We start from the raw sequence: 121,333 nt of genomic DNA on the forward strand, positions 1-121,333 counted from the left end.
AGACCAAATCACTCCTTCCCTGACTCATGTTGCTTTGTTTGCATAGCGTCTCCTCTTTCTAATGTATAACATAATTTACTTGTTTTTTCTGGGTAGTCTTTGCTCTCGTTGGGAGATGGTAAGATCCCAGTGGCTAGAGGTGGGTGTCTGTTCTGTAAACAGAAGAATTCTGAACACTTAGAATAGCATCTTTCACAGTCCCAGCACAGAACCAACCCCTAAATAAATGCCTTAGTCAAAGGTCACTGCTTTGCAGAAGAACAAGGGCTTCTAGATTATTCTATTGAGTTCAGTGGTTCTTCCCAGCACTGTTCGCTTTATAGCATCCCCCCTAAGCCTCTATTTTCTGACCTACAAAATATGATCTCCCAGAGTCCTTACAAGCTGTGAGATGCCTTGTGTTGGCCAACAGTGGGGAGAAGGGCAGGGAGGAAAGCAACAGGCTTGATTTTAGGTGTGAAGCCCTCAGATGAGGCATTTTCTTCTCTTCTTACAGGAAAATGTTCTGGTTTGAGACCCAGGGGGTTGAAACTGTTCTGCAGTGGGACAGAATACATGGTACTCCACCCTGGTGACCCTCACTTGCTGATAGCTAGGTTTGGGGTCAGCTAGTTCTCTGAGGATCTTTGTCTTCCCCTCTGTGAAATGGGTCAAGAATGCTTTTGCCATTGACTTCAGTGCTCCTGAGCATGTTTTATGAGCACTGTGGGACTGTGCCTGGGGGGTAGGTGGCTCCTGCTGACAACAGGCCCACAATGTCCTTGCTGCTTGGACATGTCCCAGGGTTTAGTTATGTTCCCCAAAATTTATTTGTTGAACTCCAACCCCACCCAAGACACTCCAGAATATTTCCATATTTGGACAGGGTCATTAAAGAGGCAGTGAAGTTACAGATAGGTAATTAGGGTGGGATGTAATCCAACCCCATTCTTTTCTTCCAGGAAGGGGAGTTTGGACATAGTTCTTCACAGCTAATATCAAGACAGAGAGGTCACCATCAATAACCAAAGAGAAAGAGAGACACCACCACTGTCATTACTACTGCCACCACCATTACCACCACCGTTACCTGCCCTGTCAACACCTTAGCCTTTCAGCCTTCCTGAGGCCAAAGCTGTCCAGTCTGTGGTCCTTTGTCACAGAAGCTCCAGGAAACCAATGGCAGGGCTGCTTACTCTTCGACCACGCAGACCCCTTACCACACATTGCTCCAAACATCCCATCTCTGGGAACTACTCTCCTCCTGGATCCCAGAGCAGGGTGAGAGGCCTGTTAGTTCAAGGTTGTCCTATATGCACTGTTCCCCAACAAGACCCTAGGAACACAGCTTTTTAGGACAGGCTTCTAAGAAGGATTTTCACCAGTTTGTCAAGAAATAAGAGTGTGGTCTTAGATCACCTTTTCCCCATGTCATTCAAAGGAGTCAGATGAGCGAAGTCTATCCTCTATAAAGGGAAGACAGGCACCTAAGTCTTCTACCAAAATCCCTCTCCCTTTCACCTGCCTAAGGTCTGGTGTGGACACACTGGGCTATTAGGGTTGCGGGATATTTCTTCATTCAGTGAATGCTGCATCCTAAGTCAGGGACTCTCAACACCCACAGGAGAGGACAAGGTTCCAGCCAGCTGCCACACCCATCCTGGCTTCTCGGACTCATTCTTGTTGGGCAGTTCATCTGGACACCTTTTATTCTGATATGGGCCTTGACTTAGTCATGAGATGTCTCAGTGTCCTCTTACAAGGATTACCCCACCCCCCATTCTGGCCATGAGAGCTCTTTCAACTCCGATAGTCAACAATACAGTCCAAAGGCCACAAGAAAGAGCTCAATATACCACTATTGTGAACATTACTAAAATCTTTTTGGAAGAGTGTCCAAATCAAAGGGTGGGGCAGAAATTGTATGCCACCTCGTAGAAATGATCTTACTTTCTTTTCAGGGTAAGGGAAAAATAAAAAACAAGACCACTCACATACATTCTCAAAGACCTAGCCCTGTCAGGAGGAGTTGTGAGCTTTGATCCATTATCATGTGACTGTCACTCTGCCGGCCCTGGTCTGTGTCCATCTCCTTATTTGACTCTTGATTTAAGACAGAGGGGCTGCCAGGATCCAGCTTCTTGTCTCTGCCCTTTACCCCAAGTTCCTTTGGCTTTCCCTGTGTATCTGTGGCACACCGAGGGAAGTGTAGGGAGAGTGGATAATGTCCCAGGCTTACTACCTTGCTCCCACATGCTTCCTGAGTCTGAGAATCCTGAGGTCAGCCGTGAGGGCAAGCCCAGCAGAACTGGTTCAAATTGCTGCTGTCACTGGGAAGTGTGCAGAGCCCCTGGGAGTTCTTTTGGGTGTTGGAGGAACATTCAGCTCTCAGATGGATGTCCAGTTCACTCAAGTGGTTCTGATGATGTTTTTCAAACCTTCAGTCTTCCTATGTTACATCCCATCTGCCCTGAATGTGGATGTTTTCTTGTAGAGACGCAGTAATGCTCAGATGTCAAAGTCTATGGCCTCTAATCTGTTTGTACAAAAGGTCAGACTGAAATGGACTTTTCCTGGCAGCTCCAAGAGTAGATTAGCAGCCAGTGTTTGCTGGTCCTATGGCTGGATGACCTGGGTAATCCATCTTCTAGCCTTGTGTCAGTGTGGATGGCTCCCAGGAAGGGAGATGATAGAGTTGCTGGCCTTGGTCCCCAAATGTCTGAGAACTCTCTAGATGTCCTCCATGCAGACGGATGTCTCAGCAGCCCACACAATGTTTGGACCTGCCCGTATTTGCAGTGGGTGCCATATCACCCAAGTTCATCTATTGCCAGGGACTTTTTCCTCCTCGAGTTGCCTCAATAGGCAAGGGAGGGCAGAGAAGCAAGCAGGAATGCATGTGTCAAAGATGTCGAGGGAGTTTCCTGGCTGTCACCACATACTAACTCCTTATTTCTTTAACAGCTTGGTCTAGTTGGCATTCAGAATCCTATCCTGGAAATCCTGTCATTCTGACTTGGTTAAAAAGTTCCAATGCGCTGACTAGATGAATCTTACGGAGTCAGGAAGATGTACTACCCTTCCTGAATAAAGGGTACTAGTAATGGTCCAAAAGATCAGATTGTGGATCTGACAGCAGCTGAGGTCCCACTTGAGGCAGATGCTGGCTGGTGAGACAGAGGCTCCTGGGCTCATCTGGGCAGGTGTTTTGCTGTCTTTGCTTCCAAATAGCTCCATGCTAGCTGATCCAAATGGTCCTTCCTCTGAGCGTTTCCAGTCAGGCACTACCTTAGTTACTTTTCTGTTACTGTGAAAATCTACCATAACCAAGGCAACTTATGGATGAAAGTATTTTGATTGGGCCTATGACTTCAGGGAGCTGGAGTTTCTGGTGGCAGAGCAAGATGCTAAAAACATCTGTGAGCTCACATGTGGATCTGAAAGCAGGAGGCAGAAAAATCACATTGGCAATGCCACAAGAGTTTGGAAACCTCAAAGACTCCCCCTCCCCCAGTGACATAACCCTTCCAACAAGGCCATACCTCCTAATCCTTCCCAAACAGTTCTTCTAACTGGAGACTAAATACTAAAACATGAGCCTACAGGGGGTGGGCATCCTTGTTCAAACCACCACAGGGACATACAGAATAGAAAACAGAGGAGATGTGGGTGTAAATGGAGGGATGAAAGAGATGCAGGTGTACCAGAAAGTTGTGTGTCCCAAGAGTGGCAAATCTGTCAAGACTAAAGTCACAGATAGGGGAACAATGTTCCTAGGGAAACAATGAGATAGGCATTACACTCATATTGGCACAATCCTTCTCCTGGGCTCCAGTAGGTTAGGCTCATATACCAGAGCTGAACACATTATTCATGAGATTTGGGGGAATTCACAAAGCTCTCTGAGGCTCCACATGCTCCCAACAGGGTTGATAATTGTGACTTGTCTCGTAAGGCTGTGAAAGACAATGAGACCCAGGAGAGGAAGTGCTTGACAATCAAACACTACCATCATCGTAAACCTGACCTGAGAATCAACCTCCAACCCCCAAGTTCTTGCTACTGGGCACTGCTGATGTCCTGTTCATGTATGAACCCATTTGTCCAGCCGTCCACCCATCCATCCGTCTGTCTATCCAACCTTCCTTCTTTTCAAATAAACAGCTTTGATGTGAATGAACTTGCATGTCTGTATTTCCTTCATCTTAGAAGAGGCTGCTTAGAATGGAAATAAAAAGAACTTTCTAGGTGCATTGAACCCAGGTTACCACACCATTTAATCCATATAGCCCTTGAAGGACCTGGGCTTTGAAAGGTCTTCAGTACAAACAGGATAGGCCACAATGACAGATTTTATAAGGGCCTATTGCACTCAGGAACCAAACTCATTCAAGAACCCGTGTCAAAGTCCAAAAAAAGGGGGAGTCCCAGTGACTCTGCTGGGTTTTCATCTCAAGGGGCACAATGTGATCTTTGACTCTTGCACCTGGCCTAGTTCCTGATCCTTTTCCTCAATGAGGGACAAGGGCCCAGGTTCCTGGTTCTGCCCCACAGCCAGGGAGGAGAGAAGCTTTCACTTTTCTTCTTGTCATTTTCGATTTCAGACTCATGCTGGAGCGCTGAGAAGAAGCCTGTACCGCTTCTGTGAAAGCCCAGGGCCACCATGAGCGATGGGTGGAGATGTCCCAGCCTCAGGAACTGGCCTTGAGAACAGCCTGATCCAGCTGACCTGGTAAGACAGGCTATGACTTCACTGAGCACACCACACTAGCTCTCTGTGCAAATAAGAAAGCAGCTTCCAAGAAGAGGTGTATCCTCCAGAGTGTACCCAGCATGGGGGCTCTCATCAGGCCGCATAGCTGTCAGACCTAGCACTGAGAAAGGATGTGAGTTGCTGGTTGGTCAACAGCAGGTAAAGGAAGCTGCTAGAGTTCAAGCTCACACCTTAACAAGTGGATGGCAGGCATCGTGGCTCCCAGAAAACCTGGCTACCAGAGATCCGTGTCCTGGTCCTCGGCAGTCATGTCAGAACATCTGTGACTGTGTTCTCATGCCTGGCCTCGTGCTAGGCAGTTCCTGGTCACTCTAATGGAGCATCTTATCAGACAGGTTACCTCTACTCTCTGGTAAATCCACCTTGGGGTATAGGCGATGAAAAGAACTAGCCTCCCCAGCTGCCCACAGCTAGCTTCACTGGAGTCTGAGCCTGTCCCTAAACTCTGTTTTCCCAGGGTCTACATCAGAGTGCATCATCAGCACACATAGACACACAAATGCACAGACACAGACACAGGTGCACATGTGCGTGCGCACGCGCGCGCACACATACACACACACACACACACACACACACACGCACACACACACACACACACCATAGGCATTTAATACACACAGCATACACACTTGGCATTGCAACCCCAAAGGTAGAAATAATCACAAATTTTACATATAGCATCTAGACACAGTTCACCAACCTCAACTTTCAATCTTCCCATCCCATTTATCTTTCTACAAAAATACTTCGTATGCCTGAGACAAAATATCAGAACCATGACATCTCACCCCTGGAATGAATTAAATTAAACTGGGGCTCCCTTAGAGGTCACTTTAGAATAGCTTTACTGTCTCCTGATTATCAAAGATGCTTGACCAGAGTAGATGTTTATCACTAGCATCTTAGAGAGGGCTCAAAACAGCCTTTAGCCACGTGTAAAGCATTCTCGGGTTTAGTATTTTATTGTCAGGACATTTTGAATTTTAGATCAGTTTTCAGTATAAGCATGATTCCAGAATGGAGTAACTTTAATGGTCTGCTGTATATAACACAGAACATATGGTTTATCCAAAATTCAGATTGACCTGGCATCCAGTGTCTTATCCAGTGACCTTAAGCTATTAGGTCATTATATTATCCAGTATCTGTGCTATTAGGCATCAGAGACTCAGCAAGGGAAGCTGTTGCCACAGCAACCACTAAGCTTGTTGATGATTTTTTTCACTGAGGACAGAGCCAGGTTTTTCCCAGCAGTCACACCCTCTCCAGGGTTCTAGAAAGTGAGCTTGGCTAACACCCCGAATGCCTGGTCCTGAAGTCACTCTGATGTCTTCATGTAGCAACTGCAAGCCAGTAGCGCCGTGAGCTCCTACTTCCATGGTGTGTTCGGTCTTCCTTTCTCTTCTTCCTGTGCACATGTTTTCCAGAAGGAAGAAGGCAAGCTCCATAAAGAGGGTGATGGAATCAACCACCCAGTGACGTTGTGTCTGAGCAAGGACCACCCCTGTGAACATAGCGGGGATATGGCCAGAGGTGGGCTTTGGCTCAGTACCATTCAGAATGATGCTCATCTGTGGGTTAAAATTCAAAGATTCCTTCTGACTTCGTCTTCAGTAATGCTTCTTCTAATCCGAATGGCATCAATGAAGATAGGTAACCAGATCAGTTCTCACTGAGAGTGTGTGTGGTATTTGAGGGTTCAGGTCGACGTTGCTCACCCATCCTGTCAAACGTGACATTTTGGGCTGATTTGCTTGCTCATGTGATTATGAAAGGCTTTGGTACGTATGTTGCTTCCAGATCTCACAGCTGTGGCCAGCTCTGCTTTGTCTCCTCTCACACGCAGTATCTTGGAGACACGCTGACAGCCGAGGTGGACTTGTGAGGGGCCTAGGGACTGGCTGGCACAGAGCATTGCTGAGAACTAGCTGTCCTTCTCACAGCTTTGAGAGCCTCGCCAGCCAGATTTCCTTTCAACAGCAGGCTTTGTTGAAACCATGGCAGGTTAATGCAGAAATCTGCTGGGGGCCTTTGATTCCTTCTAATGGGGGTTTTCTTTGAGCTAGGTCCACTGTTGGGAGCTCTTGTGGGAGATGGAACAGTTTCACTGTCTTTAACTTGGGCTGGGGGACTTGGAGGGTTCATACCATGTTCACTGTCTTCAGTGTCTCTGCAGCCCTTGGGACTCTTAGCATAGATAGGCGTCTTGGGCTGCAACCTTGGATCACATGGGACAACTCTAACTCCTGCCCCTGCTAGCTGGGCTTGAGCAACAATAGTCACTGGACACAGCTATATATGGGAAATCTTCTATGCCCAGAGGCTGTGGGAGTAACATCTCTCAAAGAAAGCCCCTCGTCCCATTGTGCCACTTGATGTGAGTTTAGGTCTGTAGATGTTGGTGCTTCTGTAGAGGATGATGACTTGAGGCAAACTAGAAAGGTCTGGTCCACTCTCCCGCATACCCATATCTTCCATCATGAGTGAACTGCTGACCACGTGCTGCTCTGCCATATCTCTTATCTGTTTTAAGGAACTTGGCTGCATCTCTCAGACTATGGGATGTGGGGGCAATATGACTGCCATATCTGTAACCCGTAACCCCATTGATTGACAGGGTGGGTTTGACTGACCCGAGTGGCTAGATGGGTGTTGCTTTCCTCCCTCACTGTTCCATGTGTGTCCATACTGAAGCGATGTGCTTGGCTGAAGAAGACGACCTTCTCTAAAGAGGAGAAGATTAGTCTCTGGTCAAGGGTATGCAAGGAGCTGCATTCTCTTGCTTGACCTTCCAAACAAGGGGTAGGGGCAGACAGACAGAGAAAGAGAGAGAGAGAGAGAGAGAGAGAGAGAGAGAGAGAGAGAGAGACAGACAGACAGACACACACACACACAGAGAGAGAGACAGACAAACAGACCACACACACATACACACAGAGAGAGAGGGGGAAGGCAGACAGACAGACAGACATACACAAACACACACAAATACAGACACAGAGAGACAGAGACAGATAGGCACACAGAGAGACAGACACACACAGAGAGACAGACACACACAGAGAGACAGACAGAACACACACACATACATACACACACAGAGAGGGGGTAGACAGACACACAGAGATAGACAGACAGATAGACAGAGAGAAAGAGACAAACAGACACACAGAGAGAGACAGACACACACATGCACACACACAGAGAGAACACACACACACACATACACACAGAGAGGGGGCAGACAGACACACACAGAGACAGACAGACACACAGAAACAGAGAGAGAGACAAAGAGAAAGAGACAGAGACAGACAGACAGACAGAGAGAGAGAGAGAGAGAGAGAGAGAGATCACTTTGGGCTTGCATGGTACCTCTCTGGTCTAACACAAAAGCCTTTAGAACAAGGTCAACCAAGAAAAGAGACACAGCTCTGAGTTGCTTTTCCCCACCTTTTCCCTTAAGCATGGCAGCTTGATCAGTGCATACTGATAGCCAAATCATTTTTTATCGACTCCTTCAATCCTTCATATCTCTGAAGCCTGGGGAGTAAGCAGTACCACTTTTTGACAGAGGGATTCACAGTGACAGATGGGGAAGTACATGAGCATCCCCTTGCAGCTCCCGGAGCCTAAGTGCAAAGAGAAGCATCTCACTGGGGGCCCATCAGAAGCATCAGTGGGGAAGACTGCTTCCACTGCAGATAGTCCTGAGGCCCACAGGGAAGGAATTTTAATTTAAGTATTGCTGAGTGACACTGTCTACTGACTCCAAGTGACCCATCCTTTGTTCCCTGGCAGCCAGACTGCAGGATAAAAGCCCCAGTGAGATGGGTGCAGCCAGGATCACCTTGGCTATGCTGGAATGGACAGACTGCCCAGGAATGAGCATGCTCATTTATTTGCCCTGAAATTATTTATTGACCACCTTCAGCCAGCCAAGTGATGACGACCCAGGCCCTGCTGCCTAGGCATTAAAGTATAGCTGTTTTGAATAATTAAATCCGATCTGGATCTTTGGAAGAAAGCAAAGACTATTTTATTATAGTAGTCACCAAAGAAAATAGCAAATACTTTTAGGCTTCCTCCAGGGAAACCTAATCCCTGCCCCCGCACTTCATAAAATGTGAGTCCCTGTGCCTTCCTTCAGCCCTCTGGGAATCAGCTGCCTTCTTCCTGTGCAGATAAGATCAGTACCAGGCTATGGAAAACAGGGCAGACATTTGGCACAGCTCTCGAGAGAGGAGCCGGGTGGCTCTGAGGCTGTGGCCCCGGAGAGCTCGGCTGACCTCTGTTCTGAGGTCACCTGTGGGTTACATCAGCAAATGCCCTTATCTGTTTACTCTCTGGAGCTGGCATCTTCCAGGGTGGATGGTCTTTCTAAGCCTCAATACAGTATCTGGGGACCGGGTAGAGGGGACTCAGAGGTGGTAGAGAAAAGTGAGAACCTAAGCTGAGTGCAATGTATAATGTTGTGGGCCCCTGGGAGTGAGGCTTTGTGTCCTCTTAAAACACACAAGGATGCAGCCTAGAAAACTGCAACATGAGGAGCCGGCAAGATGGCTCAGTGGGTAAGGGCATCTGCTGCCAACTCTTGACAACTTGCGTATGATCCCTTAAACCTACTTGGTGAAAGGGAAAAGCAACAAGTTGTGTATAAACACACAAACACACACACATGCTCACATACATACACAGACACATGCACACACACACAGACACACACAGGCACATATACACACAGACACACACACACAGACACAAGCACATACAGAGAGATATACACAAATACACACACAGACACATGCATAGACATATGTGTGCACACACACATTAAGGCACACAGACACATGCACATGCACACACACATAAACACAAACACACACAGGCCCACACAGACCCCCCAACAGACATACACACAGACACAGGCACACATACATAAACACAGACACACTCATGCACACATAGTCACATACACATACAAACAGAGACACATATGCACACACACACACAGACACATGCACAGACACACACACACACACACACACACACTTTTTAAAGTACAGCGTGTAAGGACTATAACTCTGGGGTAGGGACGGTCACTACCGCTCACCTGTGCCTTGCCCATGATTCATGCCCATTCTCTGCTCTTGAGTCACAGCGAGGGATGAGCAAGAGTCAACTGGAAATGAGCCATGAGAGAATCCAGTCACTGAAACAAATCAATAACAAGGGACTTGCCTTTGTCAGTGAAGCTAACTCAGAAGGTGAACTGTCCCTCCAACCTAGGCAGCTACTAGTCCTCTTGTGCAGGGCCCGGCAGTGCTCACGGACAGTTCTCAACATAGTGTGTTTTCCTCTGGAACCAGGACGCTGCAATGTGTTGGTGAGCCGGCAGCAACCACAGCAGTGTCTGCTAACTTGGTGGAGATGCGCAGACTCCACCTCAGACCTCCTGAGTTAGAGGCTCCAGGCAGGGCCACCGCCTCTGTGTCTGGAACACTCTTGAGGAATGTCACAGTCTAGGAATGTCACTTGTACGCTTGCTGCTTGTTCAGTTCCAGCATCATCACTGGCCCAGGAGCCCCCTTACCTTCAGGGGTCACCCCAACACCCCTGAAGTGACAGACAGTATCTAGCTCTACAAGTACACTATACATATATACATGCAGAGCCACAATGAAACTTAATTCCTAAATCAGGCACAGGCCAGTCACCACGGCGACAGTAAAATGGAGCAGTTACAACAGGTTGTAATGAAAGGAACGGACAGTCCAGGTCAAGAGCTTCCTGGTCAGTTCATTAGTACTCCTGTTTCTGTGACAAAATGCCCGATAGAAGCAGCTTAAAGTTATGTGAGTGTTCTCTCTCGCCCTTCTGGTGAGGTTGTAGAATGGTACATCTTCCTAAAGTGATAGAGTGAAGGAGATGGAGGTGCTGTGCCAAAGTCTGAGGCACTATTAATCTCCTGAGTATACGCATTACAGTGGATGGTGACAGGTGAAGTTACCGTGGTAGGGGCACAAGGCAGCTGGTCACGTTACACCCACAGTCTGGAAACAGCAGCGGATGCTGATACTCAATTTGCTTTGTCTTTGTATGCAGTTCAGGATGCCAGCCCAGGGACTGGTACGTTCTTAGGTACCATCTCAGTTCATCCAGTCAACATAATTCCTCTCTCTCACACACACACACACACACACGAGCTGAGATAATAAATGTACTTGGAGCTTTGCCACCCGGGCAATTTCATACTCTGTCAAGTCAGCCATCAATATTAACCATCAGAGGGCAGAAGGTCTGGCAGTTGTCAGCAGGCATTTAGCAGCAGGTGGCAGCTGAGCTCATGGGATATGAAATGAGAAAGGGTCTGAGATTTATCAGACATGTTTCATGTACAGTTAATATGACAATATGTTGTGTATTATGAAGTTTGTGGGAAATAGACCATTATGACATTCTAGCCCTGCTCAGGCTATAAATAGAAACTATGATATATCCTGCATACTGCTTACGAGATGGTACCGTGTCCCCAACAGGGTAGAAGCATTTCCCTTTGTCTGTTCTGAGCTGCTAGGATGGGCTGGCATCTCAGAGTTCCTCCTTGTCTCCCGTGCAAACAAGAATCGCATTATGTGCATAGCTGGTGCTCAGCAAATATCTGTCAAGGGAACAAATAAACATGTCACCCAGGAATGTTCTAGAAGAGAGGTAATGCCGGTGTGGCCAGTGGCTTGGACTTTGGAATAGGCCAGATTGAAGCCTGAGTTCCAACCCTGCCTTCAGTTGGCCCAGTGAGGCAGATCCCATAGTCAATCTCTCCCAGCCTCAGTTTCCTCTCCTACCTAAAGGACACGAGGCCCACAGCTCCCCGCCAGCAGAGTAGCTGTGGAGACGGGATTAGGAAACATGGCCTGTGCTCCTTGGAGCTAACAGGAGTAGCAGAGCACATGGCTCTTTAACTCACGCTCTAAGAGGTGGGCTCCCCTAGGGTGGCAGACAATGACTGTGAGTTTTGACAGTCACAGCAGTTGGAACATTAGCTTGGAGGCTATCTGTGTAACTTCCCATCGTATACAGAGGCATTGTATCCATAGCAACAGAGGGGTGCGGTGACTCCTCCAAAGCCATGAAGGGGACCTTAAGGCAGGACAAGACTGGGGTATCCTCCTTGACTCTTCCTGCACATGGGATTTCTGGTGATGATTTCCATTCCAAAACTATGCACAGGGGGTTGCTTCTTTCTCCTCCTCTTCCTCTTCCTCTTCCTCCTCTTCTTCCTTCTCCTCTTCCAGTTCTTTTTAACAAAGCCTATTGTGTTAGCTTCATCATAAAACAATACTTCCAAAAATTCAAAAATACATAGAAAAATGAAGTTATACAAGAGCACATGTTCACTAAATGCAATTGTAATCTTTATAAAGATTCCACTGTATCTTCTTCTACTCTTATATTGCCTGTAAGATCACGTGTGTGGTAGATGAACAGCTGTACTCATGTGCACATGGATGTGTGAAGGTCAGAGGTCAATGTTGCGTGTCTTCAATTACTCTCCACCTGAGTCTTTGAGATAGGTTCCCTTGCTGAAACTGGAGCTCACCAGTTCAGCTATGCTGACTGGCCAGTGAGCCCCCGAGCTGCCTGTTTCTTCCTCACCAGTGCTGGAATTACGCATTCGAGTGTGCATGAGTGTACACATACATGCATGCACACACACATACACATACACTGCTGTATCCTCTTGTAACAGCATTTTGAAAAATCACAAGTGACACATATTATACATAAATATATATAATTTAAAAAATTTAAATCACTTTTATTCATTTTTATTAAGTGTGTGTGTGTGTGTGTGTGTGTGTGTGTTTATGAGGACATCTTGGGGAAATTGTTCTTTCCTTCTATCATGTGGTTCCTGGGGATTGAACTTGTGTTCTTGAGCTTGGTGGCTAACACCTTTACACAATGAACAATCTTGCCCACCCAAATTGGCCTTTTTATTTGATATCATGATATGGACATTTTCTTTGTTATCATAACTTTTTGAGATAACTTTTAGTCCCGAGGATGATGGAGCTGTGTCTCTGAACACGGTGGACCCTCTTCACCAGGGATCTAAAAGTCTTGCCTCTGCCCTTATAACCCCTCAATCATGAGTGCTTAAGCCCAGCAGGTTCTAGTGGCTCTACAATGTGCGAGACCAGAGACACAACAGCTGTATGAACGACTGTACAGCTGTACACAGAAGTCCTGAGGGCCAGGTCACACTGACCTCTGCATGGGGCTAGCCAACCCTTGGCCCGTAATCTTCTTTGAAATGGGATTTCACAGAGTCACTGCCAGGCAAGTGAGCTACCAGCTCAGCCCAAATCTTGGTTTATTGGTTTCACCAGAACCTTCAGAAGCCAGCAGCAGGAAATGCAGCAAAACAAAACCTAAACCATAAAGAGAATTTATTACCTCACAGAATTGCAAAGTCCAGATGCAGTGACCCAAGAGGGACACAGAGCCTGAAGGACACTGTGGTCCCACCAGCCTATCTTTCTCTTCACCTCTTCCTGGGGGAACTTTCTTTCCAATACTCCTCAGACCTTTATGCTGAGGACAGTATCCCCCTACTCTGGCATCCCCAAGAGAAACATATTGACCTGTCTGCTTCAGCAGAAGCTCAGGTACCTAGGCCTGGCCTACATCCTCCTGCCTTTCTAACCTGTGAGTGGCTGAGGGTGGTGGTTTCAAGAAAGGTCAGGAGGTGCTTTCATCAAAAGAGAGGCAGACTTGGGGAGAGGCAAACAATAGTCATGTACTTCATAAAGCACCAGTTCCACTGTGGTTGGAAGGAAGTTCTCAGAGCAAGGAGCCCAGCATCCCCTGTGGGTTTTGTATTCACAATCTTTTGTGATATGCTCAGAACCTTCCCTGGCCACTCTTTTCCTCAGCCAGCTCTATGCTAATACAGTAAACATTTTCTCTCAAATGCCCAATGCAAAGAACCACACCCTTAGTCCCTGTGACCACGAACTGGGAGGAGGCTGGCCTTCAATGACCTCATCATGTGACTCATCCCCACCTCCACAGATATGGTCCAAGGTATATTACAGTCCCAAGCCCAGTAGAAGTGTCCTGGAACAGGAAGAGGTTGGAACTCTGAGATGGGCTAGAAACCCCTGACCCATACCAACACCCAGGGCTTTATTTATGTTCAACAGGGAACAAAGATGTGCAGGAAATATGTCTCCCATCGGCCCTTGTGCTTGAGAGGCTAGGAGAGGCGCGTGCTTATTGGATCCACTCAGCTGGGTGTTCTGCCATAGCCTCCTGCTTTTGCTCTTGTGTGCACTTGGTGCCTATCCTGAAATCTCACAAGCCACCTGGTAGGAAGTCAATCCAAGCAACGTAGTGAGGATGTAGCAATGCCAAAGCAGGGCACTGATCCCTAAGGGGCTCAGACCGTGGAAAGGAGGGGAAGGTGGAATGGGGAGCCCAAGGCCCCTCCAGGAATGGAGGACAGCACCGATAAAGGGGAAAGAGACCGTGGGTGTTGAGAAAAGACTGGGAACAAAGGTCTGAGGAGAGAGGGGCCCACCTAGACCCAGAGCCAGGGTTCAGGGGACATGGAACAGGCAGGGTACCTTTTGCAGAGAGGTCGGGTGCTGATCTAGGTATTTGTGGGGAATCTAGGAAGTAGGCAAGGATCCTCAGGCCTCCTCTTGAGTACTTCTAGGCTTGACTCTGGTGGATAAAGGACAGGAGGGGAAGGCAGGCATTCTGAGAGAACTGAGGAAACCCGTTGTCTTGGAGTGCTCTCTCCTCTGTCTGTCTATCTGTCTGTCTCTCCCTCCCCCCTCCTAGTGTGTGTGTGTGTGTGTGTGTGTGTGTGTGTGTGTGTGTGTGTGTGTATGTGTGTGTAAGCCTGCCCCCAGAATCCCTGGGGGGAAGAATGGAATTTGAGGTTGGTGCAGAGACCCCCCAAGCTCTCCACATAAACTTGGAGGAAGATTATGCCAGCAGTAGAGAACATCTGGTCCTAGAACTATATATAGCCTTCATGGGTCAGGAAAAAGGCTAATCCAGCTGTGGAGAGGACTTGGGCCCAGGCAAGGCAAAAATCAACAAATAAGTTGGCTACATCCAGCTACAACCAAGAGGACAGCACCTGCTGGACCTAGAAGAAAAGCCGCAGCTCCAGTGATGGTGATCCGTGAGTCCAACTACAGAAGAAAGTTAAGTGACTTGCCTCAGGACACACAGAGTGCTTTCTCCTCTCTCTGTGTGGCTGTCTCTGTCTGTCTGTCTGTCTCTGTCTCTCTCTCTTTCTCGTGTGTGTGTTTGCGTATGTGTGTGTGTGTGTGTGTGTGTGTGTACATGTCATGACCTTCTTAAAACTGAATCAAAGCAGCTTAACCTATGGCACTCTTGGTCAGCTTCAAGATGAATGTGTAACCTTCTGAGCTGCAGAGCTTCATGTGGAATGTTGGGGACAAAGAAGACCTGAGGATTCCCTGGGAGGTCTTCCACAGTTGGCTTAGTCAGGTCACACACCCCACCCCACCCCACCCTGGAATGCTGGCCTTGCACTATGGAAGCCAGAAAGATTTCACCACTAGGAAAAAGGGACCTACATGATGGAAATACGACAGGGGAGGTGACCTTAAATAGAAAAAACGGTCCCCAGGTGAGTTCATGCCGACTGAACTTAGCAAGTCATTTCTGGTCCCTAAGGCAAAGGGCTTGGAAAAAAAATGCTATTTATGCATAAGCACATTAAAGAAATTTCTGTCATTCAAACCCAGCAGATGGTTGAATAACTCCTGTTTGTCGGCACAGCCACTCATGAGATGGGGAGGAAAGCCCCTATCATGTGTTACAATTCACACAACAGAGATGATCAATACACTGCTAGCTGTTGTTGCTTTAGGTAACAGTCATATTGGGAAAGAATTGGAAAAGCAGGAAATTCAGCAAAATCTGAATAGTGATGTGGAGTGATGAGAACTCAACAAGAACAAAAGTACAACCTTCGCAGCAGAGTTACAATACAGTAAACCGTTTTTTAGACGACTATCGGGTACAGACCAGCAAGCACGTTAGAAACAAGAACTGTGGCAGAGACCAACTGGGGCTCTCCATTCGCTCAGCAGCCTTGAGACGGCAAGAGCCGTGGCTCTTCAGGTCCCCTCATGAAGGACCCGTTGGTCTCCAGGTCCTCCCGTGGAGGGCTGAGAGAGCATTAGAAGCTTGATGAATGTTTGCCTGCAGAGCTGAACTCTCTACTCACAGGAGTGACAGAGAGCCTGCCTAAGCACGGGCTGGGGCTATGACCTGAGCATGAATGGGTGGAGTGTAGATAGAGCAGGCTGGACCCCTCTCTCCAAGGAAGTGCCTGCCAAGGGAGTAAACATGGGAGATGTGGGAGTGTCTCTTTTCTTTGCACTGGGTAAGACCAGGTGCTAGCACAACAGAGCCTGGTCCTGAAAAAGTCATCATGAATGACCACTGACACTATCCTGGGCGTGTGTGCCAGGCCCTGGCACATCCCAGAGAAGATGGAGAGCAGCAGGAAGCATGAAACACTGGTGCTCTGAAACATCCCAATTGTTGCATTGCATTTTCTTTGGGGGAGGAGAGGCTGGAGTGTGTCTGAGAGCTGAGAGTGGGAAACAGGCAGAGAGGGGGAGACAATGGCAGATAGGAATCTCCCCCTCCCCGAGGAAACCCATGCAGGAGGGCCAGAATCACAGGATAGGGAAGAGCAAAGCAGTGGTCTTGTAGCTGGACCAATGGCCCACCAATGGCCATAGCTTTTTCTTGGGTTTTTGTTTAAGGAGAACTTACCTGGTTGGTTGTGTTTGTGGCAGCAGGGTTTGCATTTTTCAGAAGGGAAGGCTTTCTAAGGGGCAGAGATGGATGATGAATCCCTCTATGGGCTCTGGACTTGGTTAGCCTATAGCTGTAGCCCTCAGACTGTGTGCAAGAGCTCCCATGTGCTGAGACTCTGCACCTGGCTTCCATGTTCTCTCTCTCTCTCTCTCTCTCTCTCTCTCTCTCTCTCTCTCTCTCTCTCTCTCTCTCTCTCTCTGTGTGTGTGTGTGTGTATGTATGTGGGTGGGTGCAGTTGCTCATGGTGGCCAAAAGAGGGTGCCAGATCCCCCTACATTGTAGTTACAGGCCTCTGACATGAATGCTGGGAACTGAAGTCCAGTCCTCTGCAAAAGCTGTACTCACACTTATTACTTGCTGAACCACCTCTCTAGTCCTCTTGCCCCGTTTCTGCAAATGCAAACCAAAACTAATAAAAAGCATTATCTTTCATTGGATTGTTTAGAGTATTAAATGAGTTGCCATTGTTAGGGGTATGTGTTAAACAAAAATATAAAATTGTAGAGGATATCTCCTCATGAGTTGTTGGCCAGGAAGGACCCAAGGGTCCTCAAAACAATTCAGGCTATTGCCATTGCTCTTGGTTGCTCGTTAGAACTACCTGATGAAGACCATATTGCTGAAGGCATCCTATACTTTAGATGCAGGCATAGAGAAATCAGTCTGAACTTGAACTAGGAGTGTCTTCACTACCAGCTGATCCCCAAGTGCTAAAAGGTTCTAAGCACTGTACAGGTGCTGGAGGCAGAACACCATCAGTGGTCTTGTCCTGCTGTGAACCCTGAGAGTCACACCACCAACCATGTGACTATTGTGGGGGAAACCAGTCACTTTCTTATTGACTTGTAGACCTACTTCAGAGAAGGAAACCAAACCAGTAATGTAAACCTGGTCCAACACCCACGGCTAGGGAGGTCATGGGCCATTGATGGGGGACCTGCTACTTTGGCTTTGTTAGATGGACATTGTGTCAAACTGCCCTCTATATCTGTTTTTACCAAATATCTGTACTGTTCTCAGCCTTGGTCAGAGAAGTGTCTGCAGTGAGTGTAGAGACATTGAGAAAAAGTAACCATCAAGTGCTAAGCACTAAACAGGACAGCCCAGGGATGAGAAGGAGTACCATAAAATGCTGTCTTCTGCACAGGACATGGCTTTTGCATTATGAACTCACAGTCATAGTGATGCCTGCACAAGACTGTGACCATCAGCATTCCATCATGGACAAGGGAGGAGCTCACAAGGCCCCACCCCTCCCTGAGGAACCATAGGCAATTAATGGTTGCTGAGGCAGAGAGAGTCAGATTCCTCAGTGGTGTAGCCACTGGTAGGTTGTTCTTGCTCAAGTAAATAACTCTCCACTCAGGCTTGTGCAGGCAACCCTAATTAAATGCTGTGGGTCACAGAAACCAAACCAAACCAAAAAAGGACCACCAGAGAGAAAGATGTGAAAGTAGGAGGGGGTATGCTGGGAGCAAGAAGAGGTTCAGTGAGGGGGAGGAGGAAAGTGAGGATAATGGGAGGTAGAGGGATGTGGCCAGAGTAAGGTGTGTGTGTGTGTGTGTGTCTATGAAAGAACAAATAAAAAGTGGTTAAGATAGTAAAACATATACAAGGAAGACTTGTGCCTTTATTCATCACACAATTTGACCCAATTGTTACCTGTGACAAAATAAAACCACCAGCAACACTGTGCATTTACACATTCTGTTTCCTGGGTTCTCCGGAACCTTCCACCATATAATCCACGGTGAACACCCTTGCTTGGGTCCTCAGTGCAGGTCCTGGCCAGCTCAGTAGCTGTTCCTCGGGTCATACTTTGTTCACAGCATGATCAGTCTTCAGTCTTCCTCTTTGAACGTGATCTCTGGTTTCTACCAGTTCCTCTCTCCCCTGGCTTACCTCCCTTCGCTCTGGTGCTATCTCTTGGGCAGGTGTCTCTGCAGTCTCTTTTGGGATGCTCTCCCCACCCTCTCACTGGGAGACTTCATCCTTCCTGGAGGGTTGGTGTCCCCTCCACCCACCCTTTTCTTGACTTCTGCGTCCATCCTGGGCTCTGAGTCAGCAGAGCCACCTACCAGCTGACCACTTTAAAAATATTTATTTGAATTTAAAAAAATATAATATCACTTTTCCCTGTTTTCTTACTCCCTCTAACTCTTCTTCTGCTCCTTCTCAAACTCATGGTCTCTTTTCCTTTTTTGATTTACACACACATACACACACACACACATACCATATAAATATATAAATGTAAACCCAACCTGTTCAGTCCATTCGGTGTTACTTGTATGTATATAATTTCGGGTCTTGGTTACTTGGGTAACCACTTGGTTGGGTAACCAAGTTTGAGGCTCTTTCTTGGGGAAGACTATTCCGTTCACTCTCTGTATTCCTTGGCTGCCTATAATTCTTTGCCTGTGGGCTGGGCCCTGTGAGATTTCCTCTCTCTGTGTTAGCATGTCTGCTGTTGTCATCCTCATGCAGGTTTTGTTTGATACGCATATTTCTGGGTATCAAGAGTGACACTTCCCCTTTGTTTCTAGGAGACAGTCTCACAGCAGATTTCCTGGCCCTCTGGCTCTGCCACATCTTCCAGAATGTTCCGTGAGCCTTCAGTGCAAGAGTTGTGTTATAGATGTATCACCTGGAACTTCACAGCCACGATCACTTGCTCTCTGTACTTTGACCAGTGGTGGCTTTCTGTAATGGTGACCATCTGTTGCATAGATAAGTTTATTTGATGAAAGATGAGAGCTATAATCATCTGTGGGTATAAGGATAAATATCTAGAATCTAGCTGCTCATCTTTATCTGTGTGTACTTCAAACTGGGTGAGCTCAAAGTGGATTCTTAGAACACCACTGGCTTCCCCTGTGGCTGCTAGTCCTTCTGGGTCCCCTCTGCTGGGGATGAACGTGACAAACACAGTGTGCGCAAGCAGAGTGGTAGGACTCCTCGCTGACGTGTGTACCACTAGCACATGAATTCTGTCTCCTTGCAGTATTTCCTGAATTTTTTTCTCCTTACTTCTTGAAAAGCCCCAGAACTCTTTCCAGATTCTGCCCCTTTCCTCTCTCACCTGGCTGTCACAGAGGCTCATGGGAAATGCAGATCAGCTCAGAGTCTCTGCCACTCAGAAGTCTTCAATGGCTGTCCCTGTGCTCTAGGGATAAGGCCACTTGGTTTTCCAGTCTCTCCCCAGCCTCATGTGTGCCTGCTGTCCCTAGTTTTGTCCTCCAGCCAGAATGACACCAGGGAGCAGATGTACCCTCCTTCTCTCTACCCCTCTTCATCCTCCTATTTTTAGGGCATCACTTGGCAGTTACCTCTTCAGATAGACTCCCCTGCTGTCCTGGGTGTACAGGGACCCCTCTCATGCATGTTCACAGCTCCTGTGCAGTCACTGTAACACACTGAAGCCTTCTCTCTACTCTCTCCACAGAGACAGGGCCTGCCGCTGTGCACTGGGGATGATGGGCTTTTGTGTTTTTAACACACTGCATAGTATTTCCTGAAACCAAGGGATGGAAAGTCCAGCCCTGAGATCTTGTTGATGTTCTTTTGAGGACATGAATAGCTCCACGTGGAGACACTCAATATTGATACAACATCCTTTCTCTTCTTTTCCCTAACAAAACTTCAGTTATTACCCCAGAGGGCAGCATTTGTATGAAGGTTCTTTCTCAGTGTCCTTTGTAGGGGGTTACTTTATGGTCCAGTCAAAAAGATTTAAAGCAAAGTCTGTGTGTGAGAAGTTGCTTCGCTGCTGTGAGCCTGGCCCTTTCCTGTTTCCTGTCTTCCACTTCTTTCCTGAAATAAAGAGAGGAGGCTGGAGGAGGAGCAGCCATCTTGTGACCACGAGCTAGCCACAGTCATGGGAGCCACACAACCCTGAGGTTTCAAGTCACAATTCTCTGCTTACCAGCCAACCTCTTACAGCAGTCTGTTGAGTCCAAAGGGAACTCCATTTCCCCATATCCTGGTGGTTAGACAAAAGCCCTTCCCCAAGTTTCAGCTACACACCCTCTTTTTTTTGATACCCCTCAACTCACTCCCTTTGTCTACCCCTCCCCCCCCCTCTAGGTTCCTGTCTCTCTGCTCTGCCTCAGCTTCTCTCGTGGCCAGATCTGGGCTGCTGCCATATTCCATCTACTACGTTCTCTCTCTACTCTGGACCGTTCCAGATGCCTCTGTCTGTTCTCTCCCTCACATCGACAACAAAAACATTCTCCTTAGCCATACTGCGGAGAATTCATGCCATCAGTTCACACACAGACGAATAAGGCTTGCTGAAGTCACTGTGGCTGAACTCCACTGCATTCAGCTGACCTCTCCTGATAGCATTTCTGAATAAACATTCCCTTTGGAGGTGTCACACTGGCTGTGATACCAGGCAGAGGGCAAAGTTAAAGGGACGGGACACAACAGGAGAGGTGGGTTCTCCCAGGGAGTCTACTAGAAGAGCCACAAGGGAAGACCACAGGTTGAGGAAGGACATTCTCATCGCCGAGACCCCAAGGCAAAATGACATTGCTGTAACAGAAAACTTTAAAAGTGCCCGAGGCTGGAGAGATAGCTGTCAGTAGTGGGTCTGCTTTGCAAGCAGGGGGACCAGAGTTCAATCCCGTGCAGTCAAAGAGAACAGTTATGGTGGCATGCACTTATAATCCCAGGCCTAGGGACGCAGAGGAAGGTGGATCGCTGGGGCTTGCTGGCCAGCCCCAGCTCAACGCCAGGCCAGCGAGTGTCCAGTTCAAAAACAAAATGGACAACATCTGAGAAACACTTGGGGGCTGTCCTCTGGCCCCCATCCCTCCTTCATTCCACACAAGAGTGCTTCATGGCTGGCCTTTGGCATCAGGCAAAGCTGAGTTCTGGGTCTAGTTCGATGACTTCCTTGCTGTGTGGCTTTGGTTCCTCTAATTGACCCCTAGCATCCTCCCCTGTGAAGTCCAGATCATCAAAGCACACCTAGACCTAGCACCAGTGGCACAAGCAAACCGCAGGGCATCCGGCACAACCCACCATGGACGTGGCCTTTAGTGCTCAGTGGACACTGCCACCTCTAACTCCCTGTGTTCCACAGTGGCTAAGCCTGCGGTGGGTCGGGAGAGCCTGTCTGTCTGTACTTCTCTCTGCAGGTGAACAAGGTAACCAGGAGTTGTCCACGGTCCAACAGCTTCTAGATTATTGCTGTGCCCAGAGTCCTTGGCTTGCCAGTGAGTAGGAAGAAGTCCCAGGCCGTCGAGCCAGATCAGTATTGGAAAAACATCGGCCTTCAGACATAAGGAAGCTCCATCCTTCACCCTGTCGGTGTCCCTGATGTTTGACGGCATTTTTTCCTGGGCTGGGCTGGAAGAAGTGGTTCTGAAGAAGACAATAGAGTAGGAAGCTGGAAGGATGCCTCCTCCGAACTGCCTCAAGAGCTTTTGCTGGATCTTTTTAGGCTTTTCCTGGAAAAGGCTCACCTTCTTTCTCTAAGGTCTGAGTCCAGGAGGAGAAAAATATCTTGCTCACTCCAGCCTGGCAGAGGAGGTCAGTGCAGGGGCAATCCCGTGTCAGACCAGCGCTTCCTTTTGTCCCAACCCCCAGCACTTCAGGCCAGACCCGCTGACACTCGACAGCGCCTGCAGTTTACCTTGGCTCGGTTCCAGTGAGTTTGAGCCCAGCCCTGGGGCGGCCCCCACCTCTCCACCTTGTTACGCCTTCCCACCCTCCTCTGCAGCGCAAAGAGCAGTTTAAATATAAATCAGTCCTCAGCACAAACAGAGCTTGGGCGGCGAGTCTCAGAGCCATCACCGGAACCGAGGGCCCAGGTTTGCGGAGCGAGTGCAGACACGCAGAGCCCAGCTCTGGACAACCCCAAGAGCCACAGAGACTCCTCGCTCTCTTCCATCACCCCACGCCCCTCAAATCTACACTAGCTCCCTACTCCTTCCCCAGTGCCGCGCCCACCTTAAGCCCCTAGGTCTATTTGCCTGCAGCCTCCTGCCTCCTCCATCCGTGGCCACCCCTTTCTCCGGCACCCGCCATCTCCCCGCACCCCCCACCCCAGGCCAGCAGGACCAGATAGGCAGCTCGGACTCACCGGGTCGAGTCCCAGAGCCTCTGGGCTTCCGCAGCCGTGACTCCAGGGTCCAAGACACCTGCCTGGGGGAGGCGGCAGCGGCTGGGCGGGGGCTAGCAGCACCTCTGACATCCGAGGAAGAGAGGGAGGAGAGAGAGCGCGTTTCATCATCGGCCGCCACTTATAAAAACTTCTGGGCACTCACTCTCTCGCTCAGTCTCCGCGTCGCGCTCCCCATCGCCCGGCTACCGCTGCGGAAGCCCGAAACACCGGAGTCCCGCAAAACCTTGGCCGGGCCAGGGGACTTCGCCTCAGTTACGATGGGGCTCCTGCCCAAGCCCGGAGAGCGCCAGGGCAGCGGCACCTCCTCGGTCCCAGCCGGACGTTGCTCCCGCTCGGTCTTCAGCAACATTAAGGTGAGTAGAGTTCGGGGCAGGAGGGTGGCAGGGTGGGTGACACAACCTAGGACGTCGATGAAGCCAGTCTGGGAGCTCTGGGTGCACCAGGCTCCTTTCTCTGTGACTGGTGCCACATTCGTGGGGCCTGGCCCGCCGCCGTATGAAGGGGCGCCTCGCTCGCGCTCTCCCTCCCTCCCTCCCCCCCCCTCTCTCTGTGTGTGTGTGTGTGTGTGTGTGTGTGTGTGTGTGTGTGTGTGTGTGTTGCGCGCATATGCTCACAGGCTCTCGCAGGGGATAATAACCAGACGTACCTTCGTCGGGAGTGAGCTGTCCTGTTCCTCCATACAGAACACCTCCCGGGAATTCTTTTGGGTTCCTGCTGTGTGTACGCTCTCCCTTAACGAGAATACGAGAATGGATGCAGAGGAGCTTGGCCAACACCTTGTGAGCAACAGGCTGTGGGCACCTTGTGATGCTGCAAGTCAGAGTGCACGCACCTTGTCCTGGGCAGGCTGGCAGACGGTTAGAAGCTTGCACTCCTTGCCTGCGTTTTCATCTTTGCAGCAGTGAGAGTCGCAGACTAGATTGCTACCTGGCTACATAGCTCTCAGTTTATGGAGAAAGGCCACCAGAGGAGCCGGTGGCCTGAGAGTTAAGGGGAAGTTACAGAAGAAAAACGGGGCCGTTGGAAACTGTTAGGATGAGAATGCCTTCTTTGGTAAGGGCCAGAAGTGGGGTCTACTTCCTCACAGGTCTTAAAGGACCTGGAATAGTTGAGTCCTCACAAAATTTGAGGGAGAGTTTCCTGAAGAAGTTATCTCCTGGAAGGGGCTAGACAACCTGGGCTAGACATCCAGGAGCCTTGGGGTCTGGCAAGCATGATGCTGCAGAGAGATTATTCTCCACAATTCCTACTATAGATGTAACAAGTATGAGGTGCCCAGATCTCACATGGAAGGACTGGAGCACTGTGGGTAGGCTATGTGTGTCTAAGGAAAGAGACTCAGGGGTCAGAGTTGATGCCACCTGCATGCACTACCTCAGGCTGTTACTGGTGGAACTGGGGTTCCTTGTGGGGATCCCTCTTCTGTTACCACCACCACTACTACCATGGTTTTAAAGGGCTACAGTGATTTCCCATTGGAATATTCCTAACACAGAAACTTGGAGGTAATTGAAAACATTCCTCAGATGCTCTCCCCACTAGCCAGACCGGGATGGGAATACCGTGTATTATTTTTGGTTCTACCAGTGACTTGGAGAGTTATGGAGACTTTTTTTTTTTAACTTACTAATGAGAAGGAAAGGGTATGTGCAAGGGATGGGTGGTCTCAAAGGAATGGGATGGTAACGGCATGGGCTGGAAGGATTCTCTCATCTCCCCCAAGAATGGAAAGAAAGGTAGCTGTCCCAGGATTCCTGACGGTGTGGATGACAAGAGTGACTCAGTACCTCTAACCCCTAAAAGTAAGGAGGTGGCAGCCATTTTGCTGAAAATATATAAAAATAAGATAAAACCACATTCATATGCTGAGATTCACGCCTGAGACCTGGACCCAGGCCAGTTGGCCTCGGAAGGGAGAGTAAAGAGTTCTTATCAGTCAAGAGGTTTTCTTGAGTCTGTTAAAACCATCAGAGAGCAGGCAGTTTGGAGAGACCCCTCCTTAGCCAGGTTCATCCTGGAGACCCTAGGCACACCCGACTGGAGAGCCTAGCTGCGCTTTTCCTTGCCAGATGAATCTATGCATGGGCCTTTGCTATTTGAAGGGAGATTTCCTCTTCTTGAGGACACGTTAGGCGACTGCCTTATACCTTCCCAGAAGGAGAAAGGTGACATGGGCTGGTGACAAGGGACATCCAGTCCAATTGCTTGTCATTTTTCTGGGATCTTTGTCACTGGGATGAATTGTCAACTGGGATGTTGCTGTAAACCTGTGCTCCACGTGATTCAAGGGAGGAGTAAAGTCAAGGATACAAATCCAGGGCCCAGCCCAGCCACTCACTTCCTGGGTCAAGCAGGGAACATGGGTCACTTTTCTTGGCCCTCTGGGGTCCCTTTATTGAAAAAGTCGGTATCATGAATAGTTCTCATCATGTACCTCAGTAAGAATCGCCTAAGCTAAGAATAAACCAGGTCTCCCCAGGGTGAGCCCCAAGTGAGATCACTTCTCACTTCCGCAGACAAGGCTGTGCATTCCCACGTCATCCGGGAGCTCCCATTTCGATGCTAGACCAGCTTACACGAAGCCCTGGGTTCCATCCTTGACCCCACATCATGGGTCTGCACAGCTCAAACCGGATGGGGATCCCAGTACTGAGAGGGGAGAGTAAGTACCACCTCTAACTAAGATGCTATTTGCAATTGTTGCATACCAGCAAAGGAAAACAATCGGTTTTCTTCAAAGCAGTGTCCCTGTGTCTACCAACCACACTTCAGGGCAGACCCGTGTCCAGGAGTAGCTGGCCAAAATAAATCAAAGCCCATGTTTTTGCTTATTTGTTTGTTTGTTGTGGGCTTTTTTAGCTTGGGCATTTTTTTTGGCTTATTGTTTTTTGTTTGTTTTGATTTTTATTTTTGAGTGTTTTATTTAAAGAGAGAGAAAGAACATAAAGCCAAGTGGTTAGGGAGGTGGAGATCTGGGAGGAGCTGGGGAGAAAAAACATGACCAAAATATAGTGGACAAAAGTTGTTAAGTAAAAAGAAAAAAAAAACCTTTAAAATGATTAAAAGATAGATATAGATAAAATAAAAACTCATAATAAAAATTAGAAAACAACTGGACATGGTGGTCTTGTAACCGCAACATTCAGGAGATAAAGGCAGGAGAAGTAGAAACTTAGGTTCATCTCTGGCTACAGAATAAACGTGAGGCAGCCTGGGCAACATGAGACCTGTTTAAAAAAAAGAGAAAGAAAATAAAGAGAAAAGAAACCATTCCAATTGTCTCATTAATTCCACGATGCAGTTATTAGTTAACAACAACAGTTAATAATACTTATCATAATGTTCATAATAATAACAAATAACAAATAACAGCTAATCATAATTGAACCTTATGAATGTATAGACTTTGGGGATCTTCTACCCACATCCCATCTGTTTTACAACTCTAGCAGAGGGTTTGTTTTGTGGTGCTGTGAGTTGAATCCAGAGCCATGTTAAAAAAGAAAAAAAAAAAAAAAAAAAAACATCCTAGCACTGTGTCACATCCCAAGCCCCCTTGGGGTAAATTTTGCTATCTCTTCCTGCAGGAGACATCTCTTGAGGTCTAGTTTGCAAGAAGATTCTTAGGAATCCCAGAACCTGCTCAAACAACCACTGTTCACAGGCCTGGGATTCCAAATTAAAAACAGGTTCCCCTGGAGATCCCAGTGTAGGAGGGTGTTGGGAGGAGGTAAGCCATGCTCCTGACTTCTGGCGGCCTCAGACAAATCCAAAGCTCCCTAAAGTGAAACGCCATTTTGGAGCTAAGCTGAGGTTATCTTATAGTCGAAGGGGTCAGCCACACTTGAAGAAAAGCCACACCCAGCGGTGGTGGAGGGACACTCGAACAGAGAACTATAGGAAGAGAGAAAAGAAGGACCAGCTTGATGGCTTGGTTTGACTGGCCTGGGGGCACTAATAGGGATAAAGAACCTTGTTCTTGCCTGGTCTGTAATTTCTGAGGTCTTTGACCCCTCGACCCTAGTGAGGCACCTTGAGTGTCATTTTTTCGTTTCCAAAATTTAGGGCAGCATGCCCTAGTCCATCCCCAGGAAAACATTCCCAATGGACTCCCTGTACCAGAGAAGAGCAAACCAAGCCACTTCCCTCCAGGGGGTGCATTTTTATAGCCTTCAGACCAGTGTTGTGTTCTCAGGAGGCCATCTTGGCAAGTTTATGAGGAGGAAGTAGGGAAAGGAAGGATGGGTAAGGATGGGTGGCTTCTCCAGTATTAGAATCCTGGGATCCTCTCTGGGTTGATGTTCCAAGCCCTTCGTAGCTTTTCTGCTCCCACAGAACAAATGAAAGCAAGTTACCTTCCTTAGGGCAAAGAGTCCCTTTCATCTGTCCTGACTGTGACAGACAATCTTTTTCTCCAAGCTGGGCTGTTGGGATAGAGGCAGGCTTCTCCTCACCTTCTCTTGTCTCAGCATGTCATCCGTTAAGGTGTTTGTAGGGGAAGGCCAGAGGCCTCTGACCCTCCCTCTTCTCCCCTTCTCACCCTTGCACAGCTTGTAACCACCTCCTGACAGTCTTTCTGTCTGTAGAGGCACTGGCTGCATAGTGACTGTTACCTATCCAGTCACAAGGGTGGGGAGGGGGCACTGAGAAGGCAAGGATAGGAGACTCGAAGGCTGTGTGTGTGTGTGGGGTCCTGGAACATTCTCCCCCCTCCCCCAAATTCCTGTGTTGGGATAAAGGGTTTCTCTCTGTCTATTAGTCTTAGACTCTCTAAAAGATGGTTTTCTCAAGGGATGCTGTGAAGAAATGGGGGAGGGGGTGTGAATTTGTCTTCGTTCATGTCCTACACCAGTGGCTGTGACTGGGGGCTCTCTCACAGCAGCTCCACGAGGAAGTCACTTGTGTTGCTAATCTGAGGCATGACATGATTTGTTTAGAGTCTTTTAGAAAATGGTTTTTGGTTCTCAATGATGACCAATTCTTAACAAAGTCTTGGAGGTCCTGTGTACCTTACACCCAACTTCTCTCAGGGCTCCATGTTATACAACAACAGTAATTACAAAGGATATCAAAGCAGGAAGTTACGATTGCTATCTCATGCACATACACTACAGTCCTGTACTACTTTATCACTTGTGGATTTGTGCAGACACCACCCATCTGAAGATACAGGAGTGTTTCACCACCCACCACAGAGAAGTCCCTTGTGCCAGCTTGTTGAGAGTCTCATCCTCTGACCACAGTTCCTAACCTCCAGCACTGGTCTAGCCTCCATCTCCAGGATTGTATTATTTCAAGGATGTTCCATAAATGGAATCATGGAACAGGTGACCTTTTGAAAATCGGCCGCTTCCATTCAGAATAATGTATTTGAGTCCCGTTCCGTCTGAACTGTTACATGGATCAAGAGTCGGTCCCTTTAAACTGCTGAGTACTGTGCCAAGGTATGATTGTACACATGTTCACTTACTGAAGGACATTTGGCTTATTTCCCCTTTGGGACTAGTTCAGATAAATTGGCAGGAGAGATGATGTACAGGCTTTTGTGTGGACATAGCTCATAATTTCTCTAGGGTAAGTGCTGTGGAGCGTTGCTGAGTGGCGTGGTTGTTGAAAGAGATACTTGTGAAAAAGGAGCTTCCCAACTCTTTCCTGGAAGGACCATCTCACCTTACACATGTGTCAGCTGCTTGGCGGGTTGGTCAGCTTCTGCTGTTATCATTCCTTTTTGTAAAAATTCTTAGAGATGTGCAGTACCGCCTCTCACACCTTGTATCTGTCTGATCCTTGTAGCTACAGTGTGGGGCTCAACGTGGGAGGGGCTTGCTGTCACCCTGTGATGGCGCAGTGACCAAGCTTGCTAACTCATGGAGTTTCCCTCACCCTTTGGCTTTTGGGATGATTTCAGGGCAGATTTCAAGCTTGCTTTTGACAATGGGGATGAGCTCTTGTGCACCTCTGTCCCCTGCCTGCCATCTGGCCTCAGCTGATTGGCATGCCTTTCCCCTTGGACTTTTAGATCTGTGCCTCTGAATTCTTTTCCATGGGAGTAGCAAATGTCTCAGCCTGTAAGGTATTAACTATGCAAGTATGAGAGCCTGAGTTCAGAACCCCAGGACCCTTGTAAAAATCTGGGAGCCATGGCACGGGGCTCTAATTTCAGTGCTGCAGGGATAGAGACAGAGTGTTCCTGAAGCTCCCCGGCCAGCCCGCCCAGCTGCATTCATAAGTTCCAGGTTCACTGAGAGAGCTTCCCTCAAAACTAAGACGGAGAGAGACTGAGAAAACACTTGCTGTCAACCTCTGGCCTCCACAAGCACATACATGTGTCCTTGCACACATGTGTATACATACATGTATATACACACAATAAATCAAACTTCCTTTATAATCCCAATGCCAGCCCTGAAGAGAGGTGTCAACCCAACACCTCCACCTCACAGCTGAGGAAAAAGAGAACCACACAGGGCCATGTGCTGAGTAACTGGCAAAGCAGGAATTCTCACTCAGCATCTCCCTCCCAGCACCCTTTTTCTCATGACCATAGAAGGACTCCGCCTTCTCGCTTCTCTCATCCGTGACCTGGAGGCTCGGGCTCCATGGTCTCAGGGTTTCTTTCCCAGGCTCAATTCTCATCTCATGCTGATAGTCGCTGACTGAGACGAGACTAGGAATGAACCAGGTGGAGCTGCACTGTGCTTAGACAGCTTCTATGAACCCGGTGGAAGCAATGAGAGTCTTCCATCAATGCCCTGCTGGCTTGGCTCAGAGGACCTTGGTGGCCTGGGTCTGCCTTACTGTTAAAGCTGATTAAAGCTTCTCAGAGGTGGAGAGCAAAACCAAGGCAGAAGTCAACTTGGACTTCACTGTGGTGGTGAGGGATGGGCTGATACTGTGGGGGTGGGCAGCCGATTCATGAGCTGGTCTTCCCAATCACTTCCCATTCTGGGTACTGAGGCTCAGCAGTATTTCCAAGAGGTTCAGGTAGAACCCAAGGGTGAAGCAAAGAGAGGGATCTGAATTGCTTGGGAACCCTTGGGACATTCTATGTGATCAGTATTTGGTGCTAATGTCTAGGACTGCTCCTCTACCACCAGAGATGTGGCACTTTCTTCTCCTATCTCAGGGTTTTTGTTGTGGGAATGATACACCATGACCAAAAGGCAAATTTTGGGTTTATTTGGCTTATACTTCCATATTCCTGTTCATCATCAAAGGAAGTCAAGACAGGAACTCAAACAAGGCAGGAACCTAGAGGCAGGAACTGATGTGGATGTCATAGAGGGGGTGTTACTTACTGCCTTGCTTCCCATGGCTTGCTCAGCCTGATTTCTTATAGAATCCAGGGCCACTGACACAGGAATGGTACCATATATACTGGGCTGGGCTCTTCCTTATTGATCACGAAGTAAGAAAATACCCTATAGCTGGGTCTTATGGAATCATCTTCTCAGCTGAGGTTCCCTCTTTTCAGATGACTCTAGCTTGTGTGTCAGGCTGACATAAGTCTACCCAGTATACCTCCTTAGAGAGTAATGGATGTCTGGGTCCTGGAGGAGCCTGGGGGGTCTTCTTGACAAGTCACTTATGTTCAGAGGGGGTGTTACACCAAATTTCCCTGGGATATGGACTAGCCTAGAGCACCATGAAGCTCGGTTAAGATGCAGAGGTCCTCAGAAGGGGCCAACGTGGAGCTCACCTTGGTCAAATGCCTCACCTCAAGGCCCTGGGTTCTAAATGGAGTAAACAGATTTTACTCCACATCTGGGAAGGACTAGAGAACAAAATATCTGGAGATATGACCTGACCTGACTAGCCCCAAGAGTTACATTTTTTATACAAATTCTTTTTTTTTTTGTGAAAATTAAATGAATTTTCTATTTTGTTGCACACTCATCTATTTCTATAAGTCTGTTCTTGTTCCCCAAATCCTGAAGTAACCTCAACAGCCAGGGGCCTATTTTGTGTTTCTCAAATGCAGGATCCCAGAAGAAGCCCATCAAATTTGGGGACTACTGTCTAGATAGAGGTCAGGAAAGAACTACGTTACCTGGCTACCTCACCCAGCCAACTTGTTGGGTACAGATTCTCTACAGTTTAAATAGGATGGGCATGTGGGATATGGGTCAGAAAATTCCTAAACTGAGCCCAGTGGAATGCTCCCAAACAGGAGCCAGTTACAGAATCTGGTCAGATGCCCTGGGTTTGAGGGAAAGGGACATATTGGTAGATCACTACCAATATCTATTAGTAGAAATGACACAGGATTTTCCAGGTGTCTTTGGGTTGCCAAACAGAAGCTAAAAAGATCTTTACTGACCAGACCACGTTCTCAGCCAGCTTTAAGCTGTTCCTTACTTGTACCTTGGGACCTCCTCTTTTTCTTAAACTTCCTGTTTTTCTTTGGCTCACAATGCAGGTGGAGGCAATAGCTGCGAGCCCAGCCAGAAGTCTGTAGTTGATTGATTGGTTGTGGGTGAAACCTTTTCTAGCTAGGCACTGTTGTTCTGTCTGGCACTCCAGTAGGCTCCAAAGTCTCTTGAGTTGAATTGCCTGTACTCTCGCTGGTTCCCAGGCTGAACAACCGTCTCCATTTGCCCCGGGACACAAGACTTTCCGTTTTAAAACTGGAAATGATCTAAGAAAATTGAAATGTTTGCCAACTTACTGCCTCCCATGTAAGGATAGTTTACAAAAACAAGCTTCTACTCTCTGACTGTAGGGTACCAGAGGCAGCAATCAGGGTCACACATGATGTTGCTAGGGAGGAATGAACCTCAGAGGCTCATGGAGACTTCCAGAGAGCAGCTGATGATGGATTGTGGGCCTTTTCAGGCCTCATCAGTCTCTCCCATGGACAGGTGAAAGCCTTTCTCCAAGCTTTCTGAATCCACTGTAGATCATGGCTAGTCCATTGTGTAGAATCTGTACAAATAAGAATGGAATGAGCTATGGAAAGATGAAACTTCCTGATCTGGGGAGCTATTGAATTTCAGAATTGACTGTGATTTACAAACTTATCTCCTCAAAGATATAGGAATCTGCTGATGTCTGTCTTTGTTCATGTAGTTTCAAGGATGAGGAGCTTACTGTATTACCAGGCAACTCTGCAGATGATAGCATCACAGTCTTGTCTGGTCCATTGAGATAAAATCTGCACCACCACCTCCACCACCATCTCTACCATCACCTCTACCATCACCTCCACCACCACCTCCACCATCACCTCCACCACCACCTCCACCATCTCCACCACCACCATCACCAACTCCACCTCCATCACCATCATCACCACCTCCACCTCCACCACCACCACCACCACCTCCACCACCATCACCACTACCACCTCCACCTCCACCACCATCATCACCAACTCCACCTCCACCACCATCATCACCACCATCATCACCAACTCCACCTCCACCACCATCATCACCACCTCCACCTCCACCACCACCACCACCACCTCCACCACCATCACCACTACCACCTCCACCATCACCTCTACCACCACCTCCACCTCCACCACCACCCTGTTTTCCATTACTCTGCCCTGCAGAAGGTTCTTTATTCTTGGCCACTCAGTTCTTAGGACCTCATTTAACCTGTTCTAGCTTGCTTTTCTGATAAAACAGTTTGACTAAAAGCAACTTGGGGAGGAAAAGGTTTATTTCATCTAATATTTCAGGTCATAACCCATCACTAACAGAAGCCAGGGCAGGAACAAACATCAGGAATCATGGAGGAACACTGCTTGCTTGTTTGCTGTCTGGCTCACTCACGGGATAGCCTTCTACAACCCAGACGCACCTGCCTGGGATGGCAGCATTTATGGTGGATGAGGTGCTCTACACCAATCATCAGTTAAGACCATCCCTCACAAACATGACCACAGGCTACTCTGTGGAAACTCCCAAATGACTCTAGGCTGCTGAACCTAACTAAATTATAACACACACACACACACACACACACACACACACACACATATATATATATATATTTATATATATGTTACACGTGGCATTTGTATAGAAGGAATTATTCATTCCTGTTTGGTTGTCTTATTTGTATTATATTTTAGTTTAATTTAGTTTCTTTCTTTCCTTTTTTCTTCATTTTCTTCCTCTTCCTCCTCTTCCTCTTCTTTGAGACAGTATCTTGCTCTGTGGTCCAGGCTAATCTGGAATTCACTAAATTATCCTGATGCTCCTTGAACTTGTAGTAATCCTCCCACCGCTTCCTCCCAAGTGTGGTGATTACATATACGGGCCACTGTACCTGGTCTTGGTTACATTTAAATCGTGAACATTCAGAGGACTGCCCTCAATTCCAACCCATTCTCAGGAACAGTTACAAACTTCCTTCTATTAAGACCATGTGCAAGGTGAACCATAAAAAAAATGGACAAATACTCAGTGGTGGTTATAATTATCAATATATTTGTGCTTCCTGCACGGGTGCACACCCATGGTGCACAAATTTAGTGAGATAATATAACAAAGCTGGGTCCCTCCAGAACACTAACTGACAAAGCCCTTTCCCTAGGCCATGATGGCAGCCCGTTAATTCCCGTTTTATCATGGAGGAAACCAGAAGGTAGCCTGTAGGAACTGCCACTTAATTCCACAAGTGCAGAGCTGAAACTAGTGCCTTCTGGGGGCGGGGAGGTTTCTCCCCTCTACAGCTGCACTGTTCTGCATAAATCTCCAGGAGTTTAGCCAGAGTGGTACCAAGCCATAGCATCCTACCAGAGATGCAGCGGAGCCATGACGTCTGTCTAGTGCTGTTTTCTGAGACTGACTTGTCAACTGTTGTCCCGAACTCTAACTTCCTCACATTTATTTCTCTAGGTGCATGTCTTAGTCAGGGTTTCTATTCCTGCACAAACATCATGACCAAGAAGAAAGCTGGGGAGGAAAGGGTTTATTCAGCTTGCACTTCCACATTGCTGTTCATTACCAAAGGAAGTCAGGACTGAAACTCAAGCAGGTCAGGAAGCAGGAGCTGATGCAGAGGCCATGGAGGGATGTAATTTACTGGCTTGCTCAGCCTGCTTTCTTATAGAACCCAAGACTACCAGCTCAGGGATGGCAACATCCACAATGGGCCCTTCCACCCTTGATCACTAATTGAGAAGATGCCTTAAAGCTGAGTCTCATGGAGACATTTCCAAAGGGAGTCTCCTTTCTCTGTGATAACTCCAGCTTGTGTCAAGTTGACACACAAACCCAGCCAGCACAATGCACATTTCCTCTTTGGTGTTCAGCCCACACCCACACTCCAGTACAGTACATTTGGATCAAGTGTGGACATGGTGCTATGTCATGGCTTTAAAAATGTTGATTTCTAAATGAAAGAATTAATGGAAACCTCATCATTTCCAGAGAGTCTTAGCATGTAATTCATCTGCTTAGAAACTCAAAGGGAAGGGCTAATCTATATCATTGGAGTGTCAATAAATAAATCACAAGATATTTGTGGACTATTCACAAATCTATTGTGTGTATGTGTGCTGTTGGGAATTGGACTACATCTCAAATTTAAAGTTTTTTTTTTAAACTTTTTATTGGTTCTTTGTGAGCTTCAAGTCACTCATCCCAAGCCCACTCCTCCCCTTGGACCTGCCCTCTGCCCTTGCAACCTCCTCTCCAACAGAAGCTGTGGTGTGTCACAGTGTGTCCCACAGCACACCCTTTCATCCACACATCTTTGTTTCAAAACGTTCATTGCAATGAGTTATTGGTCTGGTACAAGGCCTCTGGCTTCTGCTACACTGTCAATACTGGTACCTCACTAAGACTCCTCTTGGATGTCCTGTTGTGGCTCTGTGTCATGGTGATCCTGTAGTATTGGATCTGTAGGACTGACCAGCTGTTAATGCGTACCAGGAGTTCATCAGTTGGGCAGATGTTGGAGTGGGCCAACTCAAAATCCAACCCCTGGATCTGGGCCTGAGAGGTATCAGGGCTGGTGAGCCCGCTGTATTTTCTACTCTCAGTGCCCTTGGAGATGGCTCACCAGCAACCCCTACAACCATGGTCAGCTCTACCCTGCTGCCCAGGAAGGAGCAGGGCCTGTTCTCTTAAGTATTACAGCTGCTGAGGGACAGGGCCAGTTCTCCCATGCTTATGACCCTGGGGGCCGGTTCTCCCACTGGTGGCAAGAGGTAAGGGTGGGGGAGAACACCTCTCCCTTGCTCATGCTGCCATACAGCAGACAAACTGTGGGGCCAGTTCTCCCATGCTTAAACTCCTAGGGCTGGCTCACCCCCACCATCAGGGTCTGTTCTACCATGATGCCCAAATGAGTCCCAGGAACATGTCTTCTAATCTCCAGCTCACTCTCCACCCTGGGAGCCCATTTGGTCCTGCCTGGTACCAGGCTCGAGGTCATCTCAAGCTCAGTTATTTCAGGAATGTTAGGCTACTAATCACTCAGATGTTCACAGGTCAGAGCACTGAGCATAGACTTGGTCTCTTCTCTCTGCCACTAGGGGCAGGAAAGTTTTCTAATGATTGGTTTATTTGAATTTTATGTGCATTGGTGTTGTGCGTGCATGCATGTCGGTGTGAGGGGGCCCGATCCCCTGGAACTGGCATTTCAGACAGTTGTGTGCCATCATGTGGGTGCTGGGAATTGAACCCATGTCCTTTGGAAGAACAGCCAAGTGTTTTCAACCACTGAACCATCTCTCCAGGCTCCAATTTTAACATTTTAAGAATAAATTAAACAGCTCTTTATCTCTTGCCTTATTGCTCCTACTCTGTCCTCTCCTCCCTTCCCTCTCCCTCCCATTCTCGTTCCCTTCCTCTACTCTCTCTCTCTCTCTTTCTCTCTCCGCTCCGCCCACCCCCCCCCCCCCCGCCTTTCTCTGCCTTACTACCCTCTCAATTTTTCTCCCCATGCTCTGAATAAACCCTATTCTACACTAAAACAAACAAACTAACTAACAAAAGAATAAATTAAACATAGACGAGGAGACTGTTCTTTGATGTTAAGTAAAATGAGGCAGGCTGGACCACCTATGAACAAAGGGAATGCATATTTTTGCTAGAACACACAGAGCAGGGCAGTGCTAAGGAAGTACACCTAGACAGAAGGGGTTCTACCTTGGGCGGGCGCCAGGAAAGCCTACCAACAATTTCCCTTTGTTCTTTGTGGATTTGTATGCTCTCTATTGTCCTATAACAAGCACGTCCTATATTTATGCTTAGATGAAACTATCAACTCCAGACTCTAAGGTGACATCCACTCTCCATTGTAAGACATAGCACCGGTGGTACCTGGGAAAAAAGCAATAGCGGACAGAAGTCCTGTTTTCCAAGACTCTGAGAACTGACCAAGGATGCTGCAAGATTGCAGTGAGGGGGTGGGTTTGTCCTGTGGTGTGGTTGCTATTTCCCGTTGCATTTTTTCATGTCTGTTGTTGCATTTGAGGCTCGCTGCTTTCCAAAGGTGGAAGCAAAGTCAGATAATGACACTTGAAGTCTTAATGAGTGGTAAGAATGCAGAACATTCTCCACTCTGGGAAGACGGGAGGCAGGTCTATCCAGGAATCCCTCTCTGCTCTTCTGGTGCCCACTCCCAGTGCCCAGCTCAGAGCTTAGGAATCTAGCCCCAAGGGTTGGCCGAACTCCTTAGAGAGATGAGTGTCGCTGGTCAGTACCTTTCCCTGTAGAAAGGGCAGCCCAAGGGTGAGGCAGCAAGAACAGGAGCTGCCACTAGATCTGCTGATTACGGACTGGAGGTCTAGTCCTGTGCCTGGGGAGATGTGGAAACCATCTGAGTGTGCTTTTCCCATGGCGGTAAGCCTGGATCCCTCCCACCCCCAACTGTTGTAAACAGGAGTGACCTCTGACTCTCTGAAGCCAAGAGTGATAAGGTTCATTTATTTATGTGTGTGTGTGTGTGTGTGTGTGTGTGTGTGTGTATGTGTGTGTGTTTGTGTGTGCATATGTATGTGTGTATGTGTGTGTATGTGTGTGTGTATATGTGTGTATTTGTGTGTGTGTGTGTTCAGGAATCACCTGGGTTTTTGTTGTTGTTTTGTTTGTTTTCAGACAAGGTCTGTCACTGGCCTGGAACTCATTAAGTAGACTACCCTGAATGGCCAGAAAGCCCCAAAGGTCTGCTTTCTGTGATGGGGTTACAAATGCACACCAACATGCCCAGCTTCTTTTTCCCTTTGTTCTGAGGATCAACCCAAGGTCCTCATTACTGACTGAGCTAACTCTCCATCTTCATATTCTTGATTACCATTAACCATTAGCTATTCAGTGATGCATAAAAACAGAAGGGCTCCATCCCTCCGGTCAGATAAACACTGCACAGTTATGCAAATGACAGCAAAGTCACAAGACACGCCATTGGGAGGGGGGCTGTCTATCTAAGGTGCCGAATAAGGTGGATTCTGCTTTACATGTCTGGGACGTAAATTTTAGTCATCTTCACTGTTCTCATACAGAACGGCTGAATGGGAAACACCATTAGGAATGAAGCAAGGTCTCTGTCTCCCAAAGGTTGTGGTTAGAGGGCTGGATCATAATGAGCTCTAGTGAATTATGGTATCCATCAACAGGACAGGCCCACGTAGTGCAAAACTCCTCTTAATGAAAATACTCAGAGGTGCTTCATAAAATCAGCAAAATCAGAGTCCCCATGGATAGCCAAACTTTCAAGAAGGAGAGGGAAGTCTTCAGGTGAGAGAAATGAAGAACACACAGAACACCAGTCACTGTGGTGGGGGACAGGTGGGGACAAGTGGGGGACAGGTGGGGGACAGGTAAGGGACAGGTAGAGGACAGGTGAGAATAGAGTGTAGTGCGTATGAGGCCAGGAAAGAGTGCCAAAGACTGGAAAGGATGTGGTGGTAGCCATAGTATGGGTACCTAAGATGACAGGAGAGGTGGTGGGACCCCATGCATCCATAAAGTTGGGATGGCTAGTGACAGGAAAAGTAATACAGCATGGCCTACCATCCCAAGGGAGCTGAGATCTTAGTGTCTAATGGCAGCTTGGGCTGAGAAGCTTCTTCTGAACTAACCTCCCAAAATGAACTCAACTGAGTTTCCAACTGAGGTAGGTACCGCATGACGGACAGACTTTATGCTATATAAAAGTTAGCTCAAATGGACCTGAGATATAAGACCCAAAACTAGAAAACTCAGAAGACGCGACGATCAAACTTTGTGACACAGGGCTGGGCAAAGTTGTCTTAGATGTGATGCCAAAAAAAATATAGATAGGTAATATATATTAAAATTGTTAAGTTACATGACATTGAATTTTTTAACATTTCTGTACGTCAAATATCACGGTCAACGGCGTCTTAGAAAAGGGAACCTATGGACTGCAGAGATGGCTCAGGGGCTAAGAGCACTGGTTGTTCTTCCAGAGGACCTGGGTTCAATTCCCAGCACCCACATGGCAGCTCACGGCTCTCTATAGCCCCAGTTCCAGGGAACACAACGCCCTTACCCAGACATAAGTGCAGACGAAACATAAAATAAAAATTAAAAACAGAAAATGCAGTCTGAGGGATGGGAGAAAATACATGCAAACTTGTGTGCAGTGAGATCAATATCTAGGACATACAAGGAACTACTGTGACCCAGAAACTGTGACTGTAAACTGAGCAAACCCTACCTTTACTTTGCTTTTGGTTCGGGTACTTTATCCCAGCAATGGAGAAGAAATAGGACATTACATGAGAAAGATCTGAAGGCAGAGCCTTTGAGCAATATTTAAAGACCCCTGACCATAGCAACGCTAAGGTAGAAGAAACCCAAGTCTCCACCAATAAATCCAACAAACAAGCAAACCAAACGTAGCTACAGGGTGGAACATTAGTCAGCCATCAAAAGGAAAGGACTTCTCATGCATGCTATAAAATAACATTCTGCCCAGTGGCGTATGCCAACCACAAGAGAACTAAGATATGATTTCATTTAAGTGAAGTCTGTAACGTGGCTAGGTTTACACACAGACTGTAAATAGCCATTTCCTAGGATTGGAGTAGTGGAGGGAGAATGGGGAGCTCCTATCCAGTGGGTATTCGTTTCGGTATCACAAGATGGAGTGTCTGAGAGGGGGACACTGATGGTAAAGGTTGTGCAGCATTAACTGTGCAATGCCGAGGAGCCGGTACTGTAGGTGACCGTGGTGGTAAGTGGGTTGGAATGTGTGCCTCCACACTCGGAAGTATGTATGAGTAATCAGCAAAAAGTCTAGACACATGTCTTCCAAAGAACAGGAAAATGAAAGGCGGAAGTTTAGAAACTGGGAATCAAACAAAAAGTAACCAGTGGAAGCTTGTGGGGCAAACCCCCTTCAATGAAGCCTGTTATAAATAAGTCGAGAAAGAATCGCAACCCGTGAGCGTGGCTTACCCTCATCGGTTCCATGCCAGAGAGTCTCCGGTTGAATTAAAAAATAGAGTCAAATGGCTTTTGAAATCCAAAACAATGGACGTGAGGGGCACCTATGTTTCTGCATGCCCTACCCCTTCCCCCATTCTTAGAGATGGTGGCTTAGCATCTTGAAACTCTCATAAAGAGTTTTATGATCACGAGCGCGCGCGCGCGCGCGCGCACACACACACACACACACACACACACACACACACACACACCTATAGCCCCAGCATTTGAGAAGTGGAGGCAAGAAGGTTAGGAATCCAAGGCCAGCCTTGGCTACACAACAAGCTAGAGGCAAGTATTAGCTACATCAAGCCCTGACCTCCAAAACCAAAACCCACAAAAATAAACATTAAGACACATGACACAGAAAGCGTGAAAATCAAGGGGCAGAAATTACCAGGAGACCAAGATGGAAAGATGATCTATCCATTTTAATAACAAGTACAGTTATCTAAAACAAAAAGAATGCCAGACTGCGGCGTATTTGTAATATTTAAAAATGAATGGGACTCAGAGCTAGAATATACTCAGAACAGAGCACAGGAAATCCAGCAAGGAAATCTGTGACAGACTTGATCAGGGGACTAGAGTATCTCTGAGTCTCACTGTTGTCTTGTCCTCATGAATCTCTGTCTTCTGGAAGTTAGAGTCACAGCAGCCGGAGCGCGTCCATTACATTCTCTTTAATGCGGTTTGAAAAATCCCAGGGCAGACTCTGATTGGCTCATCTGGGTCATGTGGCCCGCCCTGCGCAGGATACCATACTGGCATTGTCTCCTTGAATTATGTGGTCCCATAGGGGCCCTCTTTCGAGAACTGTTCTCGCAGGGTGGGTAGACGGGGCAATCCAGACGTGCTGTGTTAGGAAGGAGGACAAACAGAGACAACGAAGAAGAGGTGCAGTCCTTGGTGTAGTGGGACATTCCTTAGGTGTTGTGGTAAGCAGATCGTTTGAGCAAAGAACAGAATGAAAATGGTTCGCCCACTCTGCACTCTGAAGTCACAGCAGGTCCTAAGGAGCCGCCAACAAAACCACCATCTTAGAGGAAACCGGAAGTGAGGCTTAGGAGACTTCTCGATTGGTCACAGCTCAGCAGTCAGCCAGAAGGCTGGCTACAGCTTAAATCGTTGTTTAATTGCATTGCCCCTCTCCTCCAAATGTTATTTAACACCTTGCTGCGGAGAAAAGGTCCCTCCAGAACAAGGGCAGCGAGGTACAGGTGAGGGATCTTTCCGAATCGGATTCACACCAGTTTCTCATCGCTGCTGCCGACAAATGATCCCAGCCACGGCGCTTAAACAAGGACTTACAGTAGGGAGAGCAGTGCCCTTGGAGGATGTGGTGCCAAGTGATTTTCTCACCTTCTCCCTCGTCTACAGTCACCCACATTTCTTCATGTCCCACTCCTTCGTCCATCCTCAAAGAAGACAGCTCTCACCTCCCCCCCCCCCTTCTTCTCATAAAGACCCACCTCCATGGATCTTGGATATTTAAGATTCTAACAAAACCTTCAAATTTCCTTTTTTCCCTGTAAGTTACTCTATTCAAAGGTTCTGAGGGCCCCCTTCTTTGTAGGGGAAGACATTCTTTTGTCCAATTGAGGGTTTACTCAAACGAAAGTCAGTAGAAGGCATTCACACACATATTACGATATAGTGCAAGGAATTGGCTCATACAATATTGGGGGCAAGCAGTCCAATCACAAAGAGAATCTTAGGATTCAGTGATTTGGGCAAAGCTGCTGCATATAGTGTGTGTGTGTGTGTGTGTGTGATATATTTGCAATGCACACACTTGTCAGTTCTCCTAAGTTTTGTGGTTGATTAGCTTGAGCCAACTCAGATCATAAAGAATCATCTTCCTTGCTTAAAGTCAAGCAGTTCTGCATTTTAATCCCATCTGCCGACCTTGATATCGACACCTGGATTGTGTTTGAGCAGGCAGAGGCAAGGCTAGCCATATTGGCACATCCAATTTCTGTTTTAATCAGGACTTGTAGGGGACAGAGTGTGGCAGCTCCAGGAATTGGGGATGCTATGGGAGCACAGGGAATTCCCGGAAGGTGGAGCCTTCCTGAAACTGTTGATATAAGGAATGCATACTTGGATGAGCTCCTGTAAGAAGCCCAGGATGAGGTGAGCACCTTCCTGAAGTTTGAAAAAGCTGTGTTGAGAGTCTGCTTCCTTCCACACCAACTTTGCCAGGTCACACGATGAGCAAACTACCTGTGTCTATAGAGATGCCCCTTCCTTCTGTTGCTCTCCCATGGCTAGGTCACAGGCCCCTGGGGTGCAGACTTAAATGGGCATGGGCGGCTGGTGGAAGGTAGGTGAGCTCATGTCTACTGCTCCTGGAACGGCAGCTGTAGGCGTGAGTGTTTGCTTAGCTTATTATCTTTTCCCATCTAAAGATGCTCCGTAATGATTCACTCCGGAGTCTTGAGGTCTAAAGGGAGAAGTCCCAGCCCAAACCAACCAGGTGCAGAGAAAGAGACACCCATCCCCGTGTCCCTGCGTTTGCCTTCTGTGTTCTAAGTGAAGACAGAGTGACTAGGCACGAGTCTCCACAGCACCCATTGTGCAGCCAGACTCTCGAGGGTTTCCCATGCCCAGATAGCCAAGAAGGGGGAGAGAAATCCCTACGCCTCAGCTTCTCACTCTATGGGAAGAGTTTACCTTTTAGCAGGGCTGTTCATAAAATGCGTTTGTCTAGAGGTTGAGCTTTGTCACTGGGGGAAAATAAAAGATGTCAGGAAGGAAGGACCTTGGGCTTGGGAGTTCTTCCTTTGACTCAACAGCAGTGACTGTCGAAATAAAGTCTATTAACCAGTGGTACCCACCACACACTCCAGCTTGTTGTAAAGATACATTTTCATGCCCCATCCCAGACTACTAAATGACAAGCTGGATGTACTAGATCCAGCCTGTTTTGCTAAGACTTCTGGGTACTTCTAATGTGCTCTAGCGTTCAAGGACATCTTCCAGACGGGCTCATCTTGAGCCCCTGATGTGCATGCAGAGTGTGCTGTGGTTGCTGTTGTGTATGTGGCCATGAAAGTGAATGACAGGAAGTAATTGGTATTCACTTCCCACGGTTGCCAGGTAACTCTAATGCCTGATGTAACCGGATGGAGGAAATTTGGAGTAGGAGGCTACCAAAGCAGAGCCTTCTTAGCCAGGAGGAGCAGCCATGCTGCAATCTGCGGGCTCTCAGGGGGCACTCAAAACACACAGGCCGGGTTCCATAGCAACGTCACTTAAGTCATTGGGAAGGACCAACTGTCTGGGAGGTTGAGGTCAGGAGTTCAAGTTAAATACTCAAGGTAAGCAGGGAGTCTGAGAAATGGGCTCTCTCTTCTCCGTACCTACACCTGGCTGCAGCCCTAATGACTGGACATTCTGAGGTGCTAAGACTGGTACTAAGAACCCCTAGTGCTCTGAATGGCCCATTCCAGAAATTGTGGGAATCCCTAAGACCACTCCCTTGTCGCTCTTTGGGGCCATGGTTTGAGTGTGGGCAGAAAGGAGCGCCAGAGGGTTGTGGAGACCAGGGCGCCATACTCTTGTGAGTGCTACAAAACTCACATATTTCTTGCTCTCCCTTCTTGACGTCTGCATTTGTCGTTTATTCTCTTCTCTCACAACAGCCAAGGACCTGATGAAACTTTTCTGGGACAGGACTTGGGCGGTTCCGTGGGCTGACTAAAGACCCTCCCTTTGCGGTCTCATGCAGCTCTTTCTGTTTTGTCTTTGAAAATATTTCTTTCTCTTTCCCCAATTTACTTACTTAAAGGGTGGGGGTGCATCGGTTAATTTTCCCATTGCTCCATAACTTCTGGCAAAAAGTAACCCAAAATTAAGGAAGGATTTAGTTTGGTGTATGATGGTGGCATGGTGGGAGTGTGCAGGAGATAGTTCCGTTACACCTCCAGTCAGGGAGCAGAGAGAAAGGGATAACCGTTAATGCTGTGTACTCAGTCCGCTTTTTGTTTAGTCTGGGACGCCAGGTAATGGGAGAGAGACACTTCCATCCTCGATGGACTTCCCTCTGCAGCTGAACCTCCCTAGGGATACACAGCAATTTGTCTCTTAGGCAATTCTAAATCTGATGAAGTTGATATCCAAGACTCTGTGTGTGTGTCTATACATACACACACACACATATATAAATATATATATACATACACACATATACATATATACACATACATACATATATATACATATACATATATATACATATATACATATACATATATACATATATACACATATACATATATACATATACACACATATACATATATACACATATATACACATATAAACATATATATACATATATATGTATAATTGAGAGAGCCCAGTGACTTCATGTCTTGATTAGTACAAAGGCAGAACACACACACACATACACACACACACACACACATACACATATATATATATGAAAAGACTTGTTACTATAGAAGTTTTTTCCTAAAGGTTCCTGCCTTGCTTCACTGCTGACATGGCAGCTTTTGGGGGCAGAGAAAAGTAGGGTCTATATGCTGAGTCAGAATGAGCACAGGACATCCAGAGGATAGCTCAGTTACCAGCCCTCTTGAGACAGCCATCGGTGAGAAAGCGTTCACTTCTGGGTAGTATTATACGTGCAGACTTCTACCCATCCAAAGACTAGACCAGAGACTCGGCTTGGACCACATCACAAATACCGTTAGAGATCAAGTGGCCCTTGTCTGGCTGCAGATTGATGACCTCAAAAGTCAGAGTTTAGATGTATTAGGCTATCTGGCATGTGACTGTGGCATTGTCCTTGTTTTGTGCCACTGTAGCACGGGGGCTGTTAGGAGGTATTCACGGGGCTCTAGGTCAAATAAGCCTTCCACCTTCTTATTGGGGAAAACGGAGCCTGGCTGTGAGGCCCCTGCCTATGTCAAGCAGCAGTAAAAGCTAGTAAACATAATGGGACCAGCCTTGGGTGGGAATATAGCTCATCCTAGCACTCACAGGCCCGGGGTTGATTGCCAGCACTACCAGAAAAACAACAAAGGAAGGAGTGAAGAAAAGAAAGGAGAAAAGATTGTTTTATCCCCAGCTAGAACCCTGCTGAAGGAGCCTGAAAGGGACTTATTTCAAGAACTCCGATGCATTCCCTGGGTTCCTGTTTTCCACTGGGCTTGGTGATTGCCTTCCACACTACCCGCTCCAGGATGAGAAGTTAACGAAGCCCTCTTTCTCTGGAACCAGCTGCTGGCCTGGCTGAAACCAAGAGGCTGTTTCTAATGCCACTCCCAGTCGACTCCTGAACCATTTATTTTCTAAGTATGCCCCCCACCATTCGCAGGACCGAAGAGAGCTACTCTTGTCCTTGGTAGGCAGTGGTGCCCTGCCTAGCTTTCTTCCCATGCCATGACCCTTTTTTCCTTTGCTGTCCCCGTTCCTGTCTGTCCTTGTGTCCTTGCACTCTGTCTACAGGTCCCTGACCCCTGATGGACTGCATCTGCCCGCTGACCTCTGTGCGCTCACTGCCACCTGCTCTCCTGCAGCCCGGTGGCATCTTCCTCCCACCACCTGCCCTGCCTATGTTCTGACCTCCTCACTTCCCTCACTGTCCAACTAGAGACTTCCTTCCTTGTCTTAGCAGCCTCCCTTCCTCTAGCCTGACTGCATCCTCTACTGTTACATGGCAACCTTTGTGGAAAGTCCAGCATGTGTAGTCCCTGCTTAGAAGTCTTCGGTGATAGCCAGATAGAGATGAACTTCTGTGTTCATCCCAGGGGGCTAATGCTCAGTCACTATTTAATTTCTTCCCACCACACACCCAGAACTTCCCCCAGATTCCTCGGACCTGCTTTCCTTGTCTCCTGAGCCTGGAGTTGGCTCCCTCTACCGATCTTCAGAAGCTTAGCTCTGTCTCTGCACTCCAGGACCCATTGTTCTTCCCACATTGATTGTCCCAGGATGGCACCATTGTACCAGTTCTTTGTGGTCTGACCGAGTCTTCCTAAGAGTCTTTAATCATACCCAGGAATCTTACCAACCAACTGCTGCCAACGAAGATCCACCCCTTTTTGACCCCTGATCTCTCATGGAGCATACCCAGTCTAGGGAGCTAGTCAATAACTACCTGCTTATGGTCCCAAATACTCTTTTCCAGGAAGAATCAGCAATAAGATAATGTCCGTCTCCCCACTGCCCTGGATTAAGAAAGACTGAACCTGTCAAAACTGGTAGATTAAGGCAGTTAAAAGGTGTTCAGTGTTGACAGAGCTGACATCTTGGCTCTCAGTGTTTGAACGTGTAGAGGGTAAAGCTACATGCTAAGCACCTTGCATAGGCATATCCTATTATTCTCTGAAAAATGTCACTGGCTAGTCACAGCCATTGCTGTTGCCACCGCTTTACGGATACAGACTTAAAAATGATGCCAGAACCGACTTCTCGTCTTATAATTCACAGCACTTGGAAAAGGTGAGAGGCAAATCCAGGTTCCAAGGACATTCAGCTTTGCCTTTGAAACAACGCCCTGGCCTCATTGTATGACTACAGCCTCGGAGAGTTGACGAAACAAACTATCACACACTGGGCCACTTAAAACAACAGATACTGTTCACCTTCATGTTTGAAGACCAGAAATTTAAAAATTTAAAAAAGAGGACTGAAGGGGTACTTTCTACACCCGTCTCCTTCCTTCTAGTGACAGTCAGAAATTCCCGGTATTCCAAGGCTTATAGACGACACATTATCCCGATTTCTGCCTTTACTATCACCTGTATCCCTGCCTGCGTGTCCATCTCCTTCTTCCTTCTTTCTTCTTCCTTTCTTCCTTCCTTCCTCCCTTCCTTCTTTCTTTCTTTCCTTCTCCTTTCTTACATAGTTTTATTCAAAATTATTTAAACTTAACTCTGCAGTCCAGCTAGACTTGGAGGGAATGAGGAAAAGATGGAACCCAAAGAACTTCAGTGGGAGCAGAAGGTATAGGGTACTGTAGGCAAATGGTGTGGGGGGTACGCTCCTGGGGTACATAAGGAATAGTCTGGTGCATAAGATGCCTAAAAGTCAGAAGAGTTGCCCATGGTCATAAATGACGACCTTCTTGCTGGTCTTGAACTCCAGGTTCCAGAGTGCTTAATGGCTCCCATGGCGCTACTGTCTGCTTTCACCTTCCCAAAGATCCTGTTTGTCCTTAGCTGCTCGATCTTGGCAGTGGAGATAAGGAGCTGAGAACCATTTGTATTTGGTCCAGCATTTGCTATGGACAAGAGGCCAGGACCTGTATGCTTCAGGATGAAGTTCTCCTCAAAGAAATGTCCTCTTATGGGCAAAAGCCAGTGGATGCGAGCCTCCTCTATGTCAATAATCACAGTCTTGATTATAGCTCCAAAGAACCTGTCTCCAAATAAGCCCGATGCCAGGAGTTAGCAGGCTAATATATCTTTCTGGAACTCGTAATCCAACCTGCAATACTCAGGAAGGAGGCTGGAGACAGAGAATGTCCTTCGTATTTTGTGTGAGTCCTGGAAGGATGGAGCAAGACAGTAGCGAAGTATCCTGGGGCCACTTGTAAGGCAAGAGGGGAGAAGAGATATGGAAGGATGTAGAGACAAGTGACACTTGTGACAGGCACACAGCCTGGCCTCCCTGCCACAGTCACCCACATGGGAACCTTTAGGTCCATGCCTTTAGTACTTGTTAAAGTCAGACTCTCGGTGGCAGGAGCATCTCATGATCCACCAGCGGTCATGTGGTAGAACTGTGCTCACAGTTAAGACAGAGAAGCGTTTCTTTCTCCTGAGGTGTCTGATGGAGTACAGAGATCTGAATGTTAAATAAGAGCTTCTGTCTCCTATCTTCCTCCCCGTTGCCCAGGAGAGAGGGGGCCATCTGCTCTGGTTTATCTCATCTTGGTTCTGATGATGAAACTCTGTATGGGACCAAGCTTCCAAGGACTGATGTCATGTTTGGAGTGATGGGGGACTCTGTGAGGATTGCCTGCAGTTCTGTGGGTCCTCTGGCAGGCTGGGAAGGGGAATATGAGGTGACAATGATGGAACGTGTTGTGTCCCCATGTAAGGACAAGCGTGCCTAACTGTGAGGGCTGATTATGGGTAAGTGGCTGACCTGTGAGCCCTGAGTGGGGGTGAAGCTCACCTGTGGGTATGGACATATTGACTCTGGAACGCTGTAACCTGAAGAGGGACCTTTACTTGGGAGCAGCCAGAGGAGATGGTGTTGACAGTGTGTGGGGCTAGGAATCCACTCAGGGGAGGTAGGCATGTATCTGCACTCCCCCCCCCCACATACATATTCCTCAGGCTCTCCACTCCATATCTCTTGTAAGTCTGTTTGGGGATCTACTACAGACTGAAATTTTGGTCTCAGACCTCCTCCGTGGCTTCCAGCAAGTGTGTTGTGGTTAATCGGAATGTCTCCTGAGAGCTGTTGCTGTGGAGAATGAATGGGTGGTGGGTGGACACAGGTTGCTCTGGGCAGGGGTTTCCCTGGGAAAAAGTTTGTTCCCACCCCACCGGGGCACTGACTCATTTCTGATGGAACTTGCTCATCTTTTTCCTGGGTACTCCAAGGGGCCTAGCTTGTTACTCTGTTTCTCATGCCCAAAAGAACTTCAACAGCCCAGTTGTCTGTGTGCCAAGTTAAATGCACTGAAAGGACCAAAAGTCAAAACTGAATCCAAGGCTCCACTTCTCCCCTGGTCTTTAGTGTTTCTGGAGAGGATTGCTTCTTCCTCGTGCTAACCCTGCTTCTGGGGTCATTTCCTTCGCAGCCTGCTGGTGACAGGTGTGTGCTGGGTGCTGGGGGGTTCCTAGGGTCCTGAGCACTCTGTAATTGCACTCTGGGCTTTGTTCCTGGAAGGAAGAAGGGAGTGCTGTAGCTCAAGGGGCAGTCCTTGATACTAGCCTGTCTGCCGAGTTAAGGAAAAAAAGAGAGAGCTGCTGGGTAGGCTGCTGAGGGGTGGAGGGTTGCTGCAAAAGCCTGAGAAGCTGAGTTTAGTCCCCAGTCAAGGACTTAAGAATCTGGAGGGGACAGGGACTTCACAGGGAGACCGACAGAGTCAACTAACCTGGACTCTTTGGGAGGCGGAACCACCAACCAAAGAGCATCCCCAGGCCGGACCTAACCCCATCCCCAACATGTATATAGCAGATGTGCAGTTTGGTCTTCATTTAGGTCCCCTAATAACTGGAGCAGGGACTTACCCTGACTGTTCCCTGCCTGTAGATCCTGTTCTCCTAACTGGGCTGCCTTGTCCGGCCTCAGTGGGAGAGCATGTACCTAGGCCTGCAGTGACTTGAGGTACCAGGGGGGGTTGGTACCCAGTAGAGAACCTCCTCTTTCTCAAAGGTGAAGAGGAGGGGTGGGGGGAAGAGGCCATGGAACAGGAAGGCTGGGATGATGGGGGCTGTGATCAGAATGTAAAGTGAGCAAACAAATAAATAAAAATTTAAAAAGCAACAATAAAGCTTAGTGTGGTGGTGTGGGGGTCTTGCCATCCCAGCACCGAATGGGAGAGAGTGTAGACAGGGGGATCCAGAGGCTTGCTGGCCACTCAGCTCATATCCTACTTCTCAACTCCAGGTCAGTGGAAAACCCTGTCTCAAAGAAGAAGACGGCAACTGTCTTAGCTAGGGTTTTGTTGCTGTGAAGAGACACCATGACCAAGGCAACTCTTATAAGGGACAACATTTACCACCACAGCAACTGAGGCTGTTCTCTGGCCTCCATATACAGACATACATATGTATACACACACACACACACACACACACACACACACACAGCATAGCACACACACAGTCCAAGAAGAAAGCATTTCTCATCATTATTTGTTGCCCCAGCAACTCCACTCTTTGTATTTAGGGATACATTTCAGCAGTGGGTTGTGGCCTCTGTGCTGGGAAGCTTGGGGGGAGGGGAAGAAATGGGGGAGGGGAAGGTGGGTAAGAGTTAGAGTGTGGAGGGCACTGTAGGCTGGGGTCTGGGCTCAGATTTTCATCCGAGGCTTGTCACTGTCACAGCAGGCTCTGGTCTCCATTTTCAGATCATGCTGCCCCCCCTTTCCTACAAAGCCCAAGGGAACTGGAAAAACTGTTACCTTGGAGGTGAGGCAGGTGGCAACCGAAGGGACCTCAGAGACCTTTGGGGAAGCTGGTAATGATCTCGTTTTTATTATAGGACCTTCAAGTGGAGCCAGCCCGGGAAGCTTTTCAAACTGTTCTCTTACAACACATGCATTTTCCGTGCGAATGCTCCAGTTAACGGCTTCTCAAAAGACGTCTCTGGCTGTTGCTTAAAGACTAGGTCAGAATGAGAAAAATGTAGGTATAGTAAATGAGAAGGGAGATGTGTCTGTGAGCCAGGTGATGTCACCAACTGCTGGTGTCAGGGACTGAAGGAGACCAACATAGATGAAGAGTGTAACAAACTTTGAGATTTGACTTGGAGGCACCAAGGGCAAAAGCTAGACTCCAGAAAACACTGTAGGAAGGCAGGTATGACGGGGCATGGATGTGATTGGAAATTGGAGGGGCACAGTTGAAAGGAAGTCAGCCTGGGGAGGAAGGGCTTCGGTGAGCATCTGTGCTCTCACAAGTGGGTAACAGGACAAGGAAGGTGCATGTGGAAGCACTGGTGTACATCCTGGGTACCATCAACATCTGGAGGATGTGGGAAACATCTCTTATCAAGGTTTTCACAATAGAAGCAGAACAACTAGAGGAAGTGACATCACAAATCCTAGTGCTGACCATGGTTAAATTCACTGGTACAGTGGTGCATATCTGTTGTCCCGACACTTGGGAGGAGTTTGAGGCTAGCCTTGGCTATATAGCTAGACCCTAGCTCAGATGAAGATAGGGAGAGAGTGACAGAGACAGAGAGGCAAGAGAGAAAGACTAGTAGGAAGTGGAGGTAGAAAGGAGAGAGGAGGTGGGGGAGTCCGATAGAATTTAGATAATTTTTGGAGAATCCATTGATGTAATAATGGTCAGGTGCTGTCAACCTCAGCAAAAACAATTTCTGCGGTACCTCCTTCCTCTGGGCCCTCAGAAGAGTAGACATTGTCATACAATGGAAGAGTGGTGTGACTTAGTGTCTGTTGGCTGCTGTCATTTGCTAACTGCAAAATGAGATGGCTTTGCGAGTTGCCCTGGGCCTTCATCACCTTCTCCACGGGGTCATGTGAAATTATCGAGGTTTGCAAGCATTTACTGAATGTGTACCATGTGTTGGCCTGCTGGGGTGAAAGTGAGAACATGCCAAGCCTGAAAAGAAAGAGATGGAAATAAATAACAGAGACAAAGAAGATAATGTGAAGGCCCCAAGTGCTCTCTGGTGGCCAATGCCCACTGATAGGACCATAGGATCCCTCCCTTAAGGTTGGCTCCTAAGGTCCTGGACCCTTGTGAGACTGTCTTTGTATTAGAGTTTGCACTTTCTCTATCTAAAACACTGGCTGCCCTTTGCCTGAAGGCAGGAAGGGACGGGCTTTATCTTCAAACCCTTCCAGGATGTGAGAAAAAATATTGACATCCCATCTCGTTACCAGAACAAAGATGAGGAAGGATATAAAATAGCAAAGTTTCCATATTCACAGGGTCTGAATGTTCTTTGCCTGCCATAAATGCATTCAAGGCACAAGGCACGCTTCCTTTCAACCCAACAGGTGACTGGGAGCCAACTTCCCCCAAACACAAGATGGTACTTGTTCTCCATTAAGGAGTGGTTTACTGTCTTAAAAAAAAAAAAAAAAAAAAAACTTTTCAGAATCTCTGGAAAAGAATTCAAGCATATATCAACATGAATACCAGGGATAATTTTATTTCCAAGTGCTTTTTTTCCCCAGGAAAACATTCTTCTAGTTAATATGATAAATTCATAGAGTCTCATATGCTTGCATTTTAATCCCCCAAGGGATCTCTCTCAGCTTGCTCTTCCATGTCACCCGCCACCACCTCCTTCCTGCAGCAAGTCAGCCTCACACAGCAGGACCAAGCAGAAAGCCCCAGCCCCACCCTGGATGGGGGAAACAGAACCTCTCTGAACAGCCACTGCAGGATGCCTTTTAGGATTCCTAGTGTGGTTTGGGGGCTCAGGGTTTCTACTGCTTCTTTATACCCCAGTGCTAAAATGAGGGTGCATCAGGGAAAGCCACAGTGAAATTCTACATTTCCTTTTACTTCAGAGGACACCCCAGGATCCCATCTTATTAAAGATCCTTTCTAGTGAGAATAGAATCCCCAGATCCAGATTCCCAGGTTGCCCGCTTTCTTCCCCGTGAAGGGACAGGAGCCTTGTATCCTCCACGTTCCTTTTTAGATTGTTTTGATGCCTTCTTTTCTCATCTTTCTTTTCTTTTTTTTTTTTTTTTTTTTTTTTTTTTTCACTTCTCCCAAGAGCCAACAGGACAAAGGGGTTTTCTTTTTTTTTTTTTTAATTGAACAACTTTATTTTAAAAAACAAAGATAAATGTACAGATTTTAAGCATTTTTGCATAAAAGTATACAAATACATTTTTGTCAGTACTTGGTTTTTTTAAAAGGTTTGATAGTGTGCATTAAGATCTTACTAGTTACAATGAGCATAAAGGACATGTAAAACAAGATGTAACCTGGAATTAGTCTGAGTTTTCTTAGTGTGTAAAGATTAAGCATAATGGTTTCTCATTTTCTTTTTTTTTTCCTTGAACTTCATATAACAAAGGGGTTTTCTAGTTCATAACAATACTAAGAATCCTGACATTACCTTGGCTTATTTCTCCTCCGAAGGACATCAACTTTGAGCTATTTTAAATCCGAGTGTTATCTTGTGCAGACATTCTTCCTACATGGGGATATACAACTTGATTTCCTGGATGACTCTGAGAAAAAGACACTCCCCAGTGGGGCACTGGGCTGTGCTCCACAGAAGGTCCAGGAGGCTTAAGTTGGCTCCTTGGCTGTTCCAGGTCTTTGTTTTATGTCCTCTGTCCCTTTGGAAAGACAGTAAGAAGGATTCACTAACCCTCTTACAGTTCTGGGGGGCCTTTCAGGTGGTTCTCAGAAGCACCAACTCAGCCCCTCTTTTTTTTTTTTTTTTAAATTAGCTTTCTGAAATGTCAGATGACATTGGAAAAACAGCTTTATCTGAGTTGCTATAGGGTACCAGGAACCCGGGACTTCACCATTCAGCACTTTACCACTGGTCAACGGCCAGGCAACAAGGAGGGTGGATGAACTGTGGGCAGGGAAGTGTAAGTGGAAAGGAGCATCCATAGAGACAGATCTTCATCCTTTCCCTAACAGAACCACTGTCAGCCCGATGCCTGCACCCAGAGGCACACCTTGCTCTGCAAGATTCAGCCAGCTTGATAATAGTGTCATCACCTGAGCACGCCAGGGGAGAAGGAGGGTCTGTTTGGACTTTGAGGGCTGGCAGTTTGCTCTACTGCCCAGCGTGTAGCAGATGGTCTCTCAGTGACGTTCTTGACACCACTCTGGTTCACATAGACGTGTAGAATATTTTCTCTTTATGAGGAGTTTATTAAATATGCTTCTTGGAGCTTTTCTTTATGCGTTGAAAAAGTAGGGTCGCAAAGATGGGAATAGAGTGCATATGGAATTCAAGATGGTAGACTGAGTCTCTGTTCGTCTCTCTCAGCTCCGTCGTCCCCATGATGATGAAAACAGTGATTAAGGATGATTTAAAAAAAAAAAAAGAATCAGAAACCATTAAGAGTGGGGGCACAGGGGGCGCAGACTCTCGGTCCTTTCAAGGGGTGTTCAGTGGTGGGAACCCAAAACCTGCCACAACCCCAGAAGCAGCAGGTCTAGAGTCTGTGAGTATTGGGAGGTAGAAAGCTGAATTCTGGGGGTGAAGGTCAGCCTTTTGTCCATGGGAAAACCCATGTCTTTTCCTCATGGAGCAAAGGAACTATCACCAGAGGGTGGGGGCTGGTTCCTATAGCTTCCAGTTTGTTTACCGTGGTGTGGGGGTGGTCTGATGATATTAAAGGACTGGCAAAACTATGAACAGTTGGGAGGAGCAGGGAGAAAGACACACCTGGATGAGAAAATCCCTCATCCATGATGGCGTATACTCTAAAACGACAGAGCAAGATGTTCCAGGACAAACGCAGCGCACTGAGATGTGCGTGATCATAGGAAGTACAGAAAACTTGTTCCGTGGACCTGCAGGAGCTGGCTAAAGCTGATTGCCATAGGTTTGCTACTTCTGTGCTTCTTGAATTCTTTTTTTAAAACATTTACATGTTGTTATATAGGTTATAAGATGAAGGGAGAAAACAAAACATGTAAAGAAATGTAAACAGATGTTAATGCTCTGAGTGGAATCTAGTTGTCAGAGGCCAGGAGTCCCTATGGGCTGGAGCTGCTCAGGCCCAGCTGGAGGTTCAAGGTGATTCAAAACTCTTCTAGTCAAAAATTCCATCTCTCTGCACAATAGTATTCCTGCCAGCCTGGGTTGCAGTCAGCTCCAGCTTAGAGAGGAAAGAGGAAGAGAATAGTCTCTGAGCCTAGAGGTGAATGCTGTCGATGTTCTATTAGGACAGCATCTTTCTCTAGGATCTGGGTCTCCTCCATTACGCTAGGCTGCCTGACCAGCAAGCTCCGGGATCCTCCCGTCTCAGCCATTGAAGTACTGGGATTCCAAGTGCATACCACTACACCTGGCTCTTTTGGGGTTTTTCCATGGGTTCCGGGGCTCAATCGGCTGCTATGCAAACATTTTGCAGGCTGAGCTGTCTCCCAAGTTCTCTCTGAGGTCAAAGAAGTCAACACAGGCAACAGAGGAGTCAGAGCAGCCTGGGCATACCCAGAAACACCCAACATTCATGTAGCATGAAAGGAATGTTTCTCTAGGTTTGTTGTTTTGCCTTCTCTCCCTCTTGCTTCCCTCCTTCCCTCCCTCCCTCCCTTCCTCCCTCCTGCTCTTCCTTCCTTATTTGGGAAGGACTGCTTCTTCTAGTCCACTATTACAATCTTTGGGACACAGACAGCTGCCACTTAGAAACACTGGGAGGTCGTCAGCTGATGCTCTGTCAGGCCACCCTCAGGCTGCTGGTCCCAATCACCCCAGTGAAATCACATCCCAGTGCTCATGAGGACTCATGAGGATGGAGTCCTCCCTCCTTGAGAGCTGAGTTCACAAAGTCAGAGCTGGATGATAGCAGGAGCAGCCATTAGCTGGGGTGTCACCCGATGGGCTCACACATCAGACCTGCCTTGCAGTTTCAGGGCAGCCAGTGCTTCTGTGGTTTAAGGCCCGTTACCCTCTAGCTCCAATGTTTAGAATAGAAAAACAGTAAAACAACAACAACAACAAAACCCAAGTCATGAATATGACAATGAAACCGACCAAACAAAACTATGTCTGGGGTGTCCTTTGATCCTTTTCCATTTATCCTGAGTTCTTAGGGTTCCCTAACCCTGAAATGCTTACCGTACTGTTGTCCTCCACATGTCACTGAAACTTGCCTTCAGCCCCAGACCTCTCTCTCTACTATCATGGGCATCCTCTTAGCCTTCCTTAGGTCTTTAATGGTGACTTTCGTTTATCTTCCACATTTATTAGGATTGAGGAACGGGGCTTGAGGAATGGAGTTGTGAGCTTGATCTTCACATTTGGATGTCAGAGAGTCCCTCTCACATCCAGCTCTGCAAGGGGATGCCTTTGCTAACTTCCTCTGTGAGGTGTACCTATAAGAGTGCTATGCTAATTACACACAGAGAGACACAGACACACACACACACACACACGAAGACACACGCAGACACCCACTCACACAAGCACACACACACATACAGACACACACACAGACATAGGCAGACACACATTCACACAAGCACACACACACAGAGACACACGCAGACACACACTCACACAAGCACACACACATACATACACAGATACACATATACACAGACACACACACACAGACACACAGACATGTGCAGACACACATTCACCCAATCACACACACACACAGAGACACACACAGACACACTCCCTACCCCCTCCCTTCTCAGGTTAGCACGCACACACAAATCTAAATATTGACATGGGTTTGAACCTTTCAGCATGGGGCCCTTGAGCAAACAAACATCCTCACGATGTTGTCAGTGATCACACATTAAAACACAGCAGACCCAGAAAACTTTGTGGAATGCCCTTCAGAGTGTCAGGCTATTTTTCTGAAAACCTTCATGCCTGTGACTGTCTTCAAGGGACTTTTCCTTTAGGCAATTTTATTGAGGTCTAGTTTGCTTATAATAAAACGCACAGACTTTAAGTGTGAACCCTACCTGTATAAATATCACCTCTATAAAAATGTGGACGACCTCAACCACATCAGAAAGCCCCGGTATACATAGTTACACATCTTTAACTTTTGTGGTTTGGGTTCGGAATGTTCAGGGCCACAAGTAAGGAAGGGGGACAGCTGAACTGTGCTTACAAATTACAGCCACATCAAAGGGGATTTTATAAATGAAGGAGGCTGGTCATTGCGGCGAACCTCCACCCCCCCTCCCCAGTGGCTCTTCTGATGGCGGAAGAGTCTAGACCACAGGTTATTGTGATGTTTTGAAGACGTGATGCTCACTTACTTCCTCCAAACCAGGCACTGCTTCAAGCACTGGGGGATAATTTGTTCTAGAAATCACCAGTCATATTTTCTCCTGGAAGTCTAGAGCCCGTTGGGCAAATATCAATAAAGAAGAACTCTTGTGTGTTGTACAAGCTATAAAAGCAAGAAATGCCTGGAAAAGAAATGGGAGTTGACCCAGAAGATGGGAAGGGGCTGATCGTAGTAATCCTCATAATGCATCTTTGTTTGCCTTTCCCTGTCTTTCTCTGAGGTGTTTTGGAGAGTTCTTTCTTCTGGTAAAAGGAGTGGGTATAGAACACTCAGCCTCTTATAGGTAAAGAAGGGTGGGCTGGGTTCTGGGAAATCTCATGCAAGTAAAAACTTACCTTGAAAGCGGCAGGGCCAGAGTTCAGTGTCTGGCATCCATGTAGAAAACCATGTGTGGTGCCGTGTGCTTGTAAGCCCAGTGCTGGGGAGGCACACACCACGGATCCCTGGAGCTCCGTGACCAGCACTCCAGGTCCCAGTGAGAGCCACTGTGTCAAAAACAAGGCAGGTGACTCCTGAGGGGTTGACTTTAGATCTTCATGTGTTATGTGCACACGCTTGTGTGAGCTCATGTGCATGCGCATAGGCGCATGTGGGGGGGGGGATTGGCTTAAACAACACTGAGCAGGTCTTTAATGAAGTTTTGGACATGCTAACATGGTTGCAGATTTTTCTGGAGGCTGGCTGTACTGCGCACCAATCTCCAGACATTTTTCTCCAGGGACTCTCACTGGATTTGGAGTGTGTGGGGCAAGGAGCCATCTTTGTAACAGCCTGAATGTAGCACATTCGGCTTTCGCTTCTCGTGACACAGAACTGAAAGCCAGAGAGAAGTTCGTTACTGAGGGTGAGGACAGGCATGAGTTAGGGCAGCTTGTGGGTCCAGCATGGAGCCAACACAGACACAGCCCTTGGGTAATCCTTTCCGTGAGGGTGTTCTAGCTCCTGGGTACTGCGGCTCAGAGTGACCCAGCTGGGAGCCAAAGATGCCATGCAGAGCCAGGATCTGAACCTAGGCCTGTTTGACTCCCAAACCCAAACCTTTGTATGCCAGGATGGCTGCCCTAAATGAAGTAGAGGGAGGCTGTAACCCAGCTCGCATGCCTCCACTTCTCCACTGTCAATCTACATGTATCCTCAAGCCACACCCTCTTCAAGGAATGGCATTTACCACTTTTTTCCTTTTTTTTTTTTTTGCACTGGTAGGTGATCATTTTTTTCCCTCTCCTGCTGGTTATGGATGAGTATTTGGTAAGTCAGAGCAGACAAGAACATGGTCTCCTGGTTCTGTCCTCATGAAATGGTATACAGGGCCAGGTGCCTGTGACCCTGAGAGTGGCCTCCTTCCAGTAAGCTCTGTCAACCCACCCCTCTATGGCTTTCTCTCTCCCCAGAATTTTCTCTTGCTGTTAAAATCACATATCCCATTGTCTTCGTTCGTTGCATCCCCTGGAGTATGGGGCTCAGACCCATATCAGCACCTCTGTCAGAGCATCCCATATACCCAGTCTGGCCACAGCTGCAGTGGCTACCACTGGTGTGAGCATTGTTGTAAGGGGATGTGGAAAGGGTCCTCACTATAGCCCAGGGGTGAAGATGCGGAAATCCAGTACTTACTGGAAATAGCAAAGGCGTATCTTTCAGGAAAAGCTTTGAGGCAGTTTCTCTCCCACCATTCCCATCTTCCTCTCAGGAGACAACAGAGGAAGTTGGTAGGAATTACTCACGCCTGCTAACTCATTACTAATTGAAAGGAAGGGAGATGGGTCTTCTCTAAACCTAATGCTCAGAAACTAAAGTATACTAACCATGAACCCACTGTCTTTCATTCTCACACCATGCTTCTCTTGGGCTCCCTTTAACCTCTGCCCTCGCCTCCATGGCTTCTGGACTTTCCTCCATTTGGAATCAATGACAGCTCAACTTCGGTGGGAATTTTTGATCTGATTCCTTCTCACATGTCCTGTGAGACTTCCCTGGCCTGACCTAAGTTCAACCTCTGTTGCTTTCCCTGACGTCTCTGCTAGATGCTAGGTTCTTGTCATTTGCACGTACTAAGCCTTCGAGGGACCTCCGTGCAAAACTCATCAATAAGGTGCTGGGCTTTGAGGACGCAACCTTGAAGTTGACATAGGACTGAACTCCAGTCTGGGTAAGAGGGTACTGAAGGGGGGGGGGAGCAACATTATAGATAAGGAGCCACGAAGTTTGGTGGAGATTGTGAGCTAACATATGAACAGTGTGAAAGGTGCTCTGAGCACCTTTAAGAGGTGACTGACAGTGTTTGAGGAACAAAATGTACTGCAGCTGGGGTTGGAGGCATACGTCCCCCAGTGCTGAATGACAAGGCAAACCTAAGCTCAAGTGCTTCAAGCAATAGTGATTTTTAGTTTGCTGGCACGTATGCTATCTATATAGGGTTCTTCGCTTGACAGTAGCTCATTTCTGTTTTGCTTGGCATCAGAGGCCGGGACTAGAACCTTACCCGAGGGAATATCCTGTAACCTGTCCAGCCATTGCCACTGACAGAGGGTTGAGACGCCAGTTGGCGTCGTCAACTCAATCCCAGCATGTGGCTTCCTCATGAGTGACGACAGTGGAACCTCTTTACAGTGTACTCTCTGGTTTCTGAGCGTCATCGGCCGGATGATCCGGGTAGATTCTCTACTCATACTTACTCTACTCATACTTAGGAGCTGGCCTCAGAAGTCACAGCTTCTCTGAGGCTCTGTGCTCCTCACCAGAAGCAAGTGGCTGCAACTGAGCCATATTCAAAGAGAGAGAATGTACACCCAGCCCTGGATGGTGTCGCTGTCCTGCTGTAAGAGGTGTTCATGGGTGGTTACCCCAGGGAATCAATGACTTTATTGAACTAACATAGAGGGCACGGGGTGACAAGTCATGGAAAAGAACGTGGCTGATCCTATAAGGCAGCCTTACCTGCAGGTTTGCACCTAGTGTGGTTGATAACTTCCTCATGGCTGCATGAATGGAGTCCATCCCCAGTCCTTTCCAGCTCATGGAGGAGTAAGTGGATACTTAGGATAGGGTCCTATGACCCTCACCTGATGGGATGGGACAACTGTCAGTAAGCCCAGCTGTGATCGTCTTTACAAGTGGGCAAACTGAACTCAGAAAAATGGCAATGTCTGGTCCCAAAGAAACTCAGGATAGTTGGCAAGGTGTGCTATCCATTAGTATATCAAAGTGGGCTCACTTGGAGGCTGGGGTCCTCTCAGCCCTTTTCACTACTGGCCCTCTACCTTAATCTTCTCCAGCCCAGGGGCTTCCCTTCCCCCAGCGTCTCTTTCCTATACAAACCTGGCATTTCAGTCACAGACTATCTGGGTCCTTAGCTCATCTCTTCATCTGCTTGCTTTTACATCATTGACACCAGTACCATCAGCATCACCTTTATCCAATCCTCACTGAGATTCTCTGGCCTAGTTAGCATCGCCTGTCAACTTGACACAGCCTAGAATCATCCCCTCACCGCTCCCCCTCAAAAAAAAAAAGAATATTCATTGAGTAATTTTCTTTATGGAGTTGATCTGTGTGCGTGTTTGTGAGGGATCGTCTTGATTTGGAATTAATATAGGAGAGCTCACCCCACCATGAGGGTACCCTGGGAAGATGATCCTGCGCTGTGTAAGGAAGCTCTGTGAGAACGACTCTGGGAACATCAGAGAGCAATGCTTCTCCTGACTTCTGCTTCAAATCTCTATTTGAGTTTCTGCACTGACTGCAGTTTCTTCATTTCAGAAAAGAAACTGGGACAAAAACTACGTTATCACAATATATTTAAAATGGGGGCCAGAGAGATGGCTCAGCAGTTAAGAACACTTACTGACTGCTCTTCCAGAGGTCCTGAGTTCAATTCCCAGCAACCACATGTAATGAGATCTGATGCCCTCTTCTGGTGTGTTTGAAGACAGCCACAGTGTACTCATAGACATAAAATTAAAAAATAATTCTTTAAAAGTATTAAAACTATTCCAGCCAATGAAGAAAACACAGAAGACACTGTCTGAGAGGTAGGACTGAAGAGGTTCCTTTGGTTTCTGACAGGCTCTGCTGCTTCTGGTGAGGAGGGAGCTAGTTGGGGCTGAGAGGCAGGCAGCAGTTTGGAGAGGTGTCTGCTTTCCTGAGTAGGCTGGAGAGAGGCCCAGCAGGGAGAACGGCTCGGTTTTGGAGGGAAATGACAATGAAGGTGGAAACTCGGTTGCTCTTCTCAGACACCAGCCTTTCAATTCAGAGAATAACTTTGGCAGAGTATGAAACATAACAGCACCCTACCCTGCCCTGGAGGAAAAACACTACCCAAAGGAAACCTTCCAAGGACACCTTAAGGATGTGGGACCTGTGGCTTGGTGCCTGTTTCGTGCACCAGCTGAGATCCCAGTAGAACCCAGCCTGGGGCTGAGGACACCATCAAATTCCTCTTCCATATTGCAAGATGATATCTAATCCTGTCCTGTATTGAACTCACATTTACTGGGTACACACAGGACAAGGCATGTGAGGCCGGCTGAGACACAGTGACAATTAATCTCTGGGCGTTTCTCCAAGACCTTGAGCATCCATCCAGAGGGGAACATGAACAATCAGAAGTGTTCTTGGTAAGAGGTCAAGATGGCCCTGATAAAAGCCCAGTAAGACAGGATGAGGATATTCATTTAATCAAGCAGTTGGAGGACTGTCAGACTACCCTCCTTGGAGACATAAGACCTTCCTGGGCCTTGGAGGATGGAGGTTGGGAATAGAGGACAAGCCAGAGAAGTGGACCATCCAAACTGAGGGTGAGAATGGTCCGTGTTGAGTAAAGAGTGATCTTCAGCCCCCTCAGGGCGCAGTATGAAGACCAACTAGCAGTCCACGAAAAAACTATAATACAGTTAGGGAGCAACTCAGGGTGGCAAAGGGCCTTGACACTCGTCTAAGTGGGGACCTTGCTTGGGGATGGCATTCCTCATGGTTTTAGTAGGCTCCTTGTGACAACAGTTATAGCTCATTAGGTAGAGTGCTCCCCCTGCTATGCACAAAGCCTTAGGTTCAAAATCCCAGCCCGGCACAAAAACAGAATGTGGGAGCCCAGGCCTGTGAGCTCAGCAGAGTAGAGGCAGAAGGACCTGAAGTTCAAGGTCATCCTCAGCTTCAGAGAGCCTTCCAAGCCAACTTGGGAGACAAGAGACAGGGTTTCAAAAGGATCTGGTGAATCCAGGAATGAGAAACACGGTTTCTCGTGGGGTTGAACATGTGGTATCTGAGAGAGTTTCACCCCCAGGACCATTCCGTGACGTGTTTCCGTGAGGAAGTAGTACTCACTGCCTCAGAGAGGCCTGGATGGAAGTCTGAGCAGGCACCTAGGACACTGGGCAGAGACCTCACAGGCCTGTCATTTGTCACCCAGGTATTTGTACTTTGCCATGGCCTCCTCCAGCTCTGCCAGCTTCTCTACAGCGCCTACTTCAAGAGCAGCCTCACCACAATCGAGAAGCGCTTTGGGCTCTCCAGTTCTTCCTCCGGTCTCATCTCCAGTCTGAATGAGGTGAGTGGGAGGCCCTTCCATTTTTATCTTATTTTATTTTAAAACCTAGATGTGCGTACTGTATGTGTGAGTGTTTTGCCTGCATGTATGCGTGTGTGTAGCACATAGACATTTGGTGCCTCAGGAGGCCAGGAGAAGGCATCGGATCTCCTGAAACTGGAGTTATGGATGGCGGCAAACCACTACATAGATGCTGGGAATTAAACCTGGGTCTTCTGCAAGAGCAACAAGTGCTGTTAAATACAGACCCATCCCTCCAGCCCTGAGTGGGAAGCTCTTGACAGTCTTTCATTGCATGTATTGACCTAACCTTTGAGGGGTGCGTAACAGGGGCTGGGCTATGCATCCTAGTGCAGAATGCCATCCCTAAGTTTTAGCGTTGTCCTCATAGACAACAGACAGCAAGCAACCAACCTTTGACATTTATGTCACCAGAGCCTGGCCCTGGCCCTTAGATGTGTCACAAGTCACCCAGTTCTCAGTGAGTCCAGACATATATCTGTATATTTCTCACACCTAGATAGGCTCCTTGGCTAAACAATTGAGATCCGGCACATAGGATAGACCCTTTCTTACGGCTGTCAAGAAGACTCAAAACTATGACTCCCACACCTAAGCTTTTATCTGCATTGTTGAGTGCTTAGAATAAAGCTGTGGTTCAGGAATACATGGAGTTTGTAAGCTGCTGGCAATGGTCAGTGTGTATGTGTGTGTGTGTGTGTGTGTGTGTGTGTGTGTGTGTGTGTCCAGGAGGGTGTAAAGAGAGTCCAGCCTGGTACAGGGCTGGGTGAAGCCATTGAGTTTGTGGAACTTCAGATTGAAGCTCCAATCTCAAAGCCTTCCTGGGCCCAGGTGATATGAAAGGGCACACAATGCCTATGGCAGTTTAAGGGCAGGTGGACGGGCTCGAACAGAGCAGCCATGGGTATCTTGGCCTTGGAAAGCAGCTGCTCCTATTGTCCACTCTGACATGACATCAAAGGATGAACACACAAGGTGACTTGGAACCCTAGAGCCCAAAGTGTCCACCCCTAGTCCCTAGAGCCCTTTGGTTTTGAGACATGGAAGGGCAAAGTGTACTATTAATGGTCTTTGTGTCCGATTGCAAATGTTTAACACCTGTGAATAGATGGGGCTGTTCTAGAAGTGCTCTGAGGGTGAGGCCTGGCGTCCTCTTCTTGACTAGAACAACTGCAGTTTGGAGGTGTGTTTTGAATGAGGAAAAAATGAATGGCTTTCTCAAAGGTGCTTTTCTGCTGAAGAAAAGCTTCAGAGTAAAAGCCAATACCTGAGCAGGTCTACTGACCCACAAAAAAACCCAACCTTGGCTTCTGCAGACCAGTGCAGGCCCACACACCCAGACCATCCTTCCTGGGTTTTGAAGCCCTCTGCCATCTGTCATGTGCATGCCCTTTCAAGACTTCAGTCCATGGACAAAAAATAATAAGAGACGCAAAAAGGAAAGAAACCCAAGAAGCTCAAGAAGAAGCTTTCCCTCTCTCTGAATACACATTGCAGAATGTTCTAGAACCCTCAAGTTGGAAGGCTCCCTGATAAAGCCAGGCTGCCCCTCATACACCTAACATACCCTCACACCTTTCTCTATGTGCCACAGCCTCTGTCTGTCAGTCATGCTCCTTGACCCAGGTTAATAAGCACTGACTTTGGAACAGACACTGTCTTAGATGCTGGGGAGGCACAAAGGAACAGATGGACAAAAAGCTGAAACAAAAGTATAAAAATAAATCTCTAGTAGGCTCCATAAGAAGGTGGCCATGGGAGAGGAAGGACATACAGGTCATGGTGGTGGACACAAAGGAACATTCCTTGTAGAAAGCATCAGGAACATAGTGTTCCTGATGTCTATCCTGGACAGGACTTGGAAGTGGAAGGGTCCTTGTCCTTTGTTTTGAAGAATTTAGGATGGGGATGGAGGTGGGTTAGATGCAGAGTTAATTGGAGCAGAAGCCCATTCTTTCAGAAGATTGCTCTAGGATGATGTAGACAATATAAAATGAGCCTCAGTGGCTCAGGTTACCGCCTAACTTCATGGATATAGATATGACACTTCCTGTCTGACTGCCATGTTCTAGTGTTTTTTCGGTTGCTGTGATAAAGGCCATGACCAAAAGGAAAGTGGAAGAGAGAGGGCTTATCTAGCTTATACTTCCATATTAGGTCATCATCACAGGAAGCCAGGGCAGAATCTGAACAGAGGCAGAGATCATCCAGGAACGCTTCTTGCTGGCTTCCTCCTTCCGTTTGCTCAGCTTGCTTTGTTATTACAACCCAGGACCGCCTGGCTAGGGATGGCGTCATCCGCAGTAGGTAGGAGGCCAGGTGCTCCCACATTAATCATTAATCCAGAGAGATGTCCCACAGATTCACGGATTTGCCTACAGGCCAACTGATAGAGATATTTTCTTAATCGAAGCTTCCTCTACCCAGATGACCCAAGTTTGTGTCAAGTTGACACAAAATTAATCAGGACCTGGAGAGATGGCTCAGCGGTTAAGAGCACTGACTGGTCCTGAGTTTAAATCCCAGCAACCACAAGGTGACTCACAACCATCTGTAATGAGACCTGATGCCCTCTTCTGATGTGTCTGAAGACAGCTGCAGTGTACTCATATACATTAAATAAATAAATAAATAAATCTTTTTAAAAAGTTAACTAGCTGATAGTATAAAATGAGAGTAGTCGCATGGTTCTTGGGGCCATGCACATTGCTTGGTTGTTATTCTGACTTTCAGTCCAGAGTCCCTGAATCCATTACTTTGGACCTCCTTCAAGTTAGGAGTTTAACTAAAAAAAAAAAAAAATATATATATATATATATATATATATATATATATATATATATATATATATATATACTAATCCAGGAACAAGCCAGAACTGGAAGACTTCCTTGGATTTTTGCCCCCAAAAGACATTTCTAGAAGGGCTAGGGAAAAAGCTCAGTTGTTAAGGTGCTGATTATGCAAGCACAATGACCCGAGTTGTCCCATCCTTAGAATCTACCTTTAAAAAACCAGGCGTAGTAGTGGTGTGTGCCTACACTAGAGTTGGGGAGGTAGAGACCGGGATCCCTGGAGTCAACCAACCTAGACTACTTGGCTAGCTTCAGGCCTATAAGAAACATATACACTCTCTCTCTGTGTCTCTGTCTCTGTCTCTGTCTCTGTCTCTCTCTCTCTCTCTCTCTCTCTCTCTCTCTCTCTCACACACACACACACACAGAGAGAGAGAGAGAGAGAGAGAGACAGACAGACAGACAGACAGACAGACAGACAGACAGAGAGACAGACAAAGACAGAGAGAGTCGGAGAGACAGAGAGGTAAATAGCACATACACATGCATGTGTGAGCACACCCATTTTCCATAGGCACCCTACACACACACACACACACACACACACACACACACACACACACACTTACACTCAGATTTGTGTATAGACACCCAATGTTTAGATTAGTTCTTCATGTTTTCAGATAGTTTCATTGGGTTTGTCCAAAAGGCTGAGTCCAGGATGGGTTTCTGATGACCGAGGGAAGGCTGATGCTATGAATCCACAGCATGAACAAGACCATCTGGGCAAGGCTAGCGTGGATTTGTCAGGGACTGCATTAAAGCCGGGAGGCCCCTTCCTGTCTATTCTCCCTAGGTGAGCTATGGTGGGTCTCCTCTGGGCTGGGGGAGGGTGGGCCCTGAGTCTCACTGGACCCCCTGTTCTCCTCTGCAGATCAGCAACGCTATCCTTATCATCTTCGTGAGCTACTTTGGCAGCCGGGTGAACCGCCCACGGATGATCGGCATAGGGGGTCTCCTCCTGGCTGCAGGGGCCTTTGTCCTCACCCTCCCACACTTCCTGTCAGAGCCCTATCAGTACACCTCGACCATTGCTGGTGAGTGTCCCGGACTCCTCCCTTGATGAGCTGAGGCAGTGTGAGCAGGGTGCAGAGCAGATGTTGGTGCTCCTGGGTTGGGGTTTCCGTTCTAAGTCACCTTCTTCCCTTTCCCATTAGAGACTGTCCTTGAACTTAGGAGTTCAGTTTCTGTCCAGACCACATCTGAAGTGCAGGCCTATTGAAGCATCACAGAAGTAAGAAGTAGCCCAGTTACCTGGTTCCCGGCTTGTTGAGGATCTGGTTCCTGACCGTCCCCGGGACTCCTTGTCCTTTGTGCCTGAGTCAATCCAAACTCCACCTGCCTAGAACCAGAGCTCACAGAGGCTTAGCCGAAAGAGGGCCAGAGTGCAGGACATGGATGAAGTTTTGGGGAGTTTTCTTGATCTTTCATGATGGTTTGTCAGTTTTACTTCAACTTACATACTTTTTGTGTGGCCCACTGGGTGATGTCAGGACATTGATGGGGTACAGAAAAATGGTATAGTATGAGAGATTATGTGTCTTTTCTTAGGGAAACATGAACAAATGTCTGTTCACGCCACATAAGACACATTAACAACCCAAATTCTACTCAACTGTAGTTGGTGAACCAATGAATTTATTCAGGTTAATTACAGGGTAAGAGATTATAGGCTTATGGGTAACTCAAAGGCAGCCACATCACCAAAAGGCACACACATCATAGGTGAAGACTCACAAAAGCTGTATCTTTGGAGCCTCCTAGAAACTTGCAGGCAACTCTAACAGAGTCTCTTCTTCCTCAGCAATCGATTCCTGCTTTGTTTGACCTTGGAGGAAGCTTTGTGAATGGTCTTATAAGTTTCATGAACTTCTGTCTGAGGCCGGCTCCGTCAGACAAGGGGTTCCCCAGGGCAGGAGCGAGGATTAAAAGAAAAGAGAGACAATAAGACAAAAATTATAACATGACTCCAGCCAGTTCTGAGGCTAAAGGGAAATCTTTTTTTTTATTCAGTCGTCTTTTAAACCACTTTAATTACATGCAGAAAGATAACATCAGTTCTGAGTCAGGGGACAAGCAAGTCAATAATCAAAAATCCTGTAAACATCTTTCTGGGACCTAGGTGGCGAGACTAGGGACAAAAGGGGCTTCCAAGAGACAGAGGAACTGCCACACCTACATCCGCTGAGCCTGCCCTGAGCTGCAAATGTAAATGTTCTTAATCTGGGCCAGTTTCCTGAGCCCAGGGCCAGAGTCAGATTTCTGCCTTGACTAACTTCTAATTGTCCTGGTGATATCAAAAAAATGCCGCCAACTGTCCAACGGCGCCAAAAGGCTCTCCACAAACTTCTGAGCCAGACAAGTTTCTATAGCTTTCTTCATCTTAAGAGCTCCCTTGTTCCTCTAACCGGAAGAGACTGTTTCAGTTCAGAAGAAATGGTTGCATAGTAGGTCTTGACAGTTGAAGGCACTCAGATATCATTTCATGATTCAAGTCTCTGAGAAGAAGAGACAGGTCTTGTCTCCTGACCCTCAGATGGGGGCTCTTTCTGTGACCCAAATTTCTGAATTTTATTGGGATGTCTTATGGCAGAATGAAATCGACCAAGAATTTATGTGGTATTAATTAGTACAGAAATATCTATGAAAAGCTAACTTTTGCTTATATTTTATTTTTAATTATTTTAATTAGCACATATTAATTATACTTAATAGGTTTCATTGGGACATTGCCATACATGATATACTTCGATCATATTCACGTTCCCCCCCCCCCCGTCCAATTTTTTTTTCCGCCCACTCTGACTAATCCTGTTTCTTTGCTACTGTTAGGTGTGTGTGTGTGTGTGTGTGTGTGTGTGTGTGTGTGTGTGTGAAGAAAATGTTGCTCTTTTTCCTACCAACTCACTAACTGTACATTGTTGTTGTTTTAAATTGTTTAGTTTGAGACTTTAAACACATTTAGATAGCTCTTTGCTGATACAAGTTTTACAAATATTTCCTCCCCCAGTCTCTAACTCATCATGCATATCCTTTTAACATATATATATATATATATATATATATATATATATATATATATATATATATATATATAACTTCCAGAACAAAAAGAGGTTTTAATTTTGATAAAATTTAATTTTTTCTTATTTTTTTCTTCCATGACTCATTCTTTTGGTACTGCACTTAAGACCTCTGCCTGACTGGAGAGAGGAAGAGATTTTCTATTCACTTTCATGGGGTGTCTCCGTTTTTTATATTTGCAAGTAGACTTACAATCTGTTTTGAGTTAATTATTTATTTATAAATGCTCAAGTTTTCCCTTTTGTGTATGAATGTCACTTTTCCAGCACAATTTATCATAAAAACCACCTTTTTGCCATACCATAATTTTGTGCTATTATAGCAGATAAATTGTCTTGGGCTAAGGCAAGGTCAGTGGTAAAAAGCTGGCCCAAAATGCACCAGACTTTGAGTTCTACCACCAATACAGAGAAGAAAGTTGGCCGTGTCTATGGGTTCATATCTGGACTTCCTTTCCCACCCCGTGGATCCAGGTGTCACCTTTGCTAGTACTACAGGTTCCCCATATCCTGTTTTTTATTCAATTTCATTATATATGTATACTTTGAGATTTAGTTGTTTATATTCAAAAGAAAACTGTTTTCCGGAATTTTGATTGGGACCGCATTGAATCCATAATCAACTGGCACTCCTCTCGCTCTTCAGCAGTGTGGCTCCCTGATACCTGTGTTCTGCATGACTGCTGACTGAACAAACAGGCTCTAAGCTGATGAATGCCTTTATCCTCCAGGAGAACATAGTCCCTGAATGCCTTAATGCCCACTGTCCACCATTGCTGCCCTGTGCTGTGGACACTCCTAGCTTATCCTCCACACCCTGCATCAGGGCTATTAATACTTACCCATAAGGGGATGCCGAGGAAATCCCTGTATGGATTGTGAGGTCTGTGCTGGAGATGGGTAGTTGGTTTGAATGGAGGTCAGGGGTGGGGAAGATTATTAGTAGCAGGAGTGGGGGAGGTCTATTGATGAGGTGTGTGCAAGGTTCTGGAACTATCCCTTCTTCCTCCAGGAGCTCTAGTCATTTGCATAGGTGTGCGGCAGTCCTCTCCTGTTAAAGGTTGAGACTTGCTTTGGGAGAGCCAAGGATGAAGACTGACCCAAACCTGTGGGTCTCTCCGCTCTATCTGGATGAGGCATTGAAAGCCAGGTCTGACGGAGAATCAGGACTTGACCTTTCTGATGCATGAAGACAGGGCTAATGAGATCAGCAAGGGAGCCTGGAACACTGGGGCCAGGCTGAGGAAAGGGCACTTTGCCAGACACCACACACCATGGCCTACTCAGTCAGGCTGGTCGGCTCCCCGGGGCCTGGGCCCATCGCCCGTGGCATTTGCTTTGCACACTAGCCGTGGGAGGGAAATTAGCGATGCTCCTTATTAGGGATGGCTATTCAGATTGAGTCGGACTTTACCACAAAGTCCCGATCACAGGAAGTCACTACCAGCCCAGTTTTAACTCCATGCTCCTGGTCGCAATGATCTGAGAGACAGCGGAAGGGACTACTAGAAAGAGGGCAGCTTGTCTGACGGGACCACAGTATGCACAGGCTGGGAGAAAGGACGGGACTATTGTTGCTCAACCTGTCTGTGTGCATTCTGATTACAACAGGGTAGCACTTGCTTTGACTGAAACTCAAGCAACAGCTGGAATAGTTCAGGGACAGATTGTCTTCAGGGCACTTTTCCAGTGCCAGGCAAATAAGATAAGGAGGACCTTGGCTCAGGAGCCCTGTGTGTGCTCTGCTTGGGCTGTGCCCTAGTTGCCGATGCAGTATGGGAATATGGCGTGTTAATATGTTCAGATAAAAATATCTATCAAGTCTCATTTCATGGAAGAAATTGTGATTGTGACTCCACTTCCAACGTATTCTTGTGGGAACTTCAACTTTGAATTATGCGAGGTCATCGGAGTGGGGGGGGCATATTTCTTTAGAGGTGACGCCCAAATGTCGGTGTGTCTGAACTATCTTCTGGAGCCAGGCAGGTCTAGGGCTGAGAGTGGCCACTGAAACTACAGCCTTGAGCCATTCCCTCCTTGCTTTGAGTCTCAGTACCTTGGGAGGGTGTGAAAAAGAAACACCAGGCTACAGTGGCCTCAGAGGCCCATGTCCTTGCATTTAGCCCAGTGACTGGCATAGGTAATGATTGGGATGTGGTGGCTCTTGTTCATGTGGTAGTGTGAAAAGGTCTTATAGGACATTTAGTAACCTGGTAGCCCCTCAGAATCCCCAGTGAGAATGCACGCTGTGTCCTCGGACAATCGCTTTGCTTCGGTCTGCTTAGTGTGGGAGGGCCAGCGAGGGATCTTTAGTCTCCACACTAGGTTCTCAGACACACCCTCATTTGGGCATGGGAGAGCTTGGGGCTGCTGTTCTGACAGAACATGCTGACTGAGGTTTGATATGGAGCCTCTGAAAGTTACAGTGTAAGAAAGGGTAAATCCTCACTCACATTGGTACATGGAACTCAGGCTTTGTCGTTCAAATCCACCTCCGCCTCTCACTTGCCAACTCTTCTTAGGGGAGGTGCTTTTTTTTTTTTTTTTTTTTTCTGATCCTTATCTGTAAAACGGGAGCAACAATGCCTTTCCGCTCTGTGTTCCCGGTACGGGAATAGATGTTAAGCCAGCGGCTCACGGTGGCTGTTGGGGAAACTTCTATTTGTTTGCCTTGCTGTTCACATTTGAAATCTGTTATTGGTCAGTATCTGCTCCATTCCTCTCCTCATGAGTATGTGCTGATTCCTTCCCCCAATGGAGCTGTGTACAAAGCTGCTCCAGAAATGACCATGGGAAACGAAGGGGAATTATGATTTTTCAGGGGGGAGGGGACTGAAGAAAGACTGAAGATTGTGGGAAATCACAAAGACCTTTACAACTAGTTGCCAAGTTAAAAGAGTCCATGCAGACATTTATGGATGTTTAGATTTTCTAAATGTCAGTAGGGTCTGGAAATGTGCCTTGCCGCCTTTAGAGAAGAGACTAGCTACCCAGCCAAAGCCTCCATCCAAGCCTGTGTCTAAAAGATACAGAGAGGCTTTTGTGGATGGGAAAGAAGCCAGCATGAGACCAGTTCCCCTAGGAGAGAAGAGAGGGGACTTTTGGAAATCAGTGTTTTGGAGGACTAGGTATAACCTTGTGAAAGATTCAGTCTAGTCCTTTCGGAAGTCAGCCTGGCAGACAATGGTTGCCAGGGCAGGAAGTCCCTTGAAGGCCAAGCAGGAAATGAGGAGGGGTGGTGTTGTATTTTGGGAGCAATCCAGAAAAGGAAGGGAAGAAGCCCTTCCTAGCCCTTGGTGTCTGAAGCTGCTGGTCCCTAGTCTGTGCTCTCAGTGATATCCCCAGGAAGATGGGTAGGGGGAAGGCACAGAAAGTAACACAGAGTAACTTCCTTCCTCGGCTCCCAACCTCCAGAGTTAAATCCATCTTCTAAACCCAGGCCATAGAGAGAATCCCTCTGGAGCATGAGCTTAGGTAGCTCTGTGGTAAATACCCAGCTGTGTCATGCAGTGGGGATGCCAGAAACCATGGAGGGAAATGAGGGGTGCATGGTGTGCGGGTGGCCAGCGTGTGCCTGTAGCACGTAGGTATGTGCAGGACAGAGAGTCTCTACCTGCAGATGTTGGATGAGTAGGAAGGTGTCTGGGCACAGAGAGGAGAGGAAGCCAGTGTGGGTAGAGATGGGTACCGGAGGCAGGTGTGTGTAGGTGCAGGGGTGAAGGTAGGGAGGTGGGGGGACTGTGAGGAGGTAGAAGTATAGGGGAAGGAGAAAGGAGGGTGAAGCGAACACACATGTAGGAAGAAGTGTGTGGGGAGGGATGTGAGGGACGAGCATGCCTGTGAGGGGAAGCAGGTGGGGTGGCAATTGGCTGGAGGGCCGAGAGGTATTTATTTATAAAGGGTGAAGGAAGAGTATGTGTTGGGGTGAGTGGGTGGGTAGTCAGGGTAAATGTTGGGCAGCCTGCTAATTGGAACTGTTTAATCTGGAGGGGGAAAAAAAAGGAAGAAAAACAAACAAATACAGGAGCGGAAAATATCACCAAACACATGCATGTTATTAACTCAAAGGAAAACAGTCCCGAACAGACGGGTAGAACAAACCCGAGAGCGGTTTGATGCAGACCCTCCTAAAGTCACAGTATAGGAAAGGATGTAACCTGGAGGGATGGTGGCAGGTGCCCAGCGGCTGCACTGGGCATCAGAGAAGGTCAGAGCTCTACGGCTGGTGGAGCAAGCGTCTCCACTGCAGTGGTATAGGTTCAGCCCCTCTAGACACACCAGCTATTGACCAAGTCTGTCCATTCTCTGGTTCTTTGAGCATTGTAGTGAGTTGGTCTGATGCTGCTTGTATTCTGATGCTAAATACTAAAGGTTCCTCGTTGTGTGGTTGCCCCAGATGAGCAGATCCTCACGTACTGAAGTGATGACATGCGAACCTTTTCCCCAATAAAAGGCTAGAGCCTGTGATTGGGCAGGGGGAGGGAGAAAGGTGGCACTGGAGGTTTGAGAGGGGGATGCAGATAGACGAAGAAAGGAAGAGTAGGGAGATATAGGAGGAGGAAGTTGCCATGGACCAGAACCATATGGTCAGAAGAAACAAGGGCCTTATAACTAGAGTATATGCTAGTATAAATCTGCCCAACCTAGGCATATAGCTCACAAATAAAATTTCTGAATTGTGTGTCTTTTATAAGGGCTTATTAGGATTGAAATTATAACTACAGAGCATCTGTGTTGGGGGCAAGTCAGGTGAATTGAAAACATGACATTCTCCTAGGCCTCTAGCAGGAGGCTAAGTGTGACTGGCTCCTCTCTACCTTCCTGGCCTTTGGGGACTATGCAGCCATTTTTCTTGTTCAACAGTGAGGCCAGGTAGTGGGCCTGCTGCAAGCGTCTTGGAGACGAGCTTCTTCCTGCTCCTCCACTGAGTCACTTTTCCTAGATGGTTGATAGATTCTGTCTCAGTTCTACATAGGACAGGGGAAGGTCTCCTTAAGAGCTGTCATTCAAGACAGATAAGAAAGACTTCTTACTATTCTAGTGGCTTTGGACAGCCTAGAAGAGAGTCACTGTCCTACTATAGGATGGGGTTGAAGAAACCCTTAGCCATCATTATAGGAGGTAACAGGCTCCTGAAGGAGCCAGGGAATCACAAAGACACCTTCTACTTCTTTTCCTGCACTTGGAGAGACTGGGGATATTGACTGCCCACCCAGACACCTCCTGTGACTCAGAGGCTTGACATGGTTGTCTCAGGAACACCCAGGCAGTGGGTACCTTCTTTCTTCCATGACTAGGGAGATTTAAGATCTCCGTGCTTGTGCTTTCCATAATCAGAAAAAAAATGGGAGCAAGGGCATTGAATGAAATATGAAAAATAACACAACAGACAACTGACCCATATCCCAGGACCTAACAACCTGCAGTGGCTTGTGGGTGTTCTGGAATGTTCCAAATATCCCCTTCCTGTCTTGCCCTTAGCCTAGAGTAAGCGTGAGAAGAATGAGGAGGAGAATTTCCTCCTCCCCAGATACCTACCCTTCAAGAGCTCTACTTCTGTCTGGCTTATATTCTGTGTCACCAGAAGCTTTGGGTCTAGAAAACTTTAGTGGCTGAAATGTTTGAAAACCGTGTTAGGCCATGGGCAGACATTTTTAGTCATGTAGTAAGTAGCAAATATCCCCAGCTTGCCAACCCTAGAGACTCGATGAAGCTGTTCAGCACCATGACAGAGACACCTGAGTTTCCATAGGGGTGTCTAGATGTAATACTTGTTGGCACAAACAGGGTAGAGACCCAATCTTACCCTAGTTAGTTGTTTCCAAATCCTGTGCTAGGTGGTTCTCCTGGCCTAGGTTTGCCCTTTCCCTTAGAGCTGATCTCCCAGGGTATGAATCGCCCAGACTGCCTTGATATTGCTTAGTCACTCTCTTCCTTATAGCTCCTGATGCTACCTCCCATGAGTTCTAGTCCCTCCTGGAATCATCCTGACCAAGTCTCTTAGGCCCCAGCTTCAGGAACAGCCATCCCATAGCTGGGCTGAGCCCGTTCTGCTGCTGCAGGATCTTCACTGGACCTCAGAGAAGAAGGCTACAGGGCTTCAGGGTCTCCCCAGAAAAAAGAAGAGACGTTTCCACTCTGGACCTGAGGGTCCTAAAGCAGCAATGAAGATGTGAAAGTATGATCAAAACAGCCAGAAACTCAGCCCGCAGGTAGTCTTGTTTTGTTTGAGACAGGGTTTCTCTGTGTAGCCTTGGCTGTCTTAGAACTTGCTCTGTAGACCAGGTTGGCCTTGAACTCAGGAATCCACCTGCCTCTGCCTTCCCCAGTGCCAGGCCTTGTCTTACCTATTTGCTGCCAAGCTTTGTGTTTTATCCTTGGTTGGAGCCCGGCTGTTTTATCCTGGAGTCTAATTTTTCTTTAACTTTTCAACCTTTGGGATGCTTTATCAGCCATTCTCCTGGCTCTACAGCATCCCTGTTGTTCTTAGGCCTGCCAGGACAGAGCACTCAGTGATAGACACATAGCCCTTCTGCCTCAGGTATGCAGAAAACTGCTTCCCCACTCTCTCCTAGGAGGACACTCCAGATATGGGTCCCCATCTTGCCTAGCAGATATAGTGTCAAATTTTATCAACAGGCCTTGGCCTCCTCCAGTCAAGTCCTACCATGGCTCCTGCTGGCTAAGGAGCCCCACTAACAAAGAAAATGTGTGCAGCGGGGTGGAGGCATGAATGACTTTTGATGAACTGGTGTTGGCTCTGCCAGCCACTCTGGGTTTTCTTCAAAGAGCTCCCCGGCAGCCTCGGGGAATAAATCTGTAAGCAATAACTTCTATTTCACAACCAATGAAAGGTGCTAGTGAAGAGCCTAGCTCCTTAAATATTAAAGCCAATGCTGCAAGTTGTCATCGGTTTTCTCCCAGCCACTAAGGAAGTGAGTCCGATGCTCAGGGTGCCGGCTCCTGTGCACTGGCAAAGGGCGACGGGATTCTAAGAGAGGGAGTCTCAGGCCAGCTGTATGGCTTGTGATGTTGTTAAGTCCTGCAAGTAGCAAGCCTGTCCCCTTATGCCCAGGACAAGTAGCAATTTTTAGGACCCTCCTGGAACAAGGGAGGCAGTGTGGAGAGTTTCAGTCTCAATACACACACATACACCTATACGCACACACACCTACACACACACACACACACACACACACACACACACACACACACCTATATACACACACATGCTAAAGACCAGCACACTTCTTCCTTGTACACATATGAACCTTTCCAAGACCACACTTTTGCCCTGTGATTTCTTTGTTGTAATCTGCTGTTGCTGGTATGTTTGTCATTACTGGATCCTGTCCCTGAGTCTTAATAGTCTGAGTAACACGGCCCGCTAGTGGGCTTTTCCCTTATCCATTTGAGTTTCTCCAAGTGATTCATCATTTTGAATGAAAGTGGTATTATTGGAGGACCTTTGGGTCCCAGATTATGATATGTTTCTTATAAAATAATGTGTTACAAAGTTTTATGGATAAAGAGAACACGAAGTTGTGAAGGGATGGGAAGGTGGGGGTGAACCTGGGAAGAGCTGACTGTTCTGAGTTCAATTCCAGAGGTTCTGAGTTCAATTCCCAGAAACCACATGGTGGCTCACAACCATCTGTAATAGGATCTGATGCCCTCTTCTGGTGTGTCTGAAGACAGCTACAGTGTACTCATATACATGAAATAAATCAAAGTTTTCAAAGAACCATAAAATAGTATATTAGAATGTTTTAATTGTAATGACACATAATGATTACATATACTTACATAGCATGTGGCATTTCAACCTACACACGCATGTGTCATGCATGTGTACTGATCAGATCAGAATGGCTGACATACCTTTATCATGCTAGCCAGTTATCATTTCTTTATGTTGTGGACATCATCCCTGCTCCAGTCCTGCTTCTTACCTGCCTGAGTCCATGGGTCACATCCTAGAAAAGTTCATTTCTTGACACAAAATCTCCTATATTGCAAAACCACGGAGCAATCCAGAAATCAGGACTGGAATTTTGCAGATATAAAACTCAGCATGAGTCAGAAGGTTGACTCGCGTGCACTACCAGGGTGAGGCTGGGTAACCTCAGGAGGGGCGAGGCCAGCCTGTTTCTAGTTAGCACTGCCCAGTCCTGTAAAAATGGATGGAGCCAGATCTCTTGTATCCTATCGGGGTTAAAGAATGTGCTTGAATGAACTTCTGCCTTCCAGGAGTCTGCCTCAGAGAAGACAGGAAATAGACTAAGCTCCTATTAATTAAGGTTCTTTTCCCTCCTAAAGACCCCTGCAGTACAGAGGCAGGCAGCCTTGGGTGGGCAGCTGGACTTCAGAGACATCTGTAGTGGCTGAAAAGGGTGTCACTTATCTGGTTTTATTAACTTTGTGTGTGAGGGGATAGAGTTATAGTGACACATACCTTTAATCCCAGCCCTTGGGTGGCAGAGGCAGGTGGATCTCTGTGAGTTCCAGGCCAGCCTGGTCTACAGGGTGAGTTCCAGGACAGCCAGAGCTACATAATGAGACCCTGTCTCAGACAAAAAATGTGAGACCGGAGAGATGGCTCAGTTATTAAGGGGACTTGCTCTTGCAGAGGATCCAGGTTCAGTTCCGGGACCCCACATGGTGTCTTGTAACTATCTATAACTCCAGTTTCAGGGGAGTCAATGCCTTCTTCTGATCCCTGAGGGTACCACATGCACAGCGAATACACATCCATTCAGGCACAAAATGCATACACATGAAATAAATTTATAAAACTTAAAAAAGTGTGTGTGAGGTTCACATGTATAAATGTGTTTGTATGTATGTGCATATGTGCACGAATGTACACACATACATTTATGTGGAGGCTATGTCAGTGTTAGATGTTTCTCAATCACCGTACCAGTTAATCAACCATTTAACTGTATTTCTTTGAGGCAGCATCTCCCACTGAATCTGGAGCTCACTTATTTAACTGGGCTGTTGGCCACTCCAGGAAATGGCCTATCTCTGCCTCCACAGTGCTGAGATTACAGGTACGTGCTGCCATGCCTGAGTCTCTCTCTGTGTGCTGAGGATCTGAACTCAGGTCCTTAGGCTTGCACCTTTATTTCTTTACTAAGTTGGCCATGTCCTCAACCTCAGTGAGCAGTCTGGGAAAGCTCTGAAAGTCCCCAGGTATATGACTTGAGAATGAGATACTGTTGATCCCTTACATGGGCTCAAGCCCTTGGAAAAAGCTAAGAACTCCGCCCCAGGGAGGAAGTGAGAAACTGCAACTCAGAAATCCAATTCACCCACGACATACCCTGTCATTCTGTCTGTTGAGAACCTGCCCTTAAGGATGGTCCCATCAAAAACCTGTTCTTCCCTTCTTCCTGCAGTTGCTATGATGCCCCCCCCCCTTATTCATGCTGATTAGTTTTGAAGAGAAGAGCTTAATGGTTTAAAAAGATCTAAGACACTATTCACTCAGGGTGTAATGACCAGGACCACCCATTACAGGGGGTCTGTGCCTTGTTCCTAAGATTTTTCATAATGATCTAACTGCCATCAACTGCCCTGTAGGGCAGGGAGCAGCAGACTTTCTCAGCACTTCCTTCCCACTGCTTTTCTCTTGTTCCTCTGGGCTCCAGAGCTCAGTGTTTACCGCCTCTAAGGTGGCCATGGGGAAATAAGCCATGCCCCAAGGGCTACATTTAACTACTAATATACATGTGTGTGTGCACATGCATGTGTGTGTGCCTGCGTGCCTGTGGGTATATCAGGAGGCCAGAGGTCATCCTGGGTGCTGTTTCTCAAGATAGTTATCCACCGTATTCTCTCACTGGGACTTGGGTTGACCAATCAGACTAGGCTGGGTGGCCACATGCCATATGATTCCCCACCTTTAGAACACTGGCCTTACGAGAGTGTGCCCTCATGCTGGGCTACTCACATTGGTTCTGGAGATCAAATTCCGTTCTCATGTGTGTGTGGTCAAGCACTTTATGAACTGAGCTGTCTCCTCAGCTCCAGCTGCTGTCCCTTTTCTCATGTCAGAGATGGGTCTGAAATAGGAATGGGTCCCATTCTGGACTGGCATCAGGAAAGGCATGTTCTGCAGGGAGACCTTAACTCAGTGTGGGAACCAGAATAAAGCCATGGAGAATTGGGTGACTTGGATGTAGTTGGGGCCAACTGATTATTATTTTTTCATACATATTTTGGATAAGAGGTATTTCTGACCTGCATGCTGACATTTTTAAACTTAATAATAGCGAAACAGTCCCTAGAGACGTTGGCTGCTGAACAGTTCACTAGATGAAACCTCATAAGGATTTCTGTGGTTTTGGCCCACCATGCAGTGTGCCACATGAAGACTTAATAAGGCAGTCAATGTTTTTATGATCTTTGATGACCATTAAATGTCTCACAAAAAAAAAAGCTTTTGTCAGCCAAGGCAGCAACAATGTTCTCATGAACATGGGTTTAGTCAGATAATGAGGACAGAATCAGGAATCAGAGTAACCTTAGAACAAACTCGATTCTCTGGAACTTTTACTTCCCCGGGGATTCCTCAGGTCGTCATTCTCCTGTCTCCGCCTTCAGTTCTTTCTCCCACCACATCTGACCTAACGTATGTTTGCACTCTCACACAGCCATGGTGCCTCTGCCCGCCCTGACCCTGAGCAGGCGTCTGCAGTCTCACCTGTTTGAGCTCTAGGCAGTTCTGAAGGTCATCCTGGCCTTGAACTCGGGCCTTAGACTACCCAGAAACTGTGCTGCAGTGCCCTGTCAGGGTCTTCACCTGTCTTGGGGTATCCTTAGGGTATGATCCAGGCTTCTTCCCAAGGCACTCTATCCATCTGCAGGAGCTGTATTGCATTAGCACCCCCCCCCCCCAGTTCCCTGTGAAGTGTGTCGCTCTTGTGAGCGCTGAGAAACCCTGGCTTTCCACTGTGCCTTCCTCTTGGTTCAGAGGCCCCTTTCTCCAGGGAACTTTTCCCAACACCTTCCTACACCGCGCCGTCCCAATTCCGAGTTTGTCTTTCCCATTTACCCTTTACTCTCTGTCCTGTGTGTACTTGGCACTATTTTTTCCCAACTGTAGTGACACTCACACTGTGACGTTTACCATTCTAGCACTGTAAAATGCATGCTGGTGCAACCATCACAGCCACCCACCTCCAGAACATACTTAGGAGAGTTGATTGTACAAAGTGTCTTCATTCCCTTCTCCCTAGCCCCTGACAAGCTTCACTCTCTGTCTTTATAAATTCGGCCACTTTAAAACCCTCCTATTAATGGAGTGAGATGGGACTTGCTATTTTGTTTGGCTTCTTTCACTTAGCACAGTATCCTCAGGGCTCATCTGTATTAGCAAACAGCAGAATTTGCTTCCTTTTTAAACTAAATAACATCCCACTCTATGTACCATATTTGACTTAATTACTGGGTTGTTTCTACTTCGTGGTTTTCACCAACATCAGTGCCATAAATATGGGAGCATAAAGATCTCTTCAGGGTTGGAGAGATGGCTCAGTGGTAAAGAGCACTGGCTGCTCTTCCAGAGGTCCCGAGTTCAATTCTCAGTTATCACGTAGTGGCTCACAACCATCTGTAATGGGATCTGATGCCTTTTTATGCTGTGTCTGAAGACTACAGTGTACTCATACACATAAAATAAATAAACTACTCTTTTTTTAAAAGGGGAGTCTAAAAAAAGAGAAAGAGCTCTTTCAGGGCAGTGGTGATGCATGCCTTTGATCTCAGTAGTTAGTAGGCAGAGGCAGGAGGATCTCTGCGAGTTCCAGGACAGCCTCGTCTACTAGAGTGAGTTCCACAATAGCCAGGGCTATACAGACAGACTGTCTTGAAAAACAAAAACAGAACAAAAATTTTTTCAAGCCTCTGCTTCTAATTATTTCGATTTTTTTATGGGGATCGTCAGATCATAAGGTAATGTCTCCTTTTGAATTTTGAACCTGCTTTGCAGAGTGGCTGCAGCATTTCACACGCTTCACCAGCAGTGAACAAGGGTCTCTCGGTCTCTGGATCCTCACCAACACTTGCTGTTTTCTGGCTTTCAGATGCCAACCATCCTGTGGGATGTTATGGGATATCTCATCGCATCCTGTTTATGATTTGGTGAAGCAAAAATGTGGTTGCTTTTTTTAAAACAACCCGAGGGGCTGTCGTGGGTTAGAGACAGTGTAAGGGCCATGCCCATGTTCCTCTGTCACCTGCATGGAGAGGGTTCTCCCTTGTGATCATTAGCCAGATGACTGGGAGACTGAAGAGGACTTGAACCTTGGTGCTTGGGTGTTTTTCAAGAGGCAGGCTTCACCCACACTACTGGCCAGAGGATGGTGTCTCAGATCGAGGCACATGCCTTCAGTGACTAAGCTGGCACAGAGACAACTCTTTATGTCTCTTTCTTATCATTTGAATAGATAATAGGCACTATAAAGGACTCATCCAAGGCGGCCAAGGCCCCTGAAGTCCATTCACATTCTGTGTCACCAGCAAGCCTTGGTTATGGCTATAGTACCAGTTTGATTTGCTGAGAGGGTACATGTTACATGGACGTCTAACCGGCAATCCTTCTGCCTCAGCTCCTTGAGTGCTAAGATTCCTGATGCACATGCCATGTACGGCTTCGCGGAACACTTGATTTTATAACACCTGGCCTCTGTCTGTTCTTTTTGTTTTTTCCTGAGTCAGACCTCAGTGACACACAAAGGAGCCCCTTTGTGGAACTTTGCACATGGGTCTTGTCTAGACCCTGGCATGGAGAACAGGAAGTGATAGGGTTAGGCCATATGAAGCCTGAGGGGAAGGGGAATGGGGCATCAGGGAAGGCAGAGCCCCTACCCCAGCCCTACCATCGATTCCACGGCCCCCACTTCTTTTTCTCCAGGGGATATGGGGGCCCGCTAGCTCAGGGCCACACCTTTAGGAAGATGATAAGTAGAAATTAAACTGATTTCATCCCTGTTAATGAAAACCCTACAGAGGAGGGTTGGTGACGTCAGAGGTTTCCATTGGCCAGGATGAAGCAGGAATAAAAGGAATCTGGAAAAGATTCCCTCAAATCCCTCAAGGCCTTGGAAAGCTGACAATGCTGATTGTTTCGTGTGGGACAAATTGAAAACAGAGGCATGGAAACGGTTGCCAAGCCTGGCAAAGTCTATGGCCACAGGAACCACAGTGTCCAAAGGCCATACTGGGATGACTGGAGCCCTCCCAGAAGGGCCTCCAGGGGCAGCCTTGCTCCCCGATCTGTAATATGACAGGGTCTCCAAATCCCCCTGTTTTCAGTCTGTGACTCTTGGTCCTGGCCAAAAGGCCAAGAAGCATTAAGAGTCTGGGGGACTGCCCAGGTGTGGTCGGATCACTAAATACCTTTGGCAGCAAGTCCTTCGCCTCACTGTGGTGCTGGGATCATTGATCAGGGGGTCAAGATGCAGGGAAGACCAGAGCCAAGGCTGGCGGTGACATAGCCTTTTTCTGGGGGAGAACTCTGGTTTTGACTGTGGATCCCCTCTTCCATGTGGGAGGTTCTTTCTTCCAGGACTGTCATATGGATCCACCATGTTCAACCCCCTGCCAGTACTCGCACAAAAGGAGAAATGGCTGTGCCTTCTCCTTCCTGGGCAGAGCTGCTCCTGTTGCAAGAACCGCCATCCACCTTACTCTCAACCTCAGTCTCTGTAGCCCCCTCTGTCAAGCGAGCAGAGGAATACTCCTGTTTTCCCATCCCTGGCCCTCTTTCTCTTCCTCTGGGGTATGGAAGAAAGGATGGAGCAAGAGCAGGATCGACGGACAGATGGTGGAAGGGGGAGATCGGGGTGATGGTGATCACTGGGCGTGCTCATTGCAGGGAACAGCAGCCTCTTTCAGACCGACCTATGTCAGAAGCATCTGCCAGACCTGCCCCCCAGTAAGTGCCACAGCACCGTACCAGATACCCAAAAGGAGACCAGCAGCATGTGGGGCCTGATGGTGGTTGCACAACTGTTGGCCGGCATTGGGACAGTGCCCATTCAACCATTTGGGATCTCCTACGTGGACGACTTTGCAGAGCCTACCAACTCGCCTCTGTATATCTGTAAGTCTTGAGCTTCAATAGGGTTGTGAGGGGTGGGGAGTCAGAACCTGATGTAGCACCTGGTGAAGCTCTTGGGGGTGAAATGTGGTCTGATTCTATCAGCCCACACACAACATGGTGGGTGACAAAGGCCTGTTGTAAATGCCAGTTTTTTTTTTGTTTCTTTCCACTTGGATGGACCTCAGGTGGCTAACCCAGGTCGCCAGGCTCTTACCTGGACGACAGAGCTAAGATCCTTTGTGGGTGCCATGTGCTTTGAGGTTAGATGAGCTGGTACAGATCAGCACCTAGCCCTGTTTTGAGCCTTTGACGTCGCAGCATAACATTGTGTTCTACCAAGTTCACACTAGAAAACCATGCGGTTGAGTTTTGTTTTGTCTTGTTTATAAGGCAACAGCGACAAATACAACACCAAAAAAAAAAAAAAATTCACATAATGCTTTAACTTTAAATTTGGTATTAGGCCGTGTTCATAACTGTCCTGGAGACCATGTGACCTATGGGCAGGTGGCCAACTAGTACCTAATTCCTTCCCTTGGGGGGAAAAACCCACACTGCGCTTTCTCGAGGCTTCAGGTCACAGACTGCATCTTTGACTCCAAGTGCATCTCTGCCGGAGTCGCCAGCACTGCACACGCACAACACTGTAACTATAACACACCCTGGACTGGCTTTTTTTTTTTTTTAAGATACCACGGAGGAAGAAAGTTCATTCCAGGCCAGCAGATCTCTGGCAGGTGCTAGAGGAACAGCAGGCTTGGTTCTGCAAGCCTCGGCATCTGGCCCTTCCTTATCTTCAGAGGACGTAATAGGCTTGGGTTTCAGGAGGTGTCACAGGCACGGGCTTGTTATCTCCAGAGGACAGTGAGAGGCACCTTAGGGATCTCCTTCAGTTTGGGAGACTAGGGCTGCTCAACTTCCTCAACCTCCCTCAGCCTTTTTATCCCTTGCTTCAATTCCCAGCCATCCTATTTGCTATCTCCGTGTTTGGACCGGCCTTTGGATACCTGCTGGGCTCAGTCATGCTGAGGATCTTCGTGGACTACGGCAGAGTGGACACCGGTGTGTACAAGTGGACACTCATTCTTACCACGCTCCCGCTGCTGCTGTTGCTTTAGCTTCTTCCTTTCGGCTGCCTAAAGAGACCAGCAATGGAGCTCTCAATAACTGTGGGGCAATGCCCAGAGGTGCCTGTCACTGAGTGACTGGACACCATTTTGCTATTTTCTTCCTCCTTCGGTATCCACGTTTGGGGTCAAGGAGCACAGAGGGGGCTAGAGCGCATTGGGACAGATTTTCAGGGGGGGACGTTTCTGTTTGGGGGCCAGGGAACCCACTTTGTTGGTGGCTATATCCTCAAGCTCCTAAGAATTATGCTCCTTGAAAGTAAGCTGTAATAGAGTTCCGTGGTTAAGAGCACAGGTTAGGACATCAAAAACACAGGTTTGAAATTGACGAATGGACAAGATTTGGTCTCGTGATCAGTTAAAGGAAGTCAGGTGTGTGTAGCTCTTACGCCACAGGGATGCTAGAAGAGCCAGTTGGATGGTGGCGGTAAAGTGTGTAGTAGTGTGTGAACCGAGTCAGCCCTCTGGAGACCAGACCATTTCTCCGTTACTCCTGCCAAGAGCTGGAAAGGAAACATAATGGGGGGAGGGCTAGCTAGCATTTGCCTTTCTGCGCAGAGACTGAGATGCTCTGGGAAGACCAGGAAAGCCTGGAGAGGGAGAATTGGATTGGCCAGGGTCCTTTCTGCATCATAATATGTCGTCCCACCGCTGTGGGAAGAAAGTCAGTAAGACATCCCCCTGAAGCAGATTTCCCTCTCGAGTCAGATGGAAGCAATTGTGCATTCAACCGACAGACACTTCCATCCCTTGGTTTCTTTTCAGCTGCTGTGAACTTGAGCCCGGGTGACCCTCGGTGGATCGGAGCCTGGTGGCTGGGCCTGCTCATCTCCTCCATCTTCTTGATTGTCACCTCTCTGCCCTTCTTTTTCTTTCCCCGAGCAATGTCCAGAGGAGCAGAGGTAAGCTTCCCAGAGCTCACTCTGTGGATGCAGCTGCTTCAGCAAAGGACACGGGCTGGGAAAATAAGCAGCTGAGAAATGGCAGCTGCCTCAGCAAACTGAGGGAAATGAGGTCTCAGGACTCAGGGTTCATCAGAGACTGAGAGGAGGGACCCCTCAGTGCCTTCTTACTATGCTGTCATAAGACCACAGGGTTCCAAGAAACTTAGTTTTGAAATCCCCACATTGATCTAGGTTGGCCTAAAGAAACATTTAACAACACACAGTGGGATGGGAGACAGGGAGGTAACTCGGTCCATAGAGAGGCGGCCACGCACAATGAGGCCCTGAGTTTGAGCCACACCACCTCTCTTTTGTTTGTTTGTTTGTTTAAAGCCAAGCATGGTGGCATGTAATTGCAATCCCAGAGCAGACACATGGAAGAATTTCCTAAGGCTTGATAGTCAAACAGCCTATGTGGGGAACTCCAAGCTACTTAGAGACCTCTTTAAAAATTCAATATAGGGGAATGGAGAGATAGCACAGCGGTTAAGGGCACTGACTACTCTTCCAGAGGTCCTGAGTTCAATTCCCAGCAACCACAGGGTGGCTCACAACCATCCGTAATGGAATCTAGTGCTCTTTTCTGGTGTGTCTGAAGACAGTCGTTATATATATATAACTTGGACATTTAACGGAGCCCACTAAGGTTTGAGCCTGAATCCCTGGTGAGAAGGGGGAGTCCACTCAAGGTGTGGTGAAGGAGTGTGTCTGTGGCGGGTTGTACCAGCTGGGTAAAGGAACCAGAAAGATTAGAACAGAAAGCAACAAAGAGGAGGCTGGGTGGAGCTTTTGTTACACTAAAGGCTCAAATGTCTTCTCCTATGGGTTCTGGGCACTTTGGTGACTGCACAGCCATGAAGTGACAATATGGCAGTTGGCTGAGACTGGGACTAGTGAAAGAATGAAGATTGGAGATCTGAGAGACTCAAGAGAAAGAGGGAGAACACAGTCAAGGGTCGGGGCGGTGGCTGTCAAAGAGACGGGACAAAGGCCTGCCTGGTTGTTCTGGGAGCGGTGATGCCAAGCCTTGGCTGTGAACTGGGCCAAAGCTGCTGCTTTGTGATTATGATTTAAGACAGAAAGGGCCCCACTGTGGGAAATGGGGGTGTGAGTAGAGGTCCAACGCTTATCCCAGGGAAGCATTTAAGAAGTTATAGCGGATTTTGATAGGCTAAGAGTTGGACAGCTCTGAGCTTGGAGACTGTCCCACTCGTAAACTTGTTGAATGGTATTAGGCAAGTTGCTTTGTTTCTAAGCTTCCTTTCTTGTAAAGTCCTTGGGAGTCATTAAAAAATCTGTCTGGGAAGGAAGTTTCGGGGAAAGAAGCAATGGATAGGGAGGGATAGGCATGTTGCCCAGAGCAGAGGTGTTCAGTTAATAGGAGCATCAAAGATTCTTATGGCAAAGCCCTGGCCGCTGTCTATGCAGTGGCTCAGGGGCCCTCAGGCTGGAGCTGCTGGCTTCAGTGGGAGGCAAGGGCACTGAGGTAATGTGCCTAGAAGTCACGTGTAACGGTTAAAACAGAGCCTAGAGTGGACTCATCTTTGGACCGAAGAGAAAGCAGGGACCCAGAGAGGACACAGAAAGGGAGAGCTGAGAACAGCAGACATCATAAACCCCTGTGTCCTAGAAGCCAGCCATCTCCAGAATCATCATATGGGACACGGTTTAGTCATAACATAGACGAGGGTGGGGCTCATGGCATCAGTCATCGGAAAGTCAGAGGAAATATGCCCATAGGTACTGTGGGAGGCACTGGCATACATTCGCTCTGGCCTCTAGCCAAGGCGCCAGGCTCCTGAAAACACAGGTAGTATCTGCTTCAAAAGGGCATTCTCCAGACGCCCTCCCCCACACACATGTGGTCCTTGAGCCACTGAGTCCAGAGTCACGGGCTCAAGGGTGGGCCATTAACACTGCTGTGTTTGCTGCCTTCAGAGGTCTGTTATTGCAGAGGAAGCAATGAAGATGGAGGAGGACAAGTCAAGAGGCTCCCTGATGGATTTCATTAAACGTAACTGACCGCCCCATCAGCCTTGGGTGGGCTGGTTCTGGGAGGCAGGAGGCCAGGTACAGGGTAAAACGCAACAAGAAGGGCTTAGCAACAAGAAGCAATAAGATCTGTGACTGTCTCACCTCCCAGGTGCACCCTCAGTTCAGAGGGCTCCTGCCAAGGACCCTGGTGACTGGTTCTTTACAGGGACCAGTAAACCCTGCTTCAGACAGAGCCACTTACCCCCAAGTCTCCCCTTCTACTCTCTCTCTCTCTCTCTCTTTCTATAGAGGTGGTAGTTGTGGGCGGAGACCTTTCCCAGTGTGAGCAGTGTTTCTATTTAGCCACCACCAGCATCCTCTTAGTCAGACCACAAGCTTGGTGAGTGGGAATCCAAGGACCCTGGGCCGACTGCTGGGAGTCTGGGTGTTTCTGATTCTGCCCCGAGGAAGAGAGGAAGCTGTCCCTGCGGATGAGTCAGGGTGACGGCAAGGCTCTAGGAAGCCTGTGATGCTCTTGCCAAGGCCTGTCTCCTGAACAGCCATCTGTCTGCAGGGTTCCCCCGCATCTTCCTGAGGCTGCTGATGAACCCACTTTTCATGCTGGTGGTCCTGAGCCAGTGTACCTTCTCCTCAGTCATCGCTGGTCTCTCCACATTCCTCAACAAGTTCCTAGAGAAGCAGTACGGAGCCTCAGCAGCCTATGCCAACTTCCTCATTGGTATGTCAGAGGGCACTGCAGGTCCTGGGTGGTGCTGCTCTGGGAAGGAACTGGGTCCTGTACAGTCCATCCAGAGATAACTGAGGGCCAGGCCGTATACAGGCAGGAGACTGGAGGGCTTGCCAGAGAGAAAGAATTTTAAGAACATTTTTCCTGGTTGGTGATCTAGAATGATTTTGGCAAGATTCTGGGACTCCTATTCTTCTATTCAAGAGTGGATGGAGACTGGGGGCTGCCTTCCTTCCCAGCAAGAGGATAGGAATCTGATATCCTCCCAACTGACCTTATCAGGGACAGCAGAGGAGAGAGGGAGCGTGGAGTTTGAGACATACATAACACCTCTTAGGGGTTTCCTTCTCCAGGGACTTGAGTCTCAATCCTGTGACACACAAGGCTCCTTTACACAAGGATAGTGCAGACGCTTGGCCCCCAACTGGACTGATGAACCCAGAATCTATAATGGGGGTGCTCACACTCTTGAAGTAGATGCTAAGAACCACTAATAGGGGTGCCACCAAGTGCCTAGATGAATAACTGGGCCCAATCTATAGGTGAATTAGACCAAAGATTTGATAAAATAATCAGGGCATGAGATCTGAGGGTGACTTCCCTGTCCTCACTGAAGTCCTGTGTAGCCTTTAGGGATGATATAATTTCTCCAGCCTTCAGTCTCAGATCAGGGGTCACCACGGGAGAAAGATCTGCTTCCTTATTCTTATTGTTGTTGACCTGTTTTCAATTTTGTTTCTTTGAGCCAAGTCCTAGAATAGCCCAGGCTGATTCCAAACTTGCTAGGTAGCTGAGCATCACCTAGAATTCCTGATCCCTCTGCCTCCACTTTCCAAGTGCTGGGGTTACAGGTGTCAGAAATTGACTGCCTCTTTGTTTTTTTGACCAGGCTAGCCAACCCTGTAGTAAAATGCTCGGGATGGACCCAGCAAACACCCAATAGTTTGGTCGTCAGGCGCTGGTATCATACTTAAACATGCCCACTGTTCCTTCATGATGCTGCGTGCCTTCCTGGTGGTTCAGCTCAAGGCTCCCAGGCTGTGCATCCAATTCCTCTCCTCCTCACCTAGGTGCTGTAAACCTTCCGGCTGCGGCCTTGGGGATGCTGTTCGGAGGAATCCTCATGAAGCGTTTTGTTTTCCCTCTGCAAACCATCCCCCGAGTAGCTGCCACCATCATCACCATCTCCATGGTCCTAAGTGCCCCTCTCTTCTTTATGGGATGCTCCACGCCAGCCGTGGCTGAGGTCTACCCTCCCAGGTAATGGACTAAGGGATCTGGAGGTACTCTGTCGTAAGCACAGCCTAAATCCAGCCGCTGTATGCCTTTCTTCTCTGCCTTTTACCTCCTCAGTCCTGCTCATTTGACACAGGAAGCCAGGTCTCTCAAATAGTACGTTCCATTATGAGATGAGATTGGCCAACTGCTGAGGTTGGGCTTAGGGTTCGGTTTTGTAAGAAGCAACAGAAACTAGTCGGTTTAGTGTATGAGTGAGCCTGAATCATAGGAGTCAGGAAATAAGCAATGGTTAGTGCCCGCTCTGGACCAGCTGGAGTTAGAATCTCACTGAGTGTCAGAGGAGACTTGAAATGATTTCGGGATAAACAATTAAAATGGCGACACAGGGCTGGAGAGGCAGGTCAAAGGGCCACCCTGTTTGCTTAAAGCAGCGTGAAACATAAGTTTAGAGCCAAGCTTTATCTTCAGAGTGTTACACAGCCCCATGAGCAAGGAACATGCCTACCCCCACCTCCTCCCAACCCCACCCCACCCTTGCAACTTTTTCTTTAGGACTTTGCTTAAAACGCTTGCAAGATTTGGAGACTCGGAACCTTTTAACCCCCAGCACGTTCTCTTTCTCATGGAGAGCAACATGTCCAAATACAGCAACAGTGACAGGCAAAAGGCGGGCATAGCGTGAGAGGACCTCCTCTGTAGTTGGTAGGTGAGGGAGGGAAGCAGAACAAAGGAGAAGACATTGCTTAGCATGAGGAACTCACTGCTCTTCTGCAGGCTGACTGGGGACCCAGAGAAGCTTACAGGACTTTGTCCTTTGTAATGTCCCATGCATACCAACAGTCACTACTATTGTTATCAAAGCCCTACTCATCCATCAGAACTTCCCCCAAAGAAGATCAGGAAAGATCAGCCATCAAACTTGACTTCGATGAAGTTCTGGCCAGGCTGGGGGGAGGGGGGGATGGACAGACCCAGATCAGCAAATCCATTTGTCTTAGGAGATGAACAGTCCATGAAAACCGAAGTGACCTCCTAAGGTCTCAGCCCTTGCCTTTAGCCTGGCTCGATGACAAGGAGAAAAGACAATGTTACTAATGACATCACTGTAGCATAGACCCTTTTCTTCACCAGAGCCTGTCCTTTGGTCATTTTAACTGTGACAGTGGCACGGGGGTTTTCTGACTAGACCTTTACAACCGAGAGTTTGGTGAGTTTGGGGTCCAAGGGTCAGGAGAAATGGAGAAGACCATGGTTTCCAAGCCATAGCAGATTCACAACCAGCTCCCAGGGGCTGAGTTCAGATCCTAAGGTAGCACTGGCCCAAGACAAACAGAGGCCTGCAGGCACATCAGCCAGGCCAGGAACTCGTGCTGGGCCGGAGTGTAGTGCTGTTTCTTGGTCTCGCTTTGTTTGATTCCTCATTTCCTGTTTCTCTGGCAGCACATCAAGTTCTATACATCCGCAGCCTCCTGCCTGCCGCAGGGACTGCCTGTGCCCGGATTCCATCTTCCACCCTGTCTGCGGAGACAATGGAGTCGAGTACCTCTCCCCTTGCCATGCTGGCTGTAGCAGCATCAACGTGAGCTCAGCAGCTTCTAAGCAACCGGTAAGGACAAAGGGATCACAGGGGCAGAAGGAACCACATGAAGCGTTGGGGCTCAGTGTATTACCTCAAAAGTTGTTCCTTGGTCCTCAATATTAGCATCCTAGCCTCCTCCACCCCTCTCTCCACCTTTCCTGCCCCAGGGTCATGACCAGATGCCCACAGCCCAAAGTCAATTAAAGATTGGCCGGAGACCAATGAGTTCATTTTTGGGGACTTGGCAAGACAACGGAAACAAGTCTGAGCATTCACCCTCAGTGGAGACTTGTGACTGATTCTGATGACTCTCTGGGGCCGGGGGGGGGGGGATTCTGAATTCTGGGTTCAGGCCATGTTACAGAGTCACGTGGGCTGGGAGCAGAAGGTCCCTTGTGACTTGGACCTGAGAGACCAGTTCTGGGAGAAGCAGCTGAGGGCCTTTGCTTCAAGCCCCCAGCTTCCAGGAGTTCCACAGAGCTGACCTGAAGCCCCGAAATTAAGCCCAAATCTAGGATTAGAAACAAAAGCTCTGCTCACCTGGTGTTCAAGGCCATGTGTCTTCTTCTTGCACAACCTACAGGGGACTTGTGAGGACAGTGGCCTCAGGCCTTCCAGTCGTTTGTTTATTAGTCAGTAAATAGAAATCCATGCTTGCAGCCGCCATGTTGACAGAAAGTCCTGGTCTCAGTTTACATTCCGTCCAATAAATGCCCACGATAAATGCTGGGGGACTCCCTGAGGTGACTTGACCTGAGCAAACAGCAAAGGAATCCTGTGGAAATCTGGAAGCCCATTGCAGGTGAAGGAAGAGCAGGTACAAAGCCAGGTGAGAAAGGCCTGGTCGGAGCTAAGTGGCAGGTGTCACAGCTAGAGGGACAAGGGACAAACAGGTCCAGATCTGGACAGGGTCAGGCAAGGCAGAGTTAGGAGGTAGATTGTTCCCTCTCTGGACTTCCTCCCATGAGAGCAGTAGAAAGTCTCTGCTATTACTATAGGATGCTCCCTATAGAAAGAATGCACCTGTATGTAGGCCACGGACCGGGCTAGCCCCTAGTTACCACCTCTTCCAAGGTGACAGGGAAAAGCTGTTTCCCAGCCATGACTATGGACAAAGGCACATGGCTCTCAGGTAAAGAAGGGCGAAGGGCTGAGACAAGATGATCCCTTAGTTTGCCTTCCAACCTGGAGAGTGGTGGCTTCTGTGGTTTTCTTATCTTTATTTACTAACCTCTGACTCATCTACTTCCAGAAATAATCTTGACAAGCTTCCAATAACAGCACAAGTACATCAAGATTAAATCCATTGCTATGATAGCAAGGGAAAAAAAATAATAAATTATAAGAGGGAAAAAGTCTTGGTATTTTAAGATCCAGATTGTGGGAGGTCACAGGAGTATCGTACGTTAGGAACTTCTGAGCTTGAGAGCCGCGGTCCCAGTGACCCAGAGAGACTCCTGGCTCATTCGTTGGTGTAGTTCTTCACAGCTCTCACACCAGCATCACCATAGGCTGGGGCCATCAGCAAGGAAGGAAGACATGACCAGATGAGCAGCAGCCACCAAACAAGCTGAACAGTATTGAGCCACATAGAATTTTGATGAGGCAGGGTCCTCCTCTGGGGTCTCCTCTTAGGTCAAAGGACACCTCTTCAGCGGGAAGTGCTGCAGAGCATCCAAGAGACTCCTTTTCCTCTACCCTCTAAGTACCTTCTCCCATAACAACGCGCACAACCACCGCAGCTGGACCGGGAGGAGTGTTCCCGGCTCCAGGCTCTGAGCTGAGGGTGCTTTGTCCGGTGGGCGTTCAGATGCTGGGGAGACTGCAGCCCATGCTCCATGCTGGGCTCTTGGCGAAGACCATTTCTAATGCCCAGACAGTGAAAGAGCCAGGACCCCACGGGATACTCTAAAACCTCTGCAGTCTTCGAGCCCCGGCTTTTCCCTCCATCCCTGGAGGGCTGCAGGGAGGGCAGAGGGATTCCTTCGAATTGGTGGGAGGCAGTGTGGAAGCGTGAAGCCTACGGAGGTGAAATCATGACATGGCTCCTCATGTTCTTCAAGATCTATCTGAACTGCAGCTGTGTGAATGGAGGGTCTGCCTCAGCCAAGACTGGCTCGTGCCCCGCATCCTGCCCGCAGCTGCTGCTCCCGTCCATCTTCCTCATCTCCTTTGTGGCTCTCATTGCCTGCGTCTCCCACAACCCACTCTACATGATGGTCCTTCGGTGAGTGACACCTTCCGAGCCTCTGGCTGCTGCTTCCAACACCCTCGCTTTGATATTACATCCTAACTCACACTTACAATCTCTCCTCCCTCCACGGGCCCTGGGGATCTTAACAGCTGCCTACAAATATCTAATGGTGAGAAGAGAACAGGTATACTGATGGCATGAGTTCCGGGTTCCAAGAGGAGCTCCTTGTAGGACAGCCTCGCCCAGGCCCCTGGTAGCCATGAACCAGAGACCCTGTCAGCACTCCCGTTTTTATCCGTGGAGGTTAAAGCATAGCCCACGATGGCGGAACTGACCGTCTGAAAAGTCGGGAACTGGTGAGAGTTCCAGAAACAAGACAAAAGCTGTTGAGAAAGGGCTGAAAATGAGAAAGTTACAGGAGGCCAGAGATCCAGCACTCAGGTTGGAGGGACAAGCTTACGGGGGGGGGGGGGGGGGAACGACAAGGGAGGTGTCTGGGTTTTATAGAGAGGGTCCTTGCCTCATTCTACCAAGAAGGAAAAGAAAAAAAGAAAGAAGAAAAGAAATCTCACCCAAGTTCACCTAGCCAGCCTCCTGGCTGCCTCTCTAAGCTCCCCTCCCTTCAGCTTACTTGGAAAGCAGAGAAGCAGAGAAACACAGAGCTTGGAAACACCCTGTCAGATTAAAAGTCTCCACCTGAGGGTCTTAGGTGTTGCCTGACCTTGTGATCCTCAGTTTCCTTGACTATGAAAGGAAGATAGTGAAACCCATGTCCAAGTGTGAGAGTCTGTGTTGCAAGGTCAATTGCTTTGTAAATAAAGTTTCTCTGTTGGGTGTAGTGGTATCTCCTATAAACCCAAGGCTTGGAAGCAGGAAAACCAGGAGTTCAAGGTCTCTCTTGCCTATTTAGTAAGTTACAGGCCAGCCTAAGCAACATGAGATCCTACCTAACGAGGTTCTCAATGGGTGGGTAATGATCCCTCTGGGGGTTGAATGACCCTTTCATGGGGCCATCTACTATGACCATCGGAAAACACAGAATTTATATTACAGTTCATAACAGTAGCAAAATTACAGTTAGGAAGTAGCAACAAAATAATTTAGTGGTGGTGGTGGGGAGTCACCACAACATGAGGAACTGTATTGGAGGGTTGCAACATTAGGAAGGTTGAGAGAGCCACTGTCCTACCTCAAAAAAAAAAAAAAAAAAAAAAGGTTACTGGGTCGCTGTTCTCCATATTGGTTAAGACCTATTTCCCCAGAAGGTTAAGCAGTGAGGAAGGACCAGATGTTATGTCAAGAATGTAACTTAGTAACAATGCACTTGCTTAGCACATGTTTTATTCTATCCAAGTCTGGTTTCTTTCCATTCATCTCAGGACCCCCACACTACTAAATAATACCATGAACATTCAGGGTAAGTCCTCCCAACTTAGTCAACCCCCTGAGGATACATCCTCACGGATACACCAAGAGGTTCGTTTCCCAGGTGATTCCAGATTCATAAGTTGGCGATGAAGATTAGCTGTCACAGGGATCCACTATGGACCCAGCCATCGGCGAGAAGCTGATGCAGAGGGAAAGAACAGTCCGCCGAGCGATTCCAGATGGTCCCTCTTTCTCCTACTTGAACTCCAAAGAGCCTCTCTTCACTGGGTCATCCCCTTGGGATGCCTCTCGGTTGCTGACTAGCTTTTGCAATAGTTATAAAATAATGTGCAATGGTCTGGAGGTGACTTTTAAGTTCTCTTCCTCGTCCTCGGCTCCAAATTCTTTTCCAAATGATAATCAGCCACCCAGGCATATGCATGGTGAAAGTGTGGAGAAGCCCGAGTTCTGCTTACACAGCAGACGCTTCTACCACTGCTCCGAGCTCCTCACCCTGTACATCAGATGCCGAACCCCCCCTTTCTGCTCTCTCTAGGGAGAGCTGAACCTCTTTACCTGGCCTTACCTTCCCCCTCTCGAAGGAGGAAAGGTAGAAAGCAGGACCACGCACAGAATCCATCAGACCCAATGCCAATGAAACCGTTGCATAAGTTCTGACTAAGCCTTTGACTTATGCGTCAGTAAGAACTCTAAGGCATACATAAGCCAAAGCTGGGCCTTTCTGACAGTGACATCCTATGCTGCTCAAGTCACACCTTACAAAGCTGGCCCAGGGCAAGGAATTGTTTCAGATCCACACAGAAGCTGATAGCCCAGGGCCCTCTTTTCCTGGTACAAGATAGTCCGTGGGTGTTGTTCAGACCTGCTATCTAAGCATCCAGCCAGAAATTCCTTTCTACTTGGTCTCTCTTGCCTGCTTTCTCTCCAAGAAAATCTCCGGACAGTCCTGAAAAGAATACAGATTATCGGTTCTCAAACTCACGTTTGCATCCAACTCTCCTGGGATATCCGTGCTTTTTTAATGGATGCCAGGCTGAGAATCTGTATTTTGAATGTAGCCAGGGTGGTGTCTCAAAGCAAAGGTGCTTTGAGAATGATAGTTATAATACAAATTCAGCAGCTACCTCTCATCCTCCATGTGCCTGGTCAGACTTCTTGAGGACCAGTTCTGACCTGCTTAGAGTCTGTCTATTCCCCACACCCCACACCCTCCAGGTGATGCTGCAGCCCAGAGTCCTCCCGGTGCTGACTTCCTGTTTTCCTTTTCAGTGTGGTGAACCAGGATGAAAAGTCCTTTGCCATTGGGGTGCAGTTCTTGTTGATGCGTTTGCTGGGTAGGTAACTTAAGACCCTTCCTTCTAGAGTAGGGACCCTCGAACGTGGGCATCTAAAGGCTATGTGGGGCAGGGTGGAGTGGGGAGAAACCCTGCTCACGTTGACTGTATAGAGAAGCTGCGTATTACTAACAGCAAGCAAGCCCTAAACCCTGACAAATGACAGTTTCCCTTATTGCTTGAGATCGGGAACGATTCTGTCTGCAACATTCAGGACACATTTAAATTATGTAAGAAAGAGAAATGACCATAATGGAAAGTGCCGTGTACGGAGTTAAAGGCAGGCGTTTTTTAAATCTTTCTCCAAGAATCCGCCCTAGGAAACAAGACCTTGCATTCCTGCCCTAGACAGAGCAGTTTCTGAGCCGAGCCCTGGCTTCCCTCCCACTTTCCAAACTTCAATCCTCTGCCACGGTTCAGCAAATGTCTCTTCTGTCAGGGGATCCTGAACCCCGTCTGTCCTCAAGTAGCCTGGAGCCCCCCATCTCGACACTCAAGCTGTGTATACATGTGATCAGCAGAGACTAACAGGGAGGGAGAACTGGTTTCCCTGAGTGCAGGGACTGCGGGGTGAGGGGACACTGAGTAGGTGCTTTCCCAGCCCGCCAACTCCGGTCTGCCCTTTGACACCCTTGACACATTCATGCATTAGACAGAGCACTAGGCACTGATGTGAAGGTCTTGCTTCGGTGGGTGAACAGAAGTAAAGAAACTGGATTTAACAGAGGATCTTTGTACTGAGAATTTCAGGGGCGGGGATTTGGAGATTCCAGGCAGAAGGACTTGAGTTACTATCAATGTGTGCCTTCCCACCTAAACCACTGAAATGCTCCGCAGTAGAATACAGGGGTGCAAGTCACATCTTGCCCTGCCATGGCTTCCATTAGCCTTCTGGCATGTGTCATCATCCCTACTGAAGTCAGATGGGCAGGAACCTCTGCAGGATCTGAGCCAGGGTTTTCATGGAGTTTCTTAGCCGCAAGCCACTTGTCCTGTGATGAAGTCTCTAAGCTCCAAAGGGCCCTTAACCTTCTAAATGACAACTGTCACATTTCTAGGGGTATCTTGTCCAGGTTGAGGCTGGTTTCTTAGCACAGCTCCTCTATTTATGACTTACCATCTGTAGCTGGTTTATAACTTACTCTAATGCCCTGGCAGGGAAAGAGTCCTGGCATTCCGCCCAGAGGACCTTCTTCCCTGCACCTATCGGTGACCTAGAGAACGGCCTCTCTGCTCCACTGCTCCGAGCACTTACTGCTTCCTCTTTTCCACCTGGGCTCAGATAACTATGTGGACCATAGTTAGAAAACCCGGGCCTGGAGAAATTTCACTCATCGCTTAAGAGCACAGCTTCACTCTGGGTTAGATGAAAGATTGCCTATTTTTAAACCCCAGCAGGTTTACAGCTACCCACTGAGATATGGTTGAAAACTCTCTTTGGCTTCTTTTCTATTTAGTGAGGTGTCACTAGGGCCAGTTTCCAGCCACTGTTCACCTGGAAACCGGAAAGTGAGCAGGGGCTAAGAGGCTGCTCTTGGGAGTTTCTTGATGTGGGTAGGGTCACAGGGCTAGATTGCCTCTTTCTTCCAGAAACAGGAACTCACGGGGTGCTAGATAGTCAGGTGTTTTTAGCACCGTGTTTCTGAGAAGGCCCATCCACAGTGTAAATCCTGGACAAGTCTACCCTGACCCACTACTGGCTGCTGGGCAAGTTCACCCTGACTCATTGGCTGCTGGGCAAGTTCACCCTGACTCATTGGCTGCTCACAACTTGGCTAGCACCATAGAGATTGGTGGGGTTGGGTAGTGGGCATCTAAAATATTCAGCACCCTGTAAAGCTTTGTGCCTGCTGGACTTCATTTTAACATCCATGTACTGGGATATTTTGGCAGCCTGTGTTCTGAACAAGATGAGGTGTTAAAGGTCTGCAGAGGGTGTTGTCTAACCTAGTGGGGTAGTTTGGAGTGGGAGACGAGCTTGTGATGGACCTTCAATGAAACGGGTTTCAGTGAACCCTTGGGTCCTCTTGCTCACTTGTTCTTCGTTACAATGAGTCCCACCCTCCCCCACCTCGCCACCTGCAGAGGCTGTGGAGGAACTTGGGGACATTAGCACTCTCAAGATGGAATTTCTACTTGGGGCCAACCTTGAGCATGAGAACTATGCAGAAGGTCTGAACTGATACCAGGTTGACCCTGTGATCCATTCTGCTCTGGAAGGTTTTGGCTTTATCTCCTAAGCCTTCTGGGTGAAAGGGGAATTCACGCTTCACTGGTGTTTTCTGCTTTCCCACATCACTGTGATTCTAAGGGCAATGTGTGGACCGTGCTGTTGGTGTGGGGGCCCCGGGCATCTCTGACTGCAGATCCATCTCTGGATTCTCTTTCCCATTGTCAACAGCCTGGCTGCCGTCTCCATCCCTTTATGGCCTCCTCATCGACTCCTCCTGTATCCGGTGGAACTACCTATGCTCAGGGAGACGAGGGGCCTGTGTATATTATGACATCGATGCTCTCCGAAATAGGTGAGGGCTCCTATACACACATGTGTCTAGGAGATTAAGCCTGTAGTCCCAGCACAGAAAAAACAAAAAAGCCGTTTTATTTTTATTCTTGTGGATGTGGTGATGGCTGTCAAGTTTCTAAGGGACAAGCTAGGAGGGGATGTCTCCATAGATTCTGCCATGGACAGAGGGCAGAGGTTACCTTGGCAGGCATTTGAGGACCTATAAGGAGCCATTCAGGTGAAGAGACACAGGGTCTGCATTGAGGTGTCCCCCAAGGTGCTGTCTCTCATGAGTCCACTCATAGCAGACAATGTTCACAAAGGTAAAGGGGTGGCTGGAGCCTGATTGAGGTGATGGATATGAAGAGATACCAGGCGATCTCCACCACTCAGAGAGAGGAGGACACAGCAAAGGTCCAAGGAAGGGAGTCCAACTTACATCAGCGAGTCAGATCCAGCTGTCTCTCTGTGGCTGTCGTTCCAGCATCTAGAAATGCTGGGGAAGGTGGGCTTGCAGGGTCTGTGCAAGGGTTAGAAGTACTGAGGGCAAGGCCAGGATAGAGCCGACCAGCAGAGAGGCAGCAGAAAGATACAGACCCTCTGGAGACAGCTGGGACAGCAGTATCACCTCTGCCACTGGAGAGCAGAGGATCACTAGTGTCACGTGTCCACCCACAGTGACCACCTGGGAGGTGACAGCTCGTTACCCGAGTAACGGGTCTCCACAGCTCCTAGGCCACTGTGAAAACGAGGCTCATCTTCCTGCTGCCCCTGGGGCCTTACCATTCCTCTCTTCCTGCCTCACAGGTACCTGGGCCTACAGGTGGTCTACAAGGCCTTGGGCACACTGCTGCTCTTCTTCATTAGCTGGAGGGTGAAGAAGAACAGGGAATATAGCCTGCAGGAGAACACCTCGGGCCTCATCTGACTCTCAGCTGGGACGACTGCCCTGCCCCAGAGACTGGATGCTACTCCCCCATACCTACCTATATTAACTAATGTTAACATGCCTTTCTCCTCCTCCTTTCTTCTCTCTCTCTCTCTCTCTCCCTCTCTCTCTCTCTCTCTCTCTCTCTCTCTCTCTCTCTCTCTCTCTCTCTCACACACACACACACACACACACACACACACAGAGCGAGAGTTCACCCTTTGTCTCACCGCCCCTTCATCCTAAAGTCTTCCCCACGGTTCTTTAAGGCGGGAAGTGTGCTGAGCTGAACAAGTTCTGGGCTGGAGAGTTTAGTTTCTCAAAGTCCTTGGAAGGGTTCCCCAACATAGGCAGGCTCTCCTCAGCACTGGGTCCTCTGGACAAGATGCCCATAATAAGGCAGCCTCTGTTCTCACCAGTCTCTTAGAAATACTTAAGTGGAGTAAAAATAAAAAAAGGGAGTCTTGCCTTCTGTGCCAGGCAGCCCAGCTCTCCTCTGCCTCGGCCCACACCCAGGAGGGCCAGAGAAGGAGCAGGTAGTTGGTTTCTTATCAGCTACAACTGGGCTAGGGGGGTTGGCTGTGGCCACTTTTCATCTGAATTCTGTCTAGCATGAAACCCAGGAGGGAATGTGTTCCTTTACCTTCTCACTTTCTGCCCTTGAGGCTGTTTTGGAAACCACCATTTTGGGAAGTATAGTCTTCTCTACAAACTATGCCCTAGTATCAGAGCAGAGAAGGAACCAACAAGGCTAGAGCATCCTAAACTGCTCATAGGAACCTGAGGCCCATCCCGTCAGCATAAGCCTCTTTCTGCCTTTCAAACCAACAAAGCCACAAGGAGCCCACCTAAGGAGGGCCCAGTCTCCTACCCCACAGTGGGGACAAGACCTTTTTCCTTCGGAGACACAAATGGTGATCTCTACCATGCCCCGAAACAGAAAAGTAGCCTCACATGGATTTCACTAACTGGACTTCAGCTTACATGCAGAGGAGTAAAGGGGGGGTGACCTGAGATGCAGTCAGAGTAAGGGATAGAACAGAATGGATGCCACCTGTCACTGTTCTAGATGGCAAGGTGCAGCACACAAAGAGGGCAACCAGGTTGACTTGCTTGCAAACACATTGTATTCCTTGGCACTTTCTCAGTTTCTCCTCACTACCTCCTGGTGGAGGTGGGCACCTTCTGTGGTTCTGGGCTGGGCTATGGGCCTGGGCTGGGCACCATGCCTGCTATGCAATGGTGAGGCAAAGGCCAAGCGAGGCCCAGGAATGAGGCCTTTTATCCACAATTCTGTTTATTGGAGACTGGCTTGGTGCTTGGCAGAGATACAATATGGTTCTCTGAGAGCGACCCTGAAAATCTCACCTCTGTTCACACTAGGGCTTCCTCCCAGAGAGCACTCGGTGGGCAGCACAGACACTCGTAAGCTTGCCAAGCATATCAAGTACCCAAAGACTGACAGGAAAGATCCTGGCCTGGCCACCCATGTGCATCCTTTAGGGCTGCATCAGACTGTGGGCCTGAGATGAGAAGCCGGTTCACCGTGTCCCTGAAGCAGCTGGGCAATTGTCACTGCCCTATGCGACAGTGCCTTTCAGAAATGCCTTATACGGTGAGAAGCCAATCGGTTTATGTCAGCATGGCAAAGCTCCTGAGACTGAAGCCTTCGTGGAGCCTCTGTTACTGACAGAGTACTTTCTGAAGCCACCGGGCTCATTTCCACAGATCTTATTCAGGAGGAAGCTCCGCACACGGGCCAGTTTCGGCATGTGCAGCGGTTCTGCTCGGAACATGATTCTCTGCGACTAACCCCGGGCTTATTCGTTGTCATTTAACCAGATTCTGAAGGCTTAGCCTTCAACCAACCTCGAGAACAATGAATGCCAACTGGCTGTCCCCACAAGCCGCTGTTAATATATTATAATTACATTATGGGTGTGTGTTGGTTGTCAGTGTGTGTGTTGGGGGTTTGTCAGGGAGCTGACAGAATTTGTGCCTTGTAAACAAAGAAGGAGTCATGCTGCAACCTTTGGAGGCCTGTGGCGGAGGGCACTAGAGGTCATGTCACTCTCAAGACACCTGCCTGGGACTGATCAGGACCCAGGCATGGCTGCTTGTTGTGTGGGCTACAGACCATTGTCAAAGACTCATGGAAATGGGGTCTTGGGAGGCCCAGTCACTGCCCTTGAGTTCATATCCAGAAGAGGGCTCAGTCACAAACACTATATTCGTGAATGCCACAGTCATAATTAACCACTTACTACTATCCAGCAAATCTTGCCTCTCAAACACCAAAGGGGCTTTAAAGATCTCACTGCTTTTTCAATTAGGGAGCAATGTGTCACAGATTTCCTTGGGTGTGTCATGCTCAAGATTACTGTTAAAATACAGGGACACACGGGCTGGAGAGATGGCTCAGTAGTTTAGAGCATCGGCTGCTCTTCCATAGGTTCTGAGTTCAGTTCCCAGCAACCACATGGTGGCTCACACCATCTGTAAGGAGATCTGTTGCCTTTTCTGGCATGCAGGGAAATAAAGATAACCCCTGAGCTCTGTGTAATGCGGGTCTCCCATGAATAGAGCCAAATCCAGTCAAATTGACCACGAGGATTAACCACCAAAGGTGCCTTTACATTTAAGAAGGCCATAGTAGGTCTTTGATCTCTTTGCTTCTCTGTGGAGCTTAGAAACCCTGTAGAATCTGACTCAGGGGCAGAGTCCTATTCCTGAGCACAACCATATCATTCCCTGCTGCCCCACCCAACCTAGAAAACCCTTCCCTCTTTACCACCCCATCTCTCTTACACCATCCAGCCTCACAAAGAGGGAACCAGAGAACCAGGAAATTAAGGGTTTGCCATCCTTTGAAAGAGAGGTATATCTATCAAGTATCCTTTGGTCCAAAGCCTCTGGCAGGATCCTCATCGGCCTATGATGGAAGCCACTCTAGTCTATGAAAATAGAGAACCCTAGGCATGTGGAACACACCTTTAATCCCAGCACTTGGGAGGCAGAGGCAATTGGATCTGTGAGAGTTTGAGGCCAGTTTGATCTACAGGATGAATTCCAGGACAGCCAGGTCTACATATTGAGACAAGAAAATAAAAAAGAAAGAGGAGGAGAGGCAAGGAAAAAAAAGAAGGAAATGAAAGAAAACAAAGGAGAACTCCAAAATCAAGGAAGCAGCCAGCAGAGATCTTTCACAGAAGGCCCAGGTCTTTCTTGCTGATCCAAGCCCCTCTCCTCTTATAACTCATTCTGAAGTTAGGGAGAGTCTTAGATAGTGAGAAGGTCCCCTCTTTTCCCACTGAAGTTTATTGACTTATGAGAGGGAAATGGAGGGATCTCTTTATGGTCGGGTAAGTTGGGTGATGGAGGTTGGGAGGCCAGTAAATATTTCAGTTATCCACCCTCTATTCAAGCATTCCAAGAACATTGTAACTATTCATCAAACAAGATCCAGTGAGCCCTCTGGGTACCACAAGGTACCAGACATGGAGCAAAGGGACAGAGAAGAGAGCACTTAGAGAAGCAGAGCTGTGAGGCAAACAGACAGACCTTTTGGAGAATATCCCATCTGGTAACTGGTTACCACGTTCTTGCTTCGGAAACAAAGCCATGTTGCATTTGCCTTCAACACTCTCAAAGATGGAGAGATGCAGCTAAGCTGGGTCCCAAATTACTGACAACTTGATAGTAAAATATTGGATTGCAGTTTCCCAGAGAGACTGGCAGTAGTGTGTGTGTGTGTGGGGGGGGGGGTGATCTTTGCAAATCCAGAAAAAAAAAATCCTATCTTTCCCAGCTATGGGAACTAAAACATTGGAGGAAAAAATGTCCAGCCCCTGCCAAGAGGGCCAGATTCGTTAACCTTTCATCGGTGATTAAATATGTAAACAGGTTCTGGGCAAGCCCTTGGCAAATCATTAATGAGAGAAAGCCTTTCTCTTGTGACATGCCCTGCCCATTTATCAATCTCCACACCCATTTCCAGCCATGTATGGGTGACCACAGGACACAGGGCTCTCTACCTTGCTAAAGTCCCTGTTCCCTGGGCACCTGCTACACTCTGATAACAACAATAAAATGTACATAGACCACTATAGTTTGCCAAGCCATGCATTTATTTGCCGAACTCCTCAAACTACCCAGAAAAGGCTTGGCTAGGGTTCAGTCACATGACACAACACACATTTATCTCCTGTTTGCACAAAGCCCATGGCTTGTTTGGGTGACTCTCCAGGGCAGTGGCTTCCAAGGGTGGCTCAGACTGCCAGTTATTTGGACTCGAGGTACCTCTGTTTCATCAGTCCACAATTAATGAGGCAAGGAAGAAAGCTAAGAAGGTCTTGCCACGAGAAGCAAGCGTTTTGGCCAGAAGGAGCACAGAGTCTTTCTGTTCCCAGGCTCTTGGCCAGAACTAGTCTCACAGCACTATCTAACTTCTGTACAGGTGAGGAAATAAAATCCTCTAAACTTCGGCAAGTGCTAGAATCTTCCACCATGGGGAATGAGTCTAGGTGAACCAGTGTGCTCACTGAGACCCTTTAATTCATCTAGTCAGGCTGTTGGAAGAGGGGTGAGTACAGTCAGAGAGGGGTCCCCAGAGGTGGAAAGATGATGGCTCGCAAATTCAAGGCTGCCTTAGGGATGGAAAAGTGGAGATAACAGGCTCCAAAAAGGAAGAGATGAAAGATCAAAGGCTCAGAGAGATGCAGGGTCAGAAAAAGGTTCTCTTTAGTTGACAAAGACTTAGGCAAAGGATGAGAAGGCCGAGGAGCTGGGGGGGGCAAGACATCTGATTGAGCATGTCCCCCCAAGGGGAAGAGCTTATCCTCAAAGGAGGAATCTCACCCAGAGCTTCTTCCTGAATGGTGAGGCCAGTGGGGTCATCGCATCCTGTGGATTGATAATTGAGGTCCCCTCCAGTTGTCAGTCATGATTTATTTGTTTGGTAGCTGGACCAGACTTGACACATTCCCTGACTTTGCAGGATGGATACCCTTGAGCAAGGATAGAAACTTGACACAAGGCAAAGACCCAAGTGCTGTGAATTCAGTTGAGAAATCAGAGGAGGAGCTAGGGCTGATTTTAAGGGTCAGAAGTGTAGGCAGAGAGGACGGCCAACTTGTGAACAAAGGTAGGAAGGCGAGCAAACTTGTGCACTTTCTACGAATTCACTGGTCAGGGAACTTGAAGGAAAACAATGGTGAGGTCAGAGGGTAGGGTAGGGTCTAGGCTTAGTAGCCACTTAGGGGTTCTTTGGGGCTGGCTTAGACCAAGCCATGAAGATTGGTACCAGCCTGGTTCTCTGACCACTCAAAGCCTGGGGCCTTAGAGACTAGTTAACCAGGCCTAGGAGGGCATCCTTACCTCAAAATACCGCCCCCAGGCCCTGTGAGAAGACTGCTACACCCCAGAGACCAGAAGAGCCGTCCTCCTGAGCAGTCCTAGCTTACTTCTGGACTAGCCTCCCACCCTTGCTTCAGCCAAGGCTCCACTATATGTCCCCCCCACCCCCGTCTGTCTTTCTGTCTCCAGGTGGAAGCTGGATTCAAGGCGTGTAATTAAAAGCCAAATAAGACAGCTTATTTGAACAGATCTTCTGTTCAGGCTCTTAAACCTCTCTTTGCACTGTGGGTCTCTCAACACAGCATTTTAAAATGTACACACACCCTGAACCTCTAAGGGTGACCTTAGAGGTCTCAGGTAGGAACAAGCATTAGACTGAATATTCTTAACTTTCACAAGCACCAGTTTACAGGAGAGAAATGGAGGTGGGCGTTGGGGGTGGGAGTGGGGTTGATGACTCAAAATGACTCTCCCCTTGGGTCCACACTGGGAAAAGGCAACTGGAATCCCAGAACAGCCCCAGAAGTCGGGAGTGTGTTGAAAGATCAAAGAAGGTCAAACCCTTCCTGCTTTTGCGCTTCTAGTGAGATGCAATTACCTCGCTGCTTAGAGACAGGGGAGCTGGTCTGACTTCCTGCAGAGAGCAGTGTCCCGGCCTTACTCTTACAGCGTGATCCGCGCTCCCGGACCCTGCAGTCGTAGTCCGCCACTAGGCGGCGCCGCTCACCCGGGCCGCAAAGAGGCAGCGCCACTGCGGGCATCACCGCATGCAGCCTGCTCGCCGCGAAGGGCACACCTCAGACCCACCGCCACCTTCTGACACTACAGACTCCCCATCCAAGCACCCTCACCCTTGCGAGCTGGCATGGTCAGGGTGGTCACTAGGTTACATCGTGGAGCCCCTCCCATTCAGGTGCTGTCAGCCATGGCTTTACAGATTAAAAGTATTCAGTGGCTGCAGGGCCCTCGGTCACCTTCCACCTCCACCTTCTAGGTTTCCAGTCTTTACCAGTGTACCTCTCGGGCCTCAGGAACTTGCCACCGGAAGAAATCATAATCGCAGGCACTGCCCATATTCAGAAAAGGAGCTTGTGCCCGTCCCCTTCTAGAGCACTCTTGAAAAGGACTGAGCTCCAGACCTAGGGAGCAGAATAAACAAGACCAGCAACAACAACAACAACAACAATAGCGCTCTTGCTCCTTGGAAGCAAAGGCAGAAGTAACCAAGAAAGCAGATAAAACTGTGGCTCCCTGTCCCCCACCTCCCGGGATTGGGTGATCAATTCCAAGGAGACTCGCTGATTCGGGGGAAACTAGATTCTCCACTTCTTGCCTTAAGTCTCTCTTTTTGTCGACTTCTGTAAGTCAAGCATGCGCATTCCAGCCTTAAGTGAATAGGCCAAACATTTACAAACAAGATGAAAAGATTTTAAAAACCTGTTCCTAGCAATGTATGACTAAAATCATTTCAGATCTGCTTAGCCTTGGGTGCCTTTTGATACATGTTTAGGAGAACACAACCACCGTGGCCATTTAACTGGAGAACCGTGTGACTCTCGGGGACTACGTTGATACATTCTACATCCGTTTTCCCACCCTGCCTCCCCGTCCAGCGAGGAGCTCCCTCTCAGTATGAGTTAACCTAACTTATTTGAAAGCTTCGTGCAAATAAATGGTATTATGCAAACCATCCTAATGTATCTGAGATCCATTGCTTGAAGCTGTGTTTGTTCGCTCTTTTGTATTGTTCCCTGGCCCATTCTTGGTTGAGTATGACACAGATTCTGTATCTATCCGTCAGGTTATTTAGATGGCATGACATTTTTTATTATGATGAACAAAATTACTAGGGAGATTTGGGAGTTTTTGTGAGTTTTCATTTCTGTTGAAGACACGTGCAGAAGAGGAAAACATGGTAGCTCATAGTCTATAAGAGATGAACTCTTTCCAAAGTCGAACGACTTAGCATCTTGCTAGCGATGCAGAAGTCTCTTGAAACTTTGGGGTTTCCAAGAGGAGCTCTATTGAGGTTCACGTGGGGTGCAGCCATAGCCACACTTTCAGTCTTCTGTTGACGTGTTTGGATAAAGGTCTAAGTTCCTATGCCTGCTACATGAACCCCCAGTTTGTGGCGCTGTCTGGGCAGGGTGTGGAAAGACGCCACCTTGCTGGAAGAAGTGCCCTGGGAGAGCCATATTTGTTCAGCCTCACCCATTTCCACATCCCTTTCTTTCTACTTCCGGTTGCTATTGAAGCCGTGATCGCCAAGCTTTCGCTCCAGCACCCAGGCCTCCCCAACTGTAACGGACTCTCCCTGGGGAGAGAGAATCACACTTAGTATTCACTGAGTATTATATCATAAACGGTTTTGTAATTCGTGTTTTAGACTCTTTCACTGTGGGTGACCTGAGACATCCCAGAGAATGATCCTTGGTCATTCTCCGCCTTTTTTTTTTTTTTTTTTTTTTTTTTTGCCGATCCTCGGATTACCTTTTCAATGAGCTGTCTTCAGGTCCACCCAGTTGTCTTCGGCACCCTGTAAATATACTCTTGCAACCACCCACACATATGTTCATTTTCGTTTTATGTTTCTCAGCTCTAAAAATACTGTTCCTTTTTTTTTTATCACTTCCATAATCTCCCTGCTGAGTCCCTGTTTACCAATTCAGATTGCATTCGAAGACTATAAGGTCTTTGAACTATTTATAATAGCTTCAACTCTCTGTCTGCTCTGGTAGACATCTGGGTCATCTCATACCTTGGCTGCTTTGACTTCTGGACTTCGGCCACATTTCCCTTTTTATTTGCTTGTCTAGTTCTTTTTAACATACCCTGGACGTTATGAGTTACGTTCTGTAGAGACTCCATTATTGTCATTTTCCCTTGGTGTTTAGGACTGAACATAGGCCTTGCAGCTGTAAGGCAAATAATCAGCCTGTTATTATCTCTTAAAGAATCATGATTTTCATTTTAATATATTTATATACATATACATATATACACACACATATGTGTATAGTATTGACTGATCACCTAGGACAGAGGTTCTCAACTTGTGGGTTACTGGGTCACTACCCCTTTGGCAAAACTCAGTCTCTCAAAACATTTACCTTATGGTTCATAACAGCAAAATTAGTTATGGAGCTGAAGTAGCAACAAAAATAATTTTACGGTCAGAGGTCACCACACACAAGGAACTGTATGAAAGGGCCGAAGCATCAGGACGGGTGAGCACCACTGACCTAGGCGGTGCTTATTTGGTTCACTTTGTCACTGAGAGTCAGCAAACCCTAAGCTAGTTAACAGATGGCCCAGCCTTCAGATCTGTCTCCCTGCAGGGTCTCCTGCAGGCTTGGATGTAGGGATTTTGAGGCAGGTCTAGAGTTGGCGTTCAGATGCATTCTCAGCCTCCCACAGCATTGGCTGTGAGGAGACAGTTCTGCCTGCCCTCCATGTTAGCATCTTAAGGCTGTGAGGTTGTAATGAGACAGGGACTGGAGAAAAGGGCGGAGCTGGGGTCACAACTGACCACCCTTCTGCCTATGGGAGAAGCTCTTTTGGTCTCTTACCCTCTTTGTCTACTTAAAAACAGCCAAGAGATACCCAAGAAGAACATTTCAGGATCTCTCCACCAGTGCCTAACTGTGGCACCTAATTCTTCTACATGGATATGCAGATGTACTAGCCCGAATGCCCAAATTCTTCTTTAGGAGCTGTTTATTTTCCTTTTGTTTTGTTTTGTTTTTTGTTTGTCCTGAAACATGATGATACACCAAAGGTGAAGGAGCCACGCTCGGAGTCTTGTGTCTCTTTAATGATTTTGTAGGCATAGTGCCTGAAGGACTCACATAGTGGTGTCTCCATTGCTTGTCTCGGTTTACAGGTGTCTGAAGAATGAGAAGAAGGTTCTCATTAAGCTTCTGTTTGTTGGATAGAAAAATCTAAGACCTCAGAAACCAATTCCCACACAGAGCAAAGTAGCACTAACCATAAAATAATTGGTGAGTTGAGCCATATCGTTAGTGTTTCCACTGATGTGATAAAACAGAGACAAAGAGAAACTCCAGGAGGAAAGGGTTGATTTTCATCTTATGATTCCCATAGAGATTCATCACTGGAGGAAAGTCAGAGCAGAAACCTGGAGGCAGGAGCTGATGTAGAGGTCATGGAAGGGTGCTGCCTACCAGCTTGCTCCCATGCCTTGCTTAACCTGCTCTCTTATAGAACCCAGGACCACCAGCCCAGGGGCAGCCCCATTTACAATGGGCTGGGCCTTCCTAATTACACTAGTTGCAATGCTGCTAATGCATAAACACATGGCACCACAGGTAAATCTTCCAAGTTGTTTTTTTTTTTTTTTTTTTGGCTGAGGGAAAGACTGAAACACAGAACACAGAAATGATTCCAAAAATAGACCAAGGGCAAAAAAAAAAAAAAAAAAAAAAAAAAAAAAAAGGGGGGGGGGGGTGGGGGTTAAATTCGGAAGAAGAAATTTTAGTGACTGGAAGGAGGTAGGAATGTTATTTGTAGCAATGCTAGATTTCTTGAACTCATGGTGGGTGTGTTGTGTCGTAATTCATCCTGATGTGCATTCTTATCTCGTGTACTTTTGTGCATCAAATTTCCCGCATAAAACATTGCTGTAAGGAAAAGATGACACCAATGAAAAGATGGGCACCAATGAAAGGAAAAGTCACAGGGCACCAATGTTGTGAAAGGTTAACTATCCGAGTCACGGCACCAATGTTAGGGGAAGGATGAAGAGAGTGGGGGGCATATGGCCCATGGAGGTGCGGTGAGGCCTGAGGGCAAGGGAGATGCCTCTGAGGGGTCCATGTTGGGAATCCCTTCCCTGAGGGACCAGCCACACAACAGTATAGTACAGAATAGAGTTTATTCAGGTCATGGGAGAGTTAAGAGGGTGGTAGAGGCAGAGAGAGGGAGAAGTAGAGGAGTAGAGGCCGGCCATGAGCACGTGGGAGAGAGGGGGGAAGGGAAGGGAAGAGGGAGGCTGCAAGAGCACAAGGGCAGGAGAGGCCAAGAGAGAGAGGAGGGGTCAAGCAGCTCCTTTTATAGTGTCAGGTCACTGGGGCGGAGCATACCTGGCCACTGCTGGGTAATTGAGGGGTGGGGTATACCTGGCTGTTGCTAGGTAACTGAGAGGTGGGGTTTACAGAATCCCAACAATTGCAATGCCCTGTATATACCTCAGCTGGACACTAGAATAATTGCCCCATAAGCCCAGGAATTAAACAAAGAATCGTCTTTGAAGCCAAATTCATACCTAGTATTTTCTACAGGTTTATTTAATTAGGAGTTTTTGATGGATTTCAGATTATAGTCAGCACTCGGGGTTCTGTTATATTAATAATACGCTTCAGACTTTGGAAAGAAATGTTTTCATGTTAAAATGTCCTGACTGGCAAGCATTCTCGATTATGGAATTTGTACTAATTTGTCTCTCCGTTTATGAAGTTGTCTGAATGAGGGCTGCTATAACTATGCTCCAAGGGGATGTCTGCTCCGAACTTCATTTTCCCTAGACATGGCCTTGAGCCAAAAGTCTGATTTTTTTTTCCTGACTGAAATCTAAGAGAAAAGTGACATTTCTTCTTTGCTTTCTCAGTCTGTAGTCACAGGGAGAAAACAATTAAGCTGTAACACTAGGCAAAATGTATAATAACAGACTAGCCTGTGTTGCTTAAGACTCATTTGGAACTGAAAATATTGCCGTTAGTAGATTTTTTAGCCCCAAACATCTTTTTCTGTTTGTCTCACCTCAACAGAGTGCAGTATTTACTTATTAAATGAAAGCTTAATTAGTATTATTACTATATGGCTTAATTTTATACTTGCAAAGTACTTATTCCAAAAACGGTTTTGTTTGTTTCTTAAAAAGAAAAAAAATAAAGTCTAATCCTCTATCCATAAGTTTAAAAAAAGAAAGAACTCATTTAGTATGCTTACCCACATCTATGAGCTTAAAAACCCCAGTTTCACTCGGCTTTCTATGGGGTTGCCAAGATGGCCGCTCACCTGCCCCACCCCTGGCTATAGAGACACAAGGAAAGCAGAGGAAAGAACACGCCCATCTCCTCTGCTGTGAGGACTGTGAGCTCCAACCCACTCTGGTGTTTATCTGAATCCAGGAATGTTGCCACATCCTTGGGCTGATAATCTGCCAAGGCTTAGTGGGCCAGAGGTGGGATGTCAGGCAGAAAGGTGTGATGGTTTGCATCTTGACAGGATCAGGGATCTCCTAGGAGACAAGCCACTGGGCGCAGCTCTGCAGGATAATTTAGTTTCTGTGCCAGCAAGCAATTGTGTTGGGATAATTGGTGTGAGAAGACATACCCAAAGTGAGCAGCCTCGTTCCCTGGGGTCGGGTCCTGGACAGTGTTAAAAGGAGAAACCGAGCTAAGTACAAGGTCTACCTCTTCCAGCCAGATCTGTCACAGTTCCTTATCTGTCATAAAAGAGATGTCATTTTTATTTTAAAGTTAGTCTGCTATAAATTCTTACCAAAACAAATCCTCTTAAGGAGGGAAGGTTACTCTTACTTTGTTTTTCAGTATTGAGGTCAAGTCTTGTGTCTCCACCACTGAGCTACATTCATACCCCCCCACACACACACGGAGGCTATTACGTGTTTTATTCCTCAGAGACTTAGTTTATAAACTCTGTGTTCAATCACATCCAGACAAGAGGGGACACAACCAAGGATCCCTTGTCGAGTGATTAGAGAACAAATTCAAATCCCTGGCATACAAATGGTGAGGAGCCAGAGAGTTTATACAAGGTTCCCTGTAAGTAATCTTTTTCTGTAACACATATACAAAATAGAGCTAGTACTAACTATAATTGTAGTTTCTGCAGCCTCAAGGCACATGTCTATTTATGTATGTGCACTTGTGTGCGTGTGCATGTGGTGTCAAAATGCAACTGAACCCACACTGTATGCTAGGCAGGCACTACCACTGCGCTGTACCATCTCAACCCCACAAAGTCACACCATTAAGGATTAGATGCCTTCTAGAATTAACAAAGCAGCCTAGAGTTAAAGTGCAGAAGGCTAGAACTCTTAGGAAAACAAACTACTTCCAGATTATGACACAATTAAAATAAGCAAAAAAAAAAAAAAAGTATTTCCCTTTTCCTCTTTTATATAAAGAAACTCAGTATGTGTTTGTGTAAATGTCTCTTGCTTCCTCAGATGAAGTACCCAAGCTGTGAAAATACACGTTGGGCTGAACCCAGAGTGTTTCTTTCTCTGTTGTAATTATCCCTAGGCCTAGACCTGGAAGCTTCTAGCTCCATACAACTTAATTTTCCAAGCTGACTAATTCAATCCAGCTTCTCTTGGCCTCTCACTGAACTTCTCTGCTTAGCCTCATACTAGCTTTGGTAATATGTTCTAATCTCCTGGCTCCTTTCCATGCTCTGGCTAGTTCTGCCCTCACCTGTCTACCTTGTCCTTCTGCCACCTGTCATTATCAAGCACTCTTGTTTTTATAGAAAGTGATAAGCTTTTATCCTGTGCTAGTGCCGGCACCGTAAGGCCACATGGCACTTCGGGGTATCTTTATCTTAGCAGCTGCACGCCATCTCTAAGTTCTCACAGACCCCGGCCTCTTTTGACCCAGGCGTGGTCCATGATCACCCCAGTGTGTTGTTTTCACTCACTTCCCCTTGGCGTGTTGTTGCTAAGCCTTCTACACACATCCCAACTCCATGGCAGGCTTTGTGTGTCCCGCCACTTCAAACTCAATTAAGTCACCACATCAAAGAACACACCAAAATACTCTGAACCAATTGGTATGATATAATCTGCCCTCCTAGATAAGTCAAATGATCCTGTACAATTCCATCCCTTATAAAATATTTCTAACAACCTTATCCATAAGAGATGTGCCGAGAGAAACATCCACATCTACTTCCCTGTTGCCCCCCTCTTGAATCTCCTGCTTTCTCCTCTCTCCTTCCTAGACTTTTCCCCGCCTACCTTTCCTTTTCATCCAATGATAGGCTTGACCCGCCTTGTTGTATAATTACATCATCCTACACAGTTTTACTTAAACTACCACACACAAACACCACCCACCATATACCACCTTTCTCTCTTGATGCTCTTAAGTAGCCTCTCCTTCCTGTGCTGTTCTTGTGTGAGTTGGGTGATTCTATCTCTGACTCATTCTGTCAAATCTTTCTCTGATTCATCACTTTGTCTGCCCCTCAATTAGACATCACTTTCAAACACATCTGCTTCTTTCTACAAGCTAACCTTACCACCACTGTGAGGGATTAAAAGTGTGTACTAAGGTCATGTCTGTATTCTAGCCAGATCATATAGACCTAGAAGGTCCTTGGATGTGATTCCTTGCCGGAGCAGCCATGTTGCAATTCTTATATAGGTTTGTTACAACATCAACAACCACAGGCCTGATTAAAATAAATCATTCACACACTACAAAGATTGAAATGGATATGTCAAGTGATGCAGACACGTGGTGTTTTGCTGAGGCGAGACCCATGGGAGGACACATGATGTGTGGAGAGTATAAATAGGATTCGATGACAATGATGGTGCCTTTACATAGATAGCTTTGCAATGCTTCTTTGGTCTTGCATCTTTGTCTTCATTCATCTTTGCTTTATTGAGAGAGACACAGCAGAAACTCCTGGTGTCCGGGCTGGTCCTGGTTATGAGTTCCTCCCACTGACTCATGCTGAGTCTGCAGAGGCCTAGCTCTTCCTGCTGGATCGAGTCACTGCTGCTGACTCATGTTTGGTATCCTGACACTACTAAACTGGACTGCTGGTGTCCTGATAAGCAGAAATTGGAATCACCCCCAGAGAACTACTTCTAAACAAGTCCACATCCCCTTGTCCTATTTACCTAGAAGACAGGTCGAAGTGCTTGAGAACCCTTATGGAAAGTAGGTTTTTAAAATATCCAAGCCTACAGTTGTGGTCTAAAGTGAAGTTTTTGAATATCAAGTTGTCTAAAGGTGCACTACTGTTGGTTAACTTAGATAGTCAGTGCAATTGGATTAATAGACACCTGAGGCATTGAGACACACTTGTGCTGAAGAGAAGTTTCCTAGAGAGCACTGAAGAGGGATGGCCAGACCTGAATGTGGGCAGCTCCCTATTCAGGGTCCTGAAATGACTAAAAAGTAATGAAAAGGCTGGGGGGGGGGAAGAGAATGAGGAAGCAGAAGAAGAGGAGGAAGAAGAGAAGGAAAAGGGGGTGAATAGGAGGAAGAGGAGGAAGAAGAGGAGGGAGAAGAGGAAAAGGAGGAGATCTGTTGAGCACTGGCGTTTCCCCTTCACTGTTACCAGGAACCAAAGAAATGAATTTTCTCTCGTTTTTTTGTTTGTTTGTTTGTTTTTGGTTTTTTGGGTTTTTTTGTCAGGCATTTGGTCATAGCAACAAGAAAAATAAGTAATATATCAGTTTAAAAATCATGTTGGTCTAAGAAATTAGTAACCCGTGTCAATTAATTAGCATTAATATCCCATTAATGGGGTAATATATTACTTTAAAATAACTCTGAACTTACCAACATAAGGCAGTCTTCCCAAATGTCTCATAGCTTTGTAACCGATGTATATAATAGCGATGATTATAATTAAAATATGCATATTGATTCGTTTTCAAAAAACTGTTTCAAGTCATTATTTTTGGTTTGTATTATGAAAAGCTGCAAGATCGGTGTTTGTTCTCATTGTGCCAAATCATAAATAATTTTCCCTCTTTCTTTGCCATTTCCAAATTAGATACTTCACATGAGAGTGTAATACCAGGAAAGAGGGAAAAAAATCCCACTGACATTTTTAACTTTGTTTGTTGAATATCTAGCCAACATTTGTTTTGTACTTCTCATCAGCCTGGGTTATTAAACTTGCTGAAACACTTTCTGGCGTGATCAAGCCCAAATTTATTTATATCTAGCTGAGATTATTTTTGACCCAAATAAAATATTCAAAATATTTTTAGTTCAGATTCACTTCAGACTTTTAGGCCATAAATGGACAATATTTAGCAAACTAATTTGAAAATCCTTGAAGATGCCATATCAAAATATGATAGGAGAGTATCTTTTATGCCACATAAGTTACTTAAACTTTAAACAGTACCTGTAATTTTTCTAACATTAGCTCAATTATTTCTGGTATTATGAAGAAGAGAATTTTCTACAGAAAATTCATTATCAGGTGCCTTAACTGAAGATTAATTTTGTAATGATTTTTCTTGTCTTCATATTTTAAATATAATTTCCATAACTCAAATGAGAATGTATTTTTGCCATTTCTCTATTTAAAATTTTACTGTTATCTTGGAATTCGGTTATCTTATCTGGTAAAAATGACAACTTAGGTCTTGGGAAATTTGTTGTATATTTAATTCTGATTTCAGGATGATAACTCCATTACTTCTTACTGACCTATAATGAGATTCTCAGCAAGGTCATCCATAGTTGAAAATAGCTACAGCTCTTGTCTCGTTTGCTTTTGTTTGTTTGTATGATTATAGTTTTTTAAGACATCGTTTTTCTGTGTAGGCCTAGCTGTCCTAGAACTTACTCTGTAGACCAGGCTGGTCTCAAACTTCTTCCTCTGGAGTGCTGGAATGAAAGGTGTGCGCCACCAGTGCCGGGCTCTCCCTTGCTAGTTCTCGCTGTTTACACAGGCGTTTTGGTTTTGTTGTGTGCTGTAAGCAAGCCTGAGTTGCTCTCATCCTGACATTTGTACGTAACTTCCTCTAGTTTCTTCTTTCAGCTTTTGTGTGCATATTGTGTGTGTGTGCGCGCGTGAGCACACATGTAGAACAGAAGTCAACTGGATGACTTTCTCGATCAGCTTCCATTTACTTTTAAAACAGGTCTCTCATCGAACCTGAAGAGCACCAGTTTGGACAGACTGGTCAGCAAGCCCCAGGGATCTACTTATCTCCCTACCCTCCATGTTTGCAGACACCCACAGCACCACGCCCATCTTTTCCGTGGGTGTTAGGATCAAACCCAGGTCCTCGCACTCGTGCAGCCGGCACCATAGAGACGGCTCATCTCCCCTACTCCTGGTTTCCTTTCCTTTTGTTGATGGTACCGTTGTCCCCCCTGAGAGTCTCATTCTCTCTCGTTTTATACTTAAAGCTTTGTGAGCTCATTCTCTCCTTAATTCACGAATTACTGTGCGGTGTGTGTGTGTGAGAGAGAGAGCGTGTGTGTTGTATGCACGTCTGCGCAGCACCATGTGCCTGTGTGCGTCATCGGAAGTCAGGGACTGAGGTCAAGTGTCTCACTTTACTATCCATCTTGGCCTTCTGAGGCGGGTCTCTCACCGAGAGGCTGGCTGAAAACCAGCCCCACTGAGCTTCCTCTCTCTGTACCGCCATAGTAAAGGAACTCCAGGCTCATGTGGCCACACCTAGCTTTTTGTGTGGCTTCTCAAGCTTGCCCTCACAGCGAGCTTTATTATCCATTAAGCCATTTCCACAGCCTCTAATCTGTTGTTTTTCCAAACTAGGAAAATAATTTCATTAGTAATTACAATTTATATAGATCCCACTGTACCTATAGTATCTGAATATAATATTACACTATTAAACTGGTGTATAAATATATAAATAAATTTATGCTGAGTCAATCCATTAGCGCTGACTAGAAACACAAAGTGCTTATGCACAATTATAGAAAAGCCCGTGACACAAGGAAACAATGAGTTATGTAACGCTACAGTTAGAGCAAACTATAGCCCATAAAAATTATGAAGTTGTGTTTTAAAAACCAAGTATCTTATACTGTTTCGGGGTTTAGGTTGTGACAATGATATTCCATATTTGTTAGAAAAACAGTCCAGAAGCTTCTTCAAAGTTAGCCACATGACAGAGAAATCTAATTCCTGGGTACTCCTTCAAGTGGCCTGAAGGTATATGTTAACATCAAGATTTGTAGGTGTATATTGATGTCAGTTTTATTTATAATGTCCCCAAATTGAGACAATAAAACTGTATCATGATTTGACAAATAATAAAAAAAAAAAAAAAACCAAGAGCATATGTAAATAATGAATTCCTGCCTACAATAAAAAGAAATAAACAAGTTAGTAATTCCACAAAACGGACACCACCTAACTAATTTTTCTAAGTGAGATAGAATGAGATCCAAAGGCTCCGTATTGATTGACCCCATCAGTTTAGCATTCTGGGAAGGACAAAGCCATATAGGAGCAGAAAGCAGATCAGTAGCTGCCTGAGTCTCGAGAGAATGGGACGTTCATTGTTGTGAGCTAGAAAAGGAACTCCCAGGACTGCTCTTTGTGATGCTGGAATAGTGTGCGGATCTCAGAATCTGGAGGAATTTGTTGGCCTGTGTTCCGGAGGCCTCACACAGAGATCTCTGGTCCCGCTAGGTTCATGAGTTCCCGGACTCTGTTTCTGCAGCTTCAGCAGGATGTCGGGCCAGGCTGAGCCTGGAGACTCTGGCAGGGGAGCTTCTGGTGGCGATTTTTGGAGAGCAGATCTCTTCCCCAAGTGGCGGTGTTACAGCTCTTATGACAGAAGCTCTCGGACGATGGGATAATTCCTGCACCTTTAATCCTTCTGGATAGGATTCTTATATACAGTTTTGGGATGGTTCAGGGTCTGGCAGCAGGTACTTCCTATAGGCTTGGTCTGAGAGCTTGGAAATACCTCATCTACATATTTGGGGGTGTGGTCCTGCTTCAATGTGACTGGTCTGTCTTAAGTCTATATCATATCCTCACCTGAAGGAGGAACTTGGGGCATATGCAAGTCAAACCTCTCTACAGGGGGCTGTGGAGGGCTGTAGCTGCTTGAGATGGGCCTGATCTCCCAGGAGACGAGGACCGAGGACGCTACCTGACATCCTTTAGGGTCCCCAGGGCTTCAACTTATCTTGACTGAAAATCAGGGTACCCTTTATCGCCCTCAGCCCCAAAGGAATTAGTATAATAAATCGTTTCACTGTATGAAAATGTCATGTGAGACTAGGCTATCAAGTGAACCTAGAGTGGGTACAGGCCGATCAGCAAATCCAGCTCTATTGTAAATCGGTGTCATAACTACATCCTATTTTATTTTCATGTTACTGTGATGAAACACTCTGATAGAACCAATGTAAGTGGTAAAAGGCTTGCACTGGCTAGGGTTTTTGTTGTTTATTTGTTTGTTCGTGTTCTCACCTTGATGGGTCATGAGGACAAGGGGTCCCAGCGGAGAGAATGTTTCCATCATATTGACCTGTACGAAGTTCTGTGTGGGCATATTATTGATTGACTGGTGTGGGAAGGCCCAACCCACTGTGGGCAGTACCACCCCGGGTAGGTGGTCCTGGATTCTCAACAAGTCCTAAACGAAACAAAATAAAACAAAACAAAAAAGCAAAGCAAAGGAAAACAACACAACACAAGAAAACCATCCGGGTTCAGCAAACCATGAGGAACAAGCCAGTAGTGAATATTCCTCCACGGCCTCTGCTTCAGTGTGTGTCCCCATGTTTGTACAGACTTCCCTCAATGATGGACCTCAATGTGCAAGGTGAAACAAACCCTGTCCTCCTTAAGTTTTATTGAGTGACAGTGTTTATTACAGCAATAGAAACCTAACCAGAAAGGTCTTTTATTTTAGCTTACGGTTCCAAGAAAAGTCTCCAAAGGCAAAAAAAAAAAAAAAAAAAAAAAAAAAAAAACCTCCAAAATGCCTCACACATAGCTCCACCATGTGAAGATCCAAATTCATTTACAGCAAGAAAAGCCCAACTTCAAAGAGTTTCATGCTCCTTAAAAGTAACTGCCTAGGAAAATGTCTCCCCAAGGCCAGTGCACAAAAGCCAATGTGATGTGGTTCACGGGTACCAGGATCTATCCAAAGCAAGTAGCAGAATCTGACAGCACAGAGGAGACAAGATGTAGAGACTCTTGATGAGCAGCTGAGGCCCGGCAGTGCGTAGCAGGACTGGAGACCCTGAATAGAGGTGCTAAGAGGCTATCGTGTGAAGTTGTACAAATGAAGCCCCAGTGTTCTGGAGGACCCCTGATGTCAGAGGTGTCAGAACTGAGGGACATCTGTCAAGGAGATCCACAGGCATGGAGTGGAGGTGGCCTGGGAGGGAGCCTGGGTGTTCTACAGGTGGCACAGTCAGAGGAGTGATGCTATCTGAACCTTTTGGTGCCCAGTTGATTCTGTTATAAGCTCCAGATGCTGGACAGGAAGCTGCAGGATCTGCTATTCATCCTGTTGGGTTTTAGTTTTGCTTTGGTGTGACTATTCCCTGCTATGCCCTGGTTCCTCCATTTTTAAATCTATTTACTCTGTGCCATTATGTGCTGAAAGTATGTAACTTTATTATCATTATTATTTTATAGGCGCTGACAGTTAAAAGACTTTGGACTTTTAAAATATTGAAATTATTAAAGGCTGTGGGGACCTTTAATGTTGGGATGAGTGCATCTTACATGGTCTTGAGCCTGTGAGGAAGAGAAATGAAAGGGCATATCAGTTCTTTTCCTGATGATGTAATAAAACATCATAACTAGACATGACTTACAAAAAGAAAGAGCCAATTTTGGCTTTCAGTTCCAAAGGAAGAGTTCATAATTACAAAGGCGACATGGCAGCTGAAGACCGCAGCTGTGGAGAAGATCACATCTTCAACCACAAGCAGAGAGCAGAAAAACCAAGAAATGGGACAAGGCTATAAACTCTGAAATCCGGAGTCATCTGACATACTTCCTCCAGCAAGCTCCATCGTCCAAAGATTCCACAGCCTCCCAAGCAGCTCCACCAACCAGGGTCAGAGACCCGCAACTATGGGGGGACATTTCTCATTCAAATCACCACAAAGGTTATAACTTCAAAGTAATGTGCGTGATCCCCTTCCCACGAGGCTCAGGAAACATCATTGAAGGAGAAACATCAGAGGTAGGAGAAAGGCTGTAAAGTTCAGAGGCCAAAAAGTGTCTTCTGTATAGGACCACAGCACTCATGAGCTCAGAGCAGCTGTGGTTGTTCACATAAGACTTGCACAAGAGAAACCAATAAATAATATTAATATATCAAAAATGCATTATTTAAGATGATCAGAACAACCAATAAACCTTTGGACAGAATGCTGGGGAGGCAGGGAAGAAGACATCTATAAACTGACAATGTCTGGAATAGGAGACACATCACTAGACAACTTGTAGAACAAAAAGGTTAATAAGACAACATTATAAATATTCTCTCTCACACACAAATTGTATGGCTTAAGTGGAAAACTTCCTTTAAAGACACTGACTGTTGGTGGCCCCTCCAGAAAACTAATGGAGAACCCAAAAAGCCTAATATTTACTGAAGAAACTGAACTGATATATATTTTTAATCTTCCCATAATGAAAACCAAGAATTAATGGCTTCATTAGTTAATTTCATCCAACTTAAATTTTTTTTACTAACAAATTATTTTATCTGAATACGGTAGCTCACACTTTTAATTCCAGCACTCAGGAAGCAAAAGAAGATGGATCTCTGGATCTGTGGCCTGCCTGGTCTACAGAGAACAGCCAGGGCTACACAAAGAACCCTGTCTCAAAACAACAATAATAATTTTTTATTATTATTACATAAAAATTAAAAAAAATATTCATGTGTGTCTGTGTGAATGTATGCCTCTGAGACCAGAAGAGGGAGTCAGAGCCCCCTGGAGCTGGTCATGAGCTGTCTGATGTGGGTGCTCAGAACAGAACTCTGGTTATCCAGAAGCATAGGAAATGCTTCTAACCACTGAATCATCTCTCCAACCCTTCCACTCAATGTTTAAGAAACAATGCCAGTTTTGCCAGAAATGGATGATACCTTTGTACTTCTGGGTTCATTCTGGGCCAGCATAAATTTACTATCCAGACCAGATGATGATATTATAAGAGAAGAAAATTTCGAGACAATATCACTCACAATAGTAGGCAAAAAAAAAAAGTGCCAGAATTTTAGGATGTCAAATTTAATGAATATAAAAGAACAACTTATGATAATCGAGTAAGGTTTATCCAAAGAATACAAAGAACTCAGGTATCCATTGTGGATGAGGGAAGAAAGGAACCACTGTGTTCCACACCATGACCTACCTCTCAGCAGTAATGGGGTAGAGCCGCTGATACAAAAAGGAACTCAGAATCTCTCCATGAAGTTATCCTATGCAGGGCGGAGGGAGAACTTCCCCAACCCTACTCCCAGCCCCCACACCCCGCCAAGTTACATTCAATGTAATTTTGTTCAGATTCTTGAGATGATGAGTCTAAGGAAACAAAATAGTTCAGTGACTGAGTGTGAGGGAGGCAGGCATAGGTAACAAGAGGGTCCCCATGGTGATGGGTACACTTTGTTCTTGGTTGTCTATATACAGGCTGTGACAAGGGATTTGTAAGATACTACCTTGGCGGAAGTGGGTGGATGTAGATAGATAATCTTTCTTGTGAACCCATCGTGAGTTCCAAATAAAGGGAAGTTTGTAGTACGTTTTTATGGAACCAGCCAAGGTCAAATAGCTGAGACCTTCCTGGAGAACATGGAGAAGCATGGGTGGCGAGGTGGCTACATGCTCTGACAGCGATCTTCCCCATAAAGATGACATTCACTGGGTTCTAGCCCACCATAAATTTCCTCTCTGCAGAGCTTTGGAACCTTCTTGCAAGTGCACCAGGTAGAGAACATTCCTATCTGCACCATTTGCAAAGCAGAAAGAAGACTGGGTGTTTTTTCCAAGGTTAATTCCCTGGCTCTGCTAAGGTACTGTGGTTATGTAAGATGTTATCGTGGGGCTGTTGGATGAAGAGAAACAGAAACTTCCTGCACTATTTTTTGAAACCTCTATGTAGTCTAAAACTATTTAGAGCTTTAAGAACTGGACACATTTTTTTTACTGAAAATGGTTTCAAAATTGGGGCAGACAGTGGAATGCTAAACAGTTATGAAGACGGAAGACTGCTCTCTGTGCATCGACAGGAATCTCGGGAGCACAACGAGAGGAAGGGGTGCAAGTCAAGAGACAGGGTTTGAAATATGGATTCAAAAGGTTCAAGAGAAATGGAAGTGCATCTAAACAGGCTACAACGCAAATAAAAGCCAGAGTTTGGGTTTGCTGCCTTAGGGAAGGAGGAAAGCAGGGAAGGGAATAAAAGGAATATTGGAAGGCAGGTGTGTGTTTATGATGATATGATGTTTTCCCCTGTCCCTCGCCCAGAGAACACACTCATCAGCTAGGGCAGAAAGATGTTATGCAGAAGAAACTTTCTAGTGGGGCTGCCAAATCCAGGCTTATAGTGGCTCGTTTTTCTATCACATGGGAAAGGCTGGATATCCCAGGACAGAGTGAGGACAATTCCTTCCCTTAAGAGACAAAGGAATGGCAAGGGTAAGAGGGAGACTTGGAAGAGAGCAGATGCATTCTGAGGTTAGGAGTCACACAGCAGGAAGACCATGCCGTGTAGTTCTGCCCAGACTGCAGGAGCCAATGCAGCAGACTGAACCAGTACAGAAGAGAATGTGACCCCTTGGATGCCTTGACCTTCGCTGACCTTTCATTCACAGGCAGGGAGGGGTGTGGCTTAGGAGTAGTTTCCAACCTCTAGCTATTGAGACAGACACAACATTGCAATCTACAAAATTCACAGTGTAGAACAAGGCAATGGAATCAACAACAAACAAAATCCTGCAAAAAAAAAAAAAAAAAAAAAAAAAAAATGTAAAAAACCCAGGCAGTATCTCATAATGTTCAACAGGAGATTACAGCATTGTGTTGGGCTGAGTTTATAGCTATCCCATAAGGCATTGTGGCCTGTGGGCAGTGGGTTGGACACACCTGCCAGAACTTTCTTCGGCCCATACTGGATCCTGAGACAGCTGCAAACTCAGGGCAAAAGTGGGTGGAGCCTGAGAGTTATCCTTAGTCTTGTGCCTAACCTCAGCTGCTTCTTCTGTGGAGTTTCCTGGGAGGGTTTGACATTCGGTGGGAGACTCTAGTGGGTACATTCTGGAAAAGTTCACAAATGTCCTCTGGGAAATCTGTAGGCATGGGGGTGCATTTCTCTCCTGGCTCTCTTTGTGTAACGCACACTACACATTCCAAACGTCCCCAAATAAACATTCCCTGAATGGCCAGAGAAGGTCAAGACCGACAAGTGGCAGGAGAGGAAGAGAGGAGGCGCTTTGTAAAAGCCTCAGTTAACCGGATTCTTTAGATGGTACTGTTTGGGGAGTATATTTAACCCTAGTCTGACATCTGCTCTTTGCCCTCACCCCACTGTGTGTGCCCTGCAAGCATAGAGGACGCCGGCCCTCTTACCATCTTGGAGCTCATTACCCTAAATAAACCTAATTAGCAGGGCGAAGGAGTGTGATTGGCCTGGTGGCCTCAGGGTCAAAAAAGACAGGTCACTTGTCTTTGGGTTAGTGGAAGGTCACCAGACCTTCTCTCCCACGGAGCAGGTTAGGATTCAAACCCTAGTAGGCATATCCTGTAAAGGTGTCTCTCTCCCACTTGGCCAGCTCTG

General features: G+C 47.2%; 1 protein-coding gene across 1 annotated transcript; it reads left to right on the forward strand.

Annotated features, from left to right (window-relative positions):
• Nucleotides 1-22,443: 22,443 nt before the first annotated feature.
• Nucleotides 22,444-99,361, forward strand: SLCO2A1 (solute carrier organic anion transporter family member 2A1). The gene is made up of 14 exons (XM_080933942.1): nt 22,444-23,122; nt 61,255-61,392; nt 65,143-65,305; nt 81,237-81,464; nt 82,428-82,526; nt 83,357-83,493; nt 85,474-85,549; nt 86,084-86,248; nt 87,328-87,517; nt 88,937-89,102; nt 91,139-91,302; nt 93,928-93,992; nt 96,394-96,517; nt 97,306-99,361. The coding sequence occupies exons 1-14, from the start codon at nt 23,027-23,029 to the stop codon at nt 97,424-97,426; spliced, it is 1,932 nt and encodes a 643-aa protein (XP_080790068.1). The 5' UTR covers nt 22,444-23,026; the 3' UTR covers nt 97,427-99,361.
• The last annotated feature ends 21,972 nt before the right edge of the window (nt 99,362-121,333 follow it).

This window comes from Micromys minutus (genome assembly GCF_963924665.1).
Source record: "Micromys minutus genome assembly, chromosome: 21".
Classification (NCBI taxonomy): domain Eukaryota; kingdom Metazoa; phylum Chordata; class Mammalia; order Rodentia; family Muridae; genus Micromys; species Micromys minutus.

Coding starts and splice junctions, on each gene's coding strand:
- SLCO2A1 (XM_080933942.1), top strand. CDS start 23,027: ATGGGGCTCCTGCCCAAGCCCGGAGAGCGCCAGGGCAGCGGCACCTCC. Junction 81,465..82,427: donor CAACTCGCCTCTGTATATCT/GTAAGTCTTGAG, acceptor TTCAATTCCCAG/CCATCCTATTTGCTATCTCC. Junction 82,527..83,356: donor CTACGGCAGAGTGGACACCG/GTGTGTACAAGT, acceptor GTTTCTTTTCAG/CTGCTGTGAACTTGAGCCCG.